This window comes from Calypte anna, chromosome 7, assembly GCF_003957555.1.
Source record: "Calypte anna isolate BGI_N300 chromosome 7, bCalAnn1_v1.p, whole genome shotgun sequence".
Taxonomy (NCBI): domain Eukaryota; kingdom Metazoa; phylum Chordata; class Aves; order Apodiformes; family Trochilidae; genus Calypte; species Calypte anna.
Genome location: NC_044253.1, coordinates 14,870,980 through 14,998,157, shown reverse-complemented (window position 1 = coordinate 14,998,157; position 127,178 = coordinate 14,870,980). Strand labels below are relative to the sequence as shown.

The 127,178-nt window shown below is 46.4% G+C and overlaps 1 protein-coding gene across 1 annotated transcript; it reads left to right on the top strand.

The window, feature by feature from the left end:
• The first annotated feature begins 17,506 nt into the window (after positions 1-17,506).
• On the top strand, positions 17,507-124,441 carry MARCHF4 (membrane associated ring-CH-type finger 4). Its single transcript, XM_030454520.1, has 4 exons — positions 17,507-17,971; positions 86,592-86,747; positions 101,904-102,096; positions 124,080-124,441. The coding sequence occupies exons 1-4, from the start codon at positions 17,507-17,509 to the stop codon at positions 124,439-124,441; spliced, it is 1,176 nt and encodes a 391-aa protein (XP_030310380.1).
• Positions 124,442-127,178: the final 2,737 nt, after the last annotated feature.

Sequence of the window (127,178 nt, the reverse complement as noted above, 5' to 3'; positions counted from 1 at the left end):
AAGATCTAGGATTCCTGGTGTGGAACCAGAGCCCTGGACTTGGAGGCCTAAAGTCTGCTTGTGTCTGGGGTCTGCTTTCCCTGCATCCCTCCCTGTACCAGTTCTCTCTGGATTTCTTCTCTTAGCTGTTTCTCCCCTCTGCTTTCACTCTGCCATAAAGACAAATCAAGGACTGTGGGCTGCTGGACCATTTGACAGCCCAGCTACTACTGCAAGTTAACTCTGAATCAGACCTTGTCCCCAAGCACCTTTGTAGCACCAGAGACAAAAATTGGAGCTTGCTGAATCCAGCTGTTCTTAAAACTATGATGAAAGAGGACCTGCAGAGGTTTTTCTAGGAGTTTTTCTAGCATGAGAAGATTGTGCCCCTCCTCTGACTGCCAACTCAGTGAAGACCACTTCTTTTTCCCTTCTCTTTGGCCACCCAGTGAAAGCAAAAGTGGCCACTCTCCACTCTTTTGAAGCAGCCTCTTTTATCAACACAGCTTGCTCTCCCCTGGCATGCTGAAGCCTTCCTGCTCTTGTTTATAGTACAACCTCTCCAACAGATTGCAGGGTCTCTTTTCTGCCTTCTGTCCTTCTTGGCTGGATTTCCTCTCCACAGCTCCAGTCCAGAGCAATGGTCTGCATAGCACATGGCCTCCACTTCACTGCCAGGCTGCTGCCACACTCGTGGGGCTGCTGCAAAGCTGAGCCCACTCTTGATCTTTTGTTTGGTTTTTTTTTCAGGCAATGCAGCCCAGGTGTGGAGGGGCAGTTCACTGGCACCCAGAACAAAGATGTAAAAGAGAAAAAACCCAAACCAAAACACATTCTACATTGAGATGCAAACAGTGTTTCCAGAGCTTCTGTGTAACCAGCATTTAACACAACATGAGCTGTGATCCAGCTGGGGTGAGCATGCTAGGCAGTGGGGACTCTCCAATGTCCTATAATGTGCTAAAGATCAGAGCCCATTCCTCTGCTATGCACAACTGTGTATTTTTTGTCCAGAATTGACAGAAGAGTACCGAGTTAGATGGAAAGGCTTGTGTGCACACATAGAGATTTTAACTGCATGATCTTTATTACCTTAGGAAGTAGGTAGAATAGGATAGAAATAGGTAGAACAGGGTAGAATAGGTAAAATAGGGTGGAATAAGTAGAAATCAATCTAACAAACCAAGGTTGCATTCTCAGTTAAATTCTGGAACTTAAATTACTGGCCTGGTTTTCAGTCTCAGAACAAGCAGCTAATCCTCTGGCCTTAGTATTGATGTGAAGCCAACTTTTCAGATCCTGTTAAAGCTAGCCACAGTTCTCTGCCCTTTCTCTTCCTGGTGCATTGGAGACCTAGAGATATGGAGAAATCCTTTACACAGAAGCATCAGAGGTCACTAATGCTAAATAATTAACAAACAATGTAGTATTAATGTTCCTTTGACCATTAATGGAGCATCATCTCTCCTTGAGGATCTCAAAGCATACTATGAACCAAGGGGTTCTGGCAGAGCAGCTTTGGACTTCCATGGGATGCAAAGTTGGATGACAAGGATGTTTCCAGGAGACAAATCCAGGGTTGAGGCATGCCCTAGACTTTCTTAAAATCCCTGAGTTTACAGTGGGTTCTTATTCAACTGTTCACCGTCCTCTGCTGCAACTTAGAAAGGACCAGCGTAAGACCCCTACTTTAATTAGGAACATGGATTTAGCATGGGACTTGCTTCTGCCTTGGTAGTCACTCAACCAATGATGCAAGAAGGTTGCTCTCATCCTAGAAAGCTGTGTGAGTGCAATGCATGGAAAACAAGCCAGAATCTGGCTGTTGCAAGCAGAAGACTTAAGCACATGCTTAACTTAAGTGTGTGCTTGTGCTTAAGCTTGTCAAGCCTCCTTCAAGAGAGATGATTTTCCTTTATGTTGGTAGTCTCATCTGCTACAGAAGGGGGGAATCACAAGGTGATTCCATTTTTATATTTTGTGTAGCAAACTGATCAAAAAAACACTTGCTGCCAGCTGCAATATTTTGCTACCAGCTTGTCTCAGCAACTTCCACTGGGCTTCTTGGGACAGCAATTATTCCACGACAGGGAATGCTCTTGGAGTGTCCGGGCAGTGTGGTGGCAAGGCATTGCTGCAGTCTTCCTGGGAGGTGCTCTGTGTCTCACTCTTAATAACAAGGGCCATAGGCAAAGGGAATGCATGTGCCTTCTGACTTAGGGGGGTATTTCTCTATTTTGATCACAGTAAAAGTTGTGACAGCCACATCCTGGGAAGCAGCCACAAAAGTTCTGCTTAAAGGATGTGACTACAGAAAGCAGATGCTCATCAAGTTAAATAAGGAATTTAATTAGCTTGCATTTTATCTTGTTTTCAGCACTATAATGACAAATTTTACCTTAATAAAATAACATTAGGGAGCAGCTCAATTCCAGTGCTTCAGGAAATGAGAAGCAATATAAGTTATAGAGGCCTCTTCCCACTGAAGAAGTAATTCTCATTCAGAAATCTGACATGATGTTAAGATAGATAATGTTTTAGCAAAATGGTCCTCTGGTATTTAGAAAGATTTACAGCCACTTTCACTTTTAAAAGGCCTAATATAGGGTGGGGAAGGACAAATAAGTGGCATGAATAGCTCAAGGGACTGGTAGTGCAATTAATATTTTTTTATTCCTTCGGTGGCACAGGCATGCAGGGCTCTTCACAGATGAATAAAAAGTTACCCTTTCCTCAGTGGGGCTATAATTAAATGCAGATGCTATACATTGTACAACAAGCAGCAGTGAGGCGTGTTTGTCATGTGTTTGTCATGTAGTCGAATGTGTCCAAATTCAAGTGGAAACTTGCATTAAATGTAAGATACCACTTTTGTATAACAATTTGTATAACAATTCTTGCCTCATCCTGAGAAAGGTTCATGAAGGATCCACAAAAAGTTTGGTCATATCATAGAATCATAGACTGTTAGGGGTGGTAGGAAGCTCTATATATCATCTAGTCCAACCCCCCTGCCACAGCAGGATCACCGGGCACAGGCCACACATGAATGCATCCAGGTGAGTTTGAAAGTCTCTAGAGAAAGAGATTCCACAGCCTCTCTGGACAGCCTGTTCCAGTGCTCCATCACCCTCACAATAAAGAATTCTCCTCATGTTGAGGTGGAACTTCCTATGTTCTGGCTTAAACCCATTATTCCTTGTCCTATTACAGGGCACCTACGAAAAGAGATTGGCTCCTTCCTCTTGACACCCACCCCTCAGATATTTATAGACATTTATAGACAAGATCCCCTCTCAGCCTTCTTTTCTCAAGGCTAAACAGCCCGAGTTCTCTCAGTCTTTCTTCACAGGAGAGATGTTCAAATCCCATTGGTCTGTCTCCAGTAGATCCCTGTCTATCTTGAACTGTGGAGCCCAGAACTCCGCAGTTTTCCAAGTGTGATCTCACCAGGTCAGAGTAAAGGGGGAGGAGAACCTCCTTAGGCCTGCTGGACACACTTTTCATTTTCACTTTTCACCCCAGGACACCATTGTCCTTTGGCCACAAGAGCACATTGTAGACCCATGGAGAATTTACTGTCCACTAGGACTTAGATCTTTCTCCATGGAGCTGTTCCCAGTAGGATGTCCTCTAATCTGTACTGGTGCTTGGTGTTACTCCTTCCCAGGTGCAGGACTATACACTTGTCCTTGTTGAACTTCATGAGGTTCAACTTTGCCCAGCTCTCTAGCCTGTCCAGATCATATTGGATAGCAGCACAGCCTTCTGGTATGTTAGCAAACCCTCCCAGCTTCCTATCATCAGCAGACTTGCTGAGGGTACACTCTGTCCCCTCATCCAGGTCTCTGATGCAGATATTGAACAAACCTGGGCTCAGTACTGATCCCTTGGGAACACCACTGGCTACAGGCTTCCAATTTGACTCAGTGTCACTGATCACAGCCCTCTGTGAACTGGCTCTGTTTTTGAGCCACTTATCAATTCATCTCACGGTCCAATTGTCTGTCCCACATTTCTTAGTTTTGCTAGAAGGATGTTATGGGGGACCAAGTCAATAGCTGAAGTCAAGGTATATCACATCCACTACTCTCCCTTCATGTATCCATTTGGTCATGCCTTTGTAGAAGCATATCACGTTAATGAAGCAAGATTTCCCCTTAGTAACTCTTTATTGATAATCCTTCTTTTTGTTCATGTGGCTAGAGATGGCCTCCAGAATGAGCTATTCCATTATGTTTCCAGGGTTAGAGGTGAGGCTGAGTGGTCTGTAGTTGCCTGGGTCTTCCTTCTTGCCTTTCTGAAGACTGGAGTGATGCTGGCTTTCATCCAGTCCTCAGGCACCTCTCCTGTTCTCCATGAGTTTCCTAAAATTATGAGGAGTGGCTCAGCAACAACATGAGCCAGCTCTCTCAGCACATGTGGATGTGCCCCACCAGAGCCCATGGATTTGTGTGTTTTCAGTTCATTCAAGAGATTTCTAACCCAGTCCTCAATGACCTGTGGAGAGTCTTCCTCCCTCCAGTTATGCCCCCTTCCTCCCAGTGACTGGGAGTACTGAGGGGTGGTCTTAGGAGTAAAGACTGAGGTAAAGAAGGCATTCAGCAACTCTGCCAAATCTGCATCTTCTGTTACCGTATCTCCCACTTCATTTAGCAGTGGACCCACTTTTCCCCTACTCTTCTTTTTCTCATTGAAGTATTTGAAGAAGTTCTTCTTTCATCTCCCTATCATGTAACATCTCAAACCTGTAATGTTTTGAAGGCTGCAAACATTTGTTTAAACTCAATTGTAACTTCTGGGGCTGAAGAAGATAGCATTGTTGAAATATTTCTGTCCAGTAAAAAGGATTACAAAACACAGGAGTAAACCCAATGAAAGATGATGAGATTTATCTTCATTATACAAGAAAAAGGGAAGTACTCATCCCATTCAGCATGGTTGTTCACTGAATCATTTCTTTTCAGTACCAAGGAACAGATCCATGGTCGTACTAGACTAAATTCAGATGTCCACTATAAAATGCAGTTTGATCCTGGGTGACACGAAACAGTATTTTTCAGTTGCTGACCATATCTTGTAACAACTGTTATTCCTGATGGTCTGTTTGACATTTTTCATCTTTCAGATTCAATAGTTCCTCCATAGCTTCTGTATTAGTAGGAAAGTGCAAGAATTGTCTGATTAGATCTCTCATCATGTGAGGGCGCCCACAGAGTGCACACCTTGAGTTTATACAGGTATATACATTTGTGTGTATACAAATATATAAATGTATTTGATGCTAGAGTAACTTTCTGCACTCATGACATAATGTATTAATCTGATATTATGCTGCTATTTCTGAGGACAGAAATTCCTCAAAAGTCATTGATGAATTGGGAGTTTTCTACCAGTAACTTCTTGGCCTGCATGTAGTTTAAGTTGATGGGGCTGAAAGCTATTGCTGTCTGACATTTGTACACTTGTGTATGTGAAATGAGTTTATGATTCTTGAGCCAGGTCCTAGAAAATAGATGTTGTGCAAAAAAACCTTTGCTATTTAGACCCTCACTAATACCATCTAGAGAGATGGTTATGAAGGTCTTCTAACTGTCATGGGGCAGCCTTGCATCGAAATACAAAGCAAAAGTATGGGTTTGGAGTGGATCTCCTCTTTTAACAGGCAACACATTCCTTTTAAAAATTATCTTGCAGGAGCTAGATTTAAGTGTGAATGTGGAAGGGTGATGTATTCTGTTCTCTCTATTGCTGGAAATTTATTTTTAATTTTGAAATTTATTGATCTAGAAAATCCAAAGTCAGAAGAAGCAGCTGTTTTTTCAGCAAGTCCTTTGATCTTTTCCTGTTGTCCACCTGAATTTACTGTAACACAGAGAAATCAAGCATTGCCTCTGAGATCAAGCAGAATTTGGAAATGGCTACCATTTCTCTCCAGAAGAGAAGGATGGGTAGTGCTTCCCCACACTCTGAGAACACTGCTTGTTGGATGTGAAGGGCTCAGGTCTATAAGGAGTGGTGGGGATGACTTTTCTCACTTGCAGAGCTGTTTGCAGAGTTGGAGACCCAAGCCCTCCTGGACCCAATGCTGAAGCAATACACAAATCAAATCAGGATGCTGACTGTGACTGCATCATGACACAATATAGTGCTGGCGGAATTTGAGGCTAAAAGCTGTGACAATCATGTCTAGTGATGTCTAATACATCATATGGTTGTAAACTGACAACTGAGTCCCAGAGGACAAAGACTAACTCCTGTATGCTCTGCAAATATTTTCCAATCCACAGACAAGTTAAAGACCATATCTTGAAAATCATTTGAAGCAGCACCTGACCTTGATCTCCTAACAGCATTTCTCCTGAATTTGCACATGCTGTCAGGTTTTATTCATGGTCGTGACACCATGTGGTATTAATGTTCCCTGTGGACGCAACCAACTTTTTCATAGATTTTCCAGGCTTTCATTCATTACTTAATTGGCACACAGTAATGTAAGAAATGAAGTACATTCTTATAGGGCAGTCATACTTCATACAGGCACCAAGCTGTTTGCCAGCAGAATTAAAAACAAAAAGGAGAAAAATTTTCATGTGTTCCTGCTTCATTCTCAATTTCATTAACGAAGCTGATATATTGCCAAGTAGTGATCCCACTACCTGGGGTTTGTCCAGTTTGAGAACTTAAGTGCACGTTTGAGGGAAGAGGGAAAGAAGGAGAGAACCAGCTTGTATAAATCAGATTAAAGTATTGATAGCTCCTAAGCAATGCTCATTCCAGGAACAAGCTCACTATGTGATAATACCACTGCTATAAAAGAAGTGCATTTTGAAAGCATGCCACTCTGCAAATACCTGATGGGTCATGAGTTCTTGCAGCTTAGTTCCTAGAAGAGAAAACAGGATTGTTGGGAAAGTTAAATACACTAGATGGAGATTATCCACATGACTTAATATGTGAGAGACTTAACAGCTGCTGGACCTTGCTTTGGCTGTAGTTGATGGTTCAGAGCCATCTTGGAGCAGAGAAGAGGAGAAATTGTTACAGCTGGTATAGACTAAATGAAAAAATCAGGGACTTGATCCAGGCCTAGTTAGCAAAGAACTTTACTGTACTGCAGTTAGCCTTGGTGTGCACATTCAGTGGGAAGGGCATGGTTAATTGCAAACCTACAAGAACAAACTCCTGTCTCTCCTTGCAGGACATCAGGACCATAAAACGTTAATAGTGTGTGTTACGATTCCCCCTCTTTGCCTGATTCACAGATGATGTGCATCTGTCTCTGCTCTCAGCCAGAGTTCATCTCAAGATGAAGACACTGGGATGCTGGTGCTTTTTGCTTGGGAGCCTTCGATGCACCTGGGACCAGGGCAGCTTTGCCCCTGGTGTTGAGTCTGGGCTTGGCAGATGGCTCCAGCTTCCATACTATCACCCTGGTATCTTGCATCAGCAGTAAGAAACCCTGCATTATTTTTATGTGATACATTAGTCTCTCTTTTTTTTTTTTTTTCCCCACAAAGCAGAACATGAGCAAAGGGTTGGAGGCAATGTGAGATGACTGGAGGAGTGATGGATAACAGGGTGGTGGGTAGAAAAGGGGGAAGCTGCAGTTGCAAGCAGAGGTCTTCAGTGGCTCTATCAGTAAGTATCCCATCCACTTTCCTGTCCCTCTTTTGCACACACACACAGGGAGTGCAGCAGTGGCAGACTGGGAAAGAAAATAAGTAAATAAAAGTGTCACAAGGGTAGACGCATTTGCACTTGGTCTCCTCTCATCTCTCTGCATATATCTGCTGGTATGTAAAGATCATACAACCAAGAGACATAGCATTGACTTAGAAAATTTATACCACTGAGCATAAAAAAAAAATTGAAAAAGAAAATTGTAGGAAGGGCATGACTAAGGAAGAGAACAAAAGGAGATTAATTTTTTTCCTTTGCACATGAGGGTTTTGTTGGGACAATTTCATGGAAGCACATATTGCCAGTGCCACTGCAGGAGCAGCTCTGACTCAGAGAAAATAGACTGGATGGGAGCTTGCTTGTGCTGAGGTCCCTCATGTTCTTGATCCTTACCTGCCTAAATCAGGGTTCCCCAAATGGCATCAGAGCCAGACAGAGGTGAGTCCAGCAGCAGAATCCCAATATATGATGGCTTCAAACAGAAGAGATATCTTCATCTGCAAGCTCTTCTGATAAAACACATCCAAACTACATCAGAGAGGGCAGGAAGAGGATATATATCAGCATAGTTTCAGCTGATTTTCCTGCAATTTTCCAATTGTCCAGTAAGCTGCCATGTCCAGAGGAAACTCTTCCCTTCTGTGTAGTTTCACCATGTAACTGAAAAAGCAGCACCCAAGGATGAGATTGTTGGTCTGACTGCTGTGGCTTTGCCTGGCTGACCAGGGCTTCAGCCATGAGCTTCAGTTGGCATATGCCAGCACCCACTCCTCATCCTCATACTGTACATAAGCACAGTCATTCCTGCAGCCCTGACAGCTTGTGATCTTCTTCTGGCTCCCATCAGACACAGGCCTATTCCCAGAGTCACCATGAGTAGTGTAACACCATGCCCTGCAGGTGACAAAAGCTGGTCCTGCACTGGGCTAACCCCACCTTGCCCCATGCTCCCCATGACTTGTCCACAGTGCCGGGATAGGGTGATGGTTGGGATCAGGGGAAACAAAGGCCACCAGTGTTGCTGGTGGGGTTGCCACAAGCTTGAATGCACATCCCTGCTCCTCCAGGGGTAGGTGGGGAGGATTTGGGACACCGTGATACGGGCTCTCCTGGCCTCCATGCCTTGCATAGGACCCATCCAGGACCACAGTCAAGTTCAGGGGTGAGATGAGGTCCAAATTTGGCCTGTGTCTTATGTGTGGAAATCTTTTTTAGAATATGCTGGAAATTTTTTTCCTAAGGCACTATATCCTCCAGGGCATCCTTTCCTCCTTCTCATTGCTAGTTTCTACACAAATGTAGGATCTTTGATGCTTAGTCATTCTACTAGTCCTGCTGTTTATTGCCTCCGATGGGCATAATTCTCTGCTCAGGAGACCTTTGCGAGTTGCTGTAGAGGAGCTGTAGGCTGTTGTCATTCCATTTCCAGGGGGCAATAAACAGTAGCAGTCAAACTTCCATGGAGCGAAGACTGTGAGATTATTCAGTCATAAAGAGAGGGAAGAAAAACAGATACATATTGTGTGTGTGCTCATTTGCACATCACACAAGGATGTGCAAATTCTTCTCAGAACAGAGTCTTGCTATGAGGTAGAATACATCCCCACTTAATTTTTGGCTGATGACTCAAATGAGGGAATTCTCCTGCCTGTGCCTGTTTTCCTATGTAAATCAAAGGACTTGTAGCTCTTCCTGTCTAGCTGAAGTACTTTCAGAACCAGGTCAGGAAGGCAAGAAGTGTTTCCCGGGGTTAATAGCTTGTGTTTTTTTCCCTCCTCTTGAATGAGAGGAAGTTCTAGAGAAACCACATTAGTCTTAAGATGGAAAGGGCTGGAATTAGAACCAGCCCATCATTGCAGTCACTTGCATCTGACCTGAGGGTTAAAAAGTCATCCCCGGAGAGAGCTAAAGCCTGTTAGAAAGGAAAGGCCCCTTCAACAGCAGGGAATTACTGCCTACATGCAGACACTGGCTCAGAAGCAAGTGATATTGAGGGTTTACTTTTGGGGGCTGTGATTCTGTGGACTAGTCTAGTGGGACTAAGCCATTAAGAGTTGCATGACCCCAAGGACCAGAAGGGATTTCCAGCTCACCAGCAGCAAGGGTTTGGCCCACTGGGAAACCCAGTTGCTCAGCACCTTCATGGACTTGTTCAGCATCTGGCAGCATCTATCCCTAAAATGTTCCCCCACTTTAAAATGTAATTACAAAACCCTTTAACTACATAAACTTCTAAATCAATTATCTTGGCAAGCAAATGTGTATGGTTTTGAAATCTCCCTTTAATTAACATAAAGTCCAATAAAAGGAAGGTAGATCTAGGCCATCACATGGAGGTTAACCGTCTCTCACTTCACATACTCCCAAGGCCTGGGGAGAGTGCACCAATGCAATGCTCAAGCTCAGTTTCAAATGCCACGTGTATGATCAAGACCTCCCTTTCAGAATAATGTTTTCATTCTGATGTACTACTGGGGGACTCTCCTTGGAAATGCAGTGGGCAAAACATACTGTTTTCAGTGTTGTAAATCCATTAGCTTTTCCCACTTACTGCTCTTTTGTTTCTCCCTACTTTCATTGCCAGCCACACTCCACTTCCAACAGCCCTGCCTTTAAATTCTCTCTTATCCTCTTGTCTCTGTCTCATCTCTTCCCGATGGAGCCCTCAGTTCTTTTATTGATGGACACTGAGCTTGTCCTTTGTGCAAAGGTGTGGGAAGAAGTTGCAAAGGAGAAAGATACTTGCCAATGAAATATCTGTGCACTTATTAGCAAATTATTAGTTATAAGTTTCTCTATTTCTTATGTGCACTGGAACATATTCAGTGTGTGAGTGAGAGAGAGAGAGGCAACACAACATCTTAATGGGCTGTGGGTCAGCCCAGTGTTTGGTACCTGACATTTCCAGGCAGATCTGGAAACCTACTGACTGCTCCTGTTGTGAAAATCATGTGGACCAGATGCATGTGGTGGGTGCTTCTTCATCACAGGGACAAACTAGGATGTCCTCCAACAATGTTCATCATTGTGCCTTTGTCTGATCTCCAGTGTCCCTGTCCTTCTCAAGTTCCACTTTATTCAATAAGGGTCACTTAGGAGACACCTGAAGTGGTCTTCTCAGGTCTGGGCCTTGGCCTCTGCCAGCATGGAAAGTCACCTACTACTGATGAAACTAAGAAGATTATCTGGTTGTTAGTGACTTCACTGCCTGCATTGTATCTAGGCAGCATGTGTATATTTGCCTGCTGACCCAGAAACAAGCTGTTGTAGCTGAGGAAGTTATCTGGGCAGCCCAAGATGTTAAATCCTAAGACATGAATTTGTAAGAATTTGGAGAAAACACCTCAGATGTTCAAGATATTTATGACACTGCAGCAGAATTGTAGCCCAAGAGGGATCTCAGCTCAGCAAAGGATTCACAAGATTCATCTCCTAGACATCGTGGCATGTTGTCAGCACACATGACCCCTGTGTCTCATGTCTGGGTGCTAATGAGGACAGACATTCAGTCTTCCCATACAAAGATGGTCCTGTTTTCTTAAGCTGAGCATGGCAGTGTTGTGACATGGTATAATCACGGTGGTCTTAATGGGTATATCCTCAGTATTACTATGTCTGATAATGAATCCTGGTAGCTAAGCAAATGCCTGATGATACATTAGATTCTCTCATTTCGCCTTGATTTGGAAAGCATGGCATATCTCTCACGATCATCCCCTAATGGTCTTGTTCAGCAACATTGTTTTCTCTCTAAATCCCATGTCAGACAAGTGAGAGCTAGTTCCAGGACTGTTGCATGTCACTAAAACAACATTCATCTAAGAATGCAATTAGAGACTTGAAACAAATTTGACTTGACTCAGGAGAGTAGCGGAAATATCCAAGGGACTTGTGATTATATACTTCCTTTTTTTAGAAAACATCTAAATTTCAGGTTCTTTTAGGTTTGGGATTTCATGACAATTACCGCATTCCTGGAGAGTTAAAATCACTCAGCACTTGGCTAAATGCCTTCTGAAGATATCCTGAAATGCCCCATCTATTACAGCTGCTCTGTTCAAGTCACAGCTCTGACTAGTCACCCAAGGGGATAAGGAATTCCTTTTGTAGGAATTAGTTAGCTCTATGTTTGGTGTTGTCTACTCCTGAAGAGAAATGCTGTGGCTTTACAAGTTTAATTTGAAATCCAGATCCTAAAGGAGGAAAGGTGGGGGCTGTCCCCAGCAATTGTATGGTCCTTCTCATGTACTCGTGCACAGTGACTGGCCTCAAAACTCAAAACATCCCTCTCTTCCCTTAGCAGAGGGCAAGCTGCCATAGAAGTAGAAAAACTTGCTCTGTATCAGCTCAAATGGCAGATCATGATCCTTGCAGGAAAAGGGCAAATAGAAATTCAGGCCGTGCTTGGGGAGAAACCAATAGACAGGGACTCCCTGTGTGCAGAGTATCATGCTTTTTGTTCCAGCAGCAGAGAAAATAAGGCACATCACGCCAGAAATTATTTCTGATTTCCTTTGAGGAGATAATTCCAATTAATACATGGATTATATCTTGGTGCTTGGAGTATGCAGAACCCCTATCTGCTGAGCCCAGCTTCCCAGCAGCATCATCCTTTGCATCAACTGCCCAGAAAGAAAGAAAGACCAAAGAAAATGTGACAGAGCTCCCTCCAGCTCCCAGCTGTGTCTGCCCACAAGCTCCGTCAACAGAGTTGTGGTAATTACATTACTTGTGATTTATTTAATATCTCCATTCAGGAAAAAGAACCAGGAAGTCTGGCTGTGACAAGCAATCAGAGGGTACTCAGCTGATGAGCAGCTCCCCATTACTGAGAGAGCAGTAGGAACCTTCGATGGATTGGATTTAAGTAATGGTTTGCCAGAGGGATGGGGCCCACGCCACAGCAGCCAGAGCTCCTCTGCACCATTAAGGAGCTGTAAGTGGAGCAGGAGGCGCAGTGCAGCTATTGACTGTGTAGGTGGGCATGGAAATGGGTTTAGGTAACTGTTTACTTCCTGAGAGATGGAAAACACAAAGGGATATTTCTTTGGCAGCTTTCTGTCTCTCTGATCTTGGCTGCCCACATCAGCAATTATATTGTCTGTCTCTCACATACTCAAGCACAGTGACCAGCTTGCTGTGTCCATGTTGCTGGGCTACAGTCCATGCAAATCTTTCTCTGCCATGCAAATCTTTATCTTTTAAAAATATTTAAATTAACCATATTAAAAAAATATATATACATTTCTGATAGGATTTTATATCAGACCACCACATAGGCAGATCAAGTATTGCTACAGCTCTTTCTTCCACACTCTTTCTTCCTTCCACTAACCCCTCTGTGGGTGAATGGGAGGCACATAAGCAGCACTACTTTTTTCCTCCTTGTCAAGGTAGTAGCTGAGGGCTAATGGACCCATACTGCTCTAGAAGACCAGAGTTGAAATATCTGCCATGAGACTGACCTTCAGGACACCTGAATCCATCCTGATGCAGGATCCATAAGAAACAGGCATGCAGGTCTGCACTGAGCTGCCTGCACATGTGCCCTTTAGATTTCTTAGTCAGTAGCTCAGATGTAACCAGTAAAGAGGAACCAGGTGCCTCCCGTATGTTTCCTCCCTATGTTAACCTCATGACTACTAGTGGGCTCAAGAAGCAAAGCATCAAAAGTCCCAGAGTCAGACTCTTCTGCTGAAGGAGAAGATGCTGCTCATTATTTGCTGCACATTACTTCATGTGGGGCAAAGTTAGGAGGGCTGCACTGGCCTCCTGACAGCCCCCTGCTCTCACTGCAGTCACACCAAAGTGCCTTGGCCCAGCTCTTTCCAGTGTGACCACTTTAAGCAAAGCACCTTGATCCATACCAAGGGGGCTGAATGGAGTATCCAAGTGTGAAAACATTGGCTGCTGTCCCATTTACAAAAAAAGGACTAATAGTACCTACTCACCTCTGGGAACCATATGAAGCACCTCCAATGTATTAATTGTTTTATTTATTTTGTCACACTTATCAGCCATTCAACTCTCTGGGCACACAGCCTACACATTAAAACCCTGAGCATATACTTTCTGTAAAACCAGGCATGGGTGTGAAAGAAGAATGAGAGATGCATTACACAAGAAAATGACGACAACAGTATATTTTTCTCCAATTCTGTTATTGATGGAACCATTCTAAAAATGTTGGTGACATCATGACAAGAAGATGAGGGCAATAAAAAGCAGGTGTGTGGAAAGCCATGCTGGAGCATAGGCACAGATACTCAGCCACCAGCCAGCCTGTCTGATGCTCAGGAAGTCCCATAATGCTTTTTACATTATTATTTCCCTAATGATCCCACTAGAGATGTGGAATTCTGAGGAGCCTTAAATATGTTGTAAAGAGTCACAATGGCAAATCTTCTCAGTTTTTCTAAGAAATGTCAGGCTGCAGTGATGAATGTTTCAGCTTTAGAGCATCTCAATGTGTAATTTATTTGCTGTAAATTAATTGCATGTGTTAGTTTCATTTTCTTGTGGCGAACAATCAGTTTTTGCTCCCATTTTAATTAGGTAACACCATAGATTCCTTTGTTATCATAGCACAGTGGTTTATGCACATCACATCTAATTCTAAGGTAGACAATTTAAAATCATTGTCTAGGGGCCAGCGCAACTTTTGAGTGACATTAGATTATCTGTCAGCTGCAGCTTCTGGGTCACTGCCAGTGAAGATTTCATGCACAAGATCAGCTAGAGAACCCACACTGGGCATTGGTGCATGAGGAGGTGTTTGAGAAAGCCCTATGGAGAAACCAAATTAAGGAGCCTGGAATTTCTATGGAATTGACATGATGTCAGAGACAGGCCCAATTCTATGTCACCAGAAGGTGCATTCCATCTGGCAGGTGTTCACTGGTCCCTAAGCTATGACAATGCACTGACATTAGACAGATTGCTTCAACTAGAAGCCTTTTGGATCATCTATATTGTTAATACTTTTGGTCCACATCAAATCCAGCACCTTTGTCAGCTGTTCTAGCTGGGATGGCAAAGACAAAGTTCCAGTGGAGAACAAATTTTTCCCTTGTATTCAGGGACTAGGTGGGGCTGGATAGAAAGACATAGGACAATGTGGAGAAAGCCATGTCTGCTGATGTTGGCAGATAAAAGCTAATGGACTCTAGCAGCTTGCACTTAAAATTTTCAAAGAGGCTGAAGAGATGTAAAAATACCAGCTTAGGCTGCCATTGGTTACTTTGGGAAAATCTCTAATTAAGCAATAGTTTTCAGTCATATTTACCCTTCCCTGGTCTACAAGAAACATACTCCTACTGAACTATATGCTACTGAAACAAAACAAATCTATCAGTGTGCAAATGCTGCTGGAGTGAAAATGGAAAAATATTGATTATCATAGCTATTAAACCATTAAATCCTGTGCAACTAATTAATCTGCAAGGGAAAAGTTTGTTAGTGGGATCTCTGCTTCCTGCTGGGAACCTATAAAGCACGCACCACTACCCGAGAAGTCCCCAAACACGCGATCAACCTCCACTTGCCACTGAAAGTTTCTTTATTTCGCAGATTCCCGCAACGGCCGGTGGGATGTGAAAACCACCCTGAAAACGCCCCGCGGCGCAGAGATTTCGCCATTCGCGGGCCGTGGAGCCTGGCTGCCTGCTGGCAGCTCTGAGACGGCGGGGCCGACCCTGCGGTGCCCGTGCTGGGCCGGGCTGGCTGCGGGACTCCCGGGGCTGCTCGGACGGGAAGGAATCGAGCCGGCGGCGGGACCCCCGGGGCTGCCCGGGACGGCGGGGTCCGGGTGCGGAGCCGCCCGGAGCCGCCGCGCCCCCACCCACGCCCGGCGGAGCTGTCCGCCGCTCGTGGTGCTGAATCCGCAGCGACCGCCCAGCCCCTTCCCCGCCCCTCCTCCCTTCCTCCCCGGCCTGGGCTCCTGCAAGCAGCCGGCAGCCCCGGGGCATCAAAGCCTGGGGAGGGCCTCGTTTCTCCCTCTCATATCCCCCTCCCGCCACCTCACCCCGCCTTTTTTCTTCTTCTTTTTTTTTTTTTTTTTTTTTTTTTTCTTTTTAAGCCGAGGGGAGGAGAGGAGCGCGGCCACGTTACACCCCTCCCTTCCTTGCAAATCCCCGCTTGCACTGCAAACAATCTGCCTTCCCTATTGCATCCAAGGGAGATAGCAACAGCAACATCATCACGGCAAGCCGGATGGGAGACCGGAGAGGAGGCTGCTGCTGCTGCTCCTGCTGCTGCTGCTGAGGGAGAACGGCGCACACGCACGCACCAGCTCGGTGTTGTCAAAGCAGTAAGAGCCGCACGAAAAATAAGCCATGCTGCCCCGTGTGTCTGGCGCATTGTGCTCCATCCCAGCCTTTTAGGAGGAAGAAGAAAATTATCTGCTCCGATTGTTTTTTTCCTTGCCAGCGAGAGTGCGACAGACTTGCGATGGTTGAATGTCAATGCCTGTGAGAGAGAACAACAGTCAGAGGAGGAGGAGGACAGAAGGGGAGGAAAATGAAGGTGGGGACGGTGGTGGAGAGAAAGAAGGAGCCTCGTCCAATGCATCAAAAGGAGGTCCCTGCAATTGCCGATAGAGCCCCGGCTGCCTCGCCATCCACAATGGTCTGTACAAGCTGCCAATGCGTTTGATGACGTTCCTGTTTTGTGAAAGGAGGAAAGGAAACGTGACCATGTAAGATCCACGTTTCCCCGGTCAATTACATGCGAAGAATAGATCCGATTTCGACGTGGGTTTTTTTTTTGTTTTGTTTTTTCTTTTTGGTTTGTGGTTGTTTTTTTTTTTCTGGTCCAGGATGGTAACAGCTTAGTGAATAACACAGCCGCCTTTCCTCACCAATTTCCCTCTAATTTTTTTTGGTGTGGTCCAGACAGCTGCTGGAATAGAGAAGGTCAGAATATATAAATATATTAAAAATATACATGATATATTATATATATATTATATATATAATGTATTTATCTCAGTACATCTGGGATTAAGCTCATTGAATGCTAATTATTTCTTTCAGGACTTTTAATATTTACAATGAAATCTTTTAAAGGCAACCGTAAAATCTGAAGTCACCTGGGAGTACAGTGTTGGAAACGTAGGGTGTTTTCCCACAATGTGAAGGTCTTTTTTCTCAAAGAGGCAAATTTGATAATAACGACAGCTACCAATTTTGCATTTTGATAGTCCGACCGGCTGCTATTTTGTCTGAGTGCACACTGGGTCTCGTGTGATCGGGTTTTATTTTTTAGTTGAAAAATTATTAACAAATAGAAGAAAAAGGAAAATTACTTGAGATGCCAAATACTGTCGAGAGAACCATATTCTCCCTCCTTCCCACACCCACCGGCGACGTGGACCCTTCTTTTTTACAGGCTTAGGAGTTGCAAGAGCCGATCGGGGGCTTTCTGACGAATCCGCCCCGGACCCCGGACCCTCAGGCGTGGGAGATTTATTTCCTCTTCCCACTGATTTCTTAACAAACTTGTGGTAGGGGGGAGGGGGGGAAGAGGAGTTGGCAAGAATCCTCCGGGACGACAATTTTTTTTTTTTTTTTTTGTGGGGGGGGGGCCGGGGGTGTTTGGTTTTTTATTTTTATTTTTATTGTCATCCTCGGCGGATCTCATCTGGCTGCCGGGGGTTGCACCCCCTCTCCCTTCGGCTCTGCTTTTGTCCTTTCCCCGCCGGCCAGGGCAGCCTCCCACACAAACACACACACACACATACACCCCGCCAGGCACTGAGGCCGCAGCAGAGCCCCCCCTGGCCGCGGGGCTCCCGGCTCCTGTCCTTTTCTTTCCCACCCCGTCCCCTCCTGCCAAGGAAAGGCACATGTTAATACCACCCGGCGCGGGCATTTTCTTCTACTGCTGCTGCGGGCTCCTCCGTCCGAGACAGATGTTGCGAAACCAAGGCCTCCTCAAGTGCCGCTGCCGCATGCTCTTCAATGACCTGAAGGTCTTCCTCCTGCGGAGACCCCCCGCGCCGCCGCCGCCCTCCCCGCCGCCGCCGCTCCCCATGCCCGGCGGCGCAGAGGCGGCGGCGGGGGCCGCACCGCCCGGGGGGCGCGGGCCCGGCTGGCGGGCGGCGGCGGCAGGAGGCGGCGGCGGAGCGGGCAGCCCGGCCGCCGAGGAGTGGGACAGCCCCGCTGGGGAGCCGCCCGCCTCCCTGCCCAGCAGCACCTCCTCTGATGACTTCGGCAAGGGCAAGGCCGAGGACCGCTACTCGCTGGGCAGCAGCGTCGACAGCGGCATCCGCACCCCTCTCTGCAGGATCTGCTTCCAGGGGCCCGAGCAGGTGAGACCGCGCACGGCGCTGGGGCGGAGGGGTGGCTGCCGGGCTCGCTCTATGGCAGCCTTGCTCCAGCCTGCAGGACCTGGGGCCTGCTGCTCGCAGGGGTTTCCCTGGTACCTGGAACAGGACTCCAAGCCCACAGGGGCTCGTGGTCTCTACCTAGATTTTGCTCGGCGGTTTTTCTCAGGGAGGTGTGGGATGGATGGAGGCCTGCTCCATCCCTCTCTGCTGCTCACCAGCCTTGCTCAGAACACCTGTGCCCAGCCTCTGTAGCATGGCAGGGACTGCTGGGCTGCTTAATGGAGCAGTGTATCTCGGCGTGAGGGCTTTGTGTTGCCTCACGGGTATCCAGTTGTGATGATCCCTTAAGTGATGCAAAGAATGTATCTAATGTGCTGTTTGCTTTTAAAAATACAACTTCAGTCTGTATAAACACGTGGCAGGAGGCAGCCCCACCTCATCAGTGGTTCCCAGGGAACAGCTAAGTAGGAGCTCTGCAGATTTGCCATTGCTTCCATGCTCCCAGTTGCACTAGCTAGAGGAGGAAGACTACTGATTACTATTGGACGTGCTGAAGTTCCAGTATTGAGATGCTCCTTGATACAGGCTGAGGTTGGGCAAGTGAAGTTTTCCTCCACCACACAGGAGAATGAAAGAAATGCAGCCTCACTAGAACGTAAGGTGCCACCCTGGGGCATTATGCTCCCCATTTAATGACAATTAAAAGCAGTTCACATATTTTCAGGCTGGCAACTTCCTCACAATAATATACACAGCAACATTTGTACATAAAGAGACAAGGAAGGCTGCACACCTTTATTGTGGGATCAAGCCCAGATGTGCAGATAACCTTTATTCCCCAGGATATTCCTGTTAGCTGTGAGAATAAGGTATCCTTGGACATAAGGCTTGCAAGGTTCGACTTGGCTGATACCCACTTTCATCTGAGGCACAGATCTTGGCATGTAGAGTGCTATGTTTTTGCTATGTTTTTTCTTTCCCCTTCGTAGACCTGTGTGATTTCCTAAGGAAGGGCAGTGCTCACCTGAGAGTGAGCACAGGCACACAACCTGCTGGTCATCTGTAGTGCAGTGATCACACCTCCCCTTGTGTCTGTCCAAGGATGGTGGTGATGGGGACAGGGAGGTGGGGAACATACTCTCATTCTTCTTTAGGAGAAGCAAACCCTGCCACCAGCTAATTTGAATATCCACAGCCCAGCTGCGTATGTCAGACCAAGGGTCCCATAGACCAGAGCTCAGTGTTCAATGGACTGTAGCCTTCTCTAATGGTTTGTGCAGCTGACTGATAGCTGTGGGACACAATTTTCGGCATAGGCTTTTAGATGGGGGTGGGTAAAATCATTCTTTCTTTGGAGATGCTTTATGCCTTCCTCAGTTGACTGTCTCCTCCCTGTCTCTTCTGAAAGTTGGAACCCGTGCAACTCCCTGCCTGGGAATTTGAATTATTCCACATTTCTAGTACTCTTCCCTGGCTTGCCATTCTACCTGGGTACACGAGAAGTAGTGCCTGCAAGACTGGCTTATGTGTTGGAGCAAATAGAGCCTAAGCAGAATTAAAATAGAGGTAACTCGCTTCCTTGGAGAACATTAGTGCTCAAAAATAATTGGATGCTAATTTTCACACTGAAAACCTGTGTATGTTGCATTGTAAAAGTGAGACTATTTGCTGACCATCTGCCAGCCTACCTGAGTGAGAAGCTGAGCAGACGTGACTGACATCTAATAGAGTTTCACCAGGATTCCTCTTTTTTAGCTTCTCACAGTTTCTGACCAATATAATAAGACACTTACAGCTGGATTCTGTCACTCATCCTTGAGCAGTCCCTTATTCTGCAAATATTTTTTTCTTCAGTAGCATGGCTTGAGGAGTATCTGAAACCCTTTGCCCTGCAGCAGCTGGGAAGCACAAGTCATTATGGAGGCCCACATCCTGGGGCTTTAAAGTGTGGCCAGATCCTGACACAGTTTTCTACAAGTAAAGTTCAGAATAACTGACAGCTGAATCAGTGCAGCTGATATCAAGACCTCCAGTCTATTTGGCCCTTTTATCAATAAAACTCCAATAAAGCTGAATCCCAAATTCATTGTTCTTTTTTATTATGACAGTTTCTACTGGTTCAGCCTTTATTTCCCCTTCGCTTTCCAAATCAACAGCTGAGCAAGAACCCATAGTGTTTTGGACCCTCACAACTATAAAAGTCATAGATTCACATTCTTCTATACTACCCTTGCCAAGATCATCATGAAAATTTATCCACTTGGAAACAAAATATAATTGCTAGTTCTTTGCTGTGCATATTAATAACAATGACAGATATAAATAGTGTTTTTTTTACCTGTCAAAAACATCTGAAACAGCTGCAGTTGTGGGCAAATCTGCAGGGCTGCATCACAGTACCAAGAACAAAAGCCTTCATTATAAATTGACTGCTAGGTGTTATAAGCTTATTTACCCAGATAAAATGATGAGTCTCCAAAAGATGTTTTAATCCTGGTGGTTTTTTTGTGGTTTTGTTTGGGTTTTTTTTGTTGTTGTTGTTGGTTTTTTGGTGTTTTTTTTTTCAATGCAACAGCCAAAAAGGTTTCTTTACTAATCTGGCTTTGCAAGTAGGTTCTATATAATATGTAATGCAAAACAAAATTGGTAGGGATTTTCACTTTAAATTTATGATTACCCAACACGCATGCTACTTCAGGCTACCAAATTGCTTGTATCTTAAGCTCCTCATGTTTGTTTGTGGCTCTTACGGGTAAACTGATTCCCTCATTTTAAAATGTGCTGAGGACCATAGGAAGGAGTAAAGCTCATTACTGTAAAACTGTTCAGATTCTTCCATGTTACTCAAGAGAAACCAGTGATGCAGACAAGAAAGAATGGATCTGATGACATGGTGACCACAGCATCTGGGCTCCCATTTTTAGGGCATGAAGAGCAAGCTCTGCTCGGGTCTTGCAGTTGAAAAAGGCAACTGTTTTTATGGGGAAAGAGGGCTTAACATCATAAAAGCTGATGGGCTGAACTGCAAGCTTGGCAATGGCATTGCCTTTCAGGGGGTTGCTTGGCTTTTTCAAAGATTTCACTGAATTAGCGTCCTGCACCATTGTGTCAGCTAATTCTGAGACCTTGGATTGAATGGCAAAGCTCTGGGGAGAAAGAGCTAAAGAAAGATGCTGGAGTATTTTCTTCTGTTTTGGTTAATGCTCAGTGTTTGCAGAATTTTTGTCTGCTTTCCTGGATCTCTGACAGTGTTCCACGAGAGAAAGAAACTAAGATGAGCTCTGCTCTCACAAATGCTTCACAGTACTTGGTATGGATCCAAGTTGAAAGCAAGTCATGGAAAGTAGCAGGAAAAGACATGGGTGAAGAGTCCTTTTGCATCAGCAGATAAACTGTTTGCCCATGTCACAAGCAATTAGCAGTATGGTGGAGTTTAGGAGTTCTAGAGTTGGTGCTAGCTGTGCTGAAAATAAATACAAAATAATTCTTGAATGAAGCAGATCATATGGAAATCACTGTGTCTCAAGGATTGCTTGTTAGGTTTTCAGTCAGAACATGAATACATCTTTTCTTACTTGTCAGTTTCTCTCGGCATTTATGTATTTCTGTGTTGCAAGTAAGAAAACTATAAAGATGGAGATTTGAAAAATCAGTGCCGATAGGATTGGCTAACTAAGGAGTATCAGAGAGCATACTGTGGACTCTTGCCTGTAGGCTGCTAGCTTGGACTTAGCTTGGTATTCAACAGAAATGTTTGAAAATAGACTATTCTTCCTGCTGAAGTCCCCTCCAGACCAGGGATAGCAACTCATTCATATGAGAATATGAAGATCTGCAAGGAATTTGGAAGGGAAGACAACTTATAATGGATATTAGGACATGCATTTCCATGTGATATTTCATTATGCTGTGGAGCTCCTTATTGCAGGACATTAGGAGGGCAAAGAACTTGACTAGTTTAATGAAGGATTGTAAAGCTACATGGTTTTTAAGGATATCTAAAGTCATCACAGTTAATACTTTTCAATGCAATATTCACACTTCAGGTTTGAAGCCAATCTAGAGATCAGGGTAACACCAAAGAGAAGCAGAGCCCTAGGGCTACTCTCCAGCCCCACAATTCACCAGACCCTTGTGTCTGGCTGCTGAGATCAGGCTCTCCAGGTACCTATCTGGAATTCATATCTTCAGCATGCAGGCACCTGCCCATGCTTACAACCTATCTAGAGCTACAGTGGCCCTAATTTACTCAGTCTGGATTAACACTCCAGTCCTGAAAGCCCTGGGAATGGTCAGTGCCATCAAATGGGTGGTGATTAGCACATGTTGTTTGTAATGACAATCTAGAATCTCAACTCCGTTCTTGTTACAAGTACAGGAAACAGGCAAAAGCCATCATGAGCTTAGTGGTAGTGTCTGCAGGAAAGCATGAACTAAACCAGGAAATATTGCTGGAGATTGGTCTCTCAGCAGCACAGTGGAGTGGAAGAAATCTCTTGGATGCTTGATTTCTGATTTACAATGTTGTAAAATAAAGCAGCATCAGGTACTTATTTTCTAGAGTGAGACAAAGGGGAAAAGAGGTAGCCTGTGACAGATTTCAGGGCAAGAGTGTGATAATGAATGAGTGGAAGAAGAAACAACTGCTTCACCAGCATCACAAGCACATCCAAAGCCAGGAAAACCTGGGAAAGGGGATGCTGGTGTTTTGTTCCAGCTTGCTAGACCATCAGGACACTATTTTCAAACACATCGAATCACATAATGACCATGCAGGCTTCCCATCCATGCCCTTTTAGTAAGTGTGTTCCCACAGGATTAATTTTCTTGGTGTTAGAAGGAGAATAATTCATTTGAAAGCATCCAGTCCTGCTAATACTGAAGACTAAGAAATGTTGAGATTCAGCCCTTTAGATTTCAACCTGTCTGTTGTAATTTTTGACAGAAAGCAAGGGAAGATGCTTCCTGTGACATTCTGTCCACCTCTCAGTCTTCCCATCTGTGAATGTTAACACCTCTGTAGCCAACTCTGTTGTTTCATCTGTCCCAGGATCAAATCTATACTGTAAAGACAGAACATTTTGGCTTCAGTAAAAGCTGTGCTTGAGCCATCAATTGAATGGAGCCTTTGATGCCATTTATTTTAGGTTCAGATTCTGTTGCCACAGAGTTGATTGGCAAAGCTCCCATTAACTTCAACAGTGGAAGGGTAGGCATCCAAGTAGCAGGGACATGACCCTTGTATTTCAATAATATTATGCACACTGGGTTTTCTGTAAATAATAGTGGAGGCCACTAATCCCATTGACTTTTAATTGCTCCAGGAGACAGGGGTTTCACCTCTGTGCCACTGAAACTATGATGCCTGACCTGTTTATTTCAGTGCCACTAGCTAGCCTGAGGAGCTGTTTTTATTTTCTTTCACTTTTCCTCATCTAAAAGGCTTCATGAAGGAACTTTTCTGCATTTTTGTCACTGTTTCTTAAATACACATTTCAGACCATGATTAGCAGTGGCTTGTGTCAGTTAGTGACTGAACACACAGTGCAGAAGCATGTAGCTCCATTGTTTGCATCTGCAGAGTCACTGTTACAGCCACAAAGGCAACACTTGCTCCTGGGAGGGCTCAGTTTGTTCAAGCCTGAGTTGCATTCAGGTTGTCTTTCAAGCAAAAATTCATTCCCAGTGAGGGCCTTCTCTGTGGAAGGCTTTTGCTCACATTGGTATTTTTCTATTCAAGGCTGGCCACAGTAGCACCAAACATCTGTGACACTGTGTGTCCTCTGTGCCTGCCATGTGTGTTCATCACTTCTAGGCCTGGAGTAAGAATATAAGAAAGACTATAATAATTATTGGTCCATATCTGTGGCCATCCTGTCCCTTTTATCAGCTGGTTGCTACAGGAATAAGGCCGTGTGGCAGTGTTAGCTGTTGGAGTTTATGCCCTCTTCTAAACCTGCTGGCCAACTTCAGCCAGATTTGGCAGAAAGTGGAGATCTGAAAAAGATTAAATTCCTGCAAGTTCCATGAAAACTAGCTAGGTAAAGAACAGGAAACTGTAGTGGAACAAAGCAATCAGATGCCTCTGATTACCGAGAAGTGGGTGTGAGCCGGTATCAAATCCACCTGTGCCCAATCAGGGCAGGCCCCCTATTGAGCATGTGCAAGACCAGGGGGCCAATAAAAGGTGAAACTCACAGCCACAGACTAGCTCACTCTTGAACACTGTATTACCTTTCTTGTGCCACTAGCGCTCATCGCCTCCAAGGTGAGGCTCTCTGTGGAGTCTCGAACCCGGGGCTTTCGGCATTGCAGTACTGGGCCTTAACCAGCTGCGCCACAAGAGCCTCACCTTGGAGGTGAGTTTCACCTTTTATTGGCCCCCTGGTCTTGCACATGCTCAATAGGGGGCCTGCCCTGATTGGGCACAGGTGGATTTGATACCGGCTCACACCCACTTCTCGGTAATCAGAGGCGTCTGATTGCTTTGTTCCACTACAGGAAACCTAGAAACATGCTATTGTGGGAGAAACTGTAGCACTGGCTGCGCTACACTCTGTAAAATCAGTGCAAGACAGAGCTTCAGCTGGAGCAAAAGCTTTTACAGGAATGTGTATCTCTTTAGACAAAAAAAAAAAAAAAAAACAACACAACATGATATGGTTTCCATGGGAAACTAGGCTCAAATAGTACTCACAGAAGAGCTTGTTAACTTTTTATCTTTCTCCTTTTCCTTTGTTAATCAGGGTTACTTGCCTAAAATGAATTGCTTGATGCTGAAGACTTTCTTAGCTTCCTCCATCTTTTCACAACCAACCTTTTATCCATTTTTGATTTATCACTGGCTACAGTAGCACAGATTACACTGTTGGCAGTGGAGAGAGATAAGTGATGCCTTTCTTCTGGTGAGGAAAAAACCAGCAAAACCTGGAAACCTATGTAGATAATAAATGGGCTGCCCCTCTGTGAAAAGTAATGAGATAAGGCACAATGTTGGAGGGCAGACTAGTTCCAGTGACAGGACCCAGATCCTGATATCCTTACAGATCTTTTCTTCTGTCATGTCATTTCACTTTTTTTTTTTTCTTTTCTTTTTTTTTTCCCTTTTTTCCTTTTTCTTTTTTTTTTTTTTTCTTTCTTTCTTCACTGTGAGGACAACCAGACATTGGAATGGTGCCCCAAGGGAAGTGGTGGATTCCTCCACTTTGGAAAGTTTTAAGTCTCAGCTCAAAAGGATGCTGTGGCATCTCACATAAACAATAATAATAATTGAAGAGTTGGACCAGATGATCCTTGAGGTCCCTTCCAACCTGACATTCTATAATTCTTTACTCTCTTTGGTGGTATTCTCTCATCTCCTCTCCCTTCTCTTCATCTTGGCCAAAGTCAATTGGCACATCAGATCTTGGTCTCACCCATCCTTTCTGGCTCTGCTCTGCACAGCTTCTCCTGTAGCCTAATGTACCACCTTATCCAAACACCCTCTGTTTGCAGCTTAAGCACCAGTGGCATCACTCACAACAGTTGCACCAGTTAAACCTGCTTCCCTGGGTGGGAGGGATAATACAGTATGGGACAATTATAAGCAAAAAAATATTTTATATGTTGTTTTATTCTTTCCTACATCTGATGACTTGTGTTTGTTGGAGAAACCAGGCTGTGGTTGGGGAAAAATGTGTAAACTCCATGGAGGTAAGGTTAGTTTGATCTTGAACAGATTCCTGAGAAAATTTTGTCTTCTTTGTAGAATAACTTTGTAGGGTGTAGTGTAACAAGGCAACCAGGTGCCCCTAATTGCCAGGGAGTGGGCATGAGCTTGTGTTAAGCCCACCTGTGCCTAATTAGGGCAGGCCCCCACTTCGCATGAGCAGGACCAGGGGGCCAATAAAAGGTGAGTCCTGAAGCACAGGCTCAGCTCAGTTCTGAGCATGCTTGCAGAGTGGTTAGTTGCTCTTGCAGCAACAGCACTGATCTGGGCTAGTGAACTCTGAGAGCCATAGGCTTAGAGCATTGCTTGTGAGTCTCTGCTAGAACACCTGGTTGGACCTTGAAGTGCCGTTCCCTAAGAGAGGTTTGTCTTGCTACAGTAGAGAGCTTGCATTATGGTTTGAGAACAAGACTCTCAGCCATACTTTTTACCATGGAGTCACAGATACTCTAGACTGGCAAGTCCTCATACAAAACAGCTTTGCAGAACAGGAGAGAGAAAATGAACTTGATATTCCACTGGTCTGGAAGGCTAAAGACTGCTACAGTCTTTGTGGTGACCCATTATGCTGTGCTGCAGTTAGCAGAAGTTTACTGAGTGTTTCTTGAATGATATTGTGGTTATGTTTAAGGTAAGACTGTGAGGTCACATTTACTATGCCAAAAATGTGTCATTAGCTAACAGATCCATGTAAGAAGCACCTTAAAAGTTTGTAGTGCACTGAGCATTTGGAGGTATTCCACTTTCCAGATAGAGACAGTCCCATAGCTGCAGCCTCTGTGAAGTCATTCCTGTTATTACATCATAACCTCTGGCACTGCATTGGTGTAGCATCCTTTATTCATGCACTAATCATACCCAAGCACTGGGCAATGCTCAGGTCTCAAGAGATCATTTGCTCCACTCTTTCAAAATCCTGGCAGAGGGTGATCTAACCAGTTCTGAAGGCTGACGGTGGCTGGAGATTTCATCTCTACTGCTGCAGCCCATTTCTTCTTGTCCTGCCCATTAGAAGGACAACAGATTATTTTTTACTGTTTCATTTTTTTCCAAGCAGTAAGTAACTGAAGGTATTATCAGGTAGTTGCATGTAAATACAGCAAAAATTCATGTTCTGAGGACTTACAAATTCAAGTGACAACTGGAGCCATGGCCCACCCTGTTCTTCTCTAGGCCAAACAATCCAAATTCTACCTTTGCTTTTATGAAATGTCTTGTAGACCTCTAATCATCCTTAGTGTTATCCACTGGAATCTCACCAAATGGTCCATATTTTGCTTTAAATGCATTGGCTAAAGTTGGAAACAATTCTTTAGCTGAGTCCTTGTCAGTGCTGAGCAGGGCAGAAAGGTTTTGAAACCTGTTTAAGAGATACCAGATGCTATCCATTCCAGGGCAGTGTTCACCCTCTTTATTTATTTATTTATTTACTTATGGAACAGCAGAAGATTATTGATTGTTACTCAGATCCTGATCCCATATAGTTTTCGTGCCCTTCAGAACTTCTTCCTGGCCAGTCCTCCTTCATACTGGCTCAGTGCTTTTGGCATTACTGTGTTGGTGGAGGAGCTGTACTTGGCCCTGCTTAGTTACATCCTTTTTTCTCCAGTCCCCTCTGCAGTAGCAGCCCTTTCCAGGTGGGCTTGCAGATGCAGTAAGCATTAATGCTGTTGAATTTGTCATTGGTCTTCTGCCTTTACTCCTGAGGAGGGTTGGGAGGAAAATGATGTAGGAGCATCTCTGCTTTTCTCAAAAGTTCCCTTGGCTGCCAGCACTAAAACTTAAGGCTGGTGCGGGAGATCAGTGGACAACATGCAGATTAATATAGTCAGAGTATTGCTGTTTATTGAGAGTAGCAGTAGCTCTTTTATACACGTTCAGGCTAATAGCATAATATAAGCATATTGCTGATTGGTACAACACATTTTTCATATGCCACAGGGCACTATCTAACTGGATAAATACAACTGTTTATGCGCTGTCTATATGATGCTTTCCCATCCTGTTATTCTTCTTTTCTTCTGCCAACCTCCTTATCTTTTGCACATAGCTGATCTTTTAATAACCTTGCAGCTGGGCCTCAAGGCCCTTAGCTCACTCTGGTTAATGATAAGTAGTCAGGATTGCTCACATGTCCATTTTCTTCCAAAAACTCTCCAACAGGCTGGGTCCAGTCCTGTCACCGCTCACGTATAACCATCTGAAGAAGGAGAGAATGGATCCTTGTTACTTCAGATGTCTGGTCTCTACCCCCAGATGGAGCCACCCTCAGCGAGGCATATTAGGACCTGGACTGATAAAGGAAGGCCTCCAGCCAGTCCTGCCTGAAATGTTGCCCCCACCACCCATTTCTCTCCTGCTTCTCCAATCACTTTATCATTGATGGAGTGGCTCATATTTCTTCCATAATCCCCTAATGGGGTCCCACAAAGCTCCCTTCTCCTCATCCTTCCTGTCTTTCTCCAGCTCATCCACTTCCTCCATTATGGCAGCTCTGCAGTCTTGGTTTACTCCAGTCCAACCCCAGATCTCCTATCCCAGACATCTGCTACTGAATGCTCTGACATCAGCTTAAGTTTCTTGTATCCAGCATTTCCTCCATGTCCATTTTTTCTGCCTTCTTGCTAGCACTGCCACTTGGGGCATTAAACATACCTCAGCCTGAGTTTCTTTCCTCTCACATCCCAGATGTGTAGTCATGTTGTGCCCACATCTTTGGTTGCTTTCTTTTGGGTTGAAGAGACACTTGCTCAGATTCTCATTTCTTCCCTTCATTTCTGTGATCCCTTCTCCTCCACTTTGTCAGCACAGACATCACCCTGCTTCAGTTAAGTCAAAACCCAGATGTGAATATAATTTTCTTTGATTGTTTTTTTGATGGAAGAAATGTCTCCCCTGAGAACTCCAGTCTCATCAATGATCCCTGCCTTTAGATCCTCTCTAGTTTCTACTCCAGTCCTTGGTCTTTGGGAAAGCCAGGAAGACCCTGTGGTCTGGTGAAGATATAACACATAGCTTTGGCTTGCAGGAATCCTGCTGACACTTCACCCGCATCACATCATCACCTACTCTGACAATTTAGGCAGTGAACTAAAGCTCAAAGGATGGTTTGAACTTTCTGCAATAGGGCCATGGGCTAAACCTGCCCCTCCAAACACACCAGCACTTACGGTTGTATCAGGTCATCTTCTCAGCCTGTCTGGTGTACTGTATGACCTTTCCCTGTCTGATGAATGAATCACTTTCCCTTTCCTTTTCTCCTTCCTAAGCACACTGGGACCTGTCAGAATTCAAGGTGCTGGAGAAGTGCAAGCAGATTATTATCCCATTGCAAGCGATATTAAAAGAACATTAAGATGGATCTGATGAGCATTCAAGAAAAGTAGGTAATAATAAAAGACTATATGAGAGAGAAATAGCAGTTAAGTAGTGAAAGAGGGCATTTGCACAAGAGGCTGAAGTGAAGTTATAGGTGCTTCTGGCCTCTAGACCATTCTTTATTTTAATACTGTGGTAACCTTTAAAGGATGTCAGTATGTCAAACATTGCACCAGGAAGTGAAGCAAAGGCTTTTCTTGCCCTAAAGAGTTCACATTTTAGGACATAAAAACCCCAACATTTCCTTAACATTGAGAGGTGAATTCTTAAAATATTTAGGGCCAGAGGGGGCTATTCACTAGTCTGAACCTCTCTATAATAGTAGCAAAATAAGTTTGCTCAATGAAATTCCTGCTTGAAGGTTAATAGCTATGCAAGGACTGGAGAAGAAATACCACATCTTGATTTAAAAATTTCCAACCATGGGAAACTGTTGCAGTGCCTGAGGAGAAAATCTGGGGAAACAGAGAACTGAAACTGCCTTTACGTATGAACTTTTGTCTTTTCTGTCACAGAAAGGACCATGTACTCTGGGCATCCTTAGAAACCAGATACAGAAACCTTTGGGCAGGATGGCAGAAAAGATTTCCCTCATGGAAAAAGGTCTGTGTTTAAAGGCAGTTTTATTCCACATCAGATTAAAAGCAAGAAAGTTTCAGTCTGGGAAAACATGCTTGAGATTCAGCAATTTACAAAAAAAACAGTGCATAGCCTTCTTTGACATATGAAAGCAGAAGTGCTGTCACCTACATTTAACCCATATTTGGAAAATTTTCTTCGTGGGCAGGATGGCTATATCATTGCTAAGGAAAACGTTTCTACAGCCCCCATTGCTTGCAGGGAGGATCCTACATAAAATCCATATTGCTAAGCTTCCATGGCCTGGCCTAGCTGCCATTGGTTTTCTCTCTTCCTGTCATTATGAGTTTATTTCTTGCCCTTCTTGTAGATCTGCAAAAATCTGTAGGCAAGCCGTTGGACTTCCCATCCTGCAGCTATTAAAGAGATTTCTCCTCTTTTTCTTGGTGTTGCCAGACAAGAGTTTCATATCTTTGTTGGTGTGCTCAGGCATATGATCCAAATGTGGTGATTCTGGGTGTTATATCTCAGGTCAACCAAAGTCACACAAGCATGGAGTAATTTAGGATGCAGGGATCTCTGGAAGTCAGCTTGTCCAAACCACTACTCAGGTAGATCTGACTAGATCAAGTTGCTCCAGATCTTGTCCAGCTAAGAGCTATATATCTCCAAGGATGGTTACTCCATTCCCTTGGTCCAATATTTGACCTCCTTTATGGTGAAAATGTGCTTTTTTCTTTCTGATTTCTAATCAGAATTTCTTGTGTTCGAAATTGTGTCTATTTCCTCTTGTCTTATAACCATACACATTTGAGAAGAGTCTGGCTATGTTTGCTGTACCTTTCCATGAGGTGGCTGAAGACAGCAATAAGATTTCCCCATAGCCTTTACAGCAGTTTTAAGAAGAGCTGTACAAAAGTTAAATATCTGGTGTAGCTCCTCAGGGTGGATTTGAACAGGGGCTGAGATTTTTGTAGTGGTAGTCAGGTAAATACCAAGGGAAATAGCCATCCAGCCATAAATTGGAGAATGAGAACAAACATCACTAATAGTAGCAAAGGCTCAGATATTTCAGTTTGTCATAGCTGAGACACTTCTTGACCCAATAATCACTAAACCTCCTATTTTGCTATTTCAAATCTGAGTCTTACAGAAATAATGATTGTAGAAAAGTTGGACTGAGCCAGAACATTTCTGTTTAAATTGAACAGAAGGATAAGAAAAGGGACATCTGTAACTGAGACTTTAAATTTGCAAAATCAGATTTAGAAAAATTAGAAATCTTTTAAAATATGCAATATAGCAGAAACTTACTATGCATTGTCAAATGACTACCCAGACAGCCTTAGTCTCTATAGCAAATAAAAGCATTCTGTTACAATTGCTGCTTTCTGGAAGCTCACAGTAATTTTCCTTTCTACAGGCTATTTTTGTTTTCTGCCTTCAATTAATTTGTCTGGAAAAATTCAAAACCTGTTGCAAGATGTATTTTAATAAAAATAAAAAGTATTCTTTTCTCTCTTTCTAGTTTGCTAGACAGCCAGTACTTAGGCTTTTAAGTTCTGTTTATAAGACCATGAGATACACTCAGTGACATTTAAACTTTGCCAAAGCCTGCCACCTTTCATTAGTGAAGGCTGCAGAATTCTTAAGCTTTTATGAGTTGCATGAAAACTTGGCCATGTGAGGCATACCCCCCACATGGGTTTGTGATGCCACAAAAGAGAGCTGTCATAAGAGATACACCCTTATTAGACATTGAAGAATCCACTTTACTTCCAAATACAAATCAGGGAAAACTGTATTTTGTTTGGCTCCATTTCTCTGAGAGCTTCTGGGTTTGATTTTGGGTTTGCTCTCCATTCTGCTTAAATTAAAAGGCAAGAAAAAGATCCATTTGCTAGCAGAGGCTGAGCTGAGCAAGTTCGAATGCATTACTTAATATTTCAGAAAATTACACATTTATGAAAACTGAGAAACCACATAGTAAAAGTTTTATAGTCTTCTCCAGAGGTCACAGTCCAGAATCTGGTACTTCAGTCAGCTTTTCCAAGGGCACTTCTCAACAGAGCAGTCACACCCAGGCAAACGATGGCATCTTCCTCCAGGGAGATCGTGCAGCTGCCTAGGATGGTCTGAAAGCCTGAGCCTGTATCTTGGTTAGTTAGCTGATGGCAGCACCTCTTCCCCAAGCCTGCAAAACACAGTGTGTCACTCTCTATCTATGGCAAACCCAACTGGAGAGCCAGGTGATCCAGGGAGCAATTGTAGACCAGTTAGATGTGCGTGCATTTTGGAAAGAGTATCTGAAATAATTCAGTGGAACTTAACAAGAGGAGGAACTTTGATCAGAGGCGGCCAAAATGCATCTGTCAGTGGGGAAGTGAACTAAGCTGCTGGGACTCTGCAAAAGTTGTTACTGTCACGGTAAAGCAAGGGGGATGCAGAGATAGTTACAGGCTTACGGGTTTCTACAGAGCAGTCCAAGAGGCTCCACATCAGAGATTATTTGCAAACACAAGGCATACAAATGTGTGTGTGCATGTAACTGAGCTGCTCCGTGTGTGTTTGGGAGGATTGGAAACATACAGGGGGAATGTTACAACCTCCTCTGGAGCTGGCAGGAGGTTTGCTACCATAGCATGGCTCTGTTTTCTGTTTGGGTTGGATCCAGTTATTTTTCCCTGCAATGGATGTGAGGAGGCCACTGAGATCGGGTTTCTTAGATGAAACAGAAAGTGCAGGGGAGTGATCTTGGGTGAGCAGAATCTGGAAAACATGTGCTCAGCATCTCTGATCAGCACAAGGTTGTGTTGCACTTGGTGGAGTGTTACTCATTCACTCCTTTGAGCAATCCCAGTGCTGCCAAAAGATCCCAGTGACATTTATCCCCACCTTGCTGCTTTGCATCACTCCTGGTTCTGCCCTTCCTTGTTTGTGTAACCTCCTTCCATAGTATTTATAACATCATTCTTCTCTGGGTGATGTCTCTCAAAGAAGCCAGGGGAATGTAACTCCATGAAATAATTTTCTGCCCCTAAGTGCTGGGAACTGAGCCCTCCCAGGCTACAGGGGAGGTTTTTGCCTTCTCTAACTACATCCTGAATGTTCCTGGTTTTTCAGCATGCTCTGCACTTTGGCCTGATTAGGCTATTTGTTCGGTTGTATTTCGGAGATTAGGAGCTGTGCTTAGGCACAAGAGAGTATGTTCTCCATGTATCCTGTAAAATAAGAGAAAATTTGCTCAGGCAGAAATGAAACAACCTGGAGTTCAAAACTCACTTCCACGGACAGCTGTTTTGCATTTTCATACACTTAGCAGCCACCAGCACTGGCCAGGGTCTCTACCCCTAGGTAAATGCCCCTAAGGCCCTTAGCAATTTGTATGCTGGAGACAAAAACAGGCTGTACAAAGACACAGAGATTAGGAAACCGTCCAGATCCCTGTCATTTAGCCAGCTTTAACCATGTCTGGGACAAATATTTCCCCCCTTGAGTCCCTTTTCTTAGGCTACCTTGTGGTATTTGATTCCCAGGGGTGAGTTAAAACCCACAAGTCCTCCGGGGTGATCCTGTTTTGAGAGTTTGGTAAACCTCTAACAGAGCTTCAGATGGAATGGGTGGGTTGCAGGATGAGTAACAGCCCTTCACAAGATTTATGTCCTGTTGGGGTGGGAAGGAATGATTTTTTCCAGATACCTATTTACCTATAAATGTGTATGGCTTAAATGCTGGGCTACAGCTGTACTCACGTGTCTGTCCTTAATCCGTGTCCTTTTAAATCACCGTGTCCACATTGCCTTTAGTTGTTTTTCTTCCCTCCTGAAATGTGCACATCAGCATGAGAGGTTGGTATCTTTAGTGCACTGCTCTGCACTAAACTGCATACCCTCTGGGGCTTTCAGGAGATGGTCAGAGAACTATGGAGATCATGGGACCAGCATCCCACTGACTTCTGTCACTGGATGATCCCTGTGATTTCCAAGCAGCCCCTGGCCATCACGCAGTGCCACCACGTGTGCTGGTCCCAGTGCTCCTTGGTGGGCAGGGATTTGCTGGTGTGTGGTTGTGGCAGTGCAGTGGAAGGCAGATGCCGTGTGGCTGAGCCAAATTGGATACAAAACGAGATCAAGTGGTTGCTTGTGGGTCAGCTTTTCCTGCAAAGAGCAGCTTGGTTCCATCATGCGTATTGGGGCTTCTGAGCAGATGCAGCAGGGTTTTCAGGCTGCTGCAAGGCCCTTTCCTGGAGGTGTCTGCTGAGCTCACTGCAGGGCTGGAAACACAATACACAAACCAAGAGCTGCTCTAGCCAGGCATCTTCCTGTGCAGAATGCAGTCCTTTGGTGACTACTTTTTGGTGTTACTGGTACGTTTGTACTCCTAGGTCAGCAGTTTGGCTGTTTCTACCCATCATGTGTATCAGCATGTCCAGTCCATCATGATGATGTGCAGCATATTAGAACTGGGCTGAATCACAGTGGGCCATGGATCAGACTGTGCATCTGCTGTTTTTTCAATCCCCCCAGCAATGCTCTATGTTCACCTTCTGGAGAAGATCTTTCCACCTGCTTGGTCAGCTCTGAGGATCATCAGCTCATGAAAGTAGACTGCCCCAGGAAGATCCAAGACATGATGATAGTTAAGAACTTAGGCTTGTTTAGGCTTGAGTACTTTCTGACATTGGAATGTCAGGGCTATGACTGTGAAACAGTAGTGAGCCCTTGCTGGACAATACAAATGGTAAAGAAAACTTCCCAGGGCAGTATTTAACCTATGTGAGAAGGTCTCTAAGCAAACAGCATACCATGATATGGAGGAAAAAACACATGGCCTGCCGCTATGAGTGCTTGGAGAGAGGAACCTCTGCTTTCTGTAGAATGAGAGTTTGCCTTTCTGATAGAGAAAAAAGGTAGGCTGAAGCATGCGGGGAACTGAGAAGCACTTCTCTCAGCTGAGAGCTACCCTAGAGATCAGTATTAACAAACCTCAGGTTTTAGGGTCAAGGTGGAGCTTGGTCACTGCATAACAAACAGGTCCCAGGTGGAGGGCTACTCACTGACTAAGTGGACACATTTAGTGTAGTTGCTTCATGGTGACAGCTTGACTAGAGGAGGTTCCTCTTCCAGTTCAAGTGGACAAAAGAGGACAAGCAGCAACTCAAGGATCTCCTCCAAGCTTTGTAAACAAGCTGTGATCACTGAGACAGGACGCAGTTCTGGGTTGCAGACACCTAAATATGAGTGTTATGACGTAGGTGTCTGCACATGGACTGGGTGTCTAGGCAGTGAAAAATCAAGAGCTTGACTCATGCCCACACAATTTCTTAGCGGAAAACATCTTGAGATAGGTAATTGTGCCTCTAGTCAATACAGTCAGAGAAGCTGGAGAGCTAGACACCTACATTTGCTCAACTGACTCACTCCCAGGGCTCTGCTGTCAGGATTGACTAGACCTCCATCCATTATATGGGAACACAGATAAACAGTGTGCATATAGCTGCTACATCTAGGAATAGTCCATCTAGACCTGAATTCACCTGGAGGGTTACGTAGGGCCCTTTTATCCTGCCATAAAGCAGGTGTAGAAGTGTTCACTGCCTCCTGGGAAAGCTGTAAGGGATCCTTGCTTGACTGTAAAACCTAAAACACTTCAAAGCTAGGTGCTCTGTAAATGCTGAGTGTTCACATTACTCTAAATAAACAGCAATTCAGAAATGCATGCACAACATTGAAGAGTAGTAAACAGATGGGAGAAGTTGCCAAGTAAGGCCATGCTGAAGTGGCGAGCAAAAATAAGTGTTAGAGACAGTCTGACATTTTTATAGTGGGAGAGACACAGCTAGGATTTGAAGCATATAGCAATGAAATGGGGTCAAGTAGATGTTCTTTTGTTGGGCAGTCCCTTCTGTGCTCGGACAGCAAATATTTCTTGTTGCTGGCCTGACTGGGGGTGTTTGAAACATGGCACAACACAGCTCTGGTGGGCAAGGCAGGAAAAGCGATATTGTTTATGATAAGCTGCTGTGTGGAAGAAAAGAGATTTTAAACACTATTTTGAAGTCACTGGGTGACACCAGCACTGGGCTAAGTTGAACTGACAACTACTAATTACTGAGAAAAAAATGACTCACTAAAACCCGGTAATAATTGTCGTACATCTAATTAAAATAGATGATTTACAGTCAAACAGAAAAGCTACAGTCTTGGCACAGGGGATATGCAGAGTGTGATGGACAGCGTGCAACCCTGCATATGTCTCATAAAAAGAGAGTTGAAAAGTTGTGCAAGACATACTGTATTTTAATCAACTGAAGCTCAGAGAAGCTGTTCTGCAAACTTAGTTGGAAACTGCAGGTGAGGACACCATTCTCCCGGCAAAGCACTGGAAGTCCAGTCTGATGCTGCTAACAGCAAAACTCCTCTGACTTCCAAGGAATCAACATTTTTTCTAGCTGGAACCACTACTAGAAATCCTTCCATGGGGAGGGGAGAGCATTGGCAGCGAAGGTCTCCTCAGGGAAATAGTTAGAGGGGACAATTCTTGGGGACTGATGTAGTAAATGTATGACAAGCCCTTCAGAAAATTCATGTGTCTGTCAGAGATGTCAGAACTAGTTCATGTTGGTGTGATAAAAATGTATGAAATGTTTGTCTAGGTTTACATATGCATGGTTTATAAGGAAAGCTCCTGTATTTTAAGGGGTTACATGCTTTATTACAGTAAATGCTACCTAAGTAGTACTGAGAAGAGATTTGTGTGTGCCTGTGCTACAAGGAAACAGTAAGCAAAAGGCAAGCAGTTATTGGTAGTATTGGGTGTAATTTGGATGCATAGGTATGGTTTTCCTCTCTTTGGCCTCCAGAATGATCTTTCACCTCCACAGAGTGACCTGAAGTCTGGCTGAGATTTGCACTGGCAGCATTGAGGCTCTCCTCAGCTTGGTGTAAATGGCTCCACCACACTCCTGGGGCATCAGAGCTCAGGGAATCTCACTCTGGTTCCCAGCTCACTTTTTAAGCTTGCATAGGTCATTTCCAGTCTCTAATTTGGGAAGGACAGCTCAGCAGACCTTGGCTCTGAATGTCAAGGTTCTGGTCCCACTCAGCAGCCAGAGGTGTCTGTTGGGGAGCAAGACACTCAGCATCCCTGGAAACGGCACTGTCAGTTCAATGTCATTCATTTTTAAGTTGGCTTGACCCTTCAGTTACTGTTACCTTCCCATGGGTATGTTGATAATTCCTTGTTATTAGATCACCTCTGTTTGTAAAGCACTTTTAAGTGCAGTTCAGGACCAGTGTGAGACATGATCTTCCCTGAGACAGTGGTGGCCTCCTCTTCGCCTTGCCTTCTCTTTTCCTCTCTCTTGCAGTTGCTTGAAAGTTCCCTTGAGCCCTTGCTTAGCTGGTTCACCCGAGACTCAAAATAGTAGCAGGCTTAATCCAAGGGGCTTCTCTAATCCTGGGCTTGGAGTGAGAGGCATGAGTGATTGCTCTAAGCAGCAAACCCATTTATGCAAAGTGTTTCTGAGCAGCATCACTGAGGAGAGATGAGATTAGAAGGATATCACTGGCAAAGTGACTAAGAGATTTATCTTATTCATAGGCTTGGCTTGTATTTAAGGAATTTACATTATTGGGATTTTTCAAAATCTGAGCTGGCTGAATCTGTCCTTCCAGCAGTGTCACAGATACTGAAGGCTTGTTTTTTCCTTTCTAGTTCATACCTTCCAGCACTAGCATATCACTCCCGTCACTTTCTCTGTTGCTTTTCCACGCTTGTTTTTAAATGCCAGAAGGAGGACAGCCTACCCCAAATTCCTAAGAGATTATCATAAGGCGATTCAGTGTCAAGACATTTACCCAGGTGTTCAGCCTGTCTTTTTCTTTTGCTTAATTAATTTCTTCCTGATTTGTCTAGTTAATGCTGTTGGGAAGGATTAAGAGGGATGCATCATCTTCCTCTGACACTGGCATGTCCAGATACTAATAATAGAGCTAGCTCTCCTTGAAACCTGTAGGTCAGGGATCCCCACTAGAGAGGGACCTGGGCCAGATTGTAGGATGGAGATAGATATTTCTGTGCATCAATCCTGAGAGAAAACCCCCAGGAGGACAGACCTCAGGGAGCCCTTACCCCAGGGATGCCCTGAGCTCACAACACAGAGGGACATTCTCAGGTGTCTTTGTTCTGCTAGGACTGTGTATTCAGACAGATTCCTTGGGAAATTATATCAGCAAAACCCCACACTCCTCTGCTAATGAAGACTGACACCTAGCTGGGAGCTTTGGAGAGGTAACAGTGCTGGTCTGGATGAGGAGTGGGGATGGCTGGGCTGGCACAAATGAGTTGCTCTGGGGAAAAGCTGCGTGGAACAAGACGTGCAGTGCTGGAAGGCAAAACATCCATGGTGAGCAAAGTCAGGCCAAAGTCAGTTGAGTAACTGTGTCCTCTCAGGACAGTGTCTCCCTGCTCAGCAACTGAGCCAGAAGCAGCAGGGACATTCCCAAGGTGGGAGGAAACAAATGTCTTTGAAGTTGAAGAAGAGGAGGTCAGAGTCACTGAAAGAAGGCATAGTCTGATCTACTGACCTTTCCCTTCTTAGTGGGGTGTGTTCATGAACAAGCTGAGCCAATCTAAGCCCATGCAGCTATAGTGAGCAACAACGTCAGCCCTGCATTTCCACCTTTCCTGACCACTGGTGACCATTCAGTCAGGGACTTCATCCAACAAGAATAGACTTTTTAAAATTTTTTATTAGCTTTCAGTTGCATCTGTTCCCCAACCTCATCACTTGGTTACCAATACAGCCCCAGTGAAGGGACAGGGCAGCACACTCGAGGGGGGCAAAGAGATAGAGGGGGTGGCAGCACAGACTTTAGATGTAAACTGTGCATGGAATCGCATCCCAATACCAAGAATTTAGCAACTCCCTACTAGCAACAGTGACGAAGAAAGCATTTGAAGAAATACTGCAGCAGTTTCAAGGGGATTATAAATTCAGTCCAGTGATATAAAGCATACTTTGGGCTCAGCTCTTCAAGAAAACAAGCTCTCTACCTGGCCTGACATCTGGATATCTGTCCCAGGAGAGTCCCTTTTAACCTTTGTAAAAGGAAAATGAAAATCAGTGAGACCTAGGCAGGGAGCCGCACATTTTCATTCATATACTTTGCAGTTTTCCAAAGTGGCAATGAAGTTGTTCCCAGATCAGGATGTAATGCCATCTGGCCAACTAGGGAAGAAGGGCTGTACTAAGGCTGTGTGTGTGAGGTGGTTGCAAGCTGTAATTTCGGTGTCAACTTTCTTACTGCCCAAAGATTCCCCTAGTACAGAAGAGATTGACAGTCTGAGGCTGGTCCACGGGAGGGCTGCTGAAATGATCAAGGGGAAGGAGCCCATGGTGGGTGAGAAGAGGTGGAGGTAGTTGGACTTATTCAGCCTGGCAGTGAGAAGATAAAAGAGGAAATCAGCTGCCTTCTGCTACCTGAAGTCAGGTTATAGAGACTGCAGAGCCCGAGGGGCACAGTGAAGGACAAGAGGCAATGACACAAGTTGTAGCAAGGGAAATGCTCATTGATTACAGAATAAAACTTTCACAGTGAGAGTGGTGCAGACCTGAGACAAGGGCCCAGAGATGTTCAAGGTTCAGCTAAACAAAGCCTCAAGCAACCTTGAAGATATCTCGAGTGTGAACAGAAGGTTGGACTAAAGAAATCCAGACCTTTCCCAACCTAAATTCTGCAACCCTATGAAAACCACAAGGCAAGGGGACTGAGAAGTGTTTGTGTTGTCACTGCTCATAGTATTTGGATTTACTGTTCCGGAGAAGGGTGTTGAGGTGGGAGAAGATCTTTACACATGCAGAGATGTGCATCCTCCCACTTGTCTGCTTTCACACAAGGACATGCCTGCAGCCAACGCAGTGGTGTCCCGACTTCTGTCATGTTGACCTTTAAACACTTGAGCTGGCCCAGCACCAGAGCCTTCCCTAATGAACAGAGTCTTGAAACAGTGGCAGCAGTCAGAGCATCAGTGATGCCCAGAGGGTGCCCATGCCCTGATTCCTGCTCATGTCATGGGGACTGCTGCTGTTGTCCTTCCTCTGCCAAATTTTTAAGATGAAATTAATATAGAACCAGTGAAAACTGGGTCTGTAAAGGGCTGGATAGACCCTGCTCTATGCTCACCACTTGCCTACCTGTACCTCTGACACATCCCATGCCCTATCCCCTGCATAATCCACAGTCTCCCACCCCACAGCACCCAGCTGACTTTCTGCTACTCACTCTTCTCCTTGTTTCCAACCATGTTTCCCTGCCTTTTCTCTCCTCTCTCCCTCAGACTATTAGCTCAGACCTGGATTGAAGGTCCCATGGTGAGACCACACTCGGATGAGCATGAGGCCATGTTTGGTCTCTCTCTCTGCCTATCCCCTCTCTCATAGTAGGAATGGAAATTGTTTCTTCCCAGTCTGTCTTGCTGACTCTGGGAGCACTGGAAAAACCAAGTGTTTGTTCCCATCCCAGCACTGCTGCTGTTCTTTCTCCATCAGGGAGTAAGGAGAGAAAAGAAGCCAGGAATGAGAAAGCACTTCTTTGGCCAACCTGATTTTCTGCAGGTTATCCCAGGACCCTCCAGTGTAGCATCAGATCATGCTCTTTAGTTCTTTACCCTCACTACTATTCCAGTCCCTTTCCCTAGGGCATCCTAGTCCTCCATCTCCAGTGGCTGTCACCACAGAGCCAGACTTTGAAGCACCCCTCTTACACCCCCATTTCCCAGAGTTCTTCCAAGCTCACTACTGCCAACTCATCACACTTGTGGATGTCCTCACACAGGGTTCTTTGCTTGTTGGCACATCCCCACTTGCACCAGTGCATCACCTGCACACCCCCACCTCTCCCAGCCCAGTGTCCAGAAATGGATCTCCCTGGTCCAGTTTTGCCAAGGGACAAAGAGACGGCAAAACGCAGCTTGACCCAGCAGAAGAGCTGGGCGAAGAAGATGGCTCTGGAAAGGAAGCAAGGGCTCACTCAGCCAGATCTGACTGTCATAGGCAACCCTGTATCTCCTAAGCATTCCCAGCACTGGCAGACAGAGAGTTTGTTCCCTCCCTGCTGGAGACAGACCCTGAGCATCCCTGCACTTAGGATGGCTAGGAAATCTCCAGTGATTTCTAGCCTGCCTGCAAGTCCAGTCTACTTGAGACCCATTTGGTCCTTTATTTAACCAAACTCAGGCTTTCAGCTTCCTCAGTATGCTCTGAAGTATGGAACACTTGATTCCTATTCCTTTAAATTGATACTAATTGCCTCTTTTAAAATTTCCCTCCTATTCTCCTATGGTGCTTGAGTTTGGAACAGATGCCAAAACCAGCCTATATGTCCCTGAAGAGGGGCAACTTTCCTGGCCTCCACGTGGGGTTTGGTACCAGGTGGCAGGTTTACACAGGAGCCATTTTCCTGATTTTGATGTGGGCTTCAGCTCGTACTCAAGCTGCTGTGAAAAGAAAGGCATTAGGGAATGGCTATGAGGTCTCTGGAGAGCCAGACCTAAGCAGAACTGTGAAATGTCACTGTGCCAGCGGGTGAGAAAGAAGAAAGTGTGTTAATGCTTTTGAAAAGCACTGTCAGGCCACAGATTTTATTTCTCAGCCATCCTCCTTGCCACCCTATTTGCAAACCGCAAATAGTAACACCTCCCTCCATCTCTCCATCCCTCCATCCCTCTTGGGAGGCAAAACTATTGCACAGCCCTCTGAGCACATGAAGCAGAGTCCGGAAGGTCTATGAAAAGGCTTTTCCATGACGTAAATTCTGACTCGTGATGCATTCTAGCCTTTTCGGAAAATTAAAGCTAAAGCGAAGCGAGCCGCCTCCCGGCACTGGGAGCTGGGTCTGTGCAGGGTGGGTTTAAGCTGGAAGCAGGCACTGCTCTCTGCAGTGTGAGTGACCTGAAGTGGTGAGCCTGTCCTGCTTCGAGCACAGAAAGATGGATTTTGAGGCTTACTGCAAAGGAATAGCACTGCTTTCTACTGTGGTCCTACCTTTGTTAAAGCAGAGCATGCTGCCAGGAGCAATTAGGCAGAATGAGTTTTATTTTCTCTGAGAGCAAGAGCTTTCTCGTGGCGAGGCCGCTTCTTGCTGCTCAAACGTGGCTTAGCCGAGGAATTTGCCGTGGGTTTTGAAGGGTTGCTGCCAGGCAGGGTAGGACAAACAGGCTGCCTTAGAAAGACAATGAATGTGAACCTGAGGAGGGGCATACTTGGTGTGGAGGGGAGGAAGAGTGGTGCCAAGATGAAACCTCTTGTCTGGCACTTGGCTGCCTGCGGCTTAAATACGGAGACCTCCCATGGATCCTCCAGCAAATCTCTGCCCGTGTGCCAGCTCCTGCCTGGGCACTGGGGACACCGTGCTGTCCCTTCTCCCTGGGGAGACCACGAAGGTAAAGGCATTGGCAATTACACAGCCCTCAGATAGTATGAAAAAAGGAGATGCACATGCCCGAGATAGCTGCTATTACCCTTGCCTCTTTTTATATATTTTTACAGCTGCAGCAGATGTCTCTGTGTCTCCCTGAAGGGACATTAGGTACTTAGAGCCCTTTCAGCTCAGAGCTGCCTAGAGGAGCTGATGGCTTTGGCCCTGCCTCTGCCAGACTCTCTCCTCTTGGGCAGGCTGATTGAAGTTGGTCGAACCGTCCCTGCCCTGAAAGAGATTTGTCCCTGAGAACGGGGATGGGTTTTCACAGCCGGGTCAATGCCAGCAGCCGATTGCCCAGATCTAATTGCAGGCTCAGGACATAAATAAGAGAGAGGATAAATATGAAAGGATGTGCTGGGAAGCCCCACAAGAGGAAAAATGGACATTATTATTGATTAGAAAGGATAATAACAATAGTAGCTATTGACTTGGTCTTGCAGTGTTGGGTGCACCAGCCATGTTGTGGTGATGTAGAAGGGAGTGGTGCAGCAACCCCTGCATGTCAGTCATGCAGCTCATTTGCTCTTACTGATCTGAATGAAGGAGCTGAAAGTGTTTCTCATTTTACCATGTTGGTAAAATGTAGCCTGAATATCATAAGCTACAGTGAGCTGTAGGATTTTCCTGCCACAATCACCTGGGAGCTGTTGGCACCAGTAGTCCATAAATATTTTTATGTTTCATCAGCCCAGAGGGCAATGGCATTGGTGGGAAATGTGCTGAATTTGGGTAGCTTTGAAGATGGCTGGAAGAGTTTTGTAGAAGATGGAATGGAATTGGGTTTTGGTGTAGGGCACTGTTTGCTTCCAGTTCCAGGCTCTGTAGAAAACTGGTCTCTCTCTTTAATCCCCCAGGAAGGGAATGCAGGCTGCAGAGAAACCCATCACCTACCCCCTCCATGGAGTGGGAGGTTACACCTGTGATTTTTCACTTGTGGTGTAACCATCTCTGCTGTGACCCTCTGTGTTCTTTTTTTTGGTTTTTTTTTTTTATTATTATTATTTTTTAATTTATTTTCCCCATCCCTGCCTAGCTGCCTGTTGCTTGTCTGGCCCTGGCTGGGGCTCTCCCCCTGTAGTGCATGGGTGATGCCCAAACATCACATCTCCAGGCACCCCGGGTGGTAGCTTAGCCTGGTTTGGAGTGGGGACTTGAAACAACCAGGAACCTGACAGGCACTCTGGCAAGCAGCTCTGCTACCCTCTTGCCCTGCTCCCCATCTCACCCATGGGCCCTGCACAGGCTGCCTCAGCCCCCGTCCGTCTCTCTGCTCTGCTCTGCTCTGCTCTGCTCTGCTCTGCTCTGCTCTGCTCTGCCTCCCTCACTGGCTTGGCCTGCAAAATCCCAGTAGCTACAGGGAGATCCCCTTGTCAGAGCAAATGTGCATTTTTTCGTATCTTCAGAAGTTGCTTTGTAGGGCAGGCTTGGTTGCTAGAGACTGTGTCCCTGGCACATCCCATTTCCCTGCAGTTTCCAGCTGCTTCCTTGTGTCTTTTTTCCTCTCATACAGGAGGCACAAATAAGAGCAGCCAACTCTGTTAGGTACTAGGATGCTTAGTGTATTAAAGACTGTGTGGCACCTAGACAACCTTGGATGAAAGCACATGGAAGACATCTCCACATTTTTATTAAACCCATTTTCTACCATTCATACTGTGCTGCCTCCCCAAAGCCACCATGTCCCTTGCAGATATGGTGAAAACCTTATTCTGAGCAGCTGAGGACCTGCTGGTGGGGACCTGCTGGTGGCAGAACCGTCCCTGGCTGTGGCACAGGGGATCACCAAAGCTCCCTGGGCTCAGAGCCAGGCCTGGGAATGCCACGTGGTAGGATGTATCCCTCCTGCTCCAGCTCCCAGCCTTAGTGCTGAGGCAAGTGATGCTCTCTGCAGAGCCAAACCCTAAATGCACTTGCTGTCCTCTGCTTTGCACCCCCCCATGGCCACTGAGAGTCACCTGGCCCCTTTGTAAGGCAGGTAGCTTTTAATCAGGGAAAGGACTGTCAGGGTGCTGCAGCAGCTGCTGTCTTGGAAAACAAATTACTAATAATCTGAGTGAAAAAATGCAAAGCTCAGGTAACCCTCACCCAGAGGGGCTGTGGGGTGGACACAGGTCTGGCCAGGGTAAGAGGCTTATGTGTGGTAGTGTGAGCTCCATATGCATGAGGAGCAGCTCATGTTTGCTTTGTCCTCTCACCCCCTAAATCTGATTTAGGGTGCCCTCATCGAAGAGGAAACCTGCTTATTTCCCATTCCTTCCATCTGTTTCAATTCACCCTGCTGGCCACCCTGCTAGTGTGCAGCTGTATGTGTATGTAGAGAGGTGTTAAGCCCTTTAGAGCATGAAATGTGATCTCTCTCCCTGCATGCTTTGTACCAGGGCTGCAGAGGGAGATGGAATTAATTGCACCAGCAGAAGCGGCTGATTGACAGTCAGTGGGGAGGAGAGTCTGCAGAGGGGTGAACTTCATCAAAAAGCTGGTAATCAACTCAAATTAGGAGGGTTTTCCTTCAGCTGGCAGCTGGGCAGAAAACACATCTGTTGGCATTGGTGCCTCAGGACACTGATCTCTGCAGGTGGGCAGCCAGGGTGTGTGGCAGCCTCTTGGGTGCTGGCCTGGGCTACCCAAGGGTGCAGATCAGAGCAGCCTTGGATGTGCTGCATGAGAAACCTGGTGCAATGTGACTGTAGGAAAGGGACCACAGACATCACTGGGGATGTAGGCTGTTAATGAGGGCTTGGGACTGGTCTAAAATACCTGATTTCAAGTGAATTTTGGAGGTAGCAGTTTTCAGAGGAAGCCTCCCCTGGCAACTGGGTTAGAGGAAAAGGGACATTAGCTGCTCATCTTGCATGAGATTCAGCCTGGCATTTCTGGTCCCAGAGCATGGAGCACCTCTGAACCCACCTTGCCAGGGCAGGGTAAAGCACAGTGGGCAGCCAAAGTTGTTTTTACTGTGCCATAGGCTTGACTGATGGCTGATCTCCAGCCCCCTAGCTCAGTGTGGAAGACTTCATTAAACATCTCTGTAACCCCCAAACCACTTTGTCCGATACACTGATTCAGGGTCCCCACTAGGGCCAGATCCTCAATGATTCCAACGTGGTATCTTTCCCTCCTCAGTGCCAAGGAGAGGTTTTATTGTGTGCGTCAGAGATGTGACCACCCGGGCTGATCAGACCGAGGCTGATAGTCACCATAATGACAAATTACTCCATGGCTCTGCCTTTTGTCACAGGGCTGTTGCCACCATGTCCATGACATACAGATGAATCATTCTGCCCAGCAGTAGCGTACAGCCTCTTCCAGAATGGCTGCTGGTTACTCATGCACAGCAGCCATACGTTGCTGGCTTGCTGCACCAAGACTGTCATCTCCAGCTGTGGCTTCAAAACGCAAGAATGGAGTGATGTAGACCTGCCCTTATTGGGGATGAGCCCCTATATGGGTGGGAGAAAAGGCGCAGCAAATTGTCCCTGTCCCTCTGTGGAGAGCAGAGGTGCTCAGAGTGTCTGCTGAGCATAAGGAAGAACTGGGGTTTCCAGCCTTGTCAAAGTCATTTGAGCTGATCTCAACAGGAGGCAGGGCTGGGCAGCAGGGCCCCTCAGCCTGGAGTCTGGATCACAGCTGATCCACTGCCTGACATGGGAAAAGGAACTAAGGCTTCTGCACACCCGGTGAATTTCCCCCTGCAATAATCTGGTCTGGCAGGGGAGGCAGAATGAGATGCCAAAATGCTTTTTTCCTTTTTTTTTTTCCTTCCTTTTCATCCCCTTTTTAAATAGCAGTTCAGCTGATGGGCAAAACATGGTCTAGAGTAGCATTTCAGGCGGCAGAAAATTAGTTCAGCTTTTACCCTCATTAGCTGATTGCCAGTAATTAACATTTTGTCATTAACTACAGATGCTTATGGCCTGGAAGAGAAGTTTGGGTGTCTCCACATTAGCTCTCAGAAATGCACTGATTATCTCCATTTAATTGACTGACTGTGCCTCAGTTTCCTTATTGCTAAGGGGAAAAAAAGGTTATAATGGCTTATCCCCATCCTCTGCTCTATGTCCCAGCCTATCAGGGCTGTAAAAGGAGAATCTGCTGCCATTAGATATGCACCTTTTAGGAAGGTCAGCTTCAGGAAATGCAGTTTTTCACTCTCTGTAGTTTGCCAGCCCTTCCCTTTAATGAGCCTCATCAACCAATAGATCATAATCTCCTTGGCATCAAGTGACTCTCCATTGTGTTCTTGGGCCTTTTTCAAACTATTATCTTCAAATGAGCCTGGATGCCCACAAGTGCATTCATGCTTGTTTTTTGATTGCACCTGTTTCTTTTGAAGTTGATTATACTGAGGTGTGTTAAAGAAGAATAGGTAGGGCTCAGGTGGGCCATTTCACCCTAGAGATCCTTCTCCTTGTCTGAAAAACCAAGAATAGCCCAACACTTAGGTCCCAAAACCAGTGTCATCTGGGGATGGCTAGCACTCATTCATGTCATCCTTGTTCCCTCTCCTACTTTGACAAGCTTCTGTATCTCATGGGGTTTCAGAACAAATCCTTCCATACTGCTTTTTTCTCATTAAAATAAATCCATTTAAGTAGCAACCTCTTCTAGACGAGGAATTTGCTACCATGGGGTTACTATGTGCAGTCTGGCATTTCAGAGCAACAGTGTAATGGGAAATAAAGCCATCTGGAGCTTCATTGGGGGAGCTGAGAGAGAGCTTGCTCTCCTCTGTCTCTACTTCTCCTGCCCCGGACATGGAGCATAGCCCCAGTGACGTGGGGTGGTTGTGGCTCTCCTCCCTTCCTATTCCCACTGCAGCTGCCACAGCTCTGGAAAACACGAAAGGCAGCACTCACTGTAAAAATGTGTTTCCAGGAGGAAACTGAATGAACCAGGGAGCCTAGGTAGGTGGGAAGAACTAGAAAATTATGCACAATACCCTTCCAGTTTCCCTTTGGAAGCCATTCCTGTTTATCTCCCCATCTCTCCCATTCCCCCTGCTGCTGCTCGGAGCCTGAGCACCCTCTGCTCGCCAGCCCTTCCTTCTTCTTTGCCCACAGAGCAGTCCTGCCTTTTAATGCTCATTCTCCAGGCAGGAGGGTGTAAACCAGATTCCCAGCCCTGGGAACCAAGCACTGCTGCTTTGTTTCTGCTGCAGTGACTCTGAGTCTCTTCCTGGTGACTCCATGTGCTGGGTTGTACATCAGTGCCTCTCCCAGCTATAGCTACAGTCTCAGCTGGCTGAGACAAAGGCTCTGGCTCTATCTAGAGATAGTGGCAGTCTTTGACAGGAGGGAATAGAGGATTTCAGCAGAGCTGGAGGCAGCCTGGTGGTTTCTGGTTCACTCAGCAGGCCTGGAGCTCAGCTGCTCGCTGCTTGCGTGTGCCAGCAAAATGCACACATTGATGCAGCCCATCCCACACAGCAGCTTTGGCTGTCCATGTGATCCTCATCATATTGATACCCCAGTAGTGCCCGAGCCATGATGTTAATAAGTGTCAGTATCAGGACAAGCAGATCTGAAAGTCCCTGGGGAGAGCTCACCTGAAGGATGGGAACATGGGGGCATTGCAATATCCAGGCTGGGGCTGCTCAGTCAGGCACGGGTTGCACTATTGGTGTTGAAGGCTGGGAACAGGCTGAGGGCAGGAGGTAGAAGAAACGATGTTCATGCAGTAATTCCCAGTGCTTGCCTTTTCTTGCCCTTGCCCCTGCTTTGTTTCCTCTCCTTCTCCGAGGATGTCACCTACGGAGTCTTTGGCCTTGCTTTTCTGTGTGGCATCCCCTGGCTTTGCAAAAATTAAAGCCAAGCATGGCTGAGACCCCCTGGGGCAGCACTGTGCAAGCAAGAAAGCAGAGAGCAGCTGAGGCAAGGGAATTACCAGACATTTAGATAAATCCAAGGAGGAGAGCAAGGACTGGCTTCAAGCAGGGCCAGCATGTGGCCAGAAGCCATGTCACAGGCACATGTAACTCAGTTTATTATGAAGGAACAGGACCCCGGTGGCTGTCCAAGCTGTGCAGAACAGGTTTGCATCTATCTTCCACTGTATCTCTCGGAGCTCTCTGGGTCAGGCTGAGGGCATGCTTGGTCTACTGTCAGAACAATGGTCTTGTTGGGATGACCTGTAAGTCCTAGTGGCTGTATTAGCTCTTGCTGGACCCATTGTTCAGCTTTTCAGCATTAGCATGTGAGCACCATTCCACTGGTGTGGCTCTGCACAAGGCTGGAATCCCCAGTCCTTGGATTTCCTTTGCTTCTTGGCAAACTGGCTTTCCTCATGCAGTAAAATCTCCAAACACCTACAGGATCCCTGCAGAGGGAAAACTCCCAGTCTCTTTTGGTGAATCTTCTGCCTTCTCTACTTCTCAGCACACCACCTGGTTGCCTCGGGTGAAATACCTGCTCTGCAGATGGAGAATGAAATCCAGAGGAACCTGGAAACCATGGTCTTCCTTCTAGTTATATGTCTTTAAAGTGGAAGAATACTTCACCAACATTGCCTTCAGTGGTGGCACCCTGAGCTGGCACCTCAAACCTCCATGGTTTCCAGGAGGAAGAAACCCTGGGTATTCAAGGGAGGTCTTGAAGAAAAGGGTAGATTCAGTCTTATCTAGACTGCTTTCCTCTGTGCCTTGCAGTCAAATTCTCTGCTTAATCATGTGAACTGAAGCAATTTCCAGGATACCAGGGCATTTCTAACACATCTCTTTGTGTTCTCTCCATCTTGTGTGAATACTCCTCTCCATAGTCTAATAAGCAATATAACTCAGTCCATTGATTTTTCTGTGTTGGTGTTTTTTAACAAGGTTTCTCTCTTTTATGTGTTCTCATTTTTTCAAGAAACACAAGCCAATTTATAATCCCAGAGCCCTACAATCCTTTCCAAATTTGGCTGAAAGTGGCCAATGACTTAAAAATTAATTACTGAGTGATATACACATGTTAACAGCTATGTGGTCTTGTAAGCCCCATTGCTATTACAAGCCATGGTAATAAGGGGAAGAGCAAAACCTGGTGGGATTCCGTGATAGCTGATAAGGAAAGTCATGACGGGGAGAGATGCGACACTGTAGAGGTAGCTGTGATGAGAGAGCAGAGGTGAGGACATCCTGACTGTGCAAGACATGGAAGAATGAAATTCAGTAGTGTGTGAGGCTGCTGAAATGATGGGATGTATCTGATATATGCTGGCCAGTGCATGTGCTGGGGTAATCTAAAAGATTGCAGTTTTGGCCAACGGTGGTACTTCAGGTGTGACTGAGCACCAGTTTGAACAGCTTCATGCTAAGAACCTGTGGACATCCCAGAGTCTGAGCTACAGAACTGGGCAGACCACTGGGAAAGTTGAGGCAGGGCAGGAATTGGTGCCTGCGTTTCTGCAGGCATTACTGTGCAAACACATCATAACTTGGTGAAGAGCTTCAGGGATGGACTGGAAAAGCACCTCAAAGGGTTTGGACCAGGAGGTATCTGGCAGGTGCTCAGTATGCCAGGAAAGATGGGGAAAGCCCCTGGGAGATGTCATTGCCACAACTGCAGTAACTAGGAAAGTCCTCAGTTCTCATGACAGGGCTCATGTGGCCCTTTGGTCACCAGATGGATGCTGGAAAGACAAGTTGCTTGTGGGAACTTTTTCAGTCATTCAGTCTTTTGTCCAGAATAACTGCTTCCAGGTGGGGGCTGGAAAGGCCCTCAGGACTCAGCGTGAGCCTGAGCAACACAGAGATCGTCATCATAACCCAGAAAGCACGAAAATGGGGAGAAACATGTTTCAAACTGGGAGCCAGATGTGTATCCAGAGGAGAGGCAGTGAATGTCTGCACCCAAGAGGTGCAGGAGGAAAACAGTGGAAGAAGAGGGCATGGGGGTGGCCTGCAAGAGGAGGCAGGTTATTCTGGTCACATCTAGGTTTGGAGCTGAGGTCACAGTTTCCATAGGAGTCCTAAAAAGTGAATCAGGAGAGGAGGAGTATGTGCAAGTATTAATGTTCTCCCATGGAGAATGTGTGCAGCCTCATATACAACTCACAGCTGGAAAGCAATAGCTATTAAAGAGATATGCAGAAGTCTTCAGGAAGCAAAGGTAAATTAATGATTTTTTTTTTTAAGTGGGTCTTCTATAAACCAGCTGTCTGGGTTTCTTTGTAGTGTGAAATGTGAGCAGGGTCCTCCCTTTTCAGATCCAGGGACACCTATAATTTAAAACATAACCAGCTTTTGTTTAAGACTTCATGACGTGGGAGATCTAGTGCATCTCCATAGGTTCTTTAATGTCTGGTTGCTTTCACTGTTCCAAAAGAAAAATGCACTGTACTTCTAGACTGTGTCTGTTTGCCTTCATCTTCCATCCACTGGATCTCATTCCACCTGTCTACCAGATTAAAAAGCCCTCCACTGTTAAATCCTTCTCCCTGTGCTAGTACTTAACACATTGCAGTCATGTCACATCTTCACCTTCTCTTCATTAAGATAAGCAGATTAAGCTTCTCTCTCCACTCACCAGACAGGCAAATTTTCCCAAGCAAGGACTCATAATTCTGCTTTTCGCCTCTGAAATTGTAGGAAGGTTGTGGAGAGTCAGAGTGCAGTCCAGATGGTCCAGATGAACAGACTAATCTCAAGACATGAGGATAAAGTGCAGGCCATGCTTGAGAGACAAAATATACTTTGTCTGAAATGCTCATTTGCAGACTCTAATCCCTGGAGATGAAATACAGTGCAGTATGGTCTTGAAGACCTCTCTTTTCCGCTTCCTTATCCTTCCAGAATACATTTACAGGCAAAAGAATGTTTCTTAACTTTCCCAACTTACAGCAGCTCCTCTCTGCATCTGGAAGTCCTTGGGTTGATCTTGCACTTGCAACTTTTCTGATTTGCAGGAATCTCCTGTTTTATTTCTTGTTAAGGATAGGCCCATATGTCCTGTCTGCACATCTAGCCTGAAGAGGATTGACACAAACCAATGATGCCATCCACAGCCTGATCATACTTGGCATCTTTGCATTTGCAGAGGCTGTGGAGCTAGTTTTAAATAAGAAGAAAGAAGAAAAAAACCTGGAATATGCTGTCAACTCTGCTTTCCTAAAGTGCTTGTTAGAAAGCGTGTTGTAAAAATCTGCTCAACATTTTTGTGATTTGATCAGAAGTACCAGGACAGATGAGTTAAGCAATCTGGAAAAAACAAGAATTGATTCAAAGCTCAGCCCAAAACTTATTGGAAGTTTGTGAATTTGAGCATCTTCATGTAACTGCTCCCACTACTGCTTTCGTGAGCTAACACTGGGTCCAGGATTCTGAATAACAGAAGTGCTCTAAAGTCAGGAAATGCCCTGCCTGACCAGACATTCCAAGTCTTGAAAAGGATCTCTTCCTCTGGATTTCTGGCCGAGCCACTCTGATGGTTCGTGTGTTCCTCCCTCTGTAAAAATGTTCAGTTTCTCATCCTGTCAGTCTGAGAACATGCTGTCATTACTGCCACCTGGGAGTAGTGGGTGGGATAGGGCTCTGAACTGGGGACTGAAAGATGTCCAATCCTGGATCTTTGCATTCTGTTCATGATGTCTGTGAAGCATGAATGCCTTCCTAGATGCTTTGGTTAAATGCACACAGATAGTTTTGGGTCACGTCCCCAAACCCTTTCCCATTTTCTTCTCTCTGTTTTGTAAAAAATCTGGAAAAGAATGTCCAGCTGACCAAACTCTGCCAAGGACTGAAGAATCATCAAGACTTCAAAGTCCTCAAGACGACACTGAAAGATTTATTGAAGGAGAAGACTTAGCAGGAAACACCACCAAATTCTGGAATAAGAAGAGTAATAGTTGGAGGTGATCCCAGTGTCACCACAATAGCTCTGCCTGCTGCCTGGGGACCCTTCCAGTCCAGACCCAACTGATCACCTGGAGCAGTATTACTGAGTTCAGGAAATATCTCCCACCTGCCTCCAGTCCCCAGTGTGATGTTAGGGCTTGTGTTTATCTCGAGAAGCTTGCTTTCAGTCAGGCAATGCCTGGTGTGAAAGTTCTCCTCATGCTTTTGGAAAGGCCATCCAAACAATGATATCTTGGTGAAAGGGCACGCAGACAAGTGTCTGGGCCGCTCACCAGGCTTGGAAATTAACTGGTACCCCAGTCTGCCTAGATCTCTCCTTAAAGTTATTAAATGTCATGCCATTCATGAAATCAGATTGGGAGGAGAAAGGATTGAGGGCAGCCCTGAGGAGAAGGACTTAGGGGTGATGGTGGACCAGAAGCTTAACGTGAGCTGTCAATGTGTGCTTGCAGCCCAGAGAGCCAACCATGTCCTGGGCTGCATCAACAGAAGCACAGACAGCTGGTCAGGGGAGGTGATTCTTCCCCTCTGCTCTGCTCTTGTGAAATCCCACATGGAGTACTGTGTCCAGTTCTGGAATTCCCAGTGTAAGAACGACATAGAGCTCTTTGAGTGTGTCCAGAGGAAAGCCACTAAAATGATCAGAGGACTGAAGCACCTCCCCTGTAAAGACAGTCTGAGGAAGTTGGGGTTGTTAAGCCTGGAGAAGAGGAGGCTTCAAGGTGACCTCGTAGCGGCTTTCCAATACCTGAAGGGAGCCTACAGGAAAGGTGGGGTGGGACTTGCATGAGTGTGTAGTGAAAAGAAAATGGGCAATGGTTTAAAACTTGAAGAGGGAAGATTTAGATTAGGTACTAGGAGGAAATTCTTTACTGTGAAGGTGGTCAGACACTGGCACAGGTTGCCTAGGGAAGTCATGGCTGCCCCCTCCCTGGAAGTTTTCAAGGCCAGGCTGAATGGGGCCTTGAGCAACCTGGTGTACTGGGAGGTGTCCCTGTCCATGCAGAGGGTTTGGAACTAGATGATCTTTAAGGTCTCTTCCAGCCCAAACCATTCTACAATTCTATGATAAATTGTAGTAGTCTTACCAACACTAGTGAGACTGACACCAAGTTACTACTTCCAGGGACAGCCTACTGCCTCCCTGCTTCGGGCCCTAAGCTGTGTATTTCCAGTTACCTATTGACATATGTGCACCTCCTCTGTGTGTGGCAAGTAGGTGAGTTGTACATTGAGCAGTAAATCTGATGCCCCCGGGAGGCACTGGACTTTCCAGAACAACTGGACTTTTCCAGAGGAAGAATCTGTTTTCCTAGGAGGTGATAACAGGGATGGTTGGCTAGCAGCCCCAAGCAATGCCTCAGTGTGTCGCACCATGCAACGGAGAAGTAGTTGCAGGATTTCATCCCCAGTGTGTGAAGCTTAGCAGATACAAGGGTACATTTAAATTGTGGAGTTGTGCAAATACTATGATTATAACCCAGTTCCCTTTCTGGCCTTTGGGTAAAGCAGAACTGAAAGGTAGCAGATACACTCAGTTATGCTCAGGCTAAAAATAATTAATCCTTAAGAATGCCAAGAAGGAGTTTAAAGAGCCGCCTGCCTGTGTGGTTATAAAGCCCAACAAAATGAATTTGATAGGGAGTCAGTCAAACATGTAACTTACCAATGACTAAATTTCTTAGCAAGGAGATATTAGCTGCCTGGGCCGAAAGAGAGGTTAAGCGTAATGACTATTAGAAATCAGTGTCCCTGATGGTGGTGGTTAAAACATCCCCTCTGTATTCCTCTGGGCTGCCACAAAACACTCAGGATAGGATGTTTAACCTGGTGTATTTAAGGTCATGGGTGATAACTTCAAGCCTCAGGGGACTTTGAACACTAAACCCACCAAGACTACAGAAGGAACTGTTTAGCACTGGGGAAATTTCTCATGTGAAGATACTTTTTTCTTTAGCAGTAATGGGTGTTCACAGTATATACGTGTATAGATTCATGTTCCTTTTTGCATCTTAGAAACCAAAACTATAAGAAGGCTGGGAAAGCAGGAGGTGTAAAAATAAAAGGTAAGAAAATAGGGAAAGAAAATTATGTGAGATTATGAGAGCTGCAATCTTTCCAGCTTTCTTAATTTCTGGACACTACCTGAATAGACCAGAAGCGCAGTCCTTGCACTACTCACCCAGCTCAAGCCATGGCTGCTGGAATGCTGGCAGGTTTTTGTTTATCAGGTTTCCCATGGGGCAGAGAAAGCCTGCTTGAAGGACAGAGTGGTTTGGGGGGCTGTTGCAGGAATGTGCTAATGAAATCTTCTGATGACATGAGGCTCAGAGACTTTGGTCATGGAGAGAATAAGAGTCTCAGCTCTGTATTACTCTGGGTAATAGAAATGACACAAAATGCAGTAGGGCTATAGGGTTTAACAGCCTGGACTTCCTTGCAGCTAGAAAGGGCAATGTGGGACCTAGCAGGCAGCAAAGTCATGACCATGGCATTAGCAAGCTCTCCTGGGGACACCACAGGCATGCAGATGGCAGGAAGACACCAGATGTGTGTTCAGCCTAAGAAGGCAAAGTCTGGAGGAGGAACACTGGTCTCTGTCTCTGCTGGAGATGGGAGACCATGGCATGAAGGAGTGATGTACACTAGTGGTCAGCACTGGTTCTTAAAATGTGTTCAGTTTTGGGCCCCTCAGTAAAGAAAGGACATTGACCTACTGCAGTGTGTCCAAAGAAGGGCAAGAAAGCTAATGAAGAGCCTGGAGCATATTTCTTACAAGGAGCAACTGAGGGAGCTGGGTTTGTTTAGCCTAGAGAAAAGGAGTCTGAGGGGAGACCTTATCGCGCTCTACAACTATCCGAAAGTAGGTCATGAAGAGGTGAGGATCAGTCTGTTCAATGAAGTTACAAGTGGTAGAAAAAGAGGTAATGGTCTCAAGTTGTGCCAGGGGAGGTTTAGATTGGATGTTAGGAACAATTTATTCACTGAAAGGATAATCAGGCACTGGAACAGACTGCCCAGGGCAGTGGTGGAGTCACCATCCTTGGAGGTATTTAAGACTCATATAGATATAGTACTTATGGATATGGGTTAGTTAAGGAGTTGTCAGTGTTAGGTTAATGGCTGGATTCGATGATCTTGAAGGTCTTTCCAGCCAAGGTAATTCTGTGATTCAAAGAAGAGAAATTTAGAAACAGCTTCTCAGTAGGAATAACAACAAAAGGAAAACTACTTATAAGAGGAGCCTGAGTTCTGTTTTTTGGGATTGGAGCTTGCCTGGGAGTCATGTGACTCAATCAATCCAAGTTCAAAATCTCCCCTGTAACAACAGTAAGCTTGGAAAGGTCTCTCATGGATCACCCACCACTTTATGTCCCAGAGTCTGTAACCCTACAGTTCTTCACATACCCAGTGCTCATTTACCAAAAACAGTAAATAAGGTGGGTACAGGTAAGAAGGTGGCATGAAATTTTAGCTAGTAGAGGAGAATTTGAGGTTCCAATGTTATGTATACAATTCTATATGTACAGCTGGTTAATCCCAGCTGGATTTGTTTATTTTAGTCAGTTGAGACTCATTCACTAGAAAAAAAACAAAAATAACTTAGAATTTATGACTATTTCATCATCTCTTATTTCTTCTCCCTGATCAAAAACTAGAGCAGTAAATCAGATGGTTCATCTTTGTAATCTACATCTAGTTAAAAAAATGTTTCCCTATATTTTAATCAGAGTAAAGCCTTCTTTGAATACAGAATATAAAGCTGGGGAAATACAGATATCCACAACACACTCTTAATCCCACCGAAGTATCTGTCTGCTGTCCAGAAGCACAGGGAAGAGATTTACTCTGGTCCAGCTCCTTCTCTTGTAAACAAAGGCACAGCAAGCACAGACACCAAGACCTTGTCTCAGCTTTGTCTTAGTTCTCGTGGCTTTGTAGAGAGAAGAAAGATAAGATGCAAATCATTCAGGTCTGTGTCTAAATTTCCACTGTCTGTCCAATTGTTGGTCTCTCAAGACATGGCTATCTGAGGACCACCCCAACTGATCAGAAGGCACTTGGGTTTGGCATTAGAGGTATCTCATTACGTGCAGCTATTGCAGGCTCTTTGGAGGTGCCTCTAGTGACAGACCCATTGTATCTCAGCCACCTGTGCAAAACAGTACAACTTCTCCAGCACATGATGTTAGGAACATGGCTAATGCTCTCTGCTAGGAAAAAAACCCAACACTTCCAGTAAGTGCATTTGGGAATCAAGCTTCCTTCCTGGACCAGACCAAGGGGCAGCAAGCTGTCCAGCTGATCTTTAAAGGACTTTTGGAGATGTTTTTTCACTGAGAAACTGCAAGGTCCGCTCTACACAAGTAGCTTCAGCTTTCCTGAGATCTCATGAAAACATGGAAAGCAGAAGCTGAGACATCACTGGGGTGGCTGGTGTCTATGGAAAGCAGTCTCATGCTGCCTTTTCACTTAGAGGTATCTCTAGGCACCTCACAGCCCCTCAAATCAAGATCTGAAAAAGGCTGCAGGAAGGCAGCAGAGAAAGGAGTCTGGCCATGCTTGCTCATCCATCCCAGAGTTACTTCTTTGAACTTCTCCTTCACTCAGAGGAGGTTGCTGGCCTTCACCAAAACCTGAAACAAACTTCGTATGCAAAGTATGTGGTAGAAGAGCACATGGACTCTTTGAAAGCCCCTCAGTCAGTGTTCTCCTATAACATCCTTTCTCCTGGTCCTATTTACACCCTGCACATCAGATTTCCAGCTCCTGTGGGGTTCTCCACCCCTGCTTCTCCCATGCTGGCACTGACTTTCCAGGGCACAGCAGACCTAGTTCTTCATCAAAAAGTAGTTCCCAACCTGCTTTGCCAAACCCCAGTGCTTGTAGAAAACCTCACCGCCAGCCCAGGTGGGCCTGGAAAAGGACATTTAGTTCTTCACAGCTGAAAACCATTCCCTTTTGAAATGAAGTCTTGTTATCTCAAAGATGCCTCTTCTGTGGTGGCAGCTGCCAGAGAAAATGCATTATCCATCCAGCTTGTGCCGGGGCCAGTGGCTGTGTGTGTGGGAAGGGAAAAGTGTGTTTTCTAGAAGGACCCTTTACCCAAGTGCAGATTCTTTTCCAGCACAAAGTTCTTGCTACTGGGATGAGAGATACCAGGAGATGAAGGTTCCATCTTAGGAAAACATGGGAAGAGCAATTGAGATGAATGGTGTGAGCGTGCTGCATTTTAAGGCAGTCTCTACTGTCACTCAGCTCTGACGAAGATTAATGTGATTTTCTGGTGGAGCAGAGGGCCTCCAAGAGGAGCAGCACAGCCCTCACTGCCCACCTACACAACAGCACATCCAGGTCTCATTCCCAGCCTTTGCCAAAGCCTTCGCCAGCCCTGGAGATGGAGGCGTGTGTGGATGAGAAGGTGCCTCTCAGAGCAGCTCTCCAAATTGCATCACTGGAGAAAAACAAGGCATACAGGCAGGGCACAGGGAAGAGGGAGGAGAAAAGCTGGAAGGGTGAGCCCAGGCATACACAGAGGAAAGGAGATAAACAGGATCTCAGAGCAGAGGCAAAGAGTGCTCGATGCTGTTAACAACCTGGGAGGATCAGGCAATGAGGAATGGCATCCCCAGATTGTGCTGGGAAATAGAATCATAGTATTTTCAGGGTTGGAAGGGACGTTTAAGATCATCTAGTTTCAACCCCCCTGCCATGGGCAGGAGGGACACTTCCCACTAGATCTGGTTGCTCAGAGCCCTGTCCAGCCTGGCCTTAAAAACTTCCAGGGATGGGGCTTCCACCACCTCTCTAGGCAGCCTGTTCCAGTGTCTCACCACCCTCATGGTGAAGAACTTCTTCCTAACTTCCAATCTAAATCTACTCACTTCCAGTCTGTATCCATTCCCCCTAGTCCTGTCACTACCTGACATCCTAAAAAGTCCCTCACCAGCTTTCTTGTAGGCCCCTTCAGATACTGGAAAGCTACAATAAGGTCTACTTGGAGTCTTCTCCTCTCCAGACTGAATAATCCCAGCTCTCTCAGTCTGTCTTCATAGAAGTGCTCCAGCCCTCTGATCGTCCTCATGACCCCTCTCTGGACACGCTCCAGCATGTCCATGTCCCTCCTGGAAAAGGGGCTACAGAACTGGAAACAGTACTCCAGGTGGGGTCTCACAAGAGCATTGTAGAGGGGAAGATTCACTTCCCTCAACATGCTGGCCATGCTTCTCTTGATGCAGCCAAGGATATGTATAGCTTTCTGGGCTGCTGACCTATGGGTGGATTTGCTAACATACAGAGATTGCACAGCATCTTCATCATCCCAATCTAATGTATTGATTGTGATTAATACCATTACATTGCATTTCTGATTAATTAACAATGGCTTCCCACTTGAGATTACTGCTACCCAGCAAGTACGTTAGATTTCCTCTGGCAGATGCCAGCACAAGTATTGCTGGTCCCATCAGTGGTAGTCCCCAGTGTCCACTGTGGAAGCACTAACAAAAGGGCTGAAGAAGATATGCAAAAGGACCACGTTGGTGGCAAACCAAGCCTCATTGCAGGAAGGGCAGGGTGGCCCCTTGTGCCAGCAGAAAAGGGAGCAAAGGGGAGGATGTTCATCTGGTTAAATGGAGCAGGAGGCTTGCTTGGAGAAGTCAGAGTTGCCCCTCTGCAGGGCCTTCATCCTCCCCACAGTCCCAGCTCCCAACCACCAGGCCATAGGCTTTGATCTCTCTCCAACTGGAGGACTCAGCACTGTTTGAACAGGAGGGTTTGAGACTCTTCATTGTCTCACACCTTCTCTTTTGGCATCAGTTCTCTAGCCTTGCAAGGGAAAAGGAGCTATGGGAACTTCCTCACCCTGATCTCCATGGCAAGGGAAATCAGGAACCTGCATGTCTGCATCTTCTCTCTCCTGTGCTCAAAAGCCATCTTGATCCGCTGCCTGTTGGCACCTGCACAGGAACCAAAGGAGAAGGATGGATTTTTGCAGCCTCTTCTATGTGGAGGAGAGTTCTCCCTCTGCCTTCTCCCTTGTGCAGAGGCAAAGCCACCCTTTGGCATCCCCTCCTCTGCTGTGTGTCCATCCTTCCCCCACGCCAGTTGCCATTCTTTCTTTGTGGTATATTTTTCATGGATGTTTTTCTGATAGCTGATAACCTGTTACCATGACAACCGGCCTCTGTTGTGACACTGGTCTCGAAACAAACCCAGGCTGATGGTTTTCAAAGTTCCTGCATGTCTCAAGCGGTCAGAGGGTTGCCTTTGTGCCCTCCGTTCATCCCTGGCCAAGAGGAGGAGAGTTAAGATTGTCTCTAATGAGGGCAGTGGGTGCCTGGATACAATTTTATGTATTACTGAACCAGAGAGAGATTAAAGGAAAGAGGCTTCACTAAAGGATTAGCAGATTTGGGTATTCAACTGTCTCTTTAAATTATTATCCCTAATTATGACTATGATGAAAGTCCACTTGGTGAGGGATTAGAAAAGAGTCAGATGCAGCACTTGGTGCTCATGTTAGTGCCAGGCTCTGAGAAAGGTCTCCATGTTGTGCTTTTGTGTGCTCCATGCTGCTCTTTCTTGTTTAGATGGAGAACAACTCACTTAATGGGAGGCTGTGGTCCTGGTGTTGCCTTTCCTCCCCTCTGAACCCTGTGAGATGTTTCATGTGGAGAAGACAAAGGCAAGCAGGACCCCTGCCCCCTTCCTGGCTTCTCACCATCTCCCTTTGCCTCCATTTATGATTGGACATGGTTTCTTTGTCTTCCCACATCACAACATGCTCAAAGCCTCACAATTGTTTGCAAACCCCTTTGGTGTCCTTCCATATGTTCCAGACAGAAATATTAGTAGAATTTAAAACATACTCAGTCTTTGCTACATTTAGATCTTTTGCATCTGCTACATTATGTTCCACTTAAAGGGTTCAAACACTAATTGCAAAGGCAAGACTTGGGTTCCTGCTACTGACAGAGCTACTGGTGAGAGGGAAGAAGAAGGTGTCTGTCACTGAAGACACAACAGCTCAAACAGCATCATACAATGGAAATGCTCAGGAAATGGATGAGCAGGACAAGGACTTTTTTCTAGGAAGAAAGATGAAATTTAGGCAGGAGATAACTGACCGATGCCTGCAAAGTGCACACAGAAATGTTTTAGGTATTTTTGTGTGTCATTCTGGGGGTGCTTAATCCCCATTTTACTGGAAAGCTAGCGCGCTGCTTTCCAGCAGCCTGCAGAATCTGGAGTGAGCCTCAAACGCAATGCACAGCTGAGCATCGTGGATCAGAAATGGGTTTAAGATCAAGGGTTGAACTAATTAAGCTCAAAAACCCCCTGCGGAAGGGTAAGAAGCAGCAGGACTTTGGAGGGGGAGAAGCATCTAGCATCTATGAACCTGGGTTTTGTCAGGGGCTTGGTGATACTAATTCCATGGTAAGAGCAGCCCTTGCCAGCATCTGGGAGAAAGACCCTGTGTGACAGTTCTTTGGGAGCCTGGGCTCTTTTGTGGCTGTGGTGTCTGCTACAAATTTGACTGAATAATTTAATTTTTAGGTGTTGGGCGTTTGGAGGTGGGAGAGGGTGAATCTCTGGCAAGAATTTGAAACACAGCAATTAACAGGATTAAAGTGTCATGTTTTACAGGACTGCATACACAAGTTACAATAATAGGGATTGTAATTTAAGTTCTCCCAGCTGACAAAGAAGACACAGCTATGCAGGTCGGAGTGCCTTATCCAGCACACCACAGCAGCATTTTGGGATGGCAGTGATTTGGAATGGCATCATTTTGGGGAAGGAGTTGCTCAGTAGGCTTGTAAAGGAAACCTGAGTGGTCCCAGGTCAGGAATGGAAATTACATCCAAACCAAACATCATCATAACTGTCAGAGCAGCAGAGCTTCAAGTTATGTCCTGGTAACCACAGTTGGATTGCCCCCAAACTGTGATAACTATGGGTTTGCTGAGCTTCTTGCTGAGGAAAGGGGAGGAGCAGATCACAGAGGAGGTGAGAAACCACATTTCTAGCACTATGGCTCACTGATTTCTCTACAGTGATGACCTTAGGCATATGCATCTGATGGAATAAGATTGAATGATGTGCAAGGAGCTCCACATCATGAGGGAGTATCAGTGTGGTAAATGGAAATGGCTCATTGTGCAAGGCCATGGCCAGTGTCCCAGGCATCTGCCCACCTTGGTGACTGCCCTGACCACAATGCATGGTGGCCTCATGGTCCATGTCTCAAAGGGAAGGTCTTCGGTGCATGCTTGAGGTGGTTAATTAGTAACATTATAATAATGAGCTGAGAGGTGTCAGTAATTGGACTTCATTTCATCTGCAGCACATCAATTCGGGGTTTTCCAGCACAAGGAAATGGATGCCAAGCAGGGATGGATATTTGGATGGTTTTTGTTTGGGACCTCTCTGAGGCTGGCTGCAGCATGAAATCCTCTTGTACCCTGGCATGTGGCTGGTGCCCAAAGCTGGTTCTCCTGCACTCCCATGGCCATGGGCTCAGCTGCTTCCCAGCAGGCAGGAGGAGACCCAGGCTCTGGGTCATTACCTGGGTAAATGGCACATCCTAAGCAACGTGCACTGTCCTCAACATACAGTATGCGAAGAACCTTCTGGGTAAATAAACTAAGAAATCCGAGAGGTGATTTCACCACTCTTTTTTACAAGCTCCATCTCACAACATTAGCAACAGAAGCCAAATTTTACCTGTTAGTTTGCTGTCCAGGAGCTGGTTTTGTGGTGAGGGTATGTGGTGGCAAGTCTAGATTCAATTATGTCAATTTATTTCCCATAAATTGTTCCCTTGCTACCTCATAGGTATAGTCCAAAAAGTCTCACTTTTCCAGGAAAGAACCCAGGAGTAGGTTCCCCATAAGAATCAACCTTGGCATCAGCAGGTTTACAGTTAAAAATAGGGTCAAGCCAGTCTCTAAATTGTCCAGTACTACCTAGCTCTGACCTCTGGGTCAATAGTTCTCAAATTAGGTTTCATCTTAGCCAGGTCACAGACCCCTTTGAAATACATTCCAAGAAATGAACCAGTGGTGTTCTAGGAAGTGGACCATCCATGAAAGTTTGGATGCAACAGGGTTAGAAACTGCCACCAGAAAGAAAACTGAGGGGCAACAGATCCTGTTGGCCGGGGGGGGGAGGTGGCACAAAATCAATTTCCATGGGAGACTGTAGACAGGAGCAAAAACTGTGTCCTTTACTTGGCACTGATCAGCAGTTACCAGGATTTTTATGTCAAGTGCACAAAGGCACTGCAATATTTGGGGGATAGTGAGATCAGAGGATGGGCTAGATTTACTCAACTGCAATTTCAGGGAGGTTTTTGTGAATGTTGACACTGAAATTCACAGCAAGGGCAGAACAAAGCTCATGAAGCAACATGAAGGCATCACAGGAAAGAAAAAGTGAACAGAAAGAAAAAGTGAACATTGCCAAGGAAAGCTGGAAAGCAAACCTCTTCCAGCTCACGATGTGCCCACCTTCCTACCAGACTGCTTTGTAAAATCCCTGTCTGAGACTGAGACTCCTCTTGGCTCCAAGCAGTTGTTGCTCCTCTGCCATTTTAACATGGGCCTCTTAGATCATGTTTACAAGGTGCTGATAGAAACCTGATTCATAGCTCTCAGCTGAGGAGCTGGGTCTGCATTTAGTGAAAAGTGAGTAAGGAATGAATGTTGCCTCAGATGAGATCAATTGTTGGAGGTTTACATTTTTTCCCACTAGATTTATATCCCTGTTCAGCCATACTCTGCATCTGGGGGTTACTGCTGAAAAAAAGTAATGAATAAGTGAAAAGCTGGTCTGAGATTCCTGCATTTAAGCAGAAACCTCGTTCCTTTTGGGCTAGTTTTCTAATGGCCAGCAAGGAACAGAACAATTCCAAACTCCCCTGTGCTTTTAGCCGAAGGCTTTTCCACTGTGTCTCAGGAACAACGTTCAAAGTCACCCTCTTGCTGATTTAAATGTTTCACAGCTTGCAGGTCCTTAAATGAGTTGTGTATTATGAACAATAAATTACATCGCAGCGTGTGCAATTGGGTTCAGCCTAAACATGAAACATTCCTTTCCCTGAGTCAGCGAGTTTTCCCAGATAACTTTTAAGGCCAGTTGTGTTTAAATGTCATCTGTGCAGAGGATCTGGGACCTGTCTCTTTGAATGCTGAGGTCAATAACTGCCTGCTGAATGCTGGCAAGAGGAATAAGGATTTTAGTTATCCCCACACTTTTTGCCAGAGACAAAAGCTGTGACAAAAGAGAACAAAGCTGTATTGCTTTGTTCACAGAAGTTGTTTGTGGTTGGAGGTATCATAGGGGATTTCAAAATATGCCAGGAAGCTGCAGTGTTTGATGGCTGGAGCTCCGTGCTGGGTCTTGAGTCTTGGGTTTGACTCTTAAGTCCATATTTTGTATTCTCAGGCATCTGCCCTTCCCGTGCCTCAGTTTCCCCAGTAGTAAAATGGAGACGGTGGCATTACTTCATAGCAAAATGCTATGAAGTAATCCTAAAACTTGTATGAGAGGAGTTATATTTTCAATATAGTGTTAATAAATACTGCAATACAAACCATTTGGTAGCCTTACATATTACTATATACCCTCCTTAATTATTGAACATGCTTTAATAAAACATGCAACAAATAACTCAAAATCTATTCAAGGAAAAGGATGTGCAAAAATTCTTCCTGTAAATATGTACAAAAAATAATTTGTGTATTATTTAATCAGAGCAGTCCCTTGCTCTATCTATAGAGAATAATTGAACAGAAAAATATTGAAGTTAGTAAACAGCAAATTAATAATTCATGTAGTATTTACAGTTACATTACACCATATTTTCCACCAAGTGCATGTTCTTTTTTCACCAGTTGACCGAAGAGATCCTGCAGTCTGAGGCATTTGTATCTGGGCACTCCTGTGAGCCATTCTGTGGCTGGGGCATGCTGCTGTGAGTGACTTGTCAAGCTGTCCAGTTGACATTTGGGCCAGTGAAAGCATACCAAGAGGGAAAGCCAACCCCTAACTAGAAGTCTGTGACATTTCAGCTCCATCAACTGGAGCATCTCACAACCCCTTTGTTTTGCAGGGACTAATGATCTCATTTACATGCTCTGCATCCCGGCCCCATTATCACAGACTGTTTATGACATAAAAAGAAATTAATTTGCTTCGTCCTGTCTCTGAAATGGTCAGTTTTGGAGGTGGTTGTCCTGTGCTTACATTTTTTCTTCTCTGGAAGAAAATCTATTGCTTGTCCTGTACCAAAATCTGTGTGTTTCTCAGGAAAAGTAAGATGTCATTTAAGGTTCTCATTTAAAGAGGAAATGGGGGAAGAAATCAAATTGTGCCACAGATCTCCTGTGAAATCTTGGTGGATCACTCAGAACCAACTTGAAACCATTACTACATGTGTGCAAATTTAGGGGAAGAAGGAACAATTTGAGTTACCTGCTTTCCTGACTCCCTGTGCCTGGCCTCCCAGGGAGGCAATGCCAGGAGATGTGCACCCTTAGTACCCAGATGCTGGGTGTTCAGGGCTCATTGGCATTGAGGGGATGGTTTGAAAGAAACTGCTCATTGTGGAAACATGGGATGGTGTCTCTGGAGCAGCTTACAGACAAACAGTTTGTACCCCTAAGGGCAGCCCCAACCAGCAGTGGGGGGAATTCCATCCCTGTCCCCAGCCATTACCCCAGGAAAGGTGTTTTTATACCTCACACACACAGCAGTGCAGGAGACATCCCAAGGGTAGTGCTAGGACAGCCTCCATAGGCAGCTGTGACACCAGTTGAGATGTCTGCACCTGCCTGCAACCCTCCCTGTTAAATCAAACCCCTGCAGCCAGGGAGGAGTTTGCCATCTCTGCAAGTGGCCAAAGCCAGAGGGTCAGACAGATTTAATGTGGGCAGCCCTCAGGGGAGGGCTTCAAAGCTGAACTCAGCAGCTTTTGGGCCATTTTGGTTAGGAATGGCTCCAACCATACACATTTTCTCCCCAGGGCAGGTCTCTAGAGTTCAGTGTGTTTAAAAGCTTTGGGTTTTTTTCCATGCTGATCTTGGGGGAGAAGGCCTTTTCAGAGACTCTTTGAACAGGGTTTTCTAAGATGAAGATTTCTCTTGCGTCCCTTCCCTTTCTTCAGATCTGAAAAGTAGGTGCTTCCTGACTTCTTCAGGATTTTATCCCCACAGCGAACAGCCACAGTGTCTGTGGGCCCAGAGACTTGAGTCAGGAAAGATATGGGTTGCTTTTTTTTTTTTTCCTTTTTAGCTAGTCCAAATCCTGGTCAGTGAATACCCCCCATGGGGTGGTTTCATCAGGAGAAGAGCTGAAACTGTTTCTTGTCCTAAGCCCTGCATCAGATGGTTTTGAATGAGCAAGATGTCAAGATGTGCTCACAGCAAGGTCTTTGCAGAGCTGGGATGGAGTCAGGGAGTTTTGGGGGGAGTCAGGAGTCTTGATGCAAGGGGAGCAAGTGGTAGGTAGCTCAAGGAGAGGCCAGGAACAAGGGAACAAGCCGTCAGCCAGGAGTTAAGAGTGCTGAACCCAAAAGAGTGGGAGTGTCTGTGCTGAACAGGGAGCAGGGCTGTGGCCATGTTTGCATGATTTGGAGACATCAGCCCTCAGGGGTGCATCTGGATCTGCTGATGAGGTTGAGGAGGGCACTCACCAGAGATCTGCATCAGAGGTAACTTCTTCCATCCAGTTCCTCTTGCATTTCCTCTCAGGAGCCCCTGACTGAAAGCTCTCCAGCAGGGATTCGGGCAGCACTGTCAGTCATTCATTACTGCTGGAGATGCTACATGCTGACAGCAGCCACTGATGGGACAGCAAAGGAGCAGGAGGTATCTGAGGGACAGGAGGTACATTTTATTCCACCATTTCCCTTCCTTGCTGAGGCTCACTTGACTTCATATCTCACAAATATAGGGGTGTTACCTTCAGCTCTGTGACCAGATTTTAATGAGGCAGTTCTTTTATTTCTGCTTTACATTCATTGAATGCCTGTATGCTGAGAGGAGTCATTGCACAAGGATTAAACCAGAAGTGGCAAGTGGGAGCTGCCATCCATGTTTCGTGTCCCAAATCTCTCACAGAGGCTGTGATGGCCACCTTCCCCCAACCCACAGTTAGGAATCATCATCCTCTGATGATCAAGTGGCTTGGGGTGAAAGTTGCTAATTAAAGCCGATTTCTTGCCTTTCAAGGTTAAAACCATGGAGCAGAAAAGGCAGCCATGAATTTCACAAATGTTGCCTTGCTGTCCCAACAGGTGAAGGCTCTGCATACAGATAATGACTGGAGATTCCACTTGTGTTCTTGCATCGTGAGGGCTGGTGAAGCTGAATGTAGATGTGGCCAGGAACCCAATGATGTCATCAGGGACTGGCCCTAGACTGACTCAGATCAGAGTAAGGAACATGAGTTAAGGGTGCAGCATGGGTGTATGTCAGGTCCATCCTGGCCAAAATGTCTCTTTTGGTTCATGTTTTTCAGGTATTTTCTTGGAGACTCCCAAACCACATTAGGGAAAGCAGAAGGGAACAAAAGGATGGGATTCACATGGCAACACCTGCTATTTTCACTTCTCGGTGCTTTGCCATATTTTTAGTTCCCATCATCTATAACTGCTTTCTTGTCTGAGGTCCTCAGTCATGGTCTTGCTTTGGTCAAACATCAGTGCCTGTAGAGATGTGTGGCAGGTTTTGTGTGGTGTGTCTCTTCTGGCACCTGTGCAGTTGTTCATTCATGAGTACATTCCTGGCATTGTTCCACTCTTTGAGTAGCACATTGGCAGGTGTCTAAAGTTAGGGGCTGGCTGTTCTTAGCAGAAGTATCTGTTTTACCATGAAGGTGGAACCTTCCCTTTTTCCAAGGGTATGCTCTATTCCTTAATAGTTTTAACACTGAAGATAGACCACATTGCTACTAGGGACTCCTTTCTGGGTCTTTGTCACATACTGAATACATTTAGCATCTATTTCATGCTAATGGCACTGTTTTCTTTTGCTCATGTGAACACCAAAAGAAGCACAGAAGTGAGATTTAGATGATTTTCTTCTTTGTTCTCCCAAAAGTATAAAGAGCATTATTCACAGTAAAGATATGTTTAAATCAGCTGAAACAGAAAGTTGTCTCCCCTTCTATATACATGTAATTTGATTTCAACTACAATTTAAAATTGAGGAAAGTTATCACTGTAAAAGCTAATTATATTCTAAGACTATTAGTGTAAATGAGACATCAACTGATCAAAAATATTTTTGCATTTATAAAAAATATAAATTCTAGTCAGCCTGGTTGTGCAGGAAAAAGCCTAAAAATATCACATCTCAGATTTCTTGAGACAGAATCTCTGCCATTGAGATCAGAGTAGGGAAATTTCCAGGTGCACAGGGGAAGGTGAGCATGCTGCAGCCCACAGACCCCCCAAAATTTCTAGAAATCAAGCACTATCCCCATGGATTAATAACGGACATGGTACAGCAAGGAAGTATCAAGACGAGCTCTTTGGTTGTGTCTGGGTAATGGCTCTCAGCCTGAGACTCTTTCTTAATGTTGGTATCATCACAGCAAAAAAGTAGTTGTCCATGTCTGTCTCAGACTCCATCATAAACAGTGGGCTGTAAGACAGGCATCATCCCACCCAAAGTAAACAAAACAAACCTTGCCTTCTCTCACCTGTCTTTACTCACCCATAAACCAGCAGCCCTGGGACCTAAACTCAGAGATGTCTGCGCTGCACATTACATGTGACAAATCCCACCTTCTGTGTCTCTTAGTCAAAGTATTTCTTTTGCTGTTAGTGCGTTTCTCAATGTTCCTCTCCATGTCAGGTTTTAAAAAAAGGCTGATGTTGCTGCTATCTATAGGTTATGCATATTAAACATAAAATTTTTTTCCCAAAAAATATACCACCTTCTTTAGCTCTGTTTCTTGAAAGGAAGAAGCTAAATAGCTCACCTTGGCTTCTCAAAAGAAAGATGGTGGGGTTTACAGAGTAGAAACCTATAAAATCCAGAATGGAATACAAGAAGAGGGGACAATTGTTTATTCACCATTTCTTTCAGTCCATGAACCTGAGTGCTCAGTTATCTGGTAACAGGTGAGAAGGCAGCAAAAAGGTGTTCCCACATGGTGCAGCAGCTGGGTGGCTCATTTCCTCAGGGTGTTGCTGGAGGAAAAAGAATACCTGAAAGAAGGAATGGGAGTTATTAATCTCAGTGGTCCAGAAGTGACCTCTTTCAATTAACTTATGGTCTGACCCTCTTCTTAAGTTGACTGTTGCTCTGAAACATTAACCCCAACTATTGCTGCAACCCCATGAGGAATACTAATTAAAACACAGTTGTCTGGTCTGGGGCAGACAGTACCCAGGAGTGATGGGGGAAGAGTCAACAGATATTGGTGGCTTTAGAGGCCATACCATTTTATGTCTAAAAGGAAGGGACTGTCAGCTGGACTCTAGGAAATGGGGAGCTCATCTGCTGCATAGCCTCAGGCAAATAATTTCCTTGGTATTGCTCCTGACCCTGGACTGTCTTATTAACATGATGGTCACTCCTGCAGGGAAAGAGCAATCTTTTACTATTTGTCTGTTCAGTTGTTAAGACAAATCAGCCCATCTCTCAGGCAGTGCCTCTCATTGTGCTTGCAACAGAGACCCAAATTGGCAACAATTATATCTATTATGGAAAAAATATCCATTCCACTGTGTATTTTACTCTGCATATTTGAAGCTGTTCCATTTACAGACACCCTCCATGTGTCACTCTAGTTACAGACTCTGATGCAGATGGTCCAATTATTTATTAATCTCATTTTAAAATATCCTCAGAGTGTTTCAGCAGGAGACACTTTCTTCAAGGTCCCAATTTCAGCAGAGTCAATAAGAGTTTTGCGGTTGAATTTTCTGGAGAGCAGGATTTTGTCATTTCTGACCTTCCCTTTCACATGCTACCAACATCTCTTAGACCTGGGAGAGGCAGTTACACTTGTGGTGTGTTCATATTTTTAAAATATCTGAAATTGAAAGGACTACATCTTAAATCTCTGCTTGCATCCCTAAAGTGCCTTTATACTCTCACAAGCCATTGCAGCTTGGATAAGAAAAAAAAATTCTTTGAATTAAGTGTAAAAGAGCTGTTTGTTTGTTTTTTTTTTTTCTTTCTGCTACATGTCCCAGAAAGTTCAGAACATCTAACATGCTGGCTACCGGACTGAATGAACTGGTTTTAGTGGCAGCTCCTTGGATTTTGTCCCTTGTCTCTATGTGAATATATGAAGCAGACAAGGTGATTTATCCAGCCCAGGCATCACAGCTGAGTTGGACATCACAGTGACTCAGGCTTTTCTTTTGCTGTGACATGGGAGCTGCCTCACTGCAGAATAAGCACAATTAGCCATCTCTGCTAGCCATCCATCCAGCTAGCCCACCATCCACGTTCATGGCCCAGGTCACATGGGCTGAACTGAAACCCAAAGGCCAATTTCACCCAAACCATGGAGGACTTCAAATGTCATCTTGGGGATTGTGCTCTTCCTCTGCAAAAACAGAGAAAGAAAAGAGCTAGGAAACACATTCACGGCCTTTTTGCTTTCCCAGCACCAGTAGTTGATCACTCTTGCTGATGTGTTCACGAGGGCTGATGCACCAAAGGGTTCCAAAAAGCACTCTGAGGTCTGTGCCTGCAGCCTTTTGCTGGCTTCACAGGATGAAGGCAGAAAATAACCATAGCCTTCAAAATGTCACAGTAGAAAATAACACAAGACTTTCCTCTCATGCATACTGTGAGCCTGAGGTCATGGTATGACACTGTTATTGACACAGCCAGCCTGAGCTCACCTGGGAGAGTGACTGCCTTGTACTGCATGTCACTGAATGTATTTTAGAGGTCTGAACCTCTGCCTCCAGCTCAGTGCTCTGCCCCATCTGCAAGAATAGCTGGAGAGGCTTAGTGCAACAGGGTAGCAGGTTTCCCCAGGGTGAGTCCTTTTTGGCCTTATAAACTGACCTGCCTCTCGGAAGTATCTGTCATTCAAATCCCACCATTGCAAGGTTAAGCTCTCTTTTGTTGCATTGAGTAAATTTAGAAGCAGTTAGCTAATCAGTACATTTGTCTTATGCCCATTAAATTACAGTGCAGCAAAAAAGGTTTCCCAGGATTAAAACAATTAATGTGGAAAATGAAAGGAGCCGTTTGTTTAATTCCCTCTTGTAATGAATTGTTTGGACAATGCAAAATTTGAATCGATGAGCAGGAAACAAAGGGACTCTGCTATTAAAGAGAAGCAGAAGTTCTCCTGGTGTTGCTGTTGATGGGGTGATTCTCCCCCTCCCAGCTCCACAGCTCATCACAACCTGAATGTGCTCACTGCGTCCCGGGTCTCAGAGGAAAACGCACCCAAGAGGGAAACCAAAGGCTTCTGCTTTGCTGAAGACAATTATCTTCAGCTCACCTGGACTTTTGCTGCTGTGCACCTTTGTGCTTTCCCACCATACTTTTTAGCTTTTGGTAGCCAGGGGTTTCTGGCATTTAAAGATAGTTCAGCTCAGATCTTGACCCTGCAGCTGAAATGTCCCAGATGCCCAGGAGCAACACTAGGCGTACACATGTACAAGGCTTGGGCAGGTCTGGAACTGATCTAGTGTGGAGCAATGCTAAAGGTGTAGCATCCTCTTGGAAAATATCACAGTCCCTAATATCAGCTGTCTGTGTGACCCCCAGTAAACCTATGCCCGGACAGATTTCTGCCTTAACAGAGGCAGAAAATTCAACTCTTCATAGCTGCTCTAGGAAGCAAGTCAGCTGTGGAGGCTCCACACCCTGAGCCAGTCTTTCTGCTGTGGGAACATGGGGTGCTCAGGTGTGTCTGATAACAAGGGGCAGGACTATGGAGTCCAGTGGCTTTCCACAAGTGTGTTTAATAACCAAATTAAAGAGAAGGCTTGAGAAGGAGAGGTTCTGGGACATCTTTTGGAGATGTGCCGTGCTGTGGTAGCTCTAGGTAGGATGCAATGTTCCTGCTGAGGAGGTCTGAGCTGGAGATGTCCCAGGTTCTCCCCAGCCCAACATTACCTAGCTCCTGGTAATGTTTTCTACTTTAGTCAGGATGCTTTTAGCTTTAATTCAATAATTATATTTTAAAAGAAAGGCTGTAATAAGAGTGTTTCGCACTCCAGGGCACTTTTGGATCCTCCCCCCACTGTCTGGTGGTACGTGAGGAAGGTTTTTATGTGTGGCAATCACTGTAACTGAGCATTAAACTGCAAAAAGCCTGGGTGCACCCGTGTCAGTGCCCTTTCTTATAAGGCACCCTCCACAGGATGTCTAATGGTGTTTCCCTTGCAGGCTCTTGCTCCCTGGGTCTGTCCCCAGATACTGCCCCCATCATATTTCAAGGCTGAACCCTAAGCAGTGCAAGTGAACGTGGCACAGAGTATGCAGCTCTGCTCCTGACAGTCTGGGATGGGAAAGAAAAAACTGCTGGATGCAGGCAGGTCAGGCAGGTCATGTAAAGAGCTGAAAGGGAGGGAAGGAAAGGTTATGGCAGTCAGTTGGGCAGGTTTGAGTAAATGTCTTTGCATATCTGAGCTTGTTTTACAGTTAGTGCAGGGAAAATAATGGTTTTGCTTCTGGAAAACAATATGCATGCTGATTAGGGTGCCTTGAAGGGTTCACACCCCGGCGGTGATGAGCGTGTAATCAGCCCAGAAGTTCCCTGCCTGCCAGAGGTTTCCAGGGCCTGAAGCAGACAAGGAAAGAATCACGCTGCTCAAGTGAGGACCGGATCTGCTGGCAGTCTCAAGGCAGAGTGACTTTAACACGCTCAGTCCTAGCAGCACTTTATCCCTACCTCACGTGGGGAAAACGAAATATCAGATCTCCCCAGGTTGCTGCCTGGATGTTTCTGCACAGCCGGTGCTGGTATCGACTGCGGCCAGGCTGCTGGCAGCTCCAGCCAGGGCTGGGCACCGTGTTTACTCCTCACACCTCAGCTCCCTGCGTCTCTGTTTCCTTTGCAGCTTCACACCTCCCTTCCATCACATTACACTGAGGGGACGCTGCCCCTATGCTCTCCCTGCCCTGCGCTCCAGCCCAACCTCCGCGCCTTGCCTTCACACGCCAGAGTACCTGCAGGCCCTGCAAATAAAATCATTTCCACGGTGACAAACGTGTCCCTATTTTTAGCTCACCTTGGGGAAACTCTCACTCAGCCTATGTCCCTGTTTCCTTGCAATCTAATCAGATAAGGGGGGAGGTGAGCTCCTCCCGTAAGGACAGGCAGATCTAGTAGTTGCAAGCTTGAGTTTTGGTTGGGATTTTATGTTTGATTGTTTGGTTTTGGTTTGGGTTTTTTGTGTTTGTTTTTTGTTTTGGTTTTTTTTTTTCTATTAGCAGTATATTTATCCAGAAAACAAGGTTGTGAAGAGAGACCCGGGCACCCTGCTCCCTGGCTGTAATACAGCCAGCCCTGAAACACGTGGCAGTGCAGCAGAGCGTGTTTAAAGACCTTCCCCCTGTGTGCTCATGTTCATCAGCACTGTTACCAGGCAGACTTTCCTCTCAGACATCTCCAAAGAAATTGAAGAAAAGAAATTAAATTAAAAATTCAAATGCTGGTGCTCTCCTCCCAGCAGCAGAGTGGGCAAAATTGCTGGAAAAGCTGGACATTGAAGCCCAGGACACAGTTTCCCACCCCACCCCATCCCCTTCAGCAGATCTTGCTTAGCTTCCCTGGCTGCTGGCAGAGCCCAGGGACGGTGGCCAAGCAGAAGGAAGAGAGGATCTGAAGGACACAGAAGGAATGTTTTCACCTGCCAGGCCCTGGGGCTGTCAAAAGTCCTATAACATCTCAGGACGGCTGCAAGTGTCCTTGCCAGCATGCACCACTGATTTAATTTCTTTCTCACTGCCCCTCAACAAAAATCACTGGGTGAATTTACCGCCTTTGGACGTGCATGGATACAAGAGATGAAGGCAGGATGCAGCTTGAGCAGGAGCTCTGGATTCAGGTGCTGTGTCTGCCTGTGCACCTCAACCTTGCTCTGCCATTCCCAGAGCCAGGAATCTCACTGAGCAGAGGCACTTCTTGGAGGCTTGCATGGTAGCTGGGGGTACTTGTTTTGGAAATTAAGTTAAAGAAACCATCTCCCATAGCCCATTTCTTTCAGCAAGGTCACAGAAGTCAGACCAGGGATTTGTGTGCAAATGAATTGAATAAGAGAAGCCCCCTGACTGGGTGGATGTGCAGTAGTAGGATCATTTCTTTTCCCTCAAAGGCTCAGTTTGATTTCAGACAGTGCTGGTCGGAGGCCCTGAAGGACACCTTCCTCTTAGTCACACCTGCAGGTGGACAGGGCTGCTGCAAGGGATGGGACAGGACTTTCCTCCAGTGCAGGCATGAGCTGCCTGGTGCTCCAGGCTGGAACATGCTCTGATTGCCAGAGCAGCAGGGGCACACCAGCAGAGATCAGTGTCCATACAGTCAACAGCCTTGTTTATTCAAGATCTCAAAGCCCCCAACAAATGCAGATAAATGAAGTCTCTGGTTGGCCATGTGTGGTGGATAAAAGTCATTTCCCTGATACACAGAGCAAGGCTCCTGGCCTGGAAATTGCCTCAAACCCAACAGCATGTTGTCAGTGGAGCTGCGGGAGGCAGAGCCAGGGCTAACCTCGGATGGACACGCTTCCCAGCACACCGCAGCCCATGAGGAGCATCTGCAGCTGCTGCAGATATTTCCCATTCCTGGAGCATCGCCGTGAAGGGTGATGGCTAGGTAATGAGTTTCTTTAGTCTTGCCTGAATGCTTTCAGCTCTGCAGACACAACTTCTCAGTGTTCAGCATCAAAGAGCAGATGAGTAGCTGATTACATACTACTCTGCCCTGAACACAAATCTCAACAATTATTGGGACTTCTTCCAGATAATGTGCATCTGTGAATAGTGATAATTTCTTTGTTCATGTCTCTACCAACTCCAGTTCTGAAAAGACAAGAAAAAAAGCCAGAGACTTTCAAAAACCCATGCTAAGAGATCTCAACCCATGGGACTTTCAGCCCTGGCCACTTTCCACACAATGTACCCAGGGCAAAGCATTTCTGTCTCTTATGGCCCAGCTGGAGACTCTCGTGCAGCATGAAATGATGGAATAACTTTTATAATGAAGGAATAACTGGTCCTGCCAGGAGACAACAGGGAAGGGGTGCTGGCCAAGTGGCACACTTCCACATTGCTCTTAGTCCTGTGCACCAATAAGTGGGGTAGAGCAGCTGGCTGAGTGGGTGTAAAAGACAATCTGATCCAAAAAGCTGACCACAGGTAAGAAAGAATAAAATCTCCACCACTGGTAACAGACACCTGTGTGCAGTTCAAATAGCTGAAGCCTGTGGTCAGTGCACACCAACTTCTCATTCCCAACACTAAACAAGAGCTGTTCAAACAGCAGTTTTACTACTTGTGCTGTTGGCTTCATTGCCAAGGCAAAAGAAAAGCCTGACCAGGAGCAGCAGATATTTGACCCTTCCTGTGCAGGGACACATCTTGCTAAGGGAACTGTAAGTTGTGACGAAAAGAGGAGAGTTGTTTCAAAGGAAGACAGCCTAACCCCTAGCTAAAGGAGGAGTGGAATGTTGGAGGACCCATCACAGTCCAGCCTGACTGGATGTAATTTACCAAGTTGGGCCCGGTTCTGTTCAATATCTTCATTGATGATCTAGATGAGGGGATTGAGTCCATCATCAGCAAATTCGCAGATGACACTAAGCTGGGGGGAAGTGTCAATCAACTGGAAGGCAGGAGGGCTCTGCAGAGGGACCTGGACAGACTAGAGAGTTGGGCTGATTCCAATGGGATGAGGTTCAACAAGGCCAAGTGCCGGGTCCTGCACTTTGGCCACAACAACCCCATGCAGTGCTACAGGCTGGGGACAGAATGGCTGGAGAGCAGCCAGGCAGAAAGGGACCTGGGAGTCTGGATTGACAGGAAGCTGAACATGAGCCAGCAGTGTGCCCAGGTGGCCAAGAAAGCCAATGGCATCCTGGCCTGTATCCGGAACAGCGTCGCCAGCAGGTCCAAGGAAGTGATTCTTCCCCTGTACTCAGCACTGGTGAGGCCACACCTCGAGTACTGTGTCCAATTCTGGGCCCCTCAGTTCAGGAAGGAGACTGAGGTCCTGGAGCAGGTCCAAAGGAGGGCAACCAGGCTGGTGAAGGGACTCGAGCACAGACCCTATGAGGAGAGACTGAGGGAGCTGGGGCTGTTCAGCCTGGAGAAGAGGAGGCTCAGGGGAGACCTCATCGCTATCTACAACTACCTGAAAGGAGGGTGTAACCGGGTGGACATTGGTCTCTTTTGCCAGACGACTTTCAACAAGACAAGAGGGCATGGTCTTAAGTTGTGCCAGGGGAAATTTAGGTTAGATATTAGAAAGAATTTCTTTACGGAGAGAGTGATCCGGCATTGGAATGGGCTGCCCAGGGAAGTAGTGGATTCTCCGTCCCTGGAGCTATTTAAAAAGAGACTGGATGTGGCACTCAGTGCCATAGTCTAGCAACCGCAACGGTGGTTCAAGGGTTGGACTCGATGATCTCTGAGGTCCCTTCCAACCCAGCCAATTCTATGATTCTATGATTCTAAGTTAAATAACTAAATCCAGGTGTGGTGGGAGGAACCTCCTGTGGCAGAAACAGGTTCTGTATCTGAGACAGAAAATCCTATGGGGAGGGAGCAGAAGAAGCAATTTGACAAAGCACAATAAAGACCAACAACAGAGAAGATAATAATTCATATTTCCATAGGGCATCTTTTGTGCTGAAGGATACAAATTATTTGGCCACTGCTTGATATTCAGCCACCTCTGGAGTGGAACATAGCCATGCATAACATCTGACATTGCCTTGGTGTTGATGTGTTTGTTAATACGCAAATTGCTAATCAGTATATCTTCAAAAGGTTATTGCAGAGTCAGATAATAAATCAGCACTATGTAATGTTTGATGTCTTTACGCTGACAGTACCAAAACCTCAGCCTTGGCCCTGTTCACGTCTATACACCTGTCTCTGTGTGTTTCGCTCTTACACACACAATAAACCTGATAATGTTCCTGTGTGAAAGGAAGACTGAAAGAAAAAATAGGAAATGGCCTGCATATCCCACTTTGCTGATGTTAGGGCTATTCTTGGATTGATTTATACCTTTTATCCTCTCTGTTTTATACTCTGCCTGCAAAAGGGAAAGCTGGATTCCCCAGCTAGGTGGGAAAACACAACAAGACTTGTCACCAGGAGGTATATGTAGGCAAAGACCAGAACACATGGATTCCTGCAGCTCCTGATACAGGAGGCCTTTGGCCAGGGCAGCATTGGAAAGTAAGAATTAATGTTCTTCAGCTTCCCCTGGGGACAGTGCAGCCAGTACTGCTGGTACCTTCATCTCTATCCTTTTGAGCTGCTCTTGACTGGAAAGTTGTCACGCAAGGCAAAGGGATTTGGGGATTAAGCTGCCTGTTCTCCTTTTACATGGTTCATTTTTGCTGTATTTCTACTGCGTGGGCCTACAGGTTTATGGGCTCTGGACCACACTCCCATGGCGGGGTGGAGGATGGTGCTGACAGTCGGCAAGAGCCTGGTTGCCCTTCTTCTAATCCCAGCTTTTCCTCAGGGGACTTCACCTACTTTTCCACCTAGGATGCCTTGGAAGTAGAAAGCAAGTGAAGAGGCAGCATGGCCACTCTTGCCAAGTGGTTTCAGACTCTCTGCTTTTGTCCCCTCCCTTATCTCATCCCATGCTCTGGCTGCTACTCTCCCACTGGCTCTCCCATCTAATTTGCAGCCCCCTGACTGTTCCAGGTGTGACCCTGAGCTGCCAGCTCTGCAGACTCCTCCATCCAGATCCTGTCGGAGAGGTATTACTGGCCATGGTTGTTTTGACCCATTTGGGTGCCTGCATGGTGTCTGTCATGGCTGCACGAGTGCGTCCTGCAGGCAGCTGCTCGGCTGCCACACCACTGGCTGGCTCAGTGGATACCTGCTGAGAAAACACTTTCTTTATGGCTGTTTTTTAGGTCACTGCCAGTAAAGGCAGTTCAGCCTTCCTCTGTAACTGCATCATTTCCAAAGGAGGTGCCTCTTCCTCCAGTGCACGTTTGTGCCAGCCAGCATTTTGATTTTCCACCAAACATTTAAGTGACCTTATGGCAGGGTTGAAAGAGAGGGCTCTGGAGCTCCACCACCCTTAGAGCCTCAATTCTCAATTCTCCTTGTTCATATATTTTTGTTGAGCATCTCTGCTTGCTGCTTTGCCTAAGACTTTAAAAGGAAATGCCTTCCCCACTAAGGCACTCTGTGGTAATAAGGAACTTGATCTCACATAAATGAGGATGTCCTGAGAACCGTTTTAATTTCTGCTAATCGTCAGATGAAAAATGAATTGCTTCAGATGTCATGTCCTACTGCACGAGTCTCATAACGTTTGGAAAAGCCGTAACAGAGTTAGCTGGTAATTGAAGGGCTCTACATGAGTGAACTTTGTAATTGCACATTCTTCTCCTTGAGTCCAGGAGGCAGAAAGGGAAACTGGATCAGACCACATCTTAATGAAGCAGCTCAGTCCTGCAGCATTACTGAGGCTAAAAGTAAACAAACCAAGCTTATTATTTTATACCCTGAGCTTCCACGGCAGCCCTGTATGTTGTGTCCTGCCTCCCACTTCACTGTCTCCCACTTCACTGCCCCTCCACTGCCTCTGCTTCCAGCCCTGCACCAGGCTGCCCTCACCCCCATCCCCACGCTACCCAACATGGCAGGAGGCACAAACAGCTTTGGAGAAACAAATGACTTTGGAGGGTTTCCGTTTCCAAGCTGCTGTTCCTGACTGTCCTGGGAGGAGGAGGAAACAAAACTGTATGAAGTCCTCATCCAGGCACTTCCTGCCAACCCCCATCTGCTCCCAGCTGGGAAATGCTGCCTTTGAGTATTGGAAGTGTTTCAGCCTGCACATTATTATTGGCTTCCACTTACTGAACATGCACACAGCTACCTCAGTTCTCCACCCTGCTGCCCTTGGTCCTGGCTGAGGGTCACTGGTGGGTCCTGTGGCAAACAGGAACCCCCAAATCCTGCTGTACTGTCATTTTTCTCTCTTCTGCACCGATGAGCTGATGGTACCAGTAAGAAGCAGCTCTTGAGCCGTTGTTGCACTTTTGGAAGGAGCATCTCACTGCTATAGAGCTGCATCTCACTGCCATTTTCTTGTTCATGAGGAAAGCAGAAAAATGAGGAAAATATTACAGAATAAAGATTTTCTCAGATCTTATGTTGAAGGGTTTTTTCAGCTTTCCTGGGGAAAAAGAAAAAGGGCTATTGCTCTGGCTCTGTTTGTTTCACTATCTTTAAAAGTGGGATCTATCATCTGGAGAGTCAAACCAGCATTTCTGTGGATTTTCCATGGCTGTTTCTCAGCAGCTGATGGCATAATATTTTCTGAAATGGCCATTAGCTGAGTATCTTTATGAACAGTTTCCCAGGAAAGTAGCTGCAAAGTTCAATTTGCTGAATAATGAGCACATCTCTGATAAGAATTGCATTGTATGTACTTGCATGCTAAAAGCATTAACTTCATACATTGAACTTCTAAAATACACAGTGATGGATCTGATGAAGTAGAAAGGTGGAGGTCCCCAAGGCTTAGAGATGATAAGGAATAATGGCTATCTTTTTTGTCCATGAAAAAGAAGCAGTATGTTTAGAATTCTATTTGACTAAGCCCTTTTCACAAGAAAAAAACATTTATACCCCACCCCCCCTGCCCCAAATTAATGGAGAACTTCTTTAATTGGTTGAAAATTTATAACAAAAAGCCATAACTTAAGGGCACTTGATTTGTGCTGAAGATGTCTTTGGCTTCAGAGAGTCAGATCAGATTTACCCCAGCATCCTAGGGAGCAAAACTGAGCTCACTCTTGTATCTCCCTCAGAATAAATCTAAGTATTGTCTGAAATACTTTTCTTCTTTTAATTAAGAAGAACAGCAGTGAAACAGCAGTGGATTTCTCCTTTAGAAGAGACTAGATCATTCTACCTCACAAAATTAACATTGTCTACAGTAAATCTCCAGAAGCTTAAGGCCTCCGTACTTCAGATGAAAGGCCAAGAGCTGCAAACTAGGAGACTTCTTCTCTGGGATGCTGAGACTGCTCCACTCTATACTCTGGTCAAGTCTGGAGTGCTCAGGGATATTCAGGTATTTTGATTCCACATCCACAGCAGTGTGATTTCTATGCACTGAAGGCTCTTCACTTAATCGGTGCTATTATCACACCTGATGAGGCACAGCAGGTGATATTTTAGATGCTTGCCTTTTGATTCCTTGCAACTGAGCAACATTTAGTAAGAATTACTTAAATCAGCTAATCAAAAACATGTTCAATGACATTAGGATTAAGTGGGCTGTAGAACACCCAAGCAAAGTTGTTTTTCTTGTAGAAATCATTCCATAGAGAGAATATCACATAAATCCAACATGATCTGTATGTTGTAAGCTCTTTGTTCCTTGGGCTATTGATAAGTAGTTCCTGAATATCCTTTGTTATTCCATGTTCCAGGAAAGGTTCAACTTTGTTGTGGTGGTTTCATAAACTTTCTATGATGCCCTGATGGGCAGACAAAGTGAGCTGATGGTCCTTTAGCTCTGCGATGACAAAAAGTCTCCAAACACCTTGTGGGGATATCAGGAATCAGAAAAGGAATCAGAAAAGAGTTTTCTTTCCCCCTCTCCATCCCATTCCCATATTCTGAGCTGCCACCTTTGGCTTTATCTGTCCAACTATGCATCCATTGACCCATCTGTCCCAGTGGTGGTGACAGGCATAGAGTGCTGGAGAGAGCAGCAGAGATCACTTAAAATTTCACTGTATTACAGCTGAATGCTGTGGGCAGCAGCTGCTCATACAGAAAGTCATGTCACTTGTGGTAGTGGTGGGATGAGTTTTCCTGCAGAAGAAGGCTGCAGAACAGGGAAGCAGTCCTGGTCTAAGAGGTGGCATGGCTGGTGTAGTGGTGGCACCTAGGAGTGGGAAGTGAGCCATAAGGAGTCAGGGTGATTTCTTTTTATAATTATTTGCATAGATTTTCCTAATAGTACCCCAACTTTAGGTCTTTAGGGTATACCTGTAGGCATCCCAACTGGCCAGTCAGGAGATACTCCCCCTCAAAGAAAGTCTGTCAGGGTGGAGACTGGGGTCAGCACCCAGCTCTGCAGAGTGCCTGGGAAGATGTCATCTCACCACAGAGATAATACATAATTATATCAGTATGTAACAGTACATAATTGTATCCTGTGTTGTCCTGATGCCACAGGAGATGTAAGCTCACTTGATGCTGTGTCCACACACTGCATCTGCATCCCCCAGTTCTGGGGAATTTTCATGCAATATAGATATATATGTAAATTCATAACTTATTTTGTCCTTTGTTTGCTGTTGCTGTCTGGCACAGTACTCACACACAGGCGTATACACAAGGGAAGCATTTGAGCTGTTGATAGTAACTTCTGGTTTTAGTTTTAAAATCATGGAGGGGCAGTTACTGTAAGTGTGTATGAAGACAGAGTACCTGTTTATTGAAGTTTACCAGCTCTGTAACAATGGGATTCTCTTTGACATTGGTTTCAATTCCTCTGTAATCATGTTCTTAATATAGAAATGATTTGGCATTTATTTACCATAATGAAACTTTCCATCCCATTTAAATTCAATGTGAAGATTTAAGGGTATTTAGGAGACTCAGTTGAAGACCTGAAATTAAATATTTCTGGTTTCCTTTTCCAAACAAGACAAACTCAGATAAATGCTAGCAGGCAGAACCATGCGTGTGGCTACTCTTGTGAGCAGCATGTACTCTGAGAAAGATGGTTGCCCTTGTGATGTGTACAACTTTTTTCATCCTCTTCTCAGTATCCTTATCTGGCCTTGGGCACTGGTCCTACTGGTGATGCTAACAGCTGAAACTACTTTGTACACCAAGAAAGGAAAACACAGAGCTGAGGAAAAACTGCAGGTGTTAAGATTACCGTCAGCCATTCTCATTTTCTGTACAGCTTGCACCAGTTTTCAAAATGTTTGCTTTAATAGTCACAATAGCAGGATGTAGCTAATGTGGCTCTTCAACCTGAGCTGGTGTTCAGGAGTAGCCCAGGGAACAGCCCTGGGAGAACCCAAAAACCAGTCATGGCCCAATGACACTATCATCCCCGGCACTGCCATGGTCAAAGGCAACCATGTGGGCAAATTTGCTTTTAGTTAAAAGAACAAGCCTGGGAAACACATCCCATGACTGCCTGTGGGTGGGTGAGCAGATGCGGCAGTGGTAGCCACGTGTGGACGGGCTCCCATAGAAATGATAAATGACAGATGAAAGGGCTGGGTGAAACAGCAGCAGGCAGGAGGGGTGACACTGCTCCTGGCATCCTTTTTTTCTCCCAAGATATACTGAGCATCAGAAGAGTGCACGCTGGCAATAATTTTTTTTCCCATCCTTTCTCAGAACTCTTCCCAATAGGCTTAAAAAAGCAGGGCCTGGAGAATCATTAATCACTTTGACATACTGCAACAGGCACAGCTTGGGAATTCATAAGGAGAGGGCAGAGCTGGAGCAGTCCCACATTCCTGTTTGTCTCCATCAGTATTGTCCTCCTCAGGGTAAAGCCAGTTCAGCCTGGCCTTGCCACTGCTGCTCCTAGAGACAAGATCCCGTCACAGACAGAAATAGGGAAGAATACTACAAATAATTGCTTAATTTATTACTGTTCCAAAAAACAGGGAAGAGTGTTTCAACCATATGTTGAGAGGCTTATGACTGAAGCCAGAGCTACCCCTCCCTTTTTGTTAGCTCTGTTTTTCCACCTTTTGCATGAACCCTAATTTAGACTTGGATAGCAACAGGGAAAAAAAAGGCAGGTGCCCTGAGTCCTAAGCTTACTCCTGGTTGCTTTAGGGGAACAAGGTGGTACAGAGCAAGCTGAGGGTGAAGCTTGCAGCCATGCAGCATTTCTCTGCTAGCTGCTGATAATGCAGAAATGCTGCTTAAACTGATCTGAGTGATGGGTTGTAACTCTACAAAGGAACATCACAAAAAGAAGCCTTCAAAAAGTTTTTGGAGGGCAGTCTCCAAAGGGAAGTGGTGGGAACACCGTTGTTTGAAGCACTGATGAGTATGTGGTGCAGAGCAAGTCTTCTAGAGAAATGAGCATAAGGATTTAATTTCCATCCCTAGTTGCTGTGATCTGCACTTCATGTTGGGCTTGCTTTTGTGTGCGTGTAGCTTTTAGCTGAGGTCTCTGCACAGCAAATCCTTCATATGTATTACAGCCAATGGACTGCTCCTGAGCCCACTGTATAGCCAGAGATGAGATTCCTTCTCCTTTGCTGTACAAAAGATTTAGTCCTTTAATACACCCCTGGTGTATTTTTTCTGCTGGTAGAGGAGTGCATGTGCAGGTGTGTGCATGTGGCAATGCTTTACAAATCCCTGCTCTGGACAGAATTGGGCCTTGCAGTATGTAAAAATAGCTGTGTGCCACACACAAGAATATAGTACTTCACACAGCTGGAGAAAATGTGGTAAATCATATTTTTGCTGGATTTGCAAACATCAAGAAACTCCACTGTTGGGTCCTGAGCTCTTGCAGGAGCTGGCAGGACCATCTGGGTCGGAGCATCCCAATTAGGAAAGCGGAGCCAGGTTCCCATGGCACTGTAGGATGTCCATGGACATCTCTTGTCTCTGAGAAGACAAGCTCAAATTTAATAGACTCATTTATTAGAAATCCCAAGAAGCCAATGTTGACTCCATGCTGCAGCTACAGCTTTTCTCCTCTGCCTTCTCCTGGGGGTTGTTGCTCTTAGTTTCTGCTCCTTTCTGCCCTTTTCCTTATGCCTCATCACCAATGCCTCCAGCTGCTGCTTAGACAAAGCCCAGGTCCCTCACTCACCCTTTTGAGCCCTGCAGAAGACCCTGGGGTGCAGTGAGGTGGAAAGACAGGGATGCCATAGAGCTGGGAGGTTTCTGCCTTACCTGCTTGGTCGTGGGATCACACTTATGTTCTGAGGTGTGAAGCTGCTGAGAAAATAGAGCACCAGAGACTGAAATAAGGAGTATAGAATGGGAGGCACAGCTCCCCTGCTGCCCTGCCTGCCAAACCTGTACCTGTTACACCCCTCTGCTGTGTCAAGAGCCACCCTAGTGCAAAGACTGCTGCTCCGTGCTTCTCCCTCCCTTGTCACATCCAGGCTGGCACTGTGTGCCCATGCAGGTTCCTTATCACCCTTGCACTGTCCCACCCCAGTCCCAGTAAGGGGCACAAACCTACACAGCCAAACCCCAGTAGCCCCAAACCTACTTCCCTTCTCCTGGCTTGTCTTGTTGCACCTTGCCAGGTGAAAAAGTTCCCTGGATCCTACAACCCTCCTTGCTCCCCCTCTCCCTTTGCATCCCAAGGTGCAGTGAAAACCAGTGACAGCTAGAGCTGAGTCTGGTTTTGTAACATAAACAGTTATTTACAGTTTTCCTAACATTTTATAGAGGATGACATTTTTAGGCCACCTAGCTGAAGCAAATGAAATCATTAACATGTTTGCATCAGTTTTCTTTTAAAGAGTAGTCACTTTTTCCAGGGTGGTGCTGCGTTCTTCAGGTCCTGAGACCTGACACGGTACCCTGAAAGCTAAGACAATTTCCTACCAGGTAAGTGGGGTCCTGCAAGAGTAGGATCTGTTAGTTAGGGCTTGGTATTTGGGCCAGTTCTATTTAATATTTTTATCAACAATTTGGATTAGGGGGTCAACTGCACCCTCAGTAAGTTTACAAATTACACTAAACTGAGCAGGAGTGTTGATCTGTTCAAAGGTAGGAAGGCACTGAAGAGAGATCTGTACAGGTTGGATCACTGGGCTGAAGCCAGTGGTATGAGGCTTAACAAGACAAAGTGCTGGGTCCTGCACTTTGGTGGCAATAACCCCAAGCAATGCTACAGGCTTGGGAAGGAGTGGCAGGAAAGCAGCCTGGCAGAGAAGGATCTGGGAGTACTGGTGGATGGCAGCTGAACATGAGCCAGGAATGTGCCCAGGTGGCCAAGAAGGCCAATGATATCCTGGCCTGTATCAAAACTAGTATGTCCATCAGGCACAGGGGAGTGATCATGCCCCTGTACTCAGCCCTGGTGAGGCCACAGCTTGAGTACTGTGTTCAGTTCTGGGCACCACTGTATAAAAAAGACATTGAGGTCCTGGAGCATGTCCAGAGAAGAGCTATGCGGTTGGTGAGGGTTTTGGAGGGTATGTTGTACCAGGAGTGACTGAGGGAACTGGGGTTATTTAGTCTGAAGAGAAGGTTCAGGGAAGATCTTGTTGCTCTCTACAATTACCTAAAGGGAGGTTGTAGAGAGACCAATGTTGGTCTCTTCTCCCAAGTAACTAGTGATAGGATGAGAGGCAATGGGTTCAAGTCATGCCAGGGGAGATTTTCATTGGATATTAAGAAAAATTTATTTACTGAAAGAGTGGTGAGGCTGCTTAGAGAGGTGGTGGGGTCACCATCCCTGGAGGTGTTCAAAATGCATTTAGATGTGGCACTTTAGGATATGGTTTACTAGTTGTGGTAGTTGGATTACAGTTGGACTTGATGATCTTGAAGGTCTTTTCCAGCCTTAATGATTCTATGATTCAATGATTCTGTGATCTGATTTCCCAACCCAAGGCAGCTGGGACAGATACCTTTCATGGTATCAGATGCCAGGCTCTGTTATCCTGGTGCACCATCAGGGGTAATGATAGGGGTGATCTGGGGATATAAGATGAAATATCCTCTTCCCACACTGAAAGTACGATGCCAGTCTTCCCCGTCCCATAAATACACTCATTCTGCCTTTAAAACCTTTTATATCTTGGAGCACAGATAAATACACTGCTTGGGTCTATACTGTGGCTTTTAAACAATAAATGGTGGGGAGTAAAATGCAACATCTTTGTTCTTCCTTAAACAAACAATGGCAAATGACTGTAAAATGTTCTCCAGAAGTTGTGCGTGTGCAGAGGGGAATTTAGTTCTATGGTGAACAGGATGGTAGCAGATGGATTAGAATAATATTGGGGTTTCCTGGATACCCCTATTGAAAGCTACACCAGAAACAAAGGAGCGAGCCAGGAGATTCAGTGATTCAGCCACCACTCATAAATGTCTGTGTGTCACAAGCCAGAACACAATTTATTCTCCCATCTTGTTTGCTTCAGGGGTGGAAAAAGCCATCCCTGCAGCCTGTCCATCAATATGACTCACTTCTGGGACAGACTGTCTGGGGAAGATGGGAGGGGTCACAGGACATTTGAGGATGTTTTCTCTACTGGGCTATGGATACACAAAGACCTGGACCCAAAGCATGCCACCTATGGTCAGGTTCATCCCCCTTAGTCTGGTAGTGCTGGAAGGAGACACGTGTGTCTAGTGCTGCAAACCCCTGCTGACTGCCAAGTCCTGGGAGGTGCCACATGGTCCTGGGCTCCGTCCCAGGGCACCTCCATGGATGTCAGAAGCCTGCACAGAATTCCAAGGACCACCAGTATGTGTTCCCCCTCCTGCCCAGCTGGGACTGAGGAAGCCACCTTTAGCCTGCAGCCGAGGTTGTCTCACAGCTATTCCCACCACCACTCTCACTTTCTAAAATAGGTAGCAGAGAGCCAGAAACCTGAGCAGTGCAGCAGTGGCATCTGGTTGCCAGCAGAGCCATGCCCACTTGTGCTCTAGTATCTAGTAAAAGCTGTGCTCATCTGGCTTTTCCTTCAGCAGTGGTATTAAGCGTCTTTCTACCCAGCTGTCTCTTTACACACAAAAAAATGTAGTATTTGAATATTTGAGACCGTTACATCCTGGTCAAACTTTTTTCAAATCAGCTGAGAATTATTAGAGGGAAAATAAATGTAGGCAGCACAATTACCTAAGCCAAACCAGGTAAAAATGAGCAAAGAGTGAATGGGGAGATAATGGGGTTTCTGCTATGACATGCTGTGCTCAGCCCCTGTGGGAGGAGTGGAAGCATAGAAGCACAGACTGGTTTGTGTTGGAAGGGGCTTTAAAGACCCTCTAGTTGCAACGTCCCTGCATGGACAGGGACACCTTCCACTGTCCTGTCCATCTGTCTCATCCAGTCTCTCCTTGAGCACTTCCAGGGGTGGAATACCCACAACTTTTATGGAAAACGTGTTCCAGTGTCTCATCACCCTCATAGTGAAGAGTGTCTTCGTAATATCTAATCTAAATTTATCCTCTTCATCTTAAAATGGTTCCACCTCATCCTGTTGCTACACACTATGGTAAAAAATACCATTTTTCTTCTAGCCCCTTCAGGTACTGGAAGGCCACTGTAAGGTCTCCCTAAAGCCTTCTCCTCTCCTTACTGAGCAACCCCAACTCTCAACCTGTCTTCACTGGAGAGGTGCTCCAGCCCTCTAATCATCTTTGTGGCCCCACCCTGGACTTGCTCTCCAAGGAGCATCAAAGCAAACAGTGGGACCTGTCTGATGCTGTCTCTCTTTTTCAGGGGGAGTTGCTGAGCCCGTGTCGATGCGACGGATCGGTGAAGTGCACACACCAGCCATGTCTGATCAAATGGATTAGCGAGAGAGGCTGCTGGAGCTGTGAGCTGTGTTACTACAAGTATCATGTCATTGCCATAAGCACAAAGAACCCTCTGCAGGTAAAGGTACTAGAGACATTTCAAAGTCTATTTATTCTCATTCCTATTTTTGTTTCTGGGAGGAAGCGGATTACCTGTGTGGATTTTCCTTCCCTGCATGCAGGGATCTGTACATCTGAGATGCTTAGAAAGGGTGGTCGGGGGTAGTCTGAAGAGGTCTGTGAGTATCTTGAGACCCGGTGTGTCTAGATTTGTGCCATAAACCCTGATCTCCTGCTGGGCCTCCTCTGTGTTGGCATGAGGGATGGAGGAAGTGGGTATGGCTCTCCTCTCTGATTGTGGCACCCTTTTCACTTTACTGGTGCCCCGTGATTGAATACATCCTGGTATGGCACAAGGAGTTTCGGTTATGATGCTCTTCAGCACTGATTCTCGTGGACATTTGTATATCCACACAAAACAGGTAAAGGATGTCGTGATGTGCATGGCTATGAAAGGCAACAGAAGACCCACCTTTCTCTTCCAAGGTCAAAAGCAGTATGGTGTATGTAATAAGCCCTGATACAGGCTGGTAATTTAAAAATCAAGATTCAGAATGGGTAAAACTGTGTGGCTGTTTACAATGGGATAAGATATTCTTAATAACGATTGATTTTTTTTGTGGGGGCAACACCTGAAGGTGGATTAATTGGTGCATGTCTTTACTGAGCACCATGAGTGCCTTGGGCATCTTGAAGCACATGCAGGCACTACTGCTTAATTAGCATCATCTGGGCTGGAGGGACATTATGGCAGTGTGCTGGGGTTTAGAGATCAGGGCAATGTCTGTAAAGATGTCGGTCTGTCGAGAACCTGGAGGGCTTTGGATTCTCTGCTGTCTCTCTGCTCTCTAACAGGAGGCAAGGGCTTTGCTAGTGATGGTGCCCAGTTGTATGGGGCTGAGGGGAAATGCTAAGTCCTGCTCTCTTCTCCAAGCTTCAGCCACTGTGTCTTTTTCCAGGCCTGAGTTCACTAACAACAGTGAAGAAACAGGGACAGCCTTTTAGGACTCAAGATTTAAAAGAAGCAGTGAAATTAGCAGAGCATCAGGGGAAATTTTTGCAGGGGGCAAGGGAAAAGACTGCCTGCTGTCTGCAAGTCCCTACAGCTTCTGATTCAGTTTTCCATGTGCTGTGGGCTGGAGAGGTCAGTAGCTTCATCCCAAGCCCTAGATCCAGGATGTTTTAATTTCTTGGCTCTAGTAACTCAGAGCAGATTGAAACACAGGATGGGAGATGTGGACAAAGCAGCATTTGTTTATTTCTGGAAAGCTGGTCCATGAATGCCCTGCTTGCTGCTTCCCACATCTGAGATTGGGGCTGCAGTGCTGAGCAGCACTGAAGATTTGTGGGTGCAAAGCTATGAGCGTGCATGTAACTAGCACTGTCTTTAATGATCTCCACATGTTCCTCACCTTCAGGTGTCTTAGGGCAATGGGTCAGTGACTTTCCTTCTGCTCCTTGGCTAAAATTTATTTGAGCGATTCAGGGACAAGCTCCACTCTCACACACATGCATTCAAAAGCCTACACAGAGGATTGCTCTTTTTGGGCTCCCTTGCCAGAATGTGGTGTGATCTGCTGGGCTTTGCCACCAACACAGAAACTGGGTGGCAGGAGCAATTAAGTTCAACATCTCAGCTCCAGGATCAGGGTCCCAGGAGACCATGCAGATCCCAGGCTTGGAGACTTCACAGCACTTCTCACAGAAGCTCTGGGAGATTTGGAGGGTGGGAAGAAGGAAATGGAGTGAAAAGCCACTTGATCTGGAATAAGTGTGGTGTTTGTGGAGTTCAAGCTCTGTCTGGTGCCAGCACAAAGGCACTTCTGACAGAAGTAGTTGCTACTCTGGCAAATGTGAAATCCTGTGGGAAGTGGCTGGTGTGCCAGTCATAGACTTCCTACGAGGACTAAGGTCTCAGGCCCCCTCATCCTGCCAGCACACCTCTGGGATTTTCCTCATTCCTCAGTGGCTCTCACCATCCTCTGATACTGGGAAAGGTCAGCAAAGAGGACCCAGGGGCTGCAATACCCTGGCACTTTATGCCTTGTCAACCTGCCACATCATGTGCAGGTTGGAAGAGCATAATTCTGCTCAGTCTTCACCCCACACATGGAGAGCAGGAACCACCTGGACATACAGCATGTTTCTAGGTAAAGCAATAGTCCCTGGCCTTTCTCGCAGGGTCTGCTGGCACTTCTGCCCAGCTTTATTCTTAGTAGAAAGCTCTGAATTTCTGAAGCAGAGGTTTTGGAGGGCAAATTATATAGGAAATCATAACTGTTTGTTTATTCCGGGCCATATAGGCAAGGACCACACAAACCTTGTCAAATGGGTGATGCCCTGAGCCTGGTTAGATTTTAACCAACAACGTGCCCCCCCATCTCTTATGACTATCCCTGTGTCCTCTTGTGTGACAGACCACTGGAAAGCCAAACCCAGGCAACTGGCAGACCCTGGGCTCCTTGAAGCATGTCTAATTGGTATTACCAGAGAAGCATACCCAACACCCACATGTGCCTCAGGATCTGCATGTTTATCCACCCATTTTGACATCTGCTGCACATTTTTTGGACCACCTAGCAATAGTATGGGACAGATGTGTGTGCAGACTCATGGTGTGGGCAGAGAAGTTACAGCCAGGGGAACATGGTTCATGCATAATTAACACCGACTCTTTCCAGCCTCCAGGCTGTTGTGATGTCTCACACCAGAGAAAAACCTTCAGTCTGATATTTTGGCAGAATGAATCTTTGTAAATTAACTCTTCCTCCGTCCTCCCCACCCTGACTCCATCCCTCGTTTGCAGGCATTTAAGAGAAAGGGTCTTAAAGCTGCAAACCTTCTAAGACTGGGGGATTAAAGTTGTTGGACAACATGTCAAGTGTCTTGCTAACCAGCAGTTAGACAGCAAATGATCTAAAATATCCCATCAAATGTGAGCAACCAGGAGATCCAGAGCTTTTTTCTGTCCATCCATCCATCCATCCATCTATCTATCCAACCATCCCGCTTTCCAGTCTGCCAATGACTGACAGGAGTCATGGGCATGGAGGCTTTAAATGCTCCTCCCCACTGCAATATTTATGCAGAAGCCATGACTTAAATAATACCCTGAAGTCTCCAGGTAATGATACCATAGGAGGCACTCTGGTGCTGATACATGATGGAGTCATGGGACACTGCAGTGGTTCCCATCTGTACAGCTCCTTTGTAGTTGCTTCTGAGCCACATTCACTCTGATGCAAATACAAGATGCATTTGAAACAATCTTCCCAGAACTACATCTGCTGTGTCAGGGAGTTAAACTCTACTTTACAGTTGTTATCACTGACAATTTGTGTCTTGTGTGTTGTCTCACCTCCAGAGATCTTCATTTATGCAGTACTGGAGATGGAATCCAGTCCTGGGTCTCCTCTGTCTCTGCGTTGACTGTGGTGATGCTCTGTTGAAAGCTGATGGGTGTTTGTTTGTATGACCTCTTCATTAGGATTCCCAAATCTGCAAGAAAAGTGGCCAAGGTCCCAGAGTGTTCCACCTGAGTTCCCAACTGAAAAATCTTGGGACAAGTTCACTGGAGTCTCCTGCTTGTTCTAACTTGCTGTTGTGTGTTGGGTAGGAGTCTTGGCTAGGCCCCACTGAGCTCCAGCTGCAGCCTGTAGGCAATGGGTGCAGTCACAGCAAGGGAGAATTCATGGTCTGTGCCTTGTAATGAGGACTTTCTAGGATACCCATATGGCAGCCTCAGTCTTAGCAGATGCTCTGGCACATGGAGGAGAGGGGGTTTCATCACTGCATGTTTCTGTTGCACAACCCTACTGGACTCTCCTTCCTCCCTGCTGCATTCCCAGTATCTGAATAAGCCACAGCATCTGTAAATGTACAGCAGGGAAGCTGCCACAGTAGTGGCATAGCTCTGATTAGTGAATTAATAAAAATAACATCCATCCTCCAAAAGATAATTGAGGAGGATGATCAGGGCCTCAGGACAGCAGAGAAGGGAGACCCAGACCTAAGCAGTGCTGGGAATGGTCCACTCCATCTTTCTAGGAAAAAACTCTGCTTGCTTGTGATCCTGGATCAGAAAATGAAATCGCTGACTCTCACAGTTCAGGATGTTAATGATACATACTAAGGGGACATGTCACATACAGCAATAAAAATAAACTGAACTGCCTGAGGCAGGCATGGGAGAGCTCTCAGAGGAGTGTAGGAAGGCTTTTTCTGCAAGCATGTCTTCACAAGCTGCTGCAGCAAGACACAGTTATCTTCTGCATGCAAATATCTGCTTTGGATCTGCTCACGTTGGTTCTTGGCAACCTTTGGAGGCTTGTGGCACCAAAAGAAGGGTAATACAGATCAGGCCTTAAATACTATTGTGGTATCATTATTTAGCTGTATTACATTGGTAGTGAGGGTGTTTACTCACAAACTTCTGAGCAGAAGCACAGGTTTGTCTCAAGTACAACAGGTAGGTTATAAAACAGTGTAAGAGAACAAGCGTGACAGGACTGGCAGCACCAGTCCCTGGCTAAGGCCACTACAAATGTTAGACCCAGGCTCCTAAGAAACCCTTTCTGAGGCATCTGGGTCTCAGAGCTTTCTGATTTGGGAAATATGGGGGTACCTGGGGGAAGCATGCCCAAGAGAGCATGGTATTGTGCATGTTTACATGTGGGTGGTTTACCAAAGCAGTTGTCCAAGGGGGACAGTAGCAGAGGACACACAGACAGCTCCTAAGTGAATGAGGACATTGCCTACCATAGGGATGGAGCCCTTTTCCCAGCTCAGGTGGAAGCCATTGCAGACAGCTGCTTGGTAATGTTCTGAAGCCATGATAAGCCCAAACATCCCAAAGCTGCTCCTGTTATCCCACAGGAGCCTTTAAAGCTTTCTGGTACAACCAAGTCCTTGGTTCTGCCCTGTTCAGTGCTGGTAGAACAATCTGAAGAGCTTTCTACCTAACTATAGGTCACATTCCTGATTGGCAACCTGGGTGAGCTGCTGGTTGTTAAAGATGCATTTGAGTGCTCAGCAGCTACTTGGGACTCAGCAGTCATTATCAGCTGAGGGCCTGGGTTTAGGTCTGTTCCGCAAGGTGGGATTGCTTGAAACTGTGACCTTGATAGAGCTTGAACTTTTGAGCTGGAGATGTGGAGGCAGAGGGTTGTGTCTGCAGCCAGGCAGACAAAGAGCTTTGGGGCTCTCAGGTGTGCCAGTAAAGAGACTCTGCAGTGTTGCTGAGAACTTTATTTGCAGTTCTAGCAGTGACCCAAGGACAATGTGGTCACCCACCAAATCCCTGGTCTGCTGGCCATAATAATGGTGGAGAGGGATTAGGAAAATGGATGATTTTCTAAGAGGTGTTATGAAATCCAAAAAGCAAGTGCTGTGACTGATAGAGGTTCCCAAGGCCACCAGTGCAGGGCCCAGCTCCTGCAGCTGAAGTCTATCCCTGAACAGCTTTTGAACCCTCCTATTTGTGCTCTCACTGGGTAGCATGTTTTATCCTTGGTCTCACCCCTTTTTTTCTCTCTGTGCAAAATGGAATTAAAAGATGAAAAATGATGACTACAGTTATTGGTGGCTCAGGCTAGATGTGGGATGTTAAATTGCAGTTCTCAGGGTTGCCAGAGAGCAGATACAACATTTATTTCTTACTCTTTTTTTCTTTTCTTTTTTTTTTTTCCTACTGGAAAATATTAAATTCTTCTTCAAGCTGGTTATTTTCTCCAGTGTTCAGCTCTGACCCATTTACCTCCTTGCCAGAGGGTAATCACACCCCAGTGCCACCTCCTGAACAGTGTCAGGACTGCTGCTGGGTGTGTCACTGTCACTTAGTGCCAGATGCCTGGGGAGAGTCTCCTACCCCCGGGCATGGCTGATGGACTCCAACCTCTTCATTATCACACAGCAAAAATTCCCTAGCAGCTGCTGCCAGCTGAGCAGTGCCTGGCAGCATCCCTGCCTGTGCCTCAGCCTCTCTGTTCCCAGCCAAAGGGAACAGGGTTTGAAGCTTGCACTCAAGTGTACTGGTGGTAGTTCTGCGTGGCTCCTAGTTGTAGACAACAGCTCTTTCTTCTTTTTCTGTCTTTAATAGCTACCTTGGAAGGACCTGTTGCCACCACAGGCCTTGCAGTGTGCCAGACAGATGGTGAGGAACCAGTCCATTACCTCCTCCTCAAGACAGAAATGATGCAGAATGATTTGGCTGGCACAGGCACACACGGGTCAGTGTGAGGGACTTGCAGCAAAACCTTCACACACAGCACCAGGCTGCACACCATGAACCCTGCACTCCTGTCCCTGTGGCATTGACCACTTGATGGAAGGGCAGATGAGGTCTGGGCAAAGCTGCAGGAGTGAAAGTTCAACTCCACACACTTACCCGGCTTTTCCTCAGTGTGTGCCTCTACCCATGGAGGTCTAAGCTGATGGCTTCAGTTGTGGCTTTATCCTGTATCTGATTATGGTACTGTTGGAGATGAAACTGAAGAGCTCACAGAAGAGCAGCACACCTGCTGATCCCACCCTCACAACCCAAATTTGGGGGTAATGGTGCTCAGAGGTCTGTCACTCCACTTCAGCTCTGTGGTGGCCTATGCACTGTCCCATGAGAGGAGAGGCGAGGCAGAGGCACGAGGTGGAGGTGAGGCAGGGGCGGTGAGGCAGAGGCAAGGCAGAGGCAGAGGAGGCGAGGCAGAGGTGAGGCAGAGGCGAGGAGAAGCGAGACGAGAGGTGAGGAGAGGGAGAGGTGAGGCAGAGGCGAGGTGAGGGAGAGGAGAGGCGATGCAGAGGTGAGGAGAGGAGAGGTGAGGCAGAAATGAGGCAGAGGCGAGGCAGAGGTGAGGCAAGGCAGAGGTGAGGCGAGGAAAGGCAAGGCAGAGGCAAGGAGAGGTGAGGCGAGGAGAAGTGAGGCGAGAGGAGAGGAGAGGAGAGGAGAGGAGAGGAGAGGAGAGGAGAGGAGAGGAGAGGAGAGGAGAGGAGAGGAGAGGAGAGGAGAGGAGAGGAGAGGAGAGGAGAGGAGAGGAGAGGAGAGGAGAGGAGAGGGAGAGGCAAGGCAGAGACGAGGCGAGGGAGAGGAGAGGCGAGGCAGAGGCCAGGCAAGGAGAGGGAGAGGAGAGGAGAGGAGAGGAGAGGAGAGGAGAGGAGAGGAGAGGAGAGGGCGAGGCGAGGTGAGGCGAGGGGAGGCGAGGTGAGGTGGAGGCAAGGCAGAGGTGAGGCGAGGCGAGGTGAGGAGAGGCAATGCGAGGGAGAGGAGAGGAGAGGCAGAGGCGAGGCAGAGGTGAGACAAGGGTGAGGTGAGGAGAGGAGGGGCGAGGAAGAGGAGAAGAGAGGCAGAGGAGAGGCAAGGCGAGGGAGGGGAGAGGCAAGGCAGAGGTGAGGCGAGGCAAGGTGAGGGAGAGGACAGGCGAGGCAGAGGTGAAGAGAGGCGAGGGAGAGGCGAGGCAAGGGTGAGGTGAGAGGAGAGGAGAGGAGAGGAGAGGAGAGGAGAGGAGAAGGAGAGGTGAGGAGTGGAGAGGAGAGGAGAGGGAGAGGCGAGGCAGAGGTGAGGTGAGGTGAGGCGAGGTGAGGGAGAGGACAGGCGAGGCGAGGCAGAGGTGAGGAGAGGCGAGGCAAGGGCAAGGCGAAGAGAGGAGAGGGAGATGTGAGGAGAGGCAAGGCAGAGGTGAGGCGAGGGAGAGGAGAGGAGAGGCAGAGTCAAGGCGAGGGCAAGGCAAGGAGACACGAGGGGAGGCGAGGCTAGGCAGAGGCGAGGCAGACGCAAGGCATCATAGAATTGGCTGGGTTGGAAGGGACTTCTGAGATGATCAAGTCCAACCCTTGATCCACCACCACTGCAGTTACAAGACCATGGCACTAAGTGCCACATCCAGTCTCTTTTTAAATATCTCTAGGGATGGAGAATCCACTACTTCCCTGGGCGGCCCATTCCAATGTCTGATCATCCTCTCTGTAAAGAAATTCTTTCTAATATCTAACCTAAACCTCCCCTGGCACAACTTGATACCATGCCCTCTTGTCTTGCTGAGAGTTGCCTGGGAAAAGCGATCAACCCCCACCTGGCTACAACCTCCTTTCAGGTAGTTGTAGAGAGTGATGAGGTCTCCCCTGAGCCCCAGTTCCCTCAGCCTCACCTCACAGGACTTGTGCTTGAGTCTCTTCACCAGCCTAGTTGCCCTCCTTTGGACCTGCTCCAGGACCTCAGTCTCCTTCCTGAACTGAGGGGCCCAGAACTGGACACAGTATTCAAGGTGTGGCCTCACCAGCGCTTAGTACAGGGGAAGAATCACTTCCCTGGACCTGCTGGCGACGCTGTTCCTGATACAGGCCAGGATGCCATTGGCCTTCTTGGCTACCTGGGCACACTGCTGGCTCATGCTCAGCTTCTTGTCAATCCAGACTCCCAGGTCCCTTTCTGCCTGGCTGCTCTCCAGCCACTCTGTCCCCAGCCTGTAGCGCTGCATGGGGTTGTTGTGGCCAAAGTGCAGGACCCGGCACTTGGCCTTGTTGAACCTCATCCCATTGGAATCAGCCCAACTCTCCAGTCTGTCCAGGTCCCTCTGCAGAGCCCTCCTGCCTTCCAGCTGATCCACACTCCCCCCCAGCTTGGTGTCGTCTGCAAATTTGCTGATGATGGACTCAATCCCCTCATCTAAATCATCAGTAAAGATATTAAACAGAACTGGGCCCAACACTGATCCCTGGGAGACACCACTAGTGACTGGCCACCAACTGGATGAAGCACCATTCAGCACCACTCTCTGGGCCCGGCCCTCCAGCCAGTTCCTAATACAGCGCAGAGTGCCCCTGTCCAAGCTGTGGGCTGACAGCTTTTTCAGGAGTATGCTGTGGGAGACAGTGTGGAAGGCCTTGCTGAAGTCCAGGTAGACCACATCCACAGCCTTCCCCTCATCCACCAGGCGGGTCACCTGATCATAAAAGGAGATCAGGTTGGTCAGACAGGACCTGCCCTTCCTAAACCCGTGCTGGCTGGGTCTAATATCTTGTCCATCCTGTAGGTGCTGTGTGATTGCACTGAGGATGATCTGCTCCATAACCTTGCCAGGCACTGAGGTCAGTCTGATGGGGCTGTAGTTCCCCACGGCCTCTTTCCAGCCCTTTTTGTGGATTGGTGTGACATTCTTCACAGAGGTGGTGAGATTCAGTTCAAGTTGTGCCTTTGTCTCTCTAATTTTCTTTCTACACAACCTAACTATATTCCTAAATTATTCCTGAGTAGTTAGCCCTTTTCCCCATAATCGGTAGGCTCTCTTCTTTACCCTAATTTCTTTCAAAATCTCCCTGTTCAGCCAGACCAGTCGTCTTCCCCGCCAGCTCGCCTTTCGGCACACCATGACAGCCCGATCCTGTGCTTTCAAAACTTCCTTCTTGAAGTACATCCATCCCTCCTGGACCCCTTTGTTTTAAAGGGCTGTTTCCCAGGGTACACTCTGAAATAGTCTTCTGAATAGGCAAAAATCTGCCCTCTGGAAGTCCAATGTAGAGGTTTTATTGATGGCCCTCCTTGCATCTATTGAAAACTATTGAAAACTCCATTATTTCATGATAACTGTGTCCCAGATGTCCACCGACCACCACATCTCCCACCAGCCCCTCTCTGTGAACAGGAGGTCTAGCGGGGTTCCATCCCTGGTAAGCTCATTTACCAGCTGGAGCAGGAAATTATCCTCTATACACACTATGAATTTCCTAAACTGCCTCCTCTCTGCTTTGTGGAGATCCCAGCAGATGTCCGGCAGGTTAATGTCACCCACGAGAACAAGGGCTGACGATTTTGAAACATCCGCCAGCTGCTTGTAGAATAATTCATCACCCTCCCTCATCATCCTGATTGGGTGATCTGTAACAGACTCCCACCAGGATATCAGCCTTGTTGGCCTTCCCCCTGATTCTGATCCACAGGTACTCAACCTTATTGTTATTGACTTCAACTTCTACAGAGTCAAGAGACTCCCTAACATATAGAGCTACCCCTCCACCTCTCCTACCCTGTCTGTCCCTTTTGAAGAGCCTGTAGCCACCCATGGCAGCACTCCAGTCATGGGAGTCATCCCACCACGTTTCTGTGATAGCGATTACATCACAGCTTTCCTGCTGCACAATGGCTTCCAGCTCCTCTTGTTTGTTGCCCATGCTGCATGCATTGGTGTACATGCACTTCAGCTGGGCTGCTGGTTTGGCTCTTAACTTGGGCTGTCCACCCTTGGGCTCCTTTCTGGAGAGCCTGGTTTCAACCCCAGTCCCCTTCAAACCTAGTTTAAAGCCCTCCTTATCAACCCCACCAACTTATGGGCTAGAGTGCTTTTGCCCTTGCTGGATAGATGAAGCCCATCTGGTTTGAAGAGACTAGGTATGATGAAATTTCGCCCATGGTCAAAAACCCAAAGTTCCACTGGTGGCACCAATCCCTTAGCCACCTATTGATAAGACAGATTTTTCTACTCCTCTCCTCATTCATCTCTGCTACTACAGGAACTGAGGCGAACACCGACTGTGCTCCTGTCCCATCAACAAATCGACGCAGCGCCTTGAAGTCCTTTTTAATTGTCTTGGTATTTCTTCTATTAATGTCATCACTGCCAACCTGGACTACCAACGGTGGATAATAATCAGAGGGCCGAATCAGAGGAGTCTCCTACTAATATCCCTCACCTGGACCCCAGGAAGGCAGCAGTCCTCCCTGTGGGTTGGGTCCAGTCGACATACAGGGCCCTCAGTTCCCCTCAGAAGGGAGTCACCAACTACAACTACCCTTCTTTTTTTCTTTGTAGCTGTAGTTGTAACCCGTCTGGTAGACGGGGGGCGAACAGGAGACCTTCCAGACAGATCTTCCTCTTGTCTGTCCCCTGCCTGATTCTCTGAGTCCAGGGCCTCATCTCTGTTCTCTAAGGGCACCTGAGGGGATAGTGGGGGTTGGGAGGGGATTCTTTTGCCTCTCCAATGAGGGACCTGTTTCCATTCCGTCCCATCCACCTGGTTTGCTCCAACTGCCTGATGGCAGGAGGGGCAGGGCTTCACCGTCTCCTTCTGGACTTCTTTTGGGTTAGAAAGGGTGCGACCCCACCAGTCAATTACCTTTCACTGTCCCTAATACTTCTTAGTCTCTCTACCTGTTCCTTGAGCTCTGCCACCAGGCATAGCAAATTATTCACCTGCTCGCATTGCACACAGACCCCACTCACACTGTCCTCTGGTGCTAACACCAGGCTCAAACACTACGCAGCCAGAGGCCTGAACAGCTACATCCATCTTGGTGTCCCTCTTAAGGGGTTCCGTCTGTATGGACACACCCTTCGTCTTAACAGCAACAGCTTTTCCTTTTTTTGGAAACTATTGCTCCTTCAAGAGAGGTGGGAGGTGGCTGTGCCCCTCCTGCTTGCCCTGCCTGCATGAACTGCCTCGCTAACTGCCATGTCACGTTCCTGTTTGCCTGCTCCTGTTTGCTGCATTCCAGGTTGCTGGCACTCCTCACAGCCATTTATATCCCTCTTGGAAGAGCTGGGTGCTGCCCCCTTATCAGCTGATTGGCCTCGACTGAGACCACCAGCAGGAGAGGCGAGGCAGGGCGAGGGAGAGGAGAGGAGAGGAGAGGAGAGGAGAGGAGAGGAGAGGAGAGGAGAGGAGAGGAGAGGAGAGGAGAGGAGAGGAGAGGAGAGGAGAGGAGAGGAGAGGAGAGGAGAGGAGAGGGAGAGGAGAGGCGAGGAGAGGAGAGGGGAGGCAGAGGCAAGGCAGAGACGAGGCGAGGTGAGGGAGAGGAGTGGCAAGGCCAGGCGAGGGGAGGTGAGGCGAGGCAGAGGCAACGCAGAGGCGAAGCGAGGGCGAGGGGAGGCAGAGGCAAGGCAGAGACGAGGCGAGGTGAGGGAGAGGAGTGGCGAGGCCAGGCGAGGGGAGGTGAGGCGAGGCAGAGGCAACGCAGAGGCGAAGCGAGGGCGAGGGGAGGCAGAGGCGAGGTTAGGTGAGGCGAGATAGAGGAGAGGAGAGGCAGAGGCGAGACGAGGGAGAGGCGAGGCAAAGAGAGAAGAGGTGAGGCTGAGGCGAGGGAGAGGAAAGGCGATGCAGAGGCAAGGCAGAGCTGAGGCAGTGGCGAGGCAAGGAGAGACGAGGAGAGGCGAGGGGAGGGGAGGGGAGGAGAGGAAAGGCAGAGGCAAGGGAGAGGTGAGGCGAGGCGAGGTGAGGAGAGGCGATGCGAGGGAGAGGAGAGGCAGAGGCAGAGGTGAGACAAGGGTGAGGTGAGAAGAGGAGGGGTGAGGGAGAGGAGAGGAGAGGAGAGGAGAGGAAAGGTGAGGGAGAGGACAGGCGAGGCGAGGCAGAGGTGAGGAGAGGCGAGAGAGAGGAGAGGCGAGGCAAGGGCGAGGTGAGGAGAAGAGAGGGAGAGGGAGAAGTGAGGAGAGGCAAAGCAGAGGTGAGGCGAGGGAGAGGAGAGGTGAGGCAAGGCGAGGAGAGGAAAGAGGAGAGGAGAGGAGAGGAGAGGAGAGGAGAGGAGAGGAGAGGAGAGGAGAGGCAGAGGTGAGAAGAGGGAGAGGCGAGGCAAAGAGAGAAGAGGTGAGGCCGAGGCGAGGCGAGGGAGAGGTGAGGAGAGACGAGAGAGAGGAGAGGCGAGGGAGAGGTGAGGAGAGGCGAGAGAGAGGAGAGGCAAGGCAAGGGCGAGGTGAGGAGAGGTGAGGAGAGGAGAGGAGAGGAGAGGAGAGGAGAGGAGAGGAGAGGGAGAAGTGAGGAGAGGCAAAGCAGAGGTGAGGCGAGGGAGAGGAGAGGAGAGGAGAGGAGAGGAGAGGAGAGGAGAGGAGAGGAGAGGAGAGGAGAGGCAGAGGCGAGACAAGGGAGAGGTGAGGCAAAGAGAGAAGAGGTGAGGCCGAGGCAAGGCAAGGGAGAGGAGAGGCGATGCAGAGGCAAGGCAGAGGTGAGGCGAGGCAAGGTGAGGAGAGGCGATGCGAGGGAGAGGAGAGGAGAGGCAGAGGTGAGACAAGGATGAGGTGAGAAGAGGAGGGGCGAGGGAGAGGAGAGGCAAGGTGAGGGAGGGGAGAGGCAAGGCAAGGCAGAGGCGACGCAAGGTGAGAGAGAGGACAGGCGAGGCGAGGCAGAGGTGAGGAGAGGCAAGAGAGAGGAGAGGCGAGGCAAGGGTGAGGTGAGGAGAGGAGAGGGAGAGGGAGAAGTGAGGAGAGGCAAAGCAGAGGTGAGGTGAGGGAGAGGAGAGGCGAGGCAAGGCAAGGAGAGGAAAGAGGAAAGGAGAGGAGAGGAGAGGAGAGGAGAGGAGAGGAGAGGAGAGGAGAGGAGAGGAGAGGAGAGGAGAGGAGAGGAGAGGAGAGGAGAGGAGAGGAGAGGAGAGGAGAGGAGAGGAGCTCAGCCCTTAGAGGGGGGAAGTTCACTGCCTCAACTGGCTGGATTTGGTGGAGGTGTGGAACAGGTCAGGCTATGGCAGAGTGGGAGTGAGCTCAGACTGAGTGTCCCTAGTGTTTGCCTTTTTCTGGGTCACCAGCTGGAGAGGATGGCAGGAAGGGGCCTAGGGTTGGATGAGCAGAGTCCTGCCTCAGTGAGGAACAGGTTCTCATGTGTTCAGCATCTTTATGGCCATCTACTCTGTGGCCAGCTATGAAATGGTACCACCCACCACACTGATGCTGCACATCCGTGACATACGATTTGAGGGCTGTCTGCCCTTGCAGAACATAAACCAAGAAGCAGGGCTGTCAGAGGCAGACACTCCAGCTCACCACTGAGCCAAGCCAGTCAGTCTCCCTCCACTTGCAACCACAGACCTCTGCCTCAGGCTGAAGCTCTTGCCTGTGCCTCTCCGAAGGCAGCATTTTGCAGGGGAGTGAATTTGGTTCAGGGTTTTGGTCATTGGACTGGTAGCAATGCCATGCATCCCTGTACTAGCACAAGTTGCCTGTTGTCCTTACTGCCCTTCATTCAGAGTTCAGTGTCCTCCTTACCACCCAAAAAACACTGGTAACTCCTGTCTGGCCCAGGCATTAAAGAGGGTCCCAGCAGCTGAACTCCATTCTTGTCCTACAGAATGATGGGGCAAGGCTTGACAGGTGACCCCGCTGTCCCATCATGTGTTTGACAAATGGGCAAGGTGCTAGGGGTATGCCAGGGACACTGAATTTGGGCTGAATCCAGGCTAAGTATTTTCAATTCCTCTGAATCCTCTGTACCTGCAGGAGGTTGAACCTCCTTTGTTTATCCTTCTGCCAGTCCCACTGAGATTTCAAGGGCATGTATCTCACAGCTAAAGGTGGTCTATCTACTTCAGTACCAGGAGAGACTGTCTTTCTCCAGCCTCTTTACAAGGTAAATTTCTGATTTTCAGGAGGGGGCCATGCCCCCAGATCTTGTAAAAGACAGCAATTTTTGCCCTTGGTTTTTATAGGGCAGTTCTCTCAGCATCTGAGTAGCAAGGCTTTATTCTGGATGACATAGAGGAGTCCAGGCCTAGGATACAGCCTAGGATATATGTAGCTTATACAAAGGTATTTGACATAATGAGTGGATTTGGGAGTTATTTCTATTTTTTTCCTTCTTCTGGGATTGGAATTTACCTTGGAACTCCACCTCAACAGAATGTTCTGATCACAGCAACTTATGTTGTTTGTAACAAGTTTTGTTGGAGGTGCATTTCTGCTCTGAGATCCTACCAGTGCTGTGATCCTGTCAGATCTCACAAAGAGGCACAGAACCAGATCATGGGAGGCCTCTGAAAGAAAGCTTATTCTCATGGTAATAGGATGCCTGGCTGAAGATGCTGCCTGGCCTCTGAGGTAGCAATTGAATGTTCTGGTCTGTGATGACCATCACAGCCTCACTGTCATGGGGATATTGCTTCCAGTGTCTTGTCCTTAGTCTTTCCTGCTTCCCTTGGATCTCCTTGTCTTCCTGGTGGTATATGGGATTCCTCCCCATTTCCTCTTTAGCAATGCTGTCTGAAAACATGGGGCTATGCACAGTTGTACAATTGGAGTGCTCCACCCCAGATGTGGACCAGGTAAAAACATCTATCTGTTGAATGCACATGTAAGTCATAGGTGCTCTTTGAGATCTCCAAAACCACCACAATAATGTAAAACAGTGATGTGCCCCATGTAACTAATCTCTTCTCTTTTTCCTTCCTCCCCTCTTGTCCTCTCTTCTCTCCTCCTATGGTCCACCCTTGCAGTGGCAGGCCATCTCTCTGACGGTCATTGAGAAGGTTCAGATAGCAGCGGCCATCCTGGGTTCCCTCTTCCTCATCGCCAGTATCTCGTGGCTCATCTGGTCGACCTTCAGTCCTTCAGCCAAGTGGCAGCGCCAGGACCTGCTCTTCCAGATCTGCTATGGAATGTATGGCTTCATGGACATTGTCTGTATAGGTGGGTGATCATATCTCATGATATGGCTGAGGTTGCCCACCCAGTTGCCCATGGAGAGGCAGTGGGAGATGGCATGGAGAGCTGTCTGTACAGCTCAGCTGATTGAGCCTCCCTGGCTTTTCCTCCTCTTTGCTTTGGTGGCATGTTTTTTATGGTCCTCTCTGCTCATCTGGGCAGCCCCAGAGTGTCTCTTTGGCTGGGCTGGCAGAAGGACCTGCGGCAACCCCAGAGGGAAACAATTCACTGTTCAGAGCAAGAAGAGGGTGGGGATGTCTGGGAGCAGCTGGGGAGTGTAAGGCTTTTGAGAAACTCCTTCATGTCTGGAATAACTAATTTGGGAACTGTTGCATGTTTGGCTATGCCAAAATCTCTCCACATGCAGCTCATTGTCTCTACAGCCCCATCTCTCTGCTGAGCAGGGGTGGCTGCCCCTTTTTTGGCCCACCCTGGGTCTGCAAGTCCCAGCCAGCCCAGGTCATGGTCTTGTCAGATTGCTGGTAAAGAGGAGTTCTGAGGATGAAGCTGCCCCACACTGGGCAAGCCCAGACAGCAAAACATATGACTCAGCAGGGTCTCCCTGAGAAGAGCAAGAGCTGCAGCCCCAGTGCAGGTCTGCAGGGCAGGGGAACATAGTTGATGATACCCAGGGGCAGAGGCATTCACCAGCAAGGCTCTTGAAAGAGCAGTGGTTACCAAAACAGTCTAGTGAACACTAGCCGCCTCCCAATGTGCTCCTGAGCAGTGTCTACCCATGCACAGGTCACCTGATAATGTTGGTTCAAGTGACCCTACCAGGCAGCAAAGAGGGTCCCCTCCTTATGTCTGTGTCCTTCAATCATTGGTATAAAGGCAGAAGGAATTTTCCAGAAGCTCGATGGGGCAAGGCAGTCCTCTTGAGTTAGTGAATTTGTGTTTGTATGGGTACAGGAACTCCAGAAGGAAGGAGCACAGCCCCTGTTCAGCCCTCAGGAGAAGCAGAACAGACTGTATCACAGAGCAGCAATTGGTGAAATTGAGGTAGAGAAGTAAAACAAACTCAGCAGCACTGACAGCGGTCTGGACTGTATACCCGGGTATCTGCCTTCAAATGCCTCTTGGCTTCAGCATTCTTCCTGCACAAGGACTCAGGTCTGCTGAAACCCAGGACAGTTTCTCCCACTGTTGCCACCATGCTCTGACAAGATGTGAGCTTGGCCTGCAGAGATCATCCTGCTCCTGCATGAGATGTTGATAGAACCAAGGGTGGCAAAGGGTGGCAAAGCGTGCAAAGGGTGGCAAAGGGGGTGAGAGAGACAGGCAGCACTCATATCTTGGCGCAGCAGCCATGGGTGACATACTCTTGCTGATGGAATTTGGAGTGGAAAAAAAAATACGCAGGTGTGTGTGGTGTGCATTTGTGTTGCTTTGTTGGCAGAGGACACAAGTGGAGAGCTCTGGCCTGGGTGAACATCAATAACATGATTAACTGGCTTTGATAAAGCTTCAAGAGCTGAGGAGAACTGGTAGCTCATCTGTCAGTAGGAGCTAAATCCTCCCACGCAGCAGCAAACAAACCACACTACCCATGAACTGAAGGAGATCTGGGCAGACAGATTCAGATTTGATGTTCTTTATTTCTTTTTTCATATATTTTTTGAGAGTCTGGCCTGAGGTCACCATTAAGCTTAATGGCCTAAGCTGGGAGCTTTGATTTTTTTTTCCAGCCAAAGAGCAAGCAGCCATCCCATTCCCAGGGGCAGCCCCTTGTCTCACAGCCCTCCCTGTGCAGCTGGCCATCCTGGTGGGCCAAGGATGGTGGCTTTCCCACAAACTCAAAAAGCAAGTGGGAAGTGTTACAGATAACAGTGAGTTGTCTCTTTGTAGCTTCTCTTGCCCAGCACCTAGAGACTACCCAGAGATGTCTCCACTTGTGCTGCATGCAGCATGTCTGCCTGTGCTGCCAGGCAACTCACCCATTCTCAGCCAGGAGAGATGATGTTCTGGGCCATGTGAGCCTTTTCCTACATTTCTCTAGAAAATCTCCTATGTGCATGCAGCCAGCCCTCTGCCCCTGCCATGCTCCAGTGTAAAAATTCATTGCATTGTTCCTCAACACCCTGGGAAATCCCCACTGCTGCTGGGTCTGCAGTGGAGGGGAAGGGAGCTCTGGGCAGTGCTTGCCAAAGAGTGGGTGTCCACTTTCCTTCCCTCCTCCTCCTCTTCTTTCTCTGCCCAGGTTTAATAAGTGACAAATGAGATCTTCACAGGGAGCTGTTGACTCCCTGGCTGTTGAGGTGCTCAGGTCTCTCCCCTGTGTGACTTCTCTCTAGCCCTGCTGATTTCAGGGGCTGCACTGGCACTGGCCAAAAGGCTGATCTGACCCGTGGAGAGGCGAGGCCAGGCCAGGTCAGCAGAAGGGGCTGATCAAAGGGAACTCCGTGTCTGGGTTTAATTCCTTGTTCATTATGGCTTTGCTTGACTGTGATGGATGCAGCAATGCCAGCTCTCTGGAAGACTTGCAGTGAGTTCCTTACTGTGGAATAGTTATTCTCCCTCTTTTTATCCTTCTCCCAGACCTTGCAGCCTCGCTGTGTGTCTTTGATCACAGCCGGACAAAGCCAGCTCTGGAGATTCAGAGTTCTGGTCCTGACTGCCAGCATGGCTTGAAGCCTCTTGTTACTCCTCCCTGTGCTTTAGTTCCACTTCTGCAAGTTCAGGATAAAGTGTCTCATGGATAATTGCAGTGACAACAGCTCTTGAAATACCAGGGTGCTATCTGTGCATTTTGGTGTCTACTCCTCAGCAGTGCAGCCCTTTTCCCCTTTTGCTTTTCAGCCTGTGGGTGGGTAGGAAAGATTTAGGAACTAATACTCAGCCACGGGGAAAGAGCAGGGCATTAAAGTGCACTCAGTTCTACCACATTTTTTTTTTTTCAGCTAATATAACCCACACATTGTGCATTGTTTGGTAGCAGACTGGGCAGTCTTAGCTGAATGTTATACAGGAGGTCCTATACTAATTGAATTCCAATTGTTCCTTCCCTCAGTCTGACCCCAGGTTTTGCTCTCACTGGTAGAGGAGCAGAGTTTGAAAGACAGGGTATTTACTAAAGCAGAGCTCCTGCCAGTTCCCACTTCATTTGTCCTTGCATGTCTCATGTCTATTGAGTAGTTGGTGACATTTGTCCAGGAGGTCTGTGTACACACACTGTCACCAGAGGCGCTCAGCAGGTCACTTTCTCAGCCATTGCAGAGTCTGGAGAAGACACCAAATCTGCACAGGTCCTGACTATCATCAAGCAGGGAACGTGCAACTGTCAGTCAGCAACTCCCCAGCTGTTTTGTGTCATTCTCCTCTCTACCAAGTCATTAAGGGACGTAGGTAGCAATATGCCAAGACAGAGGTGGTTTGCATGGACATGTGGCAATTTGCATGGTTGAAAGGAAGGAGTCAGAGAGTTGTAGTCAATGGGGCAGAATCTGGTTGGAGGTGTGTGACTAGTGGAGTCCCTCAGGGGTCGGTGCTGGGACCGGTGTTGTTTAATATCTTCATCAACGACTTGGATGAGGGTATAGAATGTACCCTCAGCAAGTTTGCTGATGACACTAAGCTGGGAGGAGTGGCTGACACACCAGAGGGCTGTGCTGCCATTCAGAGAGACTTAGACAGGCTGGAGAGTTGGGCAGGGAGAAACATGATGAAATTCAGCAAGGGGAAGTGTAGAGTCTTGCATTTGGGGAAGAACAACAAGATGTCCCAGTATAGGTTGGGGGCTGACCTGCTGGGGAGCAGTGTAGGTGAAAGAGACCTGGGGGTCCTGGTTGACAAGAAGATGACCATGAGCCAGCAATGTGCCCTTGTGGCCAAGAAGGCCAATGGCATCCTGGGGTGCATTAGAAAGGGTGTGGTTAGTAGGTCAAGAGAGGTTCTCCTCCCCCTCTATTCTGCATTGGTGAGGCCGCACCTGGAGTATTGTGTCCAGTTCTGGGCCCCTCAGTTCAAGAAGGACAGGGAAGTGCTTGAAAGAGTGCAGCGCAGAGCTACTAAGATGATTAAGGGAGTGGAACATCTCCCTTATGAGGAAAGGCTGAGGGAGCTGGGTCTCTTTAGTTTGGAGAAAAGGAGACTGAGGGGTGACCTCATCAATGTTTTCAAATATGTAAGGGGTGAGTGTCAGGGAGATGGAGTTAGGCTCTTCTCAGTAGTGACCAGTGATAGGACAAGGGGTAATGGGTGTAAATTGGAGCATAGGAGGTTCAAGTTGAATATTCGAAAAAATTTTTTTACTGTAAGGGTGACAGAGCCCTGGAACAGGCTGCCCAGGGAGGTTGTGGAGTCTCCTTCACTGGAGACATTCAAAACCCGTCTGGACACGTTCCTATGTGATGTACTCTAGGTGGCCCTGCTCTGGCAGGGGGGGTTGGACTAGATGATCTTTCGAGGTCCCTTCCAACCCCTAGGATTCTGTGATTCTGTGATTCTGTCCCGTGGCAGCACTGGCCTTTCCAATGTGGAGTCAAAGGTGAGGGCACAAGTGCACACTTGCACATTTCCCTTCCTAAGCACAGACTATTTGGTTGTTGCTATCTTCACTTGAGCTGTACTTGATCTGATATACTCAGATCATCTCCAAGCTGAGCTCTCAAAGTATGACTGCTAACTCAAATCCACGGATTAAAATCCAGGGGTCTTGTGTTTGACACACCTTCAATAGTACACTAAATTTTTTTGGAATTTTCTAGATCCTAGCATACTCCACAAAAAAAAGTTGTAAGAAACAAACATAATTTGACACTTCTTCATTCACCATAGAAACAAAACCACAAACAAAGTAAAGTGAATTTGATCCTCATGACCAGCAGAACAGATGGTATGGGCCCAAATACCAGAAGCTATGTCCATCTGGGCAAGATGTGCAAGATGGTCTTTCAGTCTTGCTCTCAGATATCTGACAGGAGGGTAGGAAGGAGTGGAAAGGATTGCTTGAGATTTATGGTAGTCTCCAATGCTGGTTTTTTTTAGGAACCTGCTACCTGCTAGAAAACTTATATCAAGAACAGGTTGCAGAGAGATCCCAGTTTGTGAAGGAGTCTAAATGTTTCTTGATACCCAGCCCACTGCAGTGTCTCTGATTTTGATCCCTCTTGTCTTTCATGTGCACTCATGTCTGTAGAGCAGATATGAGAGTTGGGTTAAACTAGGAGCTGGTAATGGTGCCAGCATAGGTATAGCTCTGCTATGAAGCTATCTACAAAACGGGTATTTAAGGTCTGTTCATTTGATTAACTGTTCTCTCCGTGTGTCCACGAGAGGTAAATCCAGAAAGCTGGTGTAGAGAGGGATTAGCAGAAATGCAGTTATCAAAATTCAGAGATAAGTGGAGTGAGCCTCCACAGGCCTGAGTTACTGTGTAGGGAGAGTAGCAGCTTAGAGCTGTAAATCCTGAGAGATACCTGCCTGTTAATTAAATGACAGTCCTTGGAGGGGAAGGAAGTGTTTGCCTCTCTCTCTGTCAAGGTGCAATTAGGGAGAGTCAGTGTTTGTAGATTAAGGTGTCATTTGGGGTCAGGAGGACAGGAAACCATCTCCTGTTAACCGAGGAGAACTGTGCCAGCTAAAGAGAGCATGTCAGAGTCTAGGCTCAGGCATCACCAGGGTGAAGCACACCTCAGGAAAGCCTGATCAGGCTGTGCATGCAGGGCTGTCACTGTGTGTGTGTGTGTGTGCAGTTCTGCTTGGGCTCACACAGGGGTATGTATCCCTGCAGCTGGCAGGATGGGTGCTTATCCCTAGCTACGCAAAAGCAATGCTATCTGCCTCTCTTCCAAGCACTCTCTGGAGAGGACTGTTGCTTTGTCTCTGCCCACCCAGTCTTTGCTCTCTGACTCACCCTGCCTTGGTGCTGACAGCCACACACGTTTACAAGCATTAAATCCTCATGCTCTTTGAAGCTTTTCCCCAGCTTTCCTTGGCAGCCAGTCCCTGAGGGTATTTGCCTTCACAACAGTAACTGCACCGCAGCTCAACAGCACAAGAGACAGGCAAAGCAGGACCATTCATCCTGCAAACGATTTTTGTTGGCACACCATGGCCATCCATTACAGATCAGGAAGTGTGTGCCCACTGTTTTTAATCCCAGCTGCTGGCAAGAATAATCAAAAGCATCCAGCACATCTGACGGCATCTCAGCACAACCGTAGGTAATAACGTAAGGAATCAATAGCCAATTAAAACTGATCCACAGTATTTGATCTTTCATAGTGCAATGGGAACAGTAATTAATGGGTCTTCCTTGAGACAGTCACAATTCAAACTTCCTGCCAAGACTAATGTGATTTTGTTTTAAATGAACTTTGTTTCCTAGAGGTAATACCAGGCTGAGGTAGACTCAGGGTGTTTTCTAGCCAGGTCGCTCAGGCCCTCAGTGTTCTAAAGACTTAGGAGTCAAAGTCCCAGTAAAAAAAGGAGAAACTGAGAAATTGTCTTCAAAGTCTTCATCTGTATTGATCTGAGTCTCAAAAGGAAAGCAGATGTTTTCATTCAGGCCTGCATAGTCCCCATATTACAAAGCAGGAAGAATGGCTACAGCAGTAGGGAAATGGTTCTGGAGAAGCCCCAAGCCCATGTGTTGGATAAATGACATTCTAAAGCCAGAGCACAAGGCAGAGAAGTTCAGCAAATGTCTGCAGAGGAGAAATCTTGAGACCAACCCACTCAGCAAACATGCATGGGTTCAACATACCTGGAAAAGAACTCTAAGTGTATACAGGAATCTTCTGCACCCTTCATCTTAATTCACTGCTTGCCACTCTGTTCTTGCACTTTTTGTCCAGTTTTCCAGAAAACTGGAGCTACTGGGAGCTAACTTCCAGGCCGTATCATCAGAGCAGGGAGCTGGGATAAAGTCAGGCAGCCATTTCCCTTTTTTGCACTGTGAATCCTGGTTTGCATACAATCAGCCACAACATGCACGCTTGGAAAATCACTGAGCAAATCATCGACTTCTCAGCTGTAAAGAGGGTATGGAGACAGGAGTAGTGCCCACAAGGCATGTTGTGGGGCTGTCAATTGAGCTGGACAGGGACTGTCCCTCGAGAGCAGTCCCTGAGGTCACTGTACCTGGACAAGCATCAGGAGAAGCAATGCTGCATGGATCATCTGCCAACTGACTTCTTGGCCCCTCTCCAGGAGCAGTGGATGCTCGGCAAAGCAGAGACATGCCTCCCCTCTGTTCCTGAAAGATGGGACCTATTTTTATCTAATGCTGCATTGATTATTCAATAAGAGAGCAGAGTGGACCAGCTGGCATGTGTGTGTGTGTGCTGCTTTCACCAGCGGGCATTTCTGCAGAGGTTCCTACTGAACCCCAGTGCAGCACCAGCAGCTCTCCACAAAGCAAGCACATCACTGCTGAGGAAAGAGACATGAGGTTTGAACCTGGCTCTGAACCCCTTCCATTTTTCAGGGAAGGAGCTTGGCTTCTAGCACAGTCAGAGCAGAACCTGGCCTTTTGCAGGTGTCCTTTCAACTCCACAGGCCTTCCTCCATGCATTTTCCCACTGTTGCAACAGGGCTCTGGAGATATATTTTGAATTGTTTTGTGAGTGACCGTGTGGTGCTCTCTGCTCCAGTGGATCAGTGTGTTCAGCATTTAATGAGGGCAATATAATTAACATTTTTTGAGGTGGAAAAGAAATCCTTTTGCCTTGTGAATGGCATCTTTTGCTTCTGAGAGATATGTTATAACCATAAAAATGCTTCCCTGTCACTGCACTTCATGCTGAAACCAAGTGCCTGGTGTCCCTGTGTTAAGTTCCCATCCATGGGAAGCATTCACCTGCTTGTCACAGTTTCTACTAAAATTATGGCAGGAGATTCCCTTGTGGGCAGCTGGTGGGATCTCCTGCACCAGCTGCATAAACTGCGCTGTCTAGTAAAGGATGGAAAAAGTCCTCAGCTCTGTGCCAGGCTGTGCTTATCCAACTGCCTTCTGTCCCATCACTCCTCCTACTACAGCCTCTATTCCTGCAAACACATTTCTCCTGGAGATGGGAGGTTGTGGTCCATGCCTTTGTGGCCATAGCAAGAGAAGTCTACTCTGTAGTCAAAGATGAAGCTGATGAAGCTGCAAGGGGGTCATCTCCCATGCATAGTAAATGAAGCTACTTTTGTAGCTCTGCAGGGAGGCAGAAGCAGTGGTAAGAAGAGATTAACCTGAGGTCAGCTCAGGGATCGCTTCTTAAAGTAGTAACTGCTTGGTTCTTCTCCTACCAACAGTCTCATCTTTCAGACCCATATACAACAGTCTGCAAGCCAGAATACTGCAATCAGGCCCATGGGCTTAAGTTGCTAAATTTATTCTGCCTGGAAATTACTCCCTGAAGCAAAACTTTTCTTCCTGAACCAAGATAGCTACAGCCTGAATCCATCTGTCCCATGGAAGAGCTGGATCCACATTACCCATACAACCATACCGTGTTTGGCAGAGGTTGCTAAATAAGATTAAATAGCTCCAGAGATCTGGTGCCCTGTTTAGCCAGAATTTTACCTTCTTGGAAAAATTCCAGCCAGCAAACAAACCCATAGCTATGACATGCAGGCAAGGCCAGTGTGGAGTGGGCAGTCATCACTACCTCCTGAATGCAGAGAAGCCTGAAAAGCCAAAAGTCCAGGCATCTGCTATGTCAGGTGGGGCAATTCACTCTGCTCATCCACAGACACATCATCAACTTCTCTGTGTTCTACAAGACTCTTCTCCAGACCTTTGATGCAGGCTTAGCCACTCTCAGTTCCCTTTACTTCTTTCATTCTTGTCAGTTCAGCATTGGTGCATCCTGTAGGTCCATGTGAACCTTTGCCTGCTCTGTTCAGCCAGTGCCAGCATTCACTCAGATGGATATCACAGCCCCTAAAGGTCTTCAGCTCTCGTGGAAGACACTTACACACCCAGAGCAGGAAGGAAAAATCTTTGCCCTCCTAGAGATCCCAGCTAGTAACAGATCAGAAATGAAAGAGCCTTGTCCTCTTGGCTCCTACCACCTTTCTTAATTTTGAATAGTACCTCTGTGTGAGAGGTGAAGACCTTTGCAAGGAAGAAGGTGGGATGAGACCTGTGGGAATAATACAGAGGAGCAGGGAGGAGAGGTCAAAGCACTCAACGTGGAAGGATCCTAGAAATCTCACAAAAATACTGGGATCTGCAGTCAAAAATTTTGTCACAGATGAGAAGGGCAAAACAACCAAACGCAGTCCAAAACAAGTGTATCCCAGGGACACGTTTATCCCAACAAAGAGGACCATGGGAAGCATCTGACTCACATCCCTGGGCTGTCTTCCTGCATAGCAGAGGGGAAAGATGCCCACATCTTGCTCCAACGAGAAGGTAGAAGCCATCATAATGCACATCAACCTGCATCTTCAGAGGCACTCCCAAGTCCATTCATTTAGCGTCTGTGCCCTACATTACCCTGGGGTTGCCCTGTTTGGGGAGATCTGTACTCACCTTTATGTCTCTACTTAATGGTCCCTTACTCCTAGTAGTGAAACAGTGCTTGGGTGGTGGGCGCAATTCAGATTGGGCTTTGGCAATTCAGGGCTTTGGCTCACACAGAACCTGCATTCCTCAGAAAATGGAAAAACTGAAAAGCTATTACCGTTTTTTCTTACAGAATTTAGTTTGCTAACAAAAGCAGGAAGGAAGGCTCTACTTCTACCTTCAATAAGCAAATGTCATGTTTTGATCATTATTGAACAAAGCATTTTGATTTAACATTTAGAGATGACTGCTCATGCTGAGTATTTTAAATTCAGTGTCAGAATTAGAATACAAAGTTTAAAAATAAATTAAAGTCCTAATGAAATATTTTCATCTGTCTGAAAATGCGTATGTCTTCTTATGTTCTGGGGAGCAGCACGACTTTTTCAAGTCTCAGTCCAAGCAACTGCAAAGCCAGATTGGTAAACCGTACAAAAAACAGCACTGTTGTCCAGCATTGCCTTTTAAAAGATGTTCCAGGAAGGGCTGAGGATGCAGCATGACTGCACAAGAATCATTAGCTATAGAATGGAAAGTTTCAGGACCCAGACCTGGAGGACTCACTGCCATGGTGCAAGTGCAGTGAAATAGAAGCCATGTGCTTTTGCTCTCCTCACTACAAGTATCCACTTCTGTGGACTTTTGTCAGGGAACATCTGGAAACAGAGACCCAGAAACCAGCATATGCATCTTGCCAGGGCTCTGTTCAATCCTGTTTGAAATTATTTCCTATTCCCTTCTTTTAAAGACCTACGAGTATCTGCCATGCACACAATGAGTGACTTTCACCTCTAGTATGAAGTCTTTTCAAGATGTGGGGTGTTTTCCTCATCTCCATTTTAAATTTTGGGAAAAGAGGCACCAAGAGAAGAGAGCAAGAAGTTATATGGGTAATGCCTCCAAGCCCTATCCCTCCTATACTAGCACTTATGGGTAGACTTACAAATGGGGAGTGATGCTGGTGATGTATGATTCAGAATCTAGGCTGTTCTGGTGATGGAGCTCCAGTCTTTATTTATTTATTTGCTTTTTCCAAGAAGAGTCTCATTTATTGCCTCCTGCATAGCTAGAGACTGCCCTTTAATCCTCTGCTTTATCGTGCGCAGTGAATTAAATACCACAAGAGTACAAGAGCCCTTAAGGGCACAACATCCATTTTGCTGTAGCTGTCTACAGCCAGTTGAGTTACAAGAGTGATTTTGTTTATGGTTTATCTTATTGCCTGAGTGAGGATTTATCTGTATTTTACCTATTTTTGCTGTTGGGTTTTGGTTGTTGGGTTTTTTTTGTCCCAGTTTTGAGGGAGGGTGCAAAGTGCTAGTCTTGGGAGGAGAAAGTTGTGGTGGTTGGTAGCTCCACTGCTTACAGCTGAAAATACTGTGGCATTTCTAGAGCCATGATGTTGCTGTGTGCAGTTCCCAGGGTCAGCCCAGCTCCTCTGTCATAGATGGCATCCTGCAGACTTTTTCCCATTGCAAACAAACCATGCTGAATGGAAAGGAATCTCCTGTTCCTTGCACACCTCCTGTCAGCTCCTTAATTATGCCACTCTTTCCTCATTTGGGGTCTTACCAGCTCATCCCTACATGGATCAGCTCAGAAATTATAGAGTAACATGAGGGTGGACAGAGGACATGAATGAGGATGGCTGCCCTAGGATGAATGTAGCACCTTGCAAAGAAGGTGGCATCTATCTGGCAACCATAAAAAAATCCCACAATGCTCCTGCAACATGCAGCCCCCAGCTCCCACCAGCTCCACATGCCCCGTGACAGGCAGTCCTACCTGTGCTACCTGTCCTCTCAATCTGTGATGTTGAATAAAGTGTTCCTCTTTCTCCATCTACAAATGGCACATATATGGAATGGACTGTTCCTACTTTCAAGGGGAACCCGTAGCACCCTGTGCATGCAGAAATCACCGCGTTACTTGAACTCATGATGTTTTGCGGTGTCATGACCTGGAAATTATCTCTTGCTATAGAGCTCAGCAGCATGCTGCAGAATCACAGTGCTGCCTGGAGGAGACACGCTCCTGGCTGTCACATCAGGCACTCCAAGCAGTAAAAAGAGAGCTGCCTTCTTTCCCTGCCCCACCCCACACTCTACACCAGCATGGCAGGTGGCCACATCTGCCATGTTCACTCTCCTGGTAGAACAGCAGCTATTGAGGACCCTCTGAGATGCTGGCACACTGGATCTCACTCTGGGGGGGCTGTTAATGGCTGCAGAGTCATTGGGGCATGGTGTTACCACCCACCCAGATGGGACCTGCTGCTCCCGTTCTCTGCCAGATGAAGCAGAAGAGGCAGAGAAGGGCTCTCACTGCCTTTGTGAGGGATCCTGGCCACCTGAGGCTGAGGATGCTTTGAGGCAGAGCCGTTCTCAAACCCCAAGGTTGGGGCTTGCATGAGAGGAGGCAAAGCTGGAATGAGCACAAGGTTTGCCTGTTAGTCAGCAGTGGAAGGCTTGGGGGACAGCCTTTTTGTGCTGTTAATGACCTGAAAAAGAAGGGTCCATAGTGCCATAATGTACCTCCCCGAGACTGCCAGGAGAAGGTTTTCTGCACGCACTGGTGGGGGCTCTGCCCAGGCCATGGAGTTCTCACCCTTGGAGGATCTCAGCTTCAGTTTTGTTATAGTAGCGGACCTTGTGGCCTGAGGAGAGCCAAGCACAGCATTTCACCAATGTGAAAGGTGCCTGCCACTGGAGCCTCATGACAGCAAATGCGCGTGATGGGCAGGAGAAGCGTTTTGTCTTCCCCAAACCCATGGGCTCCATGGTGGCACATGTCATCCAGTGGTCAACTGGATTTAACAGGGTCCAGGCATGCAGTCACCCCAGTTCTGCTAAGCTAAAACACACTCAAGCTTTGCACATATTTAATCAATTCTTTAGATACTAAAAAAATGTGCATGAAGAATGATTAATGAGAAAATGCTTTATTATAAACAGGAAATTATTTATTCTACATGCTAAGCATTCATTTGAACTCTAATCACTCTGAATATATTTTCAGTTTATGCTATATTATTTAATGCTGGATGTTTCTCAGTTTGCACATCCTCTTTGCACAGTTCCAGCATTCTTCAGAGGAGACCCTTGCCAGGTGTCTCGTGGACTGAAGACATCCTGCTTACTGGTCCAGTGTCTTGCAACTACCAGAAATGTCTAAAAGAAAGCACTAGAGGTTCCTTGTTATCCATTACCTGGGCTTCTCCTGTACGCAGGATAGACTTTCCACTAAGCTCTTGAAACATTCTAGGGGCAAAATGTGTATTTTGGAAATCAGTGGCAACAGTTACAAGGGAGTCTACACATCCTATTTGGTTTCATTTGAAAGCAAAGAATCCCTGAAAATCTGTATGTAGCAGTAGTTTGTATGAAAAGTGACTGTGCTATTAAAGCATTCCTGAACTGAAGAAAATCGTGATGTGAGGATAATGGACTCCAGAAAAGCAGTGGCAGAAGCCTCAGGGGACCAGAGCAGGGAGTGTCTCTTGGGAAGGGAATCTGAGGGATAAAAGAGCTGTGAACAGCTCGAGGCTGCCAAAAGGGATGATACTAAAGGCACAACAGCAAACTGTGCTTGTGCAAGGGAAAGCTCAGAAGTGTGGGAAGAGATCTCTGAAGCTACATCAGGAGCTCTTTGAGGACCCACAGTCAGAAACTCCAATCACACAACAGGCAGAAAGAAGAGCCTGCAACTAATGATTTGTCTGTAGAAATGACACAGGCATGTGGAGCCATCAGAGCCCAACCCCAGGAGCCCAACCATCTGGAGATAGAAAAGGCAGAAAGAAATGGGTCCATAAGCATACACACATAATAAGAAGAAAAGTCTAAGAGCTCAAATAATATTTGGTACAAAAAGGGTCAAAGAGTTAAATGTTGCCTTTGTTTTACTCTTCAAAACCTAACTAAAATAATTTTAATGAGAAGGAAGGAGCCCAGGACAGAGTCAGAAAAGAACAAACTCAAAAATATTCAAACAAGTTAGCTCTGTCCTTGTCAGCATGTCCTAATGAACTTCAGAGGAAGCTGCAGAGCAATCTCTGACCCATGAACATTTCATCATCAGGAACTTGGGGAGGATGCAGGAGGTGCCAAATAGCTGGGGAAATGCAAGCAGAGTACCTACCTTTAAATGTAATCTCTAGCATTAAAGAAGGTAGGAACTGAGAATCGGGGGGGGGGGGGGGAGGGAAGGGCAAATTAGCTTAATTGATTCATAGAAAAATATTAGAATAATTTTTTAACTAACCAGTAGATGTGCGTGGGAGTATCATAGGATCATAGAATGATTTGGGTTGGAAGGGACCTTAAAGACCATCTAGCTCCAACCCCACTGCCATGGGCAGGGACACTTCTCACTAGATCAGGTTGCTTAAGGCCCCATCCAACCTGGCCTTTAACGCTTCCAAGGAGGGAGTAGCCACAACTTCCTTGGGAAATCTGTGCCAGTGTCTCACCATCCTCACAGGAAAGAATGTCTTCCTAATGTCTAGCCTAAATCTCCCCTCTTCAAGTTTTAAACCATTGCTACACACCCATATAAAAAGCCCTATTCCAGCTTTCTTGTAGGCCCCCTTCAGTGAACGTTTCTATAAAGTCACCTCGGAGCCTCCTTTTCTCCAGACTGAACAACCCCAACCTCCTCAGCCTGTCTTCAGAGGGGAGGTGCTTCAGCCCTCTGATGATTTTAATGGCTCTCCTCTGGACACACTCAAAGAGCTCTATGTCCTCTTTTGTTGGGGGCTCCTGAACTGGTCACAGCACCACATCAAAGTGGGGTCTCACAGAAGCAGAGTAGAGAGGGAGAATCACTCTCCTTGACTGCCTGTCTGTGCTTTTGTTGATGCAGCCCAGGACATGGTTGGCGTTCTGGGCTGCAAGTGCACATTGATGGCTCATGTTAAGTTTTTCGTCCACCACCACCCCCAAGTCCTTCTCCTCAGGGCTGCCCTCAATCCTTTCTCCTCCCAACCTGTATTTGTGCATGGGATTGCCTTGACTCAGATGTAGAAGCAAGCACTCAGCCTTGTTGAACTTTGTGCAGTTTGCATGAGCCCACTTCTCAAGCCTGTCAGTGTCTCTCTGGTTGGTATCCATTCCTTCCAACATATTGACTTCACCACAGAGATTACTGCTGTCAGCAAAGCTGCTGAGGGTGCATTCAATCCCACTGCCCATGTCACTGGCAAAAATGTTAAACAGCACTGGTCCAAGTACTGAGCCTTGAGGAGCACCATTCGTCACACATATTCATTTGGACACTGAGCCATTCATCACAACTCTCTGGGTGTGACCATCCAGCCAGTTCCTTAGCCAATGAGTGGCCTATCCATTGAATCCATATCATTCCAGTTAAGAGATCAGAATGTCCTACAGGACAGTGTTAATGCTTTGCATAGGTCCAGGTAGATGATGTATAATCATATATCATTTTGGATGGCAATTGTACTAGTGGCTAAGGAGGAAGCAATCTGATATGCTCTGATCGGGCAATGCTTTTGGTGCTTTGCCTTAAGGTTCCTTTAAACAAACCAGGGAAATTAAATTAGGTAGCAGATTAAATACTTATAATGAAGGTGTATAGCCAATTGAAAAACTGCTTTCTTGGTAATTGTCAAAGGTGTGCTGTAAACTGGAAAGATGTTTCAAGGAGGACTAGTTTAGACTCTGCTTTCATCAGTATTTTCATTCATGGCTCAGGTAATGAAATAGGAAGTGCTGTTATAAAATTCACTTGGATGATACCAAGCTTGGAAAGGCTGCAAACACTCGGGAGGATCAGCTCAGCATTTGAAATTATCTTGGCAAATTGGAGTAATCAACAAGATGGAACTGAATAAAGAGAAGTGCAAAGCCCTACCCTTAAGAAGGAGAAATCAGAATCTCAAAAAAGAAGCTGGACTAGGCATTCACACTGCTGAAGACAGTGCTTCTGTGGCAAACCAGTTTATTTCATCAGGGTATCACAAGCAAAATGATTTGTACACTGCTAACTGTGCACCTCTGCTCTGGGAGCTGCCCCTGGCTGGGGAGTTCACTTGCAGGAAAGGGAGTCGGGGGGGGGGGGGGCAAATAAAGAGAACCGCTTTATCTTTGAGGTGAACAGGAGTGCTGAGAGAGGGGGCATTACCTGATTCCCCACCTGGTCAACCCCAGTGTCATGCCTCCCCTGCCAAATGAGCCCAAGTGCATAGTCCTGATGGTGCCACAATGTAACTTCCAGTTATGAATCTACCTCTCCCCACTCCCCAGTTCACCCTCTTCCCCATTGCCTGCAGATTACAACTCTGCAGCCTTGAGTCTTGGTTCTTGGAGATGCTGGATTGTTTAAAGGACTTATCATATTTGTCTGGAACTGACCCTGCCACAGTGCTGAGGGATGCCAGGTACCAGGTATCCCTTTCCCAGCTCATATTTGCAGGGAAAAGTTCCTCTGTGTCTCTTTTCCCAGTTTATTTCCAAGGTCTATCATGCATCATGGATGAGGAATGAGGTACAGGGGCTTGGACTGAAAAGCAGTATGGGTTGGAGGGGTCCAGTGGGAACTCAGTGGGACTCATCTCTCAGGTACACTCAGGCACTTGTGAAGCTGGGGTGTGGCAGAGACTCAGGGTTATTTCTAAAATGCCTTTTGGAGTGGAGTGACCTCCTGGGGACTACGGAAATTTGGGAAGTGGTAGGGAAGCAAATGCAGAGTGCAGAGCACAAGTCAATACACTTTACTGTACTACAGTAGAAACCTCTGGTTGGGGAACATAGCTGAGCCTAAAGAGACCATCTGTGCCTAGGTATGGCCCTGACAGCGTGCAGAGCCTCGCTGTCACTCTTCAGCTTTATTTTCACACCCCACTTTCTGGTCACTACTGGAGGCAGGTGCTATGATAGGCAGAGCCCTTGTCTGAACCAGTGCAACTACTTTCCTGCTCTTAGGTTAAGATAAAAGGCAGCTAAGAATGGAGCTTATAGGATGAGATTAAAGCAAATAGATAAGTGAGGGCTGAGCTCCTGGAGCTTTGGAAACAAAAGTGAGGCAATTTGAGACTGGCAGAAAAGCAGAAACATTTCACAGAAAGGGAAGGAAAGGTTTGAAATTTTGGGGTATGCAATGATATAAAGAGAGGGAAAGCCCAACAATGAAAGTGTTACTTCCCATGGAGACTGGTTTGCTTTGGCATGAGCCACTACTGCATAGTGAGCTTTGATCACAGCTACCATTATCTTCCTCTGACACCCAGTGATGAAGGCAACAGAAACAGGCTAAAGCACAACAGCTTTCTGGCTGAGGTGAAACTGCATTTGGAAAGGAAACCAAAGAGAAAAGTGCTGCAGAAGGTGACATCTCAGGCGACATGTGATTTCTTTACTGGTAATTAGGAGAAAGAGTTCCTGCCCCAAGAATTTACCTGTCTGTTTCAAGAACACACATGGCAAGTGTTGGAATAAGACGAAGGTTAATTAAAAGCTGGAGGTCCTGATGAAAAGATCACTTGATGGCAGAGGCTGACAATGTGGAGAAGGTGACTGTCTGTCATTTCTGGGAAACTGCTGCTCCAGATTGGAGACTCACAGCAGTTTATCTCACAGAGTGGTGGTACAGCAGCTGATGCTCCCTTGCCCATCCAGAGACACAAAAACAGTTGTCTTTGTTATGTCTTCATTCTTGTAGCCATTGGGCTGAGGACCTCTCTCTTGACCAGTCTTGCCACAAGCACACTGATGGCAACGCATCTCTGTCCCAACTAATCCCAAGAGACAAAGGGCCACTGCACACAGCCCATATGAGTCCACCCTCAGAACCAAGAACATTTTGTTGCACAGACACTGCCCCCATGGATCATGTTGTGGTGTACTCAGATATTACAAGGTTCAGAAAAAGCCTACAGTGACATGAGCTGTGCCTCTGTGCCATGGTACCTCACCCGTGGTCATGCTCCCAATCTAACTCTTGCATTTTAAAAGTTCATAAGCTCAGGGTTAGCCATGGCAAACAGTAGAACATATAAATTAAACTTCTTTCACCAGTGCTAGCAGTATTGCAGACTGCATCTCAGTCATCTGCAAGAGAAACAGTCCAATTATTCTTGCTCTGGGATAAGTGATGGTGTGGGGTAAATGGGGGGTGTTTCCCCAGTGTCAGCAGTTGTCAGCTTGCTCTCCCAGGTGCTGTGGGCATGCACTGACTGCAGCAACACAACTCTTGCCTAGGCAGCCTGTACTGTGGCTTTAAATCCAGTTTGGAGCCAGGCTCTGTGCTCTTTGGGGCTGGATCATTTATTGTTATTGTTTTGCATAAGAGCAGTGCTTAGGTGCTGGCTACCCTCCTATATGTAATAAATGAAAGGAAGCATAAGATACCAGTGTAAGCAATGTGCAGTTTTGGTATAACCTCTTGTTGTGTTTGCCTGTGCTGTGAAGCAGAAAGCAGCTCCTCAGCTCTTGGAAGCAATCCCTGCACCCAGGATAATCACTGGTCCCTGCTGCCTGGACAGTACAGAGTTCCACAGGGAAAAACCATGATCTGACCCACTTCATGGACTCAGTAATACTAAAGCCACAAGAGAGAAAAAAAAAAAAAAAAAAAGAGCTATTGTATGGATTGAGTGAACACAGTGAAAAGAGATCAATATAGTTTGCTGTACATATTGTTCTAGATTCAGCATGTGTTAAATCAGAGCACTGCACTGGGTTAGCTCTGCCATGTTAGCTCAGAGCTTCTCTGGCTTGTCCTGGGAACAGCTCAGCCACATCCATGTGACAATGCAAGCAGAGGCATTAGGAATATTTTTGTAGGCTTTGCTGCCAGATTAATGACCCTATCACATAGTATGTACTGTCTCCAGCTCCAGAGCCAACTGGCAAATCTTTTTGTGGCACAAGCTAGTGAAAGTAGAAATGTCTAAAGATGTAAGAATGGCCAATGCTCCATCTAGCCAGCTGTCCTGCTTACATCAATGGCCACAAACAGACAAAATAGTGAAATAAGAACAAGACAAGCGTATACGATAGTTCCCCTGAATACTTCTTACAGCATTCAACAGTTTTCATGTCAAGAACTTCTTCTGATGTCCATCCAGGACACCATTTTCTCTATATGAAAAAATGGGGGTAGAAACAGCACATCTTCAGTGTCTACTTTGCATAGAAATTTAATTTCGCCAATACCATAAACAAAGGGTTTCATGGACCAGGCAGCAATCCAGAACAATACTTCTTACATTAAAGTCACCAAGACTTTCCTTTGGAAAAAGATGGTTTTACAGAGGATTCATTGAGAACAGGTTTTGTAAAGCAGAAGAGGGCAAGATGATAAACTTGTGTGGAGTGGAAAAGGACAAAGCCACTATCAGAATCCATCTAAAGTTCTCCTATAGACATTTATTTGTTGAAAAGAGAAAAGTACACAAAGAGAGAAGTTCACACCAACCTGCTGTCTTCCCCACATAAACTGTGTTTGGCTCATGGAATAATTGCTTTTAACTGGACACTTCTAGTCAAATACAGTTCCTCCTGAAGGATTTCCCACTAAGTCTGGCCTTTAATTGGAAAGTTTCACTTCTGTAAACAAGAATGATCCTCAAGTGATGGGTGTTTCTGGCAGGGGACATACGGAGCTGAACATAGGTATTCCAATCCCAATTTATCTCAGGCAGACAAAATTTGCTTCTATGGGATCATTAAGTGTCCTGCAGCTTGATATAAACTGATGGACTCTTGCTTACTCTTGGCATTTACTCTTGCAAATGAATCACTGTTACTTCCACCTCCCTGCCCACCCCTCCACTTGGTTCCTTTTTAATTTTACAGCTTCCTGAGCTTGACACTGGAAAATCAATAAGTAATTTAGAGCCCAGTAAATACAGAGGAAAACAAGTTATTTTGTACTTTTATAAATATTTGAAAACCAAAATTATCTAAGAAAACAGGTGTTCAGTTGACTCAGCAACCCATCCATCAGCATCACAGTTAATTGCATAAGATCATAAACATTTATAATTAGAAGGCAAACAAACAAGAATTTTATAAACAGCCCTCTTGAATCAGGCTGCACATTAAATATTTGTGATAAGGTAATTAAGAATAGATTTACAATCCCGGCTCAGTGTTTAATACTACAGAGAATAGCTTTGATTCTATGGAGAATGTTCCATAGACAAGGAGAAAATATTTGATTTTGGATCTTTCATCCCAGGCTTAAAGTGGTCTCAGGGATACATTGGCTCTGTCATTGATCAGAATGGAATTTCATTCATTACAGATCAGACAGCTCATTTAAATATATATATAATGTCCCTTGTCATGGGCTGATCCACTTCAGGCCTGCTTCAAAGCTCATGTATCTTTGGCTGGAAAGGTAGGCTTTAGGGTAGTCTTTCCCTAAGTCCTGCTTTTTATGGTTGATGCTTTGATCAGAAGACACCAGAATTCTCAACTGTGTTTCAAAGCAGGGAGGAAAACCCATATTTTACTATTATGACATCATGGTGTTTGTTATGAAAAGCTAGAAGGATTGGAGCTGTGCAATCTCACAGGTCTATGGGAATCTGAGTGAAGAGCTCTCTCATACTGTAGTGACCAATGCCATTCCCTGTCCCAAAATAGCCAGATTGAATACAAAGCTATATTTATATCAGATATCTATAACTAATGCAACTACTTATGCAGCCAGGAAGCAGGCTCAGCACCCCATTACAATGGTGTGAGAATCCTGCTGAAATTATTCTCTAATCCAGTCAGCAGGGATTCTGGTTATGCTTAAAACCAGAGAAGCTAGAAAATCCATGTATACCAAAGCTAGAATTTAAATTGTATAATCAGATGCAAGCCCTAAGAACCCAGGCAGATCCACCCCATCAGTGAGTAATGAGAAGGTCAGCCCTAAAGGTAGGATAACCTTCAGATATTTTGGTTTTGGGTATGCACAGATTTACTCCAATAATTGCCTGTCATCAGAAATGAGAACGGTCTGAAAATGCTGGGTGGAGAGCAAAGCTGCAGCATTTGATTAATTAGGCACAGCAGTAAACCACTTTATTCTGTGGTGACCATCATCTCCCTGCACTATCCTGGTCAGCCTCCTGGTTTTGCTATGATTTTGCTTCTTCTTGTGGGTCTTTTGTGCTTTGCCCTTGTATTAATATGCTTGCAACAGATAGTCATGAGACCTACTCTTCAGAAAAGTGGTTCTGATAATCTTGATCCTGACCCAAGCTACCTTTATTAAGAACAATGAAGCTATCCATGTGCTAACTGACCCAGTCCTGCCTGATGATCAGGTTTCAGTTACTTGGGGCACACAGGCACTTTCCTAGCAAACAGATTGCTACAGGACAAGAAGACTCAGACACCCCACCCAATCACCATTCTGTATAAATCTCTTTCTCACTAGTAAAATTTGTTAATTACATTACAGTGTATTGACTAAGTCAGTCCACAGGAGACGTTTCAGCTTCCTCCAGCCTCAGCAGATAAGAACTACACAGTGCTGCAGTCACTGCTGGTCCAAGGACTTTCACATGGTCTAGCCAAAGCCTGGCAGCTTGAATAGTAGCAGAGATTAATACTCAAATACTGTCAACATCTAAACAACTAAAAACATTATCTAATCCTTAAGTTCTTCAGCAAGGGTGGGGAGGATGACAGAGACCGCTGGGAGGTGAGGTAGCTGCTGGGTAGAAAGGCCTGAGCTGCCCACTATTTTTCAAATGCAGAAAAAATTAGAAGTCATGTGTATTACAGCCCAGTGCCATTCTCAGGACATCACCTCTGGTCTGTGCAGGTGGGTAGCAGGGCAGATGCATTGTGTGCATGCTATTTCGTTAATGATAATTTGTTTTGCGCCTTGGAAGAGAGAGATGATGTGCAATGAGGTATTTGCTCTGCAATTGAGCAAAACTTTGCCTAGGATGACAAATTACAGGTATAAACAGACCTTTTCTGTTTTGGTTTGGTTTTTTTTCTCAATTGCCGCCTCTGGCCTCCATCTATGTGTCTGCTGTGTGTGTGGGGAGAGACTGGGGCTGTGCACACACATGACGCTGGTGCAGCAGACGTCACTGTCACGTCAGATCCAGTTACACCCCCTCCAAACGCGCTGCTGTTAGCTGGGTGAATCATGCCTATGCAGCATGCAAAACCAGTCCAGTGGTGCATAAACCTCGGGTGTTTATTGGTAAACAGATACTGTTTTACTCTGAGACCTTAAGTCAGTCTGCTGTGTTTATGATCCATTTATTGATTGCTGAGATAAAACTGTAATCCTTTTAATTCAGGGGGAAAAGGATACAGCCTAGCAGGAGCACTGGTAATTAAAATACCTGATTTATCATTGAATAGACACTGGCTGAGGGAGAGCTGAGCTAACCAGCTAGGTGGGGGCAGGATGCTGGGTTAGGTTTATTGTTCTTTCTAAAGTTATGTTTCTGTTTTATGCTTATTTCTTTCCCCCTTCCCTCCAGGTCTAATAATACACGAAGGGCCCTCGGTTTACCGGATTTTTAAACGGTGGCAGGCGGTCAATCAGCAGTGGAAAGTGCTGAACTATGACAAAACAAAGGACATGGAGGAACAAAAAACAGGGACCAGGACAAATCAGCGCCCTTCCTCCCAAACCACCCACTCGTCCTCCACTGGTGGTACAGCCACTAACTCTGCTCCAGCCGACAGCGGGGCACGGGCTGCCGGCCATGCCACAGGCACCCTCTCTGACCACCACTGTGCTTATACCATCCTGCATATACTCAGCCACCTGAGGCCTCACGAACAGAGGAGTCAGTCTAGTAGTAACAGAGAGCTCGTCATGAGGGTCACGACAGTCTGAACCGAGGAATTCAGGAGGCCTTAACATGAAGCAGAGGAGAGAAAGAACTCACAAAGCAGAGGAGCATGGTGTGCCTTTTTCTTTCTCTTTTCTTTTTTTTCTTTTCCTTCTCTCCTTTTCTTTTTCGGTAACTGCACAAGATACAAGAGGTGGCACCTGACCAGCTGAGGAAAAAAAGCAGGTGGAGGGAGAGCTGCACACTCATGCTAAAGAGGTTAATGTTTTCCAGCCAGTTTAAAAAAAAAAAAAAAAAGAAAAGAAAAGAAAAAAAAAAGCAACAACACAAATCACAAAAAAAAAAACCCAACTAAACAAGTGCAATACAGACTACAAACTGAGTAGGCAGAGTTCTGGGGAAGCAGAGGAACAGACGGTTTAGCATGTCTTACAAATCCTATTATCTGGAATAGGTAATGCTCTGTACACACCCCCTGTACACACACGCACGTGCACACAAACACACAGACACAATGTGAGGTTTATAAAAACAAGGAAGGGAACAAATTATTTGCAGCAATTTTATTTTCCAGACTGTGATTAACCAGGGCTATGAGTTGTTTGTTTCATGAGTCACTCTGGAGCCTTGTTCAATTTACCATAGGATACCTGAAGTGAAATGGCTGGATATCTTTCAATATTGATTTACAGAGAGATTGAATCATCCCACCAAGGAAATCTAACAAAAAATTCAAATATCACCAAAAATCCTGTTTTTTTCATAAGGATCTTGAAAAGGGGTTTGTGAGAGTGGAACCGGGAGGGGGGAGGGTTCTCATAGAATCATAGAATCATAGAATCATAGAATCCTAGGGGTTGGAAGGGACCTCGAAAGATCATCTAGTCCAACCCCCCCTGCCAGAGCAGGGCCACCTAGAGTACATCGAATGACCTTTCTTTGATGTTATAGGCATTTTTGGCAAATTTTGTACAAACACTCCACTGGTGTTTCAAGCACAAGTACTGTTGTGTTTTATTCCTTCATAACCTCAAGTCCAGCATCCAAGTCTTGCCACTCACACACATTATTTTCCATGCAGACATTCCAGGTTATTTTTCTTCCATTGTACTCTGACCACAAGGAGCTGCCATACCTCGGTGGGTTTCTGCTCCCGTACTGATTCAAACATTCGTGCATTAGAGATGTACATCTCTTTTTTTAGTGTCTGTATCCCTGCTGCTCAATTTGCAACAGTCTCACTCATTCTTGTAGGCAGAGCCTTTCACATCCAGTCTGTTAGTTTATTGTAGAGTCTGTTCCATTCATTTAGTCTGAAGAGGGAGCACAGTTGCTGATCAAATATGTAACACTTCTAATAAGCCTCCTTCTCTGGGATATATCCTCCAAGGTACCAGCTGCTCTTCAGGAACATTCTTTTTCAATGCACAATGGCTGAATCATATGTGGATATTAAAGGGACACTGTCAAGTACTTTTTAAATAGTTTTTAGGGTTTGAGCTTTTTTTACTCTCCATTGTTTGTAATATTCTCTTACAATCTTCAAAATAAAATTTCTTTCCCTACCAAGTTTGTCCTTTTCCATTTGGGCACATATTGTTCTCTCCACTCCTCCATTCCTTTCACCACCCCTGTCCTTCTCCTCTCCACCTTTCTTCTGCAACAGGAGAAAATCCATGTTACAGATTTCCTGTTGTCTGTCCTTGCTCTATGGAGGATATGTCCCAGCTCTACAGCATTGAGCTGTTTTTCCAGTGCAACTGCCACAAAGGATGTGTAACCCTAAAAACCATGGAGATCATCTAGCTGAGGAGCAACAGCTCAGCAGTCCGATAACAATGAGCCTGTAGTGATGAAGCTTGAACCCTGCTCCCCCCAAAATTACAATAAGGACTTCAGCCAAACTGCATCCATTTAGCAGCAGCACTGAGCAACGTTGCACAATGGCTGCATCCAGCTGCCCTCCAGCATCATACCAGCACCTCTTGCAGCTTCTGTTGGAGCCAGGGCAAATGAAAGCCACCATCTCCTTCAGCAGCTCAGCTGTCATGGGTCAGGTGTTTCTGGACTGGAGCAGGTGTCAACTTTCAGCCTCCAGGTTTGAACACGCTAGCCATTCTGCAACGTTGAAGCAGGTTGTATTTTTCATTTTGATTGCTTGACAGTGTCCCTTTGAATATCAGGATGCAATAGAACAGGTAGTTCTCTGGCAGAAGATGTGAGAGGTGAAACATCAGCCAAGAAAGCTGATTTATTGAGGACCTACCTATGTGGAACAGCATGGTTCCTGAGGCTGCTGTACTTTTATCTGACCAATATTACTATCTACCAAAGAGCACTTTTGGCAGAGAGGTGAAAGGAATGTTGATGGGTGGAGGGAGAGGGAAGGGGCAACTCCTATCATCTCTAAAAGCAGCTACCCCCAGAATGAAGGTTTTGCAACAAACGGTCTATGGAAGAGCTACATCTGATCCACAGTAGAGAGACACCTGGCCAAAGCAAGCAAACACAGCAGCCTCTCTCCCCCATGCCTGTCCTGGAAGCTGTCCTTATTCCAAGAGATGAGTAATTATGGTGTTTTGGGGAAGGAAAGAGCATACACAGACGAAGGGACAGTGGTAAGACACAATGTTGTTTCCCTCTCTGCACTCCGCTCACTTAGTATGGAGATGTCGAAGTCCTTTAATTTGGCTAACAGCTAAAAGTTTATGAGGTCAGAAGCACAACTTGCCATGAGAGAGTGATGTGATCTAGTACTCTGAGCACACAGGACTCTGCATA

Excerpts from the sequence above, each read along its gene's own strand:
- MARCHF4 (XM_030454520.1), top strand. The coding sequence starts at position 17,507 with ATGTTAATACCACCCGGCGCGGGCATTTTCTTCTACTGCTGCTGCGGG. Across the intron at positions 86,748-101,903 it reads GCACAAAGAACCCTCTGCAG|TGGCAGGCCATCTCTCTGAC; the intron begins GTAAAGGTACTA and ends CCACCCTTGCAG. Across the intron at positions 102,097-124,079 it reads CATGGACATTGTCTGTATAG|GTCTAATAATACACGAAGGG; the intron begins GTGGGTGATCAT and ends CCTTCCCTCCAG.